Source organism: Pimephales promelas, chromosome 20 (genome assembly GCF_988280905.1).
Source record: "Pimephales promelas chromosome 20, fPimPro1.hap1.1, whole genome shotgun sequence".
Lineage (NCBI taxonomy): Eukaryota > Metazoa > Chordata > Actinopteri > Cypriniformes > Leuciscidae > Pimephales > Pimephales promelas.
In genome coordinates, this window is record NC_142788.1 from 27,670,471 (window position 1) to 27,780,953 (window position 110,483).

General features: G+C 35.3%; 2 protein-coding genes across 2 annotated transcripts; both read left to right on the forward strand.

Annotated features, from left to right (window-relative positions):
- Nucleotides 1-45,692: 45,692 nt before the first annotated feature.
- On the forward strand, nt 45,693-53,421 carry sall4 (spalt-like transcription factor 4). Its single transcript, XM_039651445.2, has 4 exons — nt 45,693-45,948; nt 48,188-50,668; nt 50,746-51,050; nt 51,151-53,421. The coding sequence occupies exons 1-4, from the start codon at nt 45,882-45,884 to the stop codon at nt 51,571-51,573; spliced, it is 3,276 nt and encodes a 1,091-aa protein (XP_039507379.2). The 5' UTR covers nt 45,693-45,881; the 3' UTR covers nt 51,574-53,421.
- A 1,466-nt stretch (nt 53,422-54,887) lies between these two features.
- Nucleotides 54,888-107,258, forward strand: atp9a (ATPase phospholipid transporting 9A). The gene is made up of 28 exons (XM_039652659.2): nt 54,888-55,044; nt 56,535-56,679; nt 58,861-58,974; nt 59,072-59,180; nt 62,207-62,265; nt 64,034-64,085; nt 66,287-66,381; nt 67,814-67,894; nt 68,007-68,082; nt 69,156-69,232; nt 69,335-69,495; nt 69,765-69,907; nt 73,100-73,212; nt 75,522-75,731; nt 77,390-77,551; nt 79,341-79,433; nt 79,543-79,626; nt 83,088-83,258; nt 83,583-83,681; nt 85,026-85,115; nt 86,656-86,800; nt 87,379-87,443; nt 88,810-88,965; nt 90,524-90,588; nt 93,738-93,846; nt 93,934-93,991; nt 96,035-96,238; nt 103,984-107,258. The coding sequence occupies exons 1-28, from the start codon at nt 54,977-54,979 to the stop codon at nt 104,118-104,120; spliced, it is 3,141 nt and encodes a 1,046-aa protein (XP_039508593.1). The 5' UTR covers nt 54,888-54,976; the 3' UTR covers nt 104,121-107,258.
- Nucleotides 107,259-110,483: the final 3,225 nt, after the last annotated feature.

The following is a 110,483-nucleotide window of genomic DNA, read 5'->3' on the forward strand; positions in this document are numbered from 1 at the left end:
ATTTTACGAAAGAACGCACTCATTTTACGAAAGAACGCACTCATTTTACGAAAGAACGCACTCATTTTACGAAAGAACTCACACATTTTGCGAAAGAACTCACACATTTTGCGAAAGAACGCACACATTTTGCGAAAGAACTCACACATTTTGCGAAAGAACGCACACATTTTGCGAGAGAACGCACACATTTTGTGAGAAAACGCACACATTTTGCGAGAGAACGCACACATTTTGCGAGAAAACGCACACATTTTGCGAGAGAACGCACACATTTTGCGAGAAAACGCACACATTTTGCGAGAGAACGCACACATTTTGCGAGAAAACGCTCACATTTTGCGAAAGAACGCACACATTTTGCGAGAGAATGCAAAGTTTCTCGGGGGAACGCAAAGTTTCTTGAGGGAAAGCAAAACATTTTGCGAGAGAACGCACACATTTTGCAAAAAAACGCACACATTTTGCGAGAGAACGCACACATTTTGCGAGAAAAAGCACACATTTTGCGAGAGAACGCACACATTTTGCGAGAAAACGCACACATTTTGCAAAAAAAACGCAAAGTTTCTCTGGGGAACGCACACATTTTGTGAAATAACGCACACATTTCGTGAGAAAACACACATTTTGCGAAAGAAGTGAGAGAATGCAAAGTTTCTCGGGGGAACGCAAAATTTCTTGAGGGAAAGCAAAACATTTTGTGAGAGAACGTAAAAGCATTGACTTATTATTATTCCTCCCATCTCATTTTTTTTCACCCCCATGTCCCTTCACGCTTTTATCTGAATGACATTAAAATATCACCGAGTCAGTCTAAACCTTCTACTCATTAAAATGATTCACTTTGCCTTTGCATCTCAGAGTTTAAAACTTGAATTGCACATGAACATGTATGTTTGGTTGCATGTGCGTTTGCAGTGTGCTTGTTTGCTTCTCTTGTAAATACAATGTGCTTTGTCATTGAGTTTAACCTCAGACGTGACTTATTTTACCCCAGTCAGCAGATTTTGTTTTGTTGGCAAAGTCAAAAGCTCATAGCACACACACTCCATAAAGAGACAACCTTTGTTTTCACTACCGTTTGGGAAAAAAAAAAATGGTTGATGACTCCTCCTCCCACAGCAAAGAAACATCAACAAGTGCAGAGATCTCTTTATATCTCAAATTTGATCCTATACACTCAGGCACTTCATATATAGAACCGTTCAGGGGTTCCTATCATGGGATCATTTTATGGATTGATTTTTAATTAAACTTTATGAATTAAGCAGTTTGTGAATGAAATGACTTGTTTAACATGAACGTTTTAAGACATTTTTCCCTATAGAACCTTTTTGGCGTAAAGACTTCTTTAAAGTTGAGTCAATAATCCTATTGGGACAGTAATGAGATTAAATGGAAATCATAACAAGACAGTAATCTTGAACTGTGGACAGATTTGATAAATCTCAAAGATCCCAATGTGAACTCCCATGAGCAAATGTTCCGAATTATGATGTCTATTTTATTTGTGTTCATTTCAGGAGAAACATCTGAAACAGAGTTGATACTTAAACGAAACGTTTCTGCCTCAGAGTGAGCAACAACAACAAAGGTACGGTAACTGCATCTTTATTTATTGTAATTGTGACTTTACACCCAATTCGAGCTTCACGATTGCCAATTTGTCCCATGTTATATTTCACAATATTACTTTCAACTTGGTCTCTCAATTCCCAGTGATCTTCCATACAAATCCTGTGATTTTTCATCACATTTTTTGCACACACTCTTAGAAGAAAAGGTTCTATATAGAACCTTAAAAGGTTCTATCAGCGCTACGTATTTGGAACCCCTAAAAGGTTCTATACACTCTTAAAAAAGGGCTCCTCTGGGTTCTATATAGAACCCTGAGGTTCCATCCTTGGCCAATAGAACCTTTTACCAAAAAAAAAAAAGGTTCTATATAGAACCATTTTGGAGTTCCATATATGAAGTGGAGGATGGAACCATTTTTGGTTCTAAATAGAACCATTTCTTCTAAGAGTGCATACTGTAAGAAACGCTGAACAAAACCACGCTTAGCCAGAGAGACGATCTGAAATAAACCACCTCGAATGAATGCAAATCAGTGGCTCGGTCAAAAAGCTTATGTATCCAAATTCAGCAACCCCAAACCATGTTTTGAATAGCATGAATATGGTCTGATATGAGGGGGGAGGCAGTTTAATGAAACAGTCAACAGGGCGTCTGCTCTTTTCAAGCCATGCGCTTATTAAAACAAATTAGCATTAGGCTTTTTTAGAGATTCCAGCACATTCGACAGATGGCCACGAGGAAGGCCAATATTTTCTTTGCCAGGGCATACCTTATCCTAAGAAAACAAACATGAAGGAAATTTGATCTCCACGCATCTCATCCCATTGTCCAACTGTGTTTCTCGCTGACTCCTGGCTGTGTGCGTTTCAAAGACCTCGTTTGCTTTACCTGCCCATTCAAGCTTGCATCTTCAGCGGGGCTGACAGCAAATGCCACGGCTGATATTTCAGGGTGGAAATGTAGCATTAGCCATTATCTCTGAAAGGAAACAGATAAAAGGAACAGTGCCGCTCGAAAACGACGCCAAAGTTTATTAATAGATCTTGTTTGATTACCAAAACCAGCATTTGCAATTAAGCACTTCCATTAGCAAGTGGTCTTTTATTTGAAAGGCTGTTTGTTGGTCAACAATATTGCATGTGCTCCCGCTGTTTCTTTCAAAACGACACAATGCACCGTCTGTTTTATTTCCACCATGCGTCTGTTAGTCCATTAACTATTCTTGGGATTATTTCAGTCAGCACAAACGTTCTCACATAAATCACATTTTTTCGCACTGGATTAGTGTTGAAAACCCAGTTAGATTTTTTTTAAACACTCAAAACAAATAATTTTTCATGACTTTACAAACTATTTGTTTGCACTTGTGGGAAGAGGCTTAAATAAGTGTAGTTGTGCTGCTAGCATCATAATTTGTTTTTTAAACTTATAGTTGACTTAATGATTATAAGTTGATTCTACATATAAAGCTGGGAGTGTGTTAAAAATGCAATTTTTTGCTGTTTTAAATATATATATATATATATATATATATAACAGCAAATATATATATATATATATATATATATAACAGCAAAAAAAATATAGCTGTCAAACGATTAATCACGATTGATCGCATCCAAAATAAAAGTTTGTGTTTGTGTCATAATATATGTGGGTGCACTGTGTATAATTATTTTGTATATATATAAATACACACACACATGCATGTATATTTAAGAAAAAAATATTATTTATATATAAAATATTTATATATAATATAAATTATATATAAATCTATATACAGTATATAAATGAAAATATTTCTTAAAATATATACAAGCATGTGTGTGTATTTATATATATACAAATAATTATACACAGTGCACCCACATATATTATGTAAACACAAACTTTTATTTTGGATGCGATTAATCACGATTAATTGTTTGACAGCCCACATATAGAAATACCAGCTATATATATGTATATATATGTATATATATATATATATATATATTTATATATATATATATAAATACATATATAATTTTTTAAAATTAATTAATTAATTAATTAAAAATAAAAATAGATATATTATATAGTTAACAATTCACAGATTTGTATATTTTATTTTATCATTTATTGTCATTTTTAACTGTTAGTATTTTTATTTAGTATATAATTTTATATTATAATGTTATAGTATATTAAGCATACATATATATATAGGCCTATAGTTTTTTCTTATTATTTTTAATTTTTAATATGAATTGTTAAAAACATTTAAATTATTGAAATGTTAGTATTCTTATTTAGTATATATATATATATATATATATATATATATCATATAATATCATGTCATATCATATTATATTATATTATAGTATATTATATACTTTATCATTAAGCAATGTTATTCTATATGAAACATATATGACTTAACCAAAAGTGGACCAGAAACCATAATTGTTAACTTCCTTGCGATTCTCATCCCTCCATTCCTCTGACATTGTGTCATTGGTCAGAACATCTCTGTGAACCCGCTGAACTCATGCTAATGAAAACACCTCATCAATACGGCACACGGGAAAGAAGCCGCGAGCAGATGAATTCTGAGTGCATGAATGGACAGATAATAGCCATCAAGAGCAGGGATGTGGAAACTTCCACTGAGGACTGAAAACACACAGTCAGAGGGATCAGATTACTGTATAGGATTTAAGGAGGGAAATTACATGTCCATTTTTCATCTTTCATGCGTATTTTGTATACGTGATCAGATTGATTATCCATTTAGGGGAAAAATCACAGTGTAGATCTCTAATTCATTTTCTAGGCTTTATCATTGCTTGCTAAGCCTCATACTTAACACTCGTCTAGTCTATGAACTTTAGGAAAAGCATCAGAGACAAAATTGACACTATTGACAGCTGTGTAAAAGACAATTTTCATCTGAAAGAAAAACATTTATATTCCCAGACAGTTTTCCAGACATGCACATAAGCGTACCGCTGTCCTCTCGTTTCATTGATATGCACACCGAGGTTGGGTCGCTCCGAGTGGACACTCAGTGGCACTTCCAGATGGAAGAATGATGCTTTGTTTTTATAGGCGGCCTGGAATGTGTCCAGATCTGGGGACATCTGCCCGATTAGCATATGAGATCCCACCCACCTGCACTGTGAATGTGTTGGTGGTCTGATGATCTCTTCATGGATGAAAGTCGGCGGGCGTTTTAATGATGTGGCCATTGTGAAACTTTATCAAAGTGCCTTCTGCTTTAACTCAAGTTCTTTCAAATTCATGAAGAGATGCATTGGTAACTAAGTGCACTAAAAATGAAAAGTTTGGGCACACTTGAACACACTCATGAATTTAAAAACTTTTTGGCTTCACCCAAAACAAAACAAAAAAGCGATAGATAGTTTTGTAAATAGGATTTTATGTGTTATTTTTTAAGTATTTTTAAGTATATGTATGTATTTTTTATTTATATATAAAAAATATTTTTTATTTATATATATATATAAAATATATATATATATATATAAATATATACATAGGGTGTGCATGTGAGCTCCTTCAATACAGTCCGACTCCTTCCTTAATAACTTTTAAATTCATGAAGAGGTGTATTGGTAACTAAATGCACTAAAAATAAAAAGTTTGGACACACTTGACCAAATTTATTTTTCACATGAAATTAAAAACTTTTTGGCTTCAGCAAAAAAAAAAAAAAAAAAAAAACATAAAAAAAAACAATTGTAATAGTTGTGTAAATAGGATTTTTATTTTATTTTATTTTATTTTATTTTATTTTATTTCAGATAGTGTCCAGCATGCATGGGAACACCTTCAATACATCCAAAATAGTACCTTGCACCTTATGTAGATTTAGTTGTGTAAATTGGAATTTTATGTGTTGATTAAGTATTTTAAGTATATATATATATATATATATATATATATATATATATATATATATTGGGTAGGCATGTGACCTCCTTGAATACAAGCCTTCCTTAATAATAGTATTACTTTTTTTTAAATAGTACAGTATCACAGTGTCCTCTGTTTTATTTTATTATTTTATATATATATATATATATATATATATTATTTTATTCTATTTTATTTCAGATACTGTCCAGCATGCATGTGAACTCATTCAATCCATCCAAAATAGCACGTTGTTCAGTTGGTTTAGGAGAATGGAAGTGTTCTGACACTCGTTCCTCATCACTTTTTTTTCTTTTTTTCTTTTTTTGTGTGTGTTTGTGAATTATGCAGTTGCTTGGAGAACACACGACCTGTAGAAAGTCATTTGAGCTTCTCTTGACCAATTCCACCTGTCTAAAACATTCATAGGGTTCCTTCCTTGCTTCCTCTGTGTGAAAACAATCCCTCAAATGCTCGTATGTAAATACCACACCGATTCTTTTAGTAATGGATAAGATGCATATGCAAGACACACACACACAAGCCCAGGGCCAGATATCATCTATTAAAAAGGCTGTGGTGTAACCCAACACCAATGTAGGAATGCATTCAATCACTCCTATTGTGTTTGGTTACATACAGTTCTCTTTTGTCTGATAAGTGCACCCTGGCCGGAGAGATAACAGCACTGGCCTAAAAGCTCAAATGAGACACTGGGTGTCAACACCTCGGCCAACAGGATTCCTGGACAGATTAATCTTCCGGGTTCAGGGTCTATGTAGGTGGTAATAGTCTGGAAGTCACGATCTGGGAATATATTTAGGTCGGAACTTTCTTAAATTAATGTTTGACTGTTTTATTGCTCAGGCATAATGAATCGAGTCTGACACCTAATGAGATGTCAGATACTGAAAATACTGGAGACAAACTGGACAATGATTAGTGCATCAGTGTTAGCTATTGATATATTAAGAAATATTCTTATTGAATTATTAAACATCCCGTAAAAAACGGTAAACTACTGGCATCTGTGGTCGCAAGCATCATACCGTAAAAATACGGTGTGTTACCGTTTTGGAAATTAACAGCTAAATACTGTATTGTCAGCTACAGTATAAAACTTTAATTTAACAGATATATGCTCTAACACAAAAACAGTAACACACCGTTTAGTTACGGTATGATGCTGTCAACCACAGCTGCCAGTAGTTTACCGTTTTTTTTTTTGCAGGATTATTTTTTTTACAGTGAATCTTCCATTTAAAGATAAATCCACTGCAATCCTTGTATACTTGTATCTGTCTTTCACTCTGTAAATCTCACTTAGGAGCTTCAGCCGACACATCTGAACATGCTTCCTCTGTGAGTAAAGCCAATTAGCAACTCCGGGACTCAAGCCTCCCACTTCGGGGAATAAGCGAGTGCAGTTTGTAAGCATGGCCTACAGGTTTATTCTAATGTCACCGTTTAACATTCAGACTTCACAGCTTCTGTTCTTTTCCACGGACTCTCTCATGCCTGGACTGTCGGTCAGGATGTAATGAGCACTATAAACCGAGTCTAAACGGCCAGTCAAAGGGTCAGCATCTGAATAGGTAACATCAATTTTATGCCTGAGTTGCTGTGAGTTGGGATATGAAACCTCCAGGCATTGTGAAGAACAGCTTAAGATAAAAGGGCGAAGCGGAAGTTGACGGAAGATTTGTCATCGGTCTTTTTCTTCTCAAAGCAGGGCCTCTTTAAAGTTTTAAATTACAGAAGACTTAAGCCAGCTTCACTTATTATTCTGTATTAAATTAAATATTTACTAAATATATATGATAATTATAATAAATAATTGTAAATAATTATATTTTAAAAAACATTACATGCCATTTAATATATATATATAAATATATAGTTTTTAAGGCAGCCGCTAGATTCTATTTACACTAAAAATAGTAGTTTAAATGCAGATACTGTTACTGTTATAGTACATATACTATTTGTGCATTAAACGCTATGGAATAATAACATAATAAATGTAAATGATTATTAAAATTATCAAATGGATTAGAATTAGAATTAGAAAAACTTTATTAATCCCCAAGGGGAAATTGCAGTGTTGCCGCAGGATTTAACACACAATACAAACCAAACACATAACATAAACTGACATTTACTGATAAAAAATAAATAAATAAAACAAAATAAAAATATTACAATGTATCTTAGCAAGTATAAAATGTATACACAAGTGCAACAGTGCACAAAATGTGAAGGTAATATCACATGTGAATATTGAGGGTTAAATATAATGTTAAAAATAATAACATGCCATGTTATTCACTGAAAAAAAAATTGCCTTCCTTTAATTTTGTAAGTACAATGTACTTGGATATGTAAGTAACTTATTCAAAATGAGCTGAATCTTGTATAAATTGTATGAAAAAAAAGTTGAAAACTGCAGTTAAAGCAATGTAAAAACATATGTTATCATAACTTACTGATTATATACTGTTTTCACAATGTTGGAACAATAAAGCCCTCCTTACACCTATAACCCTAACTGATAAACACATTATTATAACACGTTAGACACTTTATTTCCACTTTTCGAATATTTTCTTCGTTCAGTCTTTCATAGTTTTGTCTGGTCCAATCAGACATAAGTGGGCGGAGTTTTTGTAAATAGCCTCTGCCAACAAGGCGGGCTATTTGCATTGATGTAACAATGCGTTTTTTTGTAGTTTTTTTTTTTAGATAACAGTTTTGTGCTATATGCATGCATATTTTACTTTGTGTTACTTAGTATTATTTTTATTGAGAAAAATCAGTGTCATCAAGTCAAAAATCAATTTAAGGCTTTTACAGTATTTTACACAACAATAAAATCCTACCTTTAAGACAGAGCAGAAATATATAATAAAAATGTGCTAAAACTAAAATGATTTCCCCTGGATTAGAAAATCTAATGACTTTTGAGACTAGCTCAAACTTTAGCCTATATAATAGTTTCCATATGTAAGGCCTTACGCACCTTTAACAAGGTGTTAATTGCACAGTTTGTGAAGGGAAGCATTAGTAGTTTCCATCTCCAGCGTTTTTTGTGGTGGGACGCATTTTGTGCACAAGTTCACACAGGACCGAGCAGTAATTATACATGGCTCGTATGTGCAGTCAGCTATATCAAGAGGAGCACTGTTTCCCAACGCTCGAATCATGCGTGTGGTCAGCCATGAAGCGCACTAAACACTCCTCACGTCTCTAGTCACTCCAAAAAGAAAAGGTCAACAAGATCATTTCCTACTTAAAATCCCAAATCGATGCAAGTTTTGAACCCTTCAACCTGTATTTTAAGAACTTCACAGACTTGAGGAAATCACAACAAGTAGAGTGATTTGTTGGTCTTGATCTTTCATCAGTTTTTTGGAGAGGGTCTAATCCAGAACAACTGTGCAGCTTTGGCAGGAAGGCAGCGTTACACGGTCGGGGGAGGCAGAGCCCATCTATTGTCCTTGAAATTGTTTAATTATCTCCTCAGCGGGGGTGTGAGCTCAGTCAGAAGGCCCGTCTGTGGAGGATTCGGGATCAGAAGCTTGACACCTTTCACTGCCGAGTCAAAGAGCCATTACTGACAATCAGGAAGTTAGGCCAGTTTAGCTTTGAGGCCTAAAAATTCACATTTCACGGCTTGATCTTGGAGCTGAAGTATTGTAACTTATAATAATAAGTCGCAAATAAGTACTTTCTGCCTTGCCTCGTTAAATAAATACTAAAGGAATAGTAAAGGAATTACTGACACCATTTGAAAATTAACTAAATGTAAATATTTTGGTTGTAAGTTTCTTTTATACAGTGTATATATATATATATATATTATCTGTTCTACCAAGTGAGGCAATTTTCATTTATTTATTTTGGCCTTTTTTCACTTTTTATTGACTGGATAGGAAAGGAGAAAGCAGAGAGAGACAAGACCGTGATCGGAGAAGGACTTAAAGGGATAGTTCACTTTAAAATTATTTTTTGGTATGTTTTAGCTTACATCAAGGGCATTCAAGATGTAGGGCCCTCAGATCACTTGGATTTAGCTGTGGTTACAAGAGATAAAAATGATATACTGTTCGTTTTCTCACACAAACCGCTCGTTTCGTGTCTTAGGCCATCAGTGTGTACTTACATTTGACAAGAACGGTTTGACCTAAAAATATCAAAATTGAAAATACTGTGGAAACAAAGACACCTACATCTTGGTTGCCCTCGAGGTAAGCTAAAACATACCAAAAAATTAATTTCACCCAAAAATGAAAATTCTGTCATCATTTACTCACTCTTAAGTTGTTTTAAACCTGTATGAATTTCTTTCTTCTGTTGAACGCAAACAATGATATTTTGAAGAATGGTTATTTCAACCCAAACAGTTGATGTCCTTAGTATTGACCATTGACTTCCATAGTAACTTTTTACACTATAGGCCACATCAGCTGTCTGGTTATCCACATTCTTCAAAACATCATCTTTTGTGTTTAGCAGGGTAATAAAACTCATACAGGTTTGGAAGAACCTGAAGGGTGAGTAAATAATGACATCATTTTGGGTGAACTATCCCTTCTGAAACTGAAAATGGCCATAGGCTTAAAGTGAGACAATTTTCTCTAATGGTAATTGGGGTATATTGTCATACACCCAGAAAGAAAAGCTCCATTAAAATGCACTGGAAGGTTTTCTCAACACAGCCTTGCAGTTACACCAAGCAGCCACTAGTAGCGCTGTGAGAGAGCAAGAGAGGTTGAATCCACAACACTGACACATTGAACTCCATGCGGCTCTGTATATACATGAGCACATGCCACACCTCATGGACATAATCCTACTGAGACAAATGACATATATTGTTACATAATACAGCTAGGTTAACACCTTTTCTGTGCAACCACAATATTAAAGTACAAAAAAATCTTCTTTTTTATTGCAAATGAAAGGTTACAGACATTAAAAGAGTAGAAAAGAAATAAATAACTAAACGGGGGTTTGTGGGAAGGGCTATACGGACATCATAAGAGATTGAATTAGGCTACACAAATCAATACAATATAAATACTATATATATATATATATATATATATATATAGGGTGTGTGTGTGTGTGTGGGGGGGGGGGGTTCTGTCCTCAGAAAGAGCGTCTTCCTCTTCCAGTGTTCACCAGGGCGGGTCGCCAGACCTCCCACCATTCTATACAAATCCTGTGTGTGTGTGTGTGCGTGTGAGAGACAGAAGTGACGATATGCCAGACAGTTACAGAGAAACACTGGCTTATCAAACCATCAAGAGGCCAAATATAGAGACACACAGCTACAAGTGGACACAGTCCAGATATAAACAACTGGTAAACAACTAGCCAAATGCCTAAATATCACCGCTCAAGCCGTTATCCCGTTCTTGGATAGTTTCAATGGGTAAAGGAACTAGATTATCATGTTAAAGGGGTAGTTCACCCAAAAATGAAAATGTTGTTATCTACTGTCCTAAAACTGACCTTTTCTGTCCAACAAAAGCAAAAATGTCTGGGGGTTTTTGTCAAATGTAAAAAAAATTCAAAATATCTTTCTGTTTGAAAAAGAAAAAATATGATTTTATTTATATATATATATATATATATATACACACACAATTATGATTTTATCATACTTTATATATATATATATATATATATATATACACATTAATATATGAAAATAACATTATATATGTATATATATATACATATATACAGGATATTATAATACTAAACTATAATGTCTATAAATGTCTTTAAGACTAATTCAATTTAGATATCCAAGGCTATTATAAAGTTATACACTTAATTTTAAGGTATCTGTGTTACATTGTAATTATACATTTTAAGTACTAAGTCATTTTAAGTAACTTCCTGTACTTACTATGGGGTTTGGTTTGGGGTTAGTTGCATGTAATTATGCATCATTTATAGTTATGACTATAGTAACAACATGTAACGTGTGTAACAATGATACTGTTAAAATGAAATGACACCATTCATTGTGAGCAAATATTGAAATATACCCAGTTTAGAGCACTTCACAATCGGGCACTAAAATCAAATTTATAAACATCACGCTTTACTAGTGATATGAGTCTAGACAGTCTGATCGCCCGCTGTAATAACGACTAATCATGTGATGTCAAAAGTTAGGCCAACCCATGTGACCACTCTGCAAGATGACTCACAGCTAATGAACATGTCTGCATAGTTTTGCCATAATGCTGACCTTTGGGAACATGACCAGGCCAGTAGAGTTCAATCTTTGATCAGTGTCCCTAAATTTGAGATACCATAACCATGCACTTATTCCCGACATATTTTGATCCATTTTAATTTGATTGTGAAGCATTAGACTAATCTTGTTTGTACTTTGCGGGTGTGTAGATGTCCCCACCCTCCATTGACCCATTAGCTCTCTCCCAAGTCAAACACACCCAGCCCCCCTCTCGCTCTTTCTTTCATAGGAGGAGGGGTGGTGAGGAGAGATTACAAACCATCTGAATCTCTTTTAACTGAGTGCCCAGAGAGGGATGAGGGCAATTATTCCTGCATGATGCATTCCTTCCCAAAAGAGCATTCCAGCTTTGTGCAACACGTGGAATGCAACTTTAAATGCATCTAAAGCAGATTGCATGTTTCCATGACCTCAATTTTGGAAATGCTCGTGTAATAGTCAAATGATTGGATTTGTGCATTCAGAAAATCATTCAAATATGCTGATTTGTTGCTCAATTTGTTGCTTTTGAAGTCATAAGCAATAAGTATAGCTACACTCTAAACAATGCTGGGCTGTTTTAACCCAAATTTGGGTCAAATATGGACAAACCCAAATGTTGATCAAAATCTTCAACTTTCACTTTCAACGCTAATTTTTTAAATGACATTTTTAACCCAACATTTGGGTTTGTCCATATTTGACCCAAATTTGGGTTGAAACAACCCAGCCTTTTTAAGAGTGTATAGAGCACACATTGTGTGAAATACTTTTAAGGTCTTTTTTTTTTTTTTTTTCTTGGATCTTTTAGGAGCTTGAGTGCTGTCGCTGAATGGCAAAGAACTGTGTGAAGCAACATGAGGGTGAGTAAATAATGAAATAATTCAGTTTTTGTAATTTTTTGGGTCATTACTTCATAGATGTGGTATCGCCAGGGCTGTATAGATGGCCAGCTGGACTCGAAAACACATGACAAATGATAAAAATCCAGCTGCCGCAGTTTGAGAAACAGAAACCTGTAATTAGAGAAGATTAATACGCACACGCTCTAATGAAGACCCCCACCCACACGAGCGCCCTCCCTCCCCCCTCGGGCGGATCTCTGTGAGAAAAACTGTTTGTTTGTTTTCCCTCTCTTGGATCATGTTGATTATGAGAAAATGGTTCTGTAGTTGTAACTGTCACATGGAATTTCCCGCCTATTTTTTAATCAGAACGTTCATATTGCTTTATTTTTACAAGCCGAAACCTTGGGAATGCTAAATACTCATGGGCATTTGTTTTAATGGAAATTTCCGTTCTCATAATTTCACTGAGAAAGCTGGCTTCATAAGAGTCTGTCTTATTTATTTATTTATTTATTTATTTATTTTTTCAGAATTTTATTTTGTTTCTTACATTTGGTTGTTTAATTTAATTTAATTTAATTTATTTTTACAATTATGTCGTCTGTTGTTTTCCTCTTCAGAATTATTTAAAAAACTATCTGTTTTATTGAATCTTTTTCAATTTTATATCTCAACATATTTATTTTATTATGCATATTGTTTTATTATGTTGGTTTTCTCTTCATAAATATTTTATTATTTAACTTTTCATATTTTTTATTTCTTTGTAGTCTGTGTTGATTGATTTCCAGAATTATTTCTGAATATTTCAAAACCCACTGTCGTTGTCAGTCCTTTTTTAAAATTAATTTTATGTATTTATATTAGGGCTGTGCAAAAGTTAATTGCGATTAATCGCATCCAAAATAAAAGTCTGTGTTTACATATATATTTGTGTGTGCTGTATATAATTATTTTGTATATATAAATACACACACATGCATGTATATGTTTAAGAAAATGTGTTATTCCTATATAAAATATTTATATTTATATAATATAGATTATGTATTTATATATATATACAGAATTTAAGAGCAAATAATTCTTAAATATATGCATGCATGCATAGGTATTTATATATACAAAATAATTATATACAGCACACACAAATATATTATGTAAAACAGACTTTTATTTTGGATGCGATTAATCGCAATTAACTTTTGCACAGCCCTAATTTATATTTATTTATTTTTTTAAAGTCCAACTCTTAACCTTCTAAATCAATCCAACATTACTCAAAGTATAAACCTCCTACACAACCTTCAAACTTTTCTTTTGCAGTTCCCCATAAATCCATCAAACATATAGTTTGCAATGCTGCCCACAGCGCGTGTTCACACAGGTAACCCAAGAGCATCATAGTTCCCAATTGATGTTTTGCTATATAAGTGCTCTCTTGTATGCATGTGTATAGTTTTGGTCAGTCATGTCTATCCGTGGTGTTAAATGGAGCACATCGTATCCCAGAACCCTCACTGTTCCCCTAGAAACACGACACCTCAGCGAGTATCATTTGCTGTTGCCTCTATTGGTTTTAACTGAGGCGTAGTCAATCGCTGCCACTATGAAGCGAGTAGCAATGAGCAGCGGAGGTAAATATATCTGATGTGTTTGTCTCATGCTACAGATCAGGGCTCATCCTAATGGACGCATCTGGTTTATATTTCTCTTTGATGACGAGTAGGCCAGCGCTAAACATGTGTTTGTGTTTTTTGTGACATGAGGAACAGGAACTTGACTGATTGAGGGATCTCAGGGAAATGTTTATGCTGTGTCTCCTCATAAATAACTTGTTTGTTGGACAACTGACCAATACTATTCCTATTATATTGAACAGTTCTCCTTTTACTTTGATGGCATTCGATGGACACACAATGGTGGTGTTTATGGGGGATTCTTTATGATATAAGAGCTAAAGCATCCCGAATGTCAAAGTAAAAGGTGCAATTTTCCATGAGCTCCCGAATGCTGTGCTAAAATCTTAACAGACTGTTTTCCAGTGTCTGCCTTTCATCTGCAGTCGTTTTGTAATGACAAGCCCTGGATAGGTCAGAGTTAACCACAGGCACCATTAATGTTCTGTGGATGATAAGAATGCAAACTAACGTTTACGAGTTTCTAAGCCAGGCCATGTTTTTGAAACTGCTGTAGTTCAGAAATAACTGTTAAAAACTTCTTTCATAAAATTGGTCTGGGTTTGATACAAGGTAAGAGTCCTGCACGCAGAAGACCCCACCGGGTACCACTCATCTCCACTACAAATAGGAAAAAGAGGCTACAATTTGCAAGAGCTCACCAAAATTGGACAGTTGAAGACTGGAAAAATGTTGCCTGGTCTGATGAGTCTCGATTTCTGTTGAGACATTCAGAATTTGGCGTAAACAGAATAAGAACATGGATCCATCATGCCTTGTTACCAGTGTTGTAGTACTCGAGACTTGGACTTGGTCTCGAGACCATATTTTAATGGTCTTGGTCTTGTCATGGACTCGTGTGCATTTGGACTCGGAATTGACTCGTACTCGAACATTTTTTTTTTTTTAGGACTCAGACTTCTTCCCGAGTCCACTCGAGTTCAATTCAAAATATTTTTCATGATTACACTGTAAACTATTTTCAAGATTTGTTGTCACAACATATTTTCTTTTGTCAAATCAACTTTATAATTATTTATTTAGTTGAGATAACTCATTATTTTGAGTTTCTGATGGTTAAATTAATCTCCTTCATTGTATTAACTCACTTTTTCCAGTTCAATCAACTTAAAATTTTAAGGCAACCCAGGTTACTTACTTTTTTAAGTTAAACCAACAATATTTTTTTTACAGTGTAGTAATCACAACATTTTTTCTTTTGTCAAATCAACTTAAATAATTTATTTAGTTCAGATAACATATAATTTTGAGTTTCTGATGGTTAAATTAATCTCCTTAATTGTATTAACTCACTTTTTCCAGTTCAATGAACTTAAAATTTTAAGGCAACCAGTTTACTTACTTTTTTAAGTTAAACCATCAATATTTTTTTTACAGTGTATTAATATATGTTAATAAAATATTTCTTTAAATTGATTGAAACACCCAGTGATTGGTGATTTTCTAGTGCGCAACTGCGCATGACAAATTGTAATAAAATTACTTTTAACACCACCTACTATGTGGCCTTTTTACCCTAAACTGATCATATTTTTTAAAAACTCTAAATAAATTCAGTAAAAAAAAGGATTTCTCTAAGTAAATAAAAGTAAATTAGGTAATCAACCCTCACTGGTCTCGGTCTCGACTCGGACTCGACCGTCTCTGGTCTCGGACTCGACTCGGACTCGACTCTCTCTGGTCTCAGTCTCGACTCGGACTCGACCGTCTCTGGTCTCAGACTCGACTCTCTATGGACTCGGTCTTGACTCGGACTCGAGTGAGGTGGTCTCGACTACAACACTGCTTGTTACCACTGTGCAGGCTGGTGGTGGTGGTGTAATGGTGAATCAATGCCACGTAGAATTAAGATAGTTCTGAAGGTGAAAGGGGGTCGAACACAGTATTAGTATGGTGTTCCTAATAATCCTTTAGGTGAGGGTATTTTGACTCAGTTTGCTACCCACTGATAGGCGCCTGCTTGCAAATGGTCCCATGCTTATCTGTGTTCACGCTCTCTAGTCTGCAGACCGTCAAGGGTTTCTATTTACAACGCGATTTGAACGTGTTAGCCAATCACGCTCCAACTGAAGTGATTGACAGCTTCTGTCATTAAAGAAGGGCTCTTTGCTCACTTTCTCTATAGGCAATTTAAATAAAAATGTTATTTTATATGCTGCTAAGAGTACCACATATACACCACAGAGTTTCAGGAAATACAACCAAGTCAATCCGCTAAAATATCCCCGATATTATATGACGTTAAAGGCTAATGCATGTTCTTCTAATTGGAGACCTCGCTGTATAGCCTGTGGTGTGATTAATGCACATCTGTTTAAAATAGCCTGTATGGGCAGATGTAGTATAGGCCAAAGTTTTGTATTGTTTACATGACATTTTTTCTGTTAATTATGTTCGGATGTGTGTCTATTTTTCTTAAATGCATTGACTCAGATTGCCTAATGTTGGTTTGATTACTTGAGTTACATGAGAAAGTAAATGCGGGTGCAGTTGCTCTTTGTCAAACGAGTTAGTTCACCCAAAAATGAAAATCCTGTCTGTAATTCCTCACCCTCATGTTGTTCCAACCCCGTAAGACTTTCGTTCATCTTCGGAACACAAATTAAGATATTTTTTTGATTAAATCTGAGAGCTGGATCTCTCCTCCGCATGGGATTCTTAGGGATCGAAACTGGCCGGCCCAAAAGTTATGAAGGCGCACATTCGTGAAATCTCAAGAGAACCAACAGAGAAAGAGAATAGTTGAATAAAGTCATTATTTTTGTTTGTTTTGTTGCGCACAGAAAGTATTCTCGTCGCTTGATAAACTTAAGATTGAGCCACTGTACACTGTAAAAAAAATATTGATGGTTTAACTTAAAAAGTAAGTAACCTGGTTGCCTTAAAATTTTAAGTTCATTGAACTGGAAAAAGTGAGTTAATACAATAAAGGAGATTGATTTAATCATCAGAAACTCAAAATTATATGTTATCTGAACTAAATAAATTATTTAAGTTGATTTGACAAAAGAAAAAATGTTGTGATTACTACACTGTAAAAAAATATTGTTGGTTTAACTTAAAAAAGTAAGTAACCTGGTTGCCTTAAAATTTTAAGTTGATTGAACTGGAAAAAGTGAGTTAGTACAATGAATTAGATTAATTTAACCATCAGAAACTCAAAATAATGAGTTATCTCAACTAAATAAATAATTATAAAGTTGATTTGACAAAAGAAAATATGTTGTGATAACAAATCTTGAAAATATTTTTTACAGTGTTCGATCCCTTAAGAAGCTAAATGGAGGAGAGATCCAGCTCTCAGATTTAATCAAAAATATCTTAATTTGTGTTTCGAAGATGAACGAAAGTCTTATGGGGTTGGAACAACATGAGGGTGAGGAATTACTGACAGGATTTTCATTTTTTGGGTGAACTAACTCTTTAATTAGTGCTAATGACAGATGACTGGTCGGGTATGTTCTGTTTAGTGGTGTGGATTTACCAAACAGGACTCTGATTTGCGGGATAACGTTGATTAGCTCAGAAATGTATTTCGAGTCATCCAGGCACTTTTAATGGAACTAAACAGAGAGTACTGTAGAAGTTTGAGCTTTTACAGTCACAAATGTGAAGCGTGTTTTGTTAAAATTATTATTATTTTCATCCCGGAACATTCTTTTAAGCTAACCAAAATATAAAATACACTTAAAAGATATTTTAACCCAAAATTAAAATCATTTACATATACCCTCATGCCGTTTTAAACCTTTCTTCTGCAGTTATTTTGAAGAGTCTTAGTAACCAAACAGTTTTGGTGACCTTTGACATCAACTGTATGGACAAATAAACACTGAGACATTTCTCAAGTGTCTGATGTTCCATAGAAGAATGAAAGTCAAACATGAGGGTGCATTTCATTTTGAAAGTGAATTGTCCTAAAAGATGTATTCTTCCCTAAGATTTAATTTATGAACCTTCAGTCCAAGCAGGCGAGTCTGGTTATCTGAGGACGTTTATTTGCTGATGCGTTTCTCTTACCAGATCTCCCAGATTAACCAGTCTTAAACTGCAGCTATGCCTGGTATGTGTATAGTCATTGCACTGGTTGATAAATGACAGCGTATAACTAAACAAATGTGTCAAATCATGATCTATGACCTCACATTTTCACCTTACGTCATTGACTACATTGTGTTGCAAGGGAACATGTCATTAACATTCAGTCTAATGTCTTATTCCTCAGAAGGACACACTTTTGGTCACATCAAATCAATGTTTTCGCTGATTATATGTGATATGTTTGTCTTAATCTCATTTTCCTCACAGCCACAGATCAATTTTGTCGCCGTTTCAAACCAGAGAACTTGAGCCACATCTTTTGTTAACTGTAATGAAATACATGTTTAAAAAGGAGCACACGCATTAATTTTTAATGTGGATTGTGGTTGACAACTTCAGCAAGGTCCACTATAACAACCTTCAAGGGCCTCCTGACCCTGGGAGGGGGTGACCTCTGACCTTATATGGGCCTCTTTTATGAGGATTTTTTCAAGGCTCTGACCAGATGGCTGAACTATCAAAGGGTTTTTTATGAGAAAAATCTGCAGGCCAAATCTGAGTAGTATATTTCTCTCATTGTGCCTTTAAGATGCCCACTGGAAGTCTCGGCGGAAATTAGAACATTGGTTGAACATTTTGGCAACATACCAACTAGTTAAACCTCTTTACACCTTGTTCGGGAAACTATATATTGATCAAAAAAAAGAATTTTATTGATCATAAAAAACTATATATTGATCATAAAAAAAAATTAATTAATATTTTTAGCAAATGTTAATAGTTTTTATAAAATGTTAATAGTTTTTATAATTAATTATATTATTATATATTATTATAATTCATCATTTATATATATATATATATATATATATACACACGTATATAGTATAATATAATATTAAGAATATATATTTATGATATATAAAACTTTTATTTCATTTTACGATTTCTATAGCATATTATATATTTTTATTTTTATTTTTAAACAAATTATAATTCATTATTTTGTTATATAATTTAATATAATAAAATACTATATATATATATACAATTTCATGTAGAAAAATATATAATATTAACAATTATATATAGCCTGTATATTAATATTATTCATAATATACTAAAATAAACATTTAGTTTATTTTAAAATGTATATATTAGTTATATTAATATTTGATATATTTTATTTAAACTTAACAAATCTTAATATTTTTATAATTAATTTTATTTATTATCTATAAAATCAATATATATTAACAAATATGTACATATATTCATATATATATATATATATATATATATAAATATATATACTGTATATACTGTATATAACAATGTATATATGTATGTATAATTTATATTTTTATCATATAAATGATTTTATATATATATATATATATATATATATATATAAAATCATTTTATCAGTTAGCCTTATTTATTGTCAGCCACAAGTACCCTCAAATTATTTCTCAAAATATATTCTTAAAACAATAAATACGGGTGCTGAGTTAGTTTAGTTGCGGCATTAAAAGAAAAGCATGTGTGTTCTTGAAAAGTTGTGTCTCCACTCCTACACCTGTGTATTGATATATTTAGTAAAGTATGGCATTAAATGATATTAACACATGTGGGAACATACATGATAAACCACAGAAATCCACAGCGAGAGGATAATAGTGTTTTGGGAAGGGGAATGAGTTGCGTGTCCCTGGGTCGCTATAACGTCCTCGCTCACATCACTCACACAGTTCCTTTATGAGAGATGAACTATGTGGATGGATTGGGTTTCTGAGGGACCACTAGTTTTGCACAGGCTCCCTTCACTCTCAGCAAAAATAAATATGATAATGTTCCAGAACAGGGCTCAAATTTGAAGAGTATGGATTTTTATTTTAAGATCGCACCTAAACAGCAGTCAAGACCCCAAGCTGCAAATTCAATGCTGTGGCTTTGCTATAGGTATGGGCATTCTGTGTGTTGTTAATTCTTTTCTAATGTGATTTATGAGGTTGCTATGGTGTCACTAGGTTATTATGGGTGGTTGCTTGGGTGTCGCTAGGTATGTTCTGGGTGGTTGCTAGGGTGTCGCTAGGTATGTTCTGGGTGGTTGCTAGGGTGTCGCTGGGTATGTCCTGGTTGCTAGGGTGTCGCTGGGTATGTTCTGGGTGGTTGCTAGGGTGTCGCTAGGTATGTTCTGGGTGGTTGCTAGGGTGTCACTGGGTATGTTCTGGGTGGTTGCTAGGGTGTCGCTAGCTATGTTCTGGTTGCTAGGGTGTTGCTAGGTATGTTCTGGGTGGTTGCTCGGGTGTCGCCAGGTATGTTCTGGGTGGTTGCTAGGGTGTCGCTAGCTATGTTCTGGTTGCTAGGGTGTTGCTAGGTATGTTCTGGGTGGTTGCTAGCGTGTCGCTAGCTATGTTCTGGTTGCTAGGGTGTCGTTAGGTATGTTCTGGGTGGTTGCTAGGTTGTCGCTAAGTATGTTCTGGGTGGTTGCTTGGGTGTCGCTAGGTATGTTCTGGGTGGTTGCTAGGGTGTCGCTAGTTATGTTCTGGGTGGTTGCTAGGGTGTCGTTGGGTATGTTCTGGGTGGTCGCTAGGGTGTTCTGTGCTAAAAAAAATAACTGATCGGAAGTAGTGCAAGTTTGTGAATTGTCAGTAGCTTAAAGTCTCTGGCTTTCATTAATAACACTGCAGCAGATTGGTGGATGGCTCTCTGGTCAGGAAGTAGTGCTCTCGGTTAATGACAGCTGCTGTAAACATTACCAGTTGGGCACCCTCACCACCACCCCTCGTCTCCTCCTTCCCCAGAGCATGCTTCACTTTTTCCATGTAAAAACTTCAGGAAGAAAAACAACACACATGTAAGCCTTGAGAGCACATCTAGAGCAGAGTACTCATGTTCATTTGTTTGTTCGATCACTAATGCTCATGTATACACTGTTCTTGATTATTTCAGCCCCATTATTTTTCTTGTTTGTTTTGTTTTTGAATTGAAAATACTCATTTATCATTTATTTAATTTGATAAACATTTTCCATCCAAAGTAAAGATTACAATAAATTGCCAATATATAAGCAATAACAATTTATTAAGTGTTATTTTGTCACATTTTTATGATTTTGCTAGGTTGATGGTTGGTCTCATTACTGTTTTTTTAGTTTGTTTGTTTTCTTTTTTTGGGGGGCCTTTTTAATTTAAAACTGTTAAAAATGTAACTTTAAAGTGTTAAATAATTATAATAATAATAATATTTTTATTATTAACATTATTATTATTATTTTAATAATATAATATAATATTAGTATTTTATTATTAAACAATTATTATTATTATTTATATAATTTATAATTTATTTATTTATTTAATTTGTCTATCATTTTTCTGTGCTAGGATTATGATTGGGTTTAGGTCTGTTTTAGCCTATTTTTATGTTGTTGTTGTTGTTGTTGTTGTTGTTGTTGCTTTTTATTAAAATGTAACAATTTGTTTTTTGTCATTTTTAATAATTCTTCACATTTTCCTTCCCTTATGATTTCTATAAAAGTGGACGTTACACCAAAACATTTCATAACACAAAACCATGATTAATTAATCAACCTGATTTTGTTCAAATATTTAGATAACCTTGTTTTATTTACAAGAGTGGAATAGCAATTGGAGTAAATGTATTTCTAAAATGTTGTTCTGTCTTTGTTCTTCATAGGTTGGTAACCTAAGCTGTCCTGTGCTTGGCGTTTTAATGTGTCCATTCCTGTTCTTGATTGCACTTGGAGGTCACCAGGATCTAAAGTCACTGGAAGCAGTTAAAATAATAGGAGCTGACCACATGTTGGAGGTTATGAGATGCGCCCCCTCCCCGACATACAGAGGAGCCGCTGTTGGGAACACTGCTGTTGTGTCTCGCTGACCTGTTTGTTTAAAACTTAGACAAATATTTGCGTAAACTGATTTACAGCAAACATTTGATGCAAGTTATTGCTGATATTTCAATACAAATACACAAAAAACACATAAACGAAGCTCTTTTTCTTTCCATTTTTTAGATGGCTCTGCTTCTCTTCGTGTAATGGTGAGTAAACATGTGCATGTAAATATAAATCAAAATTTTGGTGTGTGTGATTGTTGGGAGACTGCACACTTCCTGTTTACCTTTCCTCACTGACACTTTACCTTTCCATCACTAGTGCATTTACACAAATATACACATACTTCCACACATCTGCATTACAGGAGAGAGGGGAGGGGGGGATCGGGGGTTTATTTGAGTTAAGGACTGGTGCAACTGTTCAGCAAATTGCAGCATCTTCCCTATAAATTATTATTTCACACATGTGGTGGTCATTTCCTGTTCGCATGTGAACATATCAGTCACGATATACACTTGCATGAACTTAATGAGGAATAATTGATGACGGGCCGTTGAATCATTAGAAAATAATACACTTTAGAACAACATAGGATACCCTAGCAACAGCATAGCAACGTGCTAAATAAACCTACAATACCATAGTAATGGCATAATGCTAAAAACCACTTGGAGCACCCTAGCAACAGCATAGCGACGTGCTAAAATACACTTAGAAAACCATAGCAATGGCATAGTGCTAAAAACCACTTGGAGCACCCTAGTAACAGCATAGCGACATGCTAAAATACACTTAGAACACCATAGCAATTGCATAGTGCTAAAAACCACTTAGAACACCCTAGCAACAGGATAGCATTGTGCTAAATACACCTGCAAAACAATAGTAATGACATAGTGCTAAAAACCTCCTAGAAAACCCTAGCAACACCCTAGCAACGTGCTAAAATGCACTCACAACTCCATAGCAATGGCATAGTGATGTAGAACCACATAGGACAACCTAGCAACGTGCTAATTACACCTAAAACATCATAGTAATGGCATAGTGCTAAAAACCACTTAGAGCACCCTAGCAACAGGATAGCATTGTGCTAAATACACCTGCAACACCATAGTAATGACATAGTGCTAAAAACCTCCTAGAAAACCCTAGCAACACCCTAGCAATGTGCTAAAATACACTTACAACACCATAGCACTATGCTGTAGAACCACATAGGACAACCTAGCAACAGCATAGCAACATGCTAAATACACCTAAAACACCATAGTATAGGCATAGTGCTAAAAACCACTTAGAGCACCCTAGCAACAGCATAGCAACGTGATAAAATACACGTAGAACACCACAGCAATGGCATAGTGCTAAAAACCACATAGAACACCCTAGCAACAGGATAGCAACGTGCTAAATACAGCTACAACACCATAGTAATGGCAATGTCTTCAAAAACACCCTAGCAACACCATAGCAATGTGCTTAAATATGCTTAGAACACCTTAGCATCATGGTGGCACCTTTTGCCGGGGCAAATATCACTTTTAATTTGTTTTCTTTTTGATTATAAATGTAGTTTCATTAGTAATTCCTCTTTTCCCGGAGTAAAAGAAGACTGCACGTCATCCCTCCAGTTACTGGCAACCTTGAACGGCTGTGCACCGGGAACAATTAGGATTAATGAATAATCAGACCCTTCTGAAAGCGACTGGCCAAATCAGCAAACCGCTTTCCATCTCTTTCCACCGAGCAGCGGCCACCAGCCGGGCCCGGTCGCGACAGTGACCCTCAGCCCCGCGCTAGCGCACATCTGCGGCCCACGAGTGTCTCCAGCTGCCGACGTCTCCGCGTCGTGTGGACACACACCTGTCCAATCCCAGCATCCATTCAAAGCATCCGTTTGAGCTCGTTCAAAGGACCGCCTCTAGCGAAAGCGCATCCCAAAATGACTTCCGATTAGTCTCTTGACTTTGAACTACCCAGCTGCTTTGTGATAACTTTTCCGACGGTTTGCTAAGCAGCGTACAGTGAAGTCAAGGGCCTGAAACGCTGACCGTTTAGTGTTTCATTAAGTCGCTTCTTCAACTTTTTCCGAACAATCTTTAATGGTGTCAGGAGTCGCGCAACCATCAGGAAGGCTTTTCCGGTCCGTACGCGCGGTTCGCTCGTCTCCTTATGCTAATCTTCTGAATGGCCTGTGATTGAACAGTGGGTGTCTGCCAGCTCCTTTCTGCTCTCTAATTTTTAGTTACTGTTGAATTCGCCGAGCTTCAGAGGACACAAAGGGCTCCTGAACGCAGGCCAGCCCACCCCACCCCACAGATGGTCGGGGGATCAGAGCCTGTCAGCACACTCCAACAAGCCGGGCACCGGGGTTCAGTCTCCACAGGAGCATAGCGGGTCTGAATGGGAGCATTTCCACTCGCTTCTATAGCCCCCTGCCAGGCATTTGTAAAATGATTTGTGGCAAATTTGTTGGATCAATATGGATGCCCGGAGGTGAGGCTCCTTCTGTGTTGAAGCACCGCTTGGTTCCTCGTGGCTAAGCTAAAGCGGATCCGTTTGAAGCGCTGTGGCGGTAAAGACATCTGGAGCTCGGGAGGTGATGACACGTTGACCGTGACAGAACTCGCTAAGCCGTCCAAAACATGCTGAAGGATTGTAATTAGTTGTGATAAGCTTGGGACAGAGCGATTGTGTTCGAGGTGACTCGCATTAGTTTGTGAACATCTGGAAGCGTGACGAGGAAAAAGAAGAAAGGATAGGTTAGGCTAGTTGGTAAAGGAACATTCTGGGTTAAATACAGATTAAAAGTGAAGTGTGCAAGTTTGGCACCTTTCATCGAGCTTCAGAGGACACAAAGGGCTTCTTTTTTTTTTTTTTTCAAATCAATGTTTTGCCCATTTTTGCCCAAAAATGTACAAATGAAGGGTAATAAAAATAATTATAATAATATGAAATAAATAGTTTTATTATATGATGTTTTTATTTTAATATTTAATTATTTAAATTATATAATATATTATATAATTATATTTATATAATTATATAATATATAATTAGAGTTAATAATAATAATAATAATAATATATATGTATTATACATATTTATTAAAAGATTTTTTATATTATAAAATAAAATATACTTGTTTTAGGATTTTATTTTTTTAATTTTTTAGTACAATAAGAATTGTACAGTAATCTGTCTTATTTTCTTATAATTAGCTTTAAGAAAATAATAATAAATATTAAAAGATATCAAAAGAAAAATAATTAATATTATATATTTATATATATCTATATCTATATATTTGTTTGTTTATTTGTTTGTTGTTTGCTGTTGTACACATTCCTTTAAAGCAGTGATAATATTATTAATAATTATTATTATTTATTTAGGTTATTATATTTTATTTTAAATAATAATATTACAATAGTAATTTGTCATATTTTTCACTAATAGAGTTATTTTTTATTAAATATTATTAGTACACATATTACATTTGGTACAGTAAAATAAAATATATAAAATACTATAATATGTATAAATCCTATAATATTAAATTATATTACTAATAATAATTTTTTACACGTGTGTGTGTGTGTGTGTAAAATTATTTTATAATTATAATATATAATAATTATTATTATATTATAATAATAATATTATATTTATATTACAGTACAGTTCTTTTGATAGCAAAATTCATTACAGTTATGTACTTGAACTACAATGAACGTCTATGGAGCAATGGTTTAATGCAGAAATGCAAAGCTTGTACTTTTGTGGACTAGCCTAAATGATGGTCAACCATCATGGTGCTTAATTTTTTCCTGACTTTTACTGCACATTTTGATTGAAGTAAAGCAGTAAAGACTTTAAACCTGCATTGTGGTCTTAGAAGCGTAAGCAGGTGTTAAATGCACTTTTTTGCGGTTGCCTTACGTTCACATCTGATTTCCCCTCCCATTTCATCTTTGTGTATCTCTTTCTCTCTGACTTTTTTTTTTATCTCCCCTTTTTTTCATTGTCTCTCTCTCTCTCTCTTATATATGCCGTTGTCCAGCTGGATAGCACAAGGACAAAAGCTTCAGTCACTGCTGTTGGATTGACCGTGGCTACAGGTCATTGTTGCTGTGATTCTCATCTCATATGGTCACATCAAAAACCTGTTGCTAGAAATGTCACATTCACATTTCATTTGCACATGAAAACCTTAGACACCTAATCCATTCGAACACGTTTCAACGCATCACTTCCATGCTTGCACCCCAAAAACGATAGGTCTAAAAGCCTTCGATATGATGTTGTGGTCAGTGTGACTGCTTAAACCCTGCTGACCGCTGAAGTGGGTTGGATTTCCTGTGGTACATAAACATCCCCAGTGATACACTAGCAGGTAAACTGAGGTTAGACACGCGGCCGCAGACCGCAGCCACACTGTTTGCATATTGTAATTTTACCCTGTCCACAACCCCTGTGGTTGCCTAGTGCTGCTACCATTTATAACTTCAGTAAGGCCTGATGGAGATGCTGCATTAGGCAGAACGTCCCAGAGGAACATTTTACTGCTCAGGGGTTGATCAGGTGACACAGAGGTCACAGTTATGATCTGTTTAAAGGGGTCCTATTATGCTTTTGTATATTTTCAACTTTTTTTATTGTGTGAAGTTGCTGTTTGAGCATGAAAAAGGTCAAAGCACAGTCCCTCCAGCGTGAGTTATTCTCTATATCAGTTACGGTTTCAAAACTCCCTGAAACGCCTCCATTGTAGTCTTGAGTTTTCTTCCAGGAATGAACCCCCCAATACAGTAAAACTGCACATTTTAGTGCAATAATCATGATCTTGATATGACACACCTGTGAGGTGGATGGATTATCTCGGCAAAGGAGAAGTGCTCACTTACACAGGATAATTAGGCCGATTTTAGTCCCGATTTACCCCTTCGACAATCTTAAAGGGATACTTCACCTGTATTTTAAATGGGTCATTTATGTTGAAGAAAAATGAAAATATTTTTTAATTTGGAGCTTTCTAAACTGAGAAAAGCCCGAAAATGTATTTTTGGCTTCTGTGGATGAAAGACAACAACTCCCAGAATGCATTTGCTTCGCTGCCCTAGGAGGCCACGCCTACCGGTAACAGTTCAAAACAAACTACAAACTGTCGCCAATGCATCCTCTTAGTCCACCATGATTGTTTATCTCGAGGGATTTTGCAAGATTTCGAGATTTTCGGGAGTCAAATCGGTTCGTGTGTGATGTGTTGATTTTGCCGCGTGGCAGCACACCACACATGTGCATTTATCGCCGTGTGTGTGGTCTCTCAGGTTTGGAAAATCGGCCGACAATTTTAAAACCGTCCTGTGTGAACCAGGCTTTAGGCAGATTTGTGAACAATATCTGAGAGAAATAGGTATTTTGTGTACAAATGTATCTTTGAGTTAGGGTTAAAACAAAAGTGTTGCGTTTATAATTTTGTTCAGTTTATAATGTTTTTTTGAACATTCAAGCATGAAAACCTATTCTAGTAGACAGGGACACTAAAAACAAAATGAAAAGTTTGTGAAAATGCATAATAGGTCCCCTTTCAGGACAATCATCTTTGTTTCTACTAAAACTAATGTAAGGAATAATTGACTTTGGGCAATTAATGTGCATTATTTTCTAATAATTCAACGGACTACAGTCAATTATTCCACTTAAACTACGGTTACCACACCTCATTGTTCAGAGATGTTGTATTTCAAGACAGTTGTCAGTATTTTTTCTTCTTTTAAACACCCTTGTGTGTCGGATAATTAAAAAAAATATATATATTTTTTGATAATATGTTTGAAAACGTTTTTATTTTTAGATTTTTTAAATATTTTTTTTCTAACAATCCTCACCCTTGTCCCGTCCTGTACGTTTATATGGTGGTCTCACTGACCTGAACAAGACTGATGATGTATTTACCGAACAGCCCAAAATATGTGAGCCAAAGATGTTTTTTGTAAAACAGAAGTTGGCAGATTTCCACGGCAGACTCGTGTGTTCCGCCGTCTGCCGGTTTTCAAAGAGTGTGGCGGCACACAAAAAACCATAATCGGCAGAACATCCCATAATTCTGAATGTGTGGCAACAGATGTTGACGGTGAAGAAAGGGGCTCTCAGGACTCGGGCCTGTAGAGCTGTCCATTGTTCGGCCTCAGAGCCATTTATGTGGTCGCCATGGCAACGCTACGCCACTTTTATCCATTTCCCTTCGCCGGACGCATGCTAATGCGAGATCATAGCTCTTATTGACAAAGATGATAGAAGCAGAACAACAAACAGAACGGCGTGGATGAAAGCTAACAGGGCTCCGAGCTTTCATGTACAAGGTGCAAAACAGAGTTTTATTTAGCAGCACGCAGTTTTGTTTGATTATCATTATGAGCATAAAGCGAACAGAATAATTCATGATGTTCAAGTTCAGGTGAAAACGATGCTCTAAGTTGTTTACAGCTTACAAAATGTCTCAGCGGTGGCACTTGTTATTGGAATTTGGTAAAATGTCTGAATGCCATGTTGTCCATCATCTCTAGTGTACTCTAGGACAGTCTGCACGTGTCTGGAGGAGCTCAGCTTGTGCTTGTAGTGGGCGCAGATTTTCTTTTTATATGACAAAAAGACTATTGTCCACAATAGGACCAAAGCTGTCCGTGTCAAAGGCAGTTGTAAAGTGTCCGGCCAGGTGTTGATCTGTCTTTGAGCTGCTGGACAATGCCGGGACTCATTGTTAACTGCCCTGTGCTGTCTCTCTAGTCCTTCTCTCGCAGATTATGTTCATTCACTCGTAGATTAAGTCAGTTTTATGTGAGATTTGTAAGAAAGGTGGTTTTGGTACTTGAGGTTTACAAATGTTTGAAATACTGTCATTTTTCAGCTGTGCCCTATAGAGAGTGATTTAACTGCGAGCAGATTGGGTTAAGGACTTATGAGTCTGTGCCAGGGCTTGACTTTAACGTTTTTGCTCACCAGCCATTTTGGCTAGTGGTTTTCCAAGGTTATTAACCACTCAGCATTTTTACTGGCCACAATTTGGACATCAATACCATGAGGGGAAAGGTGGCATGTATATATTTTTAATATTATCTCATAATTTGGCAGCAGGAATATTAGGCTGCTGTCACTTTAAGACCTGACACACGGATACATTATACTTTTATTCCTGCGTTTTCATTCTCAACTGTTTACATTCGCTCAAAACAGCTGGCTGTGTTACCAAGACGGGAAATTTGGAGTAAATCCTGTGCCATGTAGAGTTTCATGACAGAATTTTGTATTTCTCCTTGCTTATTACAAAAAATATATAATAAAATGTTTAAAAAGAAAGAAATCCAAGGTTACAGGCATGATCAAATTAACCTTTTTGCCGTATCTTAAAATTGCATGTAGATGCATGAAGAGAATCATTTTTTTTTCTTTTAAATATTTAATATTTTAAAATATATGTATTTTATAGAATTTATACAATGTCAGAATATGATGTATAAAGTTGACATAGTATCACCACACGTTTTATGATTTTACAGAAAAGAGTCCAAATTCTGCTTTTATGCTACTAAAAGATGCTTTTTTTATGCTTCTAATTAGATTTTTTATATCTATGATTTGATGATTTGATCTCTTGAGTTGATTTGGTCGGTAAGATTTTTAAAAATGAAGAAAATTTGTAGTCTCTTATGCTCACTGAGACTATTTATTTGATTATTTGATTTTTTTAACAGTCATATTATGAAATATTATTGCAATTTAAAAAATACCTGTTTTGAATATTAATCCATTTTAAATTGTAATTTATTCCTGAATTTTAAGCGTCATTACGCCAGTCTTCAGCGTCACACAATCCTTCAGAACTCATCATGATAATCTGATTTGCTGCTCATTTCAGTGTATTATCAATATTGAAAATAGTTGTGGCGCTTAATAGTTTTTGTGGAAAAACTAGATCGAACAAGATCAAAACAAACAGGAATTATATGAAACAGAAGTCTTTACTGTAATTTTTGATCAATTTAATCCATATTTGCGTAATCAAATTAATTTTGTTTAAAATATCTTACTGACCCAAAACTTTCAAATAGTGTGTGTATACACTGAAAAAAACGTCATTTTTTCATACCGTAAAAATATGGTTTGTTACTGTTTTTGAAATGAACAGCTAAACACCGTTTGTCAGTTATATTATATAACTGTAATTTAAGTAGCTGACAAACGGTATTTAGCTGTTCATTTTAAAAACAGTAACACATCATGTTTGTACGGTATGATGCTGGCAACCACAGCTGCCAGTTTACTGTTTTTTTACAGGATTATTTTTTATAGTGGTTGTAATTGCAAAAAAAGTTTTACTCTCATTTTGCACTTGGGACATGTTAATTCCTGCCGGTAAGCGGTAAGACATTATACAACCAGTTTGTGGAAATTAAGTTGTTTTGGCCTCATAAAGAATCTGGATATCTAAAACAAATAGTAGTTTTAGTCCTCAGAAGGTTTTAAGCCAGAACCGATGAGCTACAGATGTCCGAATCTCATTGAGCCCTTGGGCAAACACGTAATCCTGGGTTACTTCAGACAATCTGGCCCTACAATTAGTGTACAGCAGTGTACTGGTGTAAAGCATCAGCTAAAAGGCCAGTAACTTGTAATATCAGCAGCAACAATTGCAGGTTGGGCTCTCTTTAAACTATGTGCACGTTTTCCACCCTTTTGCCAGTGGCATTGCACTGAAGCATTGGTCAAAAAGTCAAACTTTGTCTGGTGAGCCTGAGGGGAGGTCTGAGAACTACACCAGTCTGCAGTTATCTGTGCTTCTCAATGTTTGTGAGTTCAAACAAACCAAGTAATGATATATCCATTCTCAAGCAGAGCTTAATGAGAGACTTGTGGACAGACGTGTTGATTATTTGTATATTTGAATAAATCAGATTCATCAAAAGTGTTTGCAAGTGTAAATTGTTTTGATCAAAAGACTGCATTTCTTGTTGACAATCAGTCTTGTTATAATCGATTTTACAGTATATGTATGGACTTCAAAGGCTTCCAGTATGCATGCGAGCAGCTGATAGTAATAAACCGCTTTTTTTTAATTTCTTCTTTTGTTTACTGAAGCATCAAAGAAGCTGCTTATGATAGAAAGCGGTATTTGTATTTGAAAGACATGTTTGTTTCATTTTTATCAAATGCAAGCAAAGGACTAGAGCATCTTGATGTTGTTTGACCTGCAACACAGTGTTGCTACTTGTATTGTCCAATCAAGTCGCCAGCAATGATAAAAATAATAACACAAACATGCTAGAAACCACACGTAAATGTTTGTCTGCATGTGCAAACGAACATTAAGCATCTGCTTTTAACCCTATACTTTTCTGATAGCTATCAAATCACATGTCAGTGATATGTTTTGAGGTTCACACCCATATTTGCATATTTAACTCCTTTTCAAATGTTTTGTGTTCATTCAGGTCAAACGGCACAGCATGGAGCCGCCAACACTGAGGTAATGGGTTTGATTCCCGGGGAAAATCATTGGCTTTAGTAGTGGTATTGATTCTTCTTCATATTGGGTTAGCCTTATTATTGAACATGTGTCTTTTATAATCTGCTTAATTAATTGTTACAAAACAGCTTCTTATAACTCACTCTGACAGCACGGTCTATAGTGACACAGATGTCAGGTCATTGGCAGGAAACGGGGTCACGTGTGTGCGTGTGATTATTTAATGTAGGTTTAAATACATTTGTCATCAAAACAAGTTATGATTGCCACTGTATAAATGATTATTTATAAAATAAGTTGGAGTAGAAAATTAAATTTAGAATTTGATTTAGAAATAATGCTGTACGTGCAATTTACAAAACATGTTTTTTTTTTACTGTATTATAAATAACTCTATTTAATCATTTGGGTTCCTGTTGTTAACCTTTAATATGTGTAATTAAGGGCTCTCTAGTTTACAGTATTAGCTAAGATAGATTTTTTTATCCTTAAGAAAATTAATTATAATTAAACCTATATACATTTGTTTAAAAAAAGAAAAAAGAGAAAGTTTAATAAAAAATATAGGAAAAATTAGATTTTGTGTTTAGTTTTCTCCCTCTGCTGTACGGAACCCGTACCGAACCCGTGCCGAACCGTGACTTCCAATCCGAGGTACATACCGAACCATCATGTTTGCATACCATTTAACCCTTAATTTATATGTATATTAATCACATCCAAAATAAAAGTTTGTGTTTACAAAAATCCTATATGTGTGTGTGTATATATATATATATATATACAAAATATGTACAAAACTAAAAAAAAATAAAAAAAAAATATCAAAAAAATCAATTTTGTCTAAATTTTGTGTGTATATATATAGACACACACAAAATTTAGGCAAAATTGATTTTTTAATATTTTTATGTATTTTTTTAGGTTTTTTTTTTTTTTTTTTTTAGATTTGTGTGTGTATATGTATATATATATTAGGGCTGTGCAAAGATAAATTGCAATTAATCATATCCAAAATTGCAATTAATCAATTAATTAATAAGTGTATACATAAAAATACATGATCTATATTATATATAAATATAAGTATTATATGAATAACACATTTTCTTAAATATATACATGCATGTGTGTGTATTTATATATAGAAAATAATTTTACACAGCACACACAAATATGTAAACACAAAATTTTATCACAATTAATCTTTGCACAGCCGTATATATATATATATATATATATATATATATATATATACTGAGATCTTTTACTTCAGATCTCAGTATATATATTTAATAATTATTTGTATGTGGATACTGTATATATATATATATATATATATATATATATATATATATACGCACACATATAGTATTTTTGCAGTTTGCATGTTTCAATGGTCTATCATGCTTGATCTGTCTCTGTATGCTGTATTCAGTGAAGGTGTGTATGGCCATTAGCATATAAGTTTAGACACAGGGTGCCTCCCACCTGATAAATGTTTATAGCTCTGTTCTTGAGATTGCATCTGAGATTTGAAGAATTGAGCTCCTGTTGTGTCACAGCATGACGGTGACGGCAGGACCCTTGTGTGTCTCAATCGCTTTTCACTCTCCACCCCTCCCATATCCATCTCATAACTCCAGAAGACCAAGACCTCTCCGCTAGAGACACACAAGACGCGTATCATAGATTCATCTCTGCTAATGCAGTCACTTTCCATATCCAAAGAACGGGCAGATGTCTCAAACTCAGATGTAATCTAAAGTAAAAGATCTCAGTATGAGCTCAAATACTTCTCATCAAAGACAAATGATCTGATAATGCTATTAGCATTCATTACATTGCTATGTGTGTCAACAAGTCTCATGTGTTTATTTTTTGTTTCTTAATAAGCGTACTAGAGATTTCTGAGACATACAGAAATTAAACATTAATTAGAATTCATTTAAGTAGTTTTTGTATAAAGTATTGTATGTATTATATCTGTTATATATACACTAAAATGGACATTTTAGATATATATTGGGGCGGTCAAATCGATTAATCGCATCTGACATAAAAATGTGTGTTTATATAATTATGTGGGTGCATACAAAAATATAACAAACCTTTATGTCAGATGCGATTAATCGATTATACAATATATGTATATAAATGTCAATTTTTAGTGTATATATTATAGATGTGTGTATGTAATATATATAGTTATATATAGTCCAAATTTGAAGTTTTATTTTTATGAATGCTGCCACTGATGTTTTTTATTGTATGTAAATGGGTAATCTTCTTGCAGCGAGTGTTTATTTCATTAGGGTGTGTGATGGGGGAGTGTGTGGTGAGAAGTGTCCTCGGCAGGGGTCTGCGTTGACTGTGTGGCCCTTACTCCCCCTCACACTTTTATTGTTTGTTGATGGAAGCAGTTGTCATACTCTGGCAATAACAAAAGCAGGGCCATCACTCTGTTTACCTCTGCACAGGAACCAATGGGCAATTCTCCATTAAATTACAGCCATGTGTGGAATCCAGATGTGTCTCCCCCTCCATCCCCACACACATTTAAAAGTTGGTGTGAGATTCAGTAGCTCATTTTTAGTAGCTCGTTCTTTCTTTCTTTCTTTCTTTCTTTCTTTCTTTCTTTCTTTCTTTCTTTCTTTCTTTCTTTCTTTCTTTCTTTCTTTCTTTCTATTTCTTATTATTTATCAATGTTGAAAACAGTTGTGCTGCTTCATATTTTTTCCTGAGATTTTATGATAAGTATATAAAGTTCAAAAGAACAGCATTTATTTAAAATAGAATCTTTTGTAACATTATAAATGTTTTACTGTCACTTTTGATTAATTTAATGTGTCCTTGCAAAAAAAAAAAAAACAATGTTTAAAAAAAACATACGTTAATATAGTTTATATAGACATAGGGACAAAGCTATTAAAACAAATATATATATATATATATATATACTGTATATATAATGTAATATATATAATGACATATATACAGTATATAATGACATATATATATATATATATATATATATATATATATATATATATAAAACTATATTTTTTGCACTATTTCTTTATTTTATGTAAAAAAAAATCCGTTCTTTCATAGCATTAAAATACTGACTGTATATGATGTGGTGCACCAATATTTGCTTGCTCAAAACATATTTGAAAAATATCTTTAACCTTACAACATTCAACTTCATAACACTTTAATGTAACGGTTTTATTTAATAAAATAACATATTTGGAAAGAAATGTTTCATTTAAGTATCCATTTGTATCTAAAATCCTAGGAGTATAGACACAAATGAGTTGATGTTGACATACAGTATAAGCATTTAGATCTAGAAAATAAATATGGAGAACAGCTCAGATCATACACTCTTAAAAAGACATCTTATAGTGTGGAAAACAATATTTTTAATGTTGGATGTCCATGGATGTTAAAGGTTCTTTATGGAACCTTTAAAATTTTAAGGCAACCAGGTTACCTAATTTTTTTAATTAAACCAACAATATTTTAGTGCAGACAAAGAACCTTTATTTTTAAGAGTGTACACTCTAAAAAATGCTGGGTTGTTTTAACCCAACTTTGGGTCAAATATGGACTAACCCAGCCGTTGGGTTAAATTTTTACATTACATTTTTAACCCAACATTTCGGGTTTGTCCATATTTGACCCAAAATTGGGTTAAAACAACCCAGCATTTTTTAGAGTGCTACTCGAAAAAAAATTCTCATAAAGTTTAATATTGAGATCTCTGAATTTAGTTTGCACTTTGCTATCTTGGCAAATGTGAGCACATTTTGAGACATCACTGGGATAATGTTTCGACCTAAAATTTTCACCTATAAGAAAAGTACACTCTAAAAAATTCTGGGTTGTTTTAACCCAATTTTGGACAAACCCAGCCATTGGGTTTCATTTTTAAATGACATTTTTAACCCAATGTTTGAGTTTGTCCATATTTGACCCAAAATTGGGTTAAAACAACCCAGCATGTTTTTTGAGTGTATGAAAATTAAATGGTGAAAATCTTTTGCTCTCCAAAAATTTGCTCTCCATTTAATCTAATTCCTCAAACACACATAATACATTTCCAGCATCAAAAACAACAAGCCAACGTATAAACTAGTTTGAGACGTGCTGAGCGTCCCACCCCCGCTCCCCTGTGATGGTCTCAGGCCAATAAGCAGTTTACTTGTTATCTTAAAAGGGTCGCATCTCTCTGAGGACTTCTTCTGAGACATTCATGTGGACATTGCAGCATTGTCTTAGTGTTATTGCCAGTCATATACTCGGCACTTAATTACTCGGGGGAAATCACTTGTCAATAAATGAAGGGGAAAAAAAATAATTCAAAAGTTAGTTTTTTTACATATGCAAGTTTTATAATGAACGAGTTATTTTTTATAAGCAATAAGGTACGAGAGGCTGTGTATCGTGAATAAGTAACGGCTGAAGGGCGTTGTTAGGCTCGAGGCGAAGCGGAGTAACCCCGTTACTTTTTCACGATACAGCACTTTATTGCTTTTATAAAACGGTTACCACACAATACAAAATATTAAAGTAAAATAAATATGTATTTGTGCAACTTTCATGAAGTAAAATCAGTAAAAGCTTTACTTCCGCTAGAAAAAATAGTCCCTGACCGTGAACAGAAACAACGCTCCAATGTGTAATATTAATGAAAGCTCAAATAAAAACTGCAGTGTTGCGCAGTGATACACAGAACCGTTGGTGCCGTGTTTATCATGATGAATAAAGCACAGCTGTTGACCAATCAGAATCAAGAATTAGAACTAACCATTTTATAATAACTAATATGTTCCTGTCAAAAACCATAGGCAGATATTGTTGAAGCTTTATAAAAGGTCACTGTTGTTCAATATAGTAGCCTATGTTGTTTATTTTGGGGGTCAGTTTGACCTCAGCAAAAACACACTGGAGGAAGATATAAAGTAATAAAACCAATTGCACTGGACAATTGGCAGGACTCTGTGACCCCAAACAGAAGTAATATAACATTTTTCTTGGAGGATGTTTGATGGATGTAATTAAGCTTAAATGTGAGTTTCAGTTCTCATAAGGTCTGGACAAGTCAGGAGGTATCAACCTGATACTTCAATGTCAAGTGTGTTTTTAAAGTTTTAAAGTGCCTTGGGGTCTATACAATTATTGGTTTGTGAGCCCCCAAAAAATTAAGAGATAGGCTATATTTATTTATTGTTGGTCTTGTTGTATATCTATATATATACGTCACAATTGCAAATAAGTTCAGGAAAAGTCATAAACAATTATTTTTGACGGTGAAAGGATTCAATCTTGTGCCGATAAGCTCTCCCTCATGGCCGACGAAAGTCTTCTGACTGCTTCACGCATGATAAACGTTGAGAACATATTGATATGAACATATGTTTTTTAGGTTGAGGCAGCAAATGTTCTTATTAAAGGGATAGTTCACCTAAAAATGTCAAATCTATCATCATTTGTTCATTCAACTTGACATTTTAAGTTTTCACCGTATCAACTACACTGTGAAAGAAATATTGTTGGTTTAACTTAAAAAATGAAGTAACCTGGTTGCCTTAAAATTTTAAGTTCATTGAAGTGGAAAAATTGAGTTAATACAATGAAGGAGATCGATTTAACAACCCGATCTCACGACCAAGTCGTACGAATTCGACGAATGATTAAAAAGTGGCTAATTCGTAACAATTCATACGACCTCACTCGTACGAATTAATACGATTTTGCTAAATCGTACATATTTTACGAATTGGCCAATTCGTATGAATTCGTACGAATGACCTACCCCTGACTCCGCCCCTAAACCTAACCATCACGTGGGTTTAGACAAATCGTACGAATTAGTACGAGTGAGGTCGTACGAATTAGCCACTTTTTAATCATGCGTCGAATTCGTACGAATTGGTCGTGAGATAGTGTAGGATTTAATCACCAGAAACTCAAAATATTATGTTATCTAAACTACACAAATTATTTAAGTTGATTTGACAAAAGAAAAATGTTGTGATAACAAATCCTGAAAATATAAGTCGACTTTCTTATATTGAACATACAAGAAGATATTTTGAAGAATGTCTGTAATCGAACAATTGATATAGGGCTCATTGACTTCCATAGATTTTTTTTTCATACTATCATCAATGAGACTTCAATTACTTACAAACTAGTTGGTATTGTGTTAACTTAAAATGTCAAGTTGAATGAACAAATTCAGAAACGTCACATTGTGCCAACTTAAAAAAATACATTGAAACAAAAGAAATCGCAAAATCATTTTTTATAGTCTGATACTTCAATGTCAAGTATGTTTTTGAGGTTTAATGCCCTTTGGGTGTGTGTGTGTGTGTATATATACATATATATATATATATATATATGTGTGAAATAATTTATTTGTTTATTTGGTCTTAGGCCTACTTGTTGACTTGTTGTGAAAATTGCACATATAAGATATTGTGAAAGACAAAAATATTATTCTGACGCCTTATCGATGTTCTCAAGGTAATTTCAATAAAAATGTTCTTTTTATTGTTTTCATCCATGGGATGGGCAAATATCAATCAATAATAATTAAGTAGATTGTATGAGAACAGCTCATGCGGAGAAATACATGCTGTTAATTGGCCACCTAAAAGCTATTTTGTAAACATATTCATCTCCCTCCACATCATGCTTTCATCCATTATGTTATGTCTGCAATTATCTAAACATATAAATATGAGGTTGGAGTCCTTCCTTTCATAATCTCTTTGCACAAAGAGAGTTTAGTTACAAAACAGATGAAGATAAATGCCGAATGAAGTCTGGAGTCACAACATAAAGAAACAAGGTTCACCCCTTGATGAAACTGTTTACAGAAACAAAAACCATGTTCTCAGAGAGAGCAACAAATGAATCGCACAAGCCATTTATTTGAATCAATCTATTTTCCATTTCTTTATTTGTATGTTTAATCCTTTGAGGAGGGCAGTCGCTGAGCTAAACAAATTATTTTTAGGGTCGAATCATTCCAGTGTGTGTAGAAACTTGAGCGCTTTGCACATTAAGAGTCGCTTGTTTGATTTTGTGATTTTTTTTTTTTTGCCTTATGATTCATTTTCGAGCGTTTTGAGTGATGAGATGTTCCTGTTGGTTTGATGTTGATCACCAGCTGGCACGCCAACCATCTCCTCATACACAGCCTTGCCAGCAGATGCTTTGCCACAGTTGTTTTGGAGGTGCCAAGACAAACACATGGCATGCAAAACTAGTGTTCTGTAATTAAAAACAATATTTTAAAAGAATTTCACATATATAGATGCATCTTTGTATAATAAACCTGTTGCATTATAATTTTTGCATGTCGTGTTTTAATGCGTCGTCCTTTCTAAAGGTGTGCTCAATATGGTTACATTTATTCATGACACCACACAAGGCATACTGTAATTAATGCATTAAAAATACTTTCGTAACGCATTATACATAGAGGCTTTACGTAAAGTGTTACCGACTTTTTTTGAAAAACATCCTTGATTGTCTTATCTCAGTGACTTTTTGGTTTTGATCACTCTCCAGAAAGCGATGTGGCACAGTGATGTGAAACATGTAAGCGGCGTCTGATTGGTCTTTGTCGTTCATGCTTTACGCAGATGCAGGGAACATGTGTTGGGTTTACAAGTGTACTTCAAGCGTCACCCTGCTGCTGTCCAGTAGCTATTAGCCCTGATACCATCAGAAGACCTTTTTATAGAGGCCATCTGAAAAAACACACAAGGCTGAGTACAAAAATATCAAACGCGGCTCTTTTCCATCACCCGAAGGTTTCTCAAGTTAGATTGTGATATATTGACAGCTTTACAGTATAACTTGACACGCAAGGTCAAAAATTATACAAGCTTGTTATTGGAAAGAATATTTAATCATGAAAGAAGAATTCAAGCTTTAATGAAATTTAAATGCGATTCCCTCTTTACAAATATATATATATATATATATATATATATATTTAAGAGATAGATACTTTCAAAAAATGGGATGCTATTATGATTTTTTTAATTTAAATGTTTAATAATAATAATAATAATATATATATATATATGCAGCTGTGGTTGCCAGCATCATACCGTAACTAAGCGGTATTTTACTGTTTTTTTGTTAGAGCATAAAGCCGCTAAATTAAAGTTTTACTGTAGCTGACAATACGGTATTTAGCTGTTAATTTCAAAAACAGTAACGCACCGTACATATATATGTACTGTACATATACATAATGTACTGTACATATATATTTTTTTTTTCATTAATATATATATATTAATTAAAAAATAATCCAGTAAAAAACGGTGTGTGTGTATATATACAGTATATATATATATATATATATATATACTCTACCATTTTTTACTGGATTATTCTTTCATTAATTAATAGTTTATATATATATATATATAAATGTTTATATATATATATATAAATGTTTATATATATATATATATATATATATAGGAATTCAGAAAATTTTATACACACACACACACACACACACACACACATATATATATATATATATAGACAGTTTAGTAGTTACAGTTTAGTTATACATCAAACAATATGTATAAATCACAAAAAAGACAAGGAAATAAAGATAAAAAAGAAATATTTAGAAAATATTACAAATTGTTTTAAAGATATATGTATACAATGTATGCATTTTGTCCAGTCAATAAAAAAATAAACATAATGAAATAAAATATGCATTTATTTCTGAATTTAAAAAAATTGGAATTCTGAAAATTGTATCAATTATATATATATATATATATATATATATATATATAAAGATATGCATATTTATGCATTGTATTATATAGAGAGACAAATGGCACACATTTTGTAGAATTACCCATACACACATAAGTATCAAAAAATGTATGCTGGAAGGTCACTCATAGTATAACAAAAAAAAGTAAATAGAATTACTTCATGATGTCTCATCATATAGAAGTTAGCTGCATACAAATAAGATCAGATCCATTCATCATTCAATCACATTATCGACATGGTGTTTCTGCCAGCTTTATCCCAGAATCATAACCATCAGTCCATGTCCCATTAATCAATCCCGAGCATCGGTGTGAGTCTTCAGACAGCACGAGGGAAATTGACGTTTTAAACACTGATGTGCATGGCTTCATTCACACAAACTGATGGAGGCTTCCTTCAATACTTTACCTTTATGTCAGCTCTTTAAATGTCCACTGTCAAAGGTTAAATCTTTTCAGAATAAACATCACCAGATATCCACAAACAAATATCTCATCGTCTCTCAAAACAAAGGACAGGGAGAGGTCGAGGTCAAGACCTGTACACAAGTGCACAACAACGGCCAACAATAGTGTATGAAAGGACTTCACACTATTCATTTGGAAAAAAAAGTCTGCAATCCTTTTAAAAAGGGGGGGTTTCAGCGATGCCAAATACCTAGGTATTCCCCGAATACCTTTTTTTTTCTTAGTGTCAAGAACATTTTCCACTATAAAGAACACAAACAATTATATGATCAATAAGTTATAGCAACATGTTTTTACATAAAAGCAATTTTCAACTTTTTTTAAGTGATACAAGATTCAACTCATTTTTTAAGTTGAAAGGACTTACACATACAAGTTGATTGTACTTAAAAAAAAATGAAGGCAGCTGTGGAATGGAAAGGTTCCAATGATGATAAAGAAGTAGTTCACTTAAAAAAAAAAACTTTTGCTGATAATTTACTCACCCCCATGTCATCTAAGATGTCCATGTCTGTCTTTCTTCAGTCGACAAGAAATTAAGGTTTTTGATTAAAGCGTTCCAGGATTTTTCTCCATATAATGGACTTCAATGGGAACCAAACGGTTCAAGGTCCAAAAGACACTTTCAGTGCAAACTGCAAACTGTTCAAAGGGCTTTAAACGACTCCAGACGATGAATAAGGGTTTATCAAGCGAAACGATCACTCATTTAATAAATAAATAACAATGTTTAAGTTTTATAAGCTCAAATGCTCGCCTTGCTCTGTACTGTGTGACTGTCCTGCTCCATGAAAATGAACGAATCTTTTCACGTGTCAACTCATTTAGTTTGTTAAATGAACCGAATGACACGAAAAAAGATTTGTTCATTTTGATGAACAAGTTCGAACAGGAGAGTCACGAACGCGCATCACAGAACAGACCAAGGTGACCATTTGAGCTTATAAACTTAAACTTTTTTTTTTTTTTTAGTGAGCGTTTCGCTTGATAAGACCCTTATTCATCGTCTGGAATCGTTTAAAGCCCTTTGAACAGTTTTGTAGTTTGCACTGAAAGTGTCTTTTGGACCTAGAAAAATCCTGGAATGTTTTCATCAAAAACCTTAATTTCTTTTCGACTGAAGAAAGAAAGACATGGACATCTTGGATGACATGGGGGTGAGTAAATTATCAGCAAAAGTTTTTTTTTTTTTTTTAAAGTGAACTAACACTGTTCATATAATTATGGAACCATGGAACCTTTCCATTCCATAGAAGGTTCTTTATTGTGGAAAAAGTTCTTCACACAAAGAAAAATGACTTTTCCTTCAGCTAAATACATGTATAAAAGTTAAAAGGTTTCCAGAAATATTACCAAGTTTTAGTTTAAGGATTATGTTGTATAGTTTGCACAAACAATAACTAAACATTCATGAATTTTTAAGCTTTTATCCATAACTTTTCCTTTCCAGTCTTGGAAAAACAGTTTTTGAATGTTGTCTCAAGGCCTACATTATTTAAACTAGACCCCGTCATAAGCACCTCAAAAAGAAACAAAAACCCCATCTGTCCATCCTCAGAGGGGGAAAATATAAGATGAGAGTTTTCTCATTCCCACCGTCCTGGATTTATGGCTCGCTTCTTACAAAGTGAGAATTGTTTAGTTTGAGCACAACAGGAACACTGAACCCAAGCGAAGTTTCTTATTGCCGTCATAAAGCGTCTAGACTGCACACCCCTCCTCTCTGCACCTTCAGTCCGTGCGTGATAGACGTTTGTTTTTACTAAATATATAGAGTCCTCTTTGTGTCCTGATGGACAGACGGCTTGTCTTTATCTAGAAACGGCGCTATTGGTGAAATCACACAGCTGGTGGTAATTAGCAGGACAACAATACAACTTAATGCTAAACTGTGATCGAAAAATATCGTGTTAGTCCATTTCCAAACTCAAGGTGTGTGTGAGTGAGTCACATGCAGAGCTCAGCCCTCGGTTGGTTTTAATGGATACAACACTTGCATGTCTGAATTGGGGAAATGGATTGAAAATATTGGTTCTTCCTGTCGGCCTGAGTCACTGAGGGCCTCCATTAAGTTTAGGGGCATCAATCTCCTCCGGTGTAAGGCATACGCTCCTGACAGTGAGACGGTGGGTGGGGGGTGACGGCCTATCTTCTTTTGAGAAAAGCTATAAATTCTTTCGCACCCTCAAAGCACTTGCCGTTCTCACATTGCCTTATGAAAAAAGGGGGCGGGAGGGAAGCGGGGGTTTAAAAAAATCTCATTCAGTCTGAGCCGGGACATTTACAAAACCATAGCTGTCCATTGCAGAACAGGATGTGCCAATTGGTGCGTGCTTTAACAGCAGTTACTGACACATCTGATGAGCTGAGATTAGACAGTGAAAAGCTGCGCATAATGCATTTTGTTAGCTCTAAAAGGCTGCTTGTGTGTTAAATAAGATCCATTTGTGTTCAAATCTAAGTGAAGAATTTTTTAGGCAGATTATCCAGGGTGTGCAAACACAGCAAATGAGTCGTGGGCCGCCTTATCTAATAAACATCTATGGCATCCATGACACATCCTGACTAAAACCAACAGACCCAAACAAAAGAGTGCTGACCAGGGCTTATTGTTATACGCAGGGAATGACATCATAAAAAAGAGACTCTTTCAACATTGTGTCTTGCATTCAAATATTTCGGCCATTTTGCCTTGAGCAACCCATAAGCAGTTCAAATATATCATTAGTATAACTTACAGATCTTTTATGCACATTGTGATCTCCAAACATTATGTTATGGGGAAAAAAATCAATAGAACAGAGAAAGTGATATATAGAATTAGTATACATTGTATAATTGTATATAAAAAAGTACACTCTAAAAAATGCTGGGTTGTTTGAGCCCAACTTTGGGTGGACAAACCAATATGTTGGGTTAAAAATGTGATTTAAACATTTAACCCAATGGGCTGAGTTTGTCCATATTTGACCCAAACATGAGTTAAAACAACCCAGCATTTTTGTAGTGTATTAAAGAAATGTATTGAAAATGTAAAAAAAAAAAAAAGAACAAATAACATCGAACTCAAATATACTGTGGACTCTCTGGTTTATTGTATTACAGAGGAAATAATTGTTTTACATTCGTAATATAACAAATACTTGTTACTACTTTTAATAAGGCAATTAGACAGGAAATAACCCAGCACATGAGTAAGATTTAACCTAGCAAGAGGGTTAATTTCACCCACTGGTTGGGTTAAATCAATGACCCAGCAATATGGGTTAAATGGTAAATACCCAGCACTTGGGTCAAACCAACCCAGCACCAATAGTGACCCAGCGGTGTGGTTAAGGTTAGGTCATTTTTTAACCCTGCAGTGTTATATAGATATATATCATAATTATATATACACTCTAAATAATGCTGGGTTGTTTCAACCCAAATTTGGGTCAAATATGGACAAATCCAAGAGTTGGGTTAAAACTGTAATCAAAAAATTTGCAGTTGAAAGTGAAAGTTGAAGTTGGGTTAAAATTTGAAATAACCTTTCTAACCCAACATTTGGGTTTGTCCATATTTGACCCAAATTTGGGTTCAAACATCCCAGCATTGTTTAGAGTGTAAAATGTGTATGTGTTTATTAAACAAAAACGTTTATGTTATATGTGATAAATCGATTGGCACTATATAGCATGCATATATATATATATATATATATATATATATATATATACACATATACACATAGCATATATATATATATATATATATATATATATATATACTGTATATATATAAAGTTATATGAATATAAAGTTATTCAGTATTTAAATAAAAATGTCATAATGCACACACACACACAATATATTGTTTCTGAACTAATATAAACATGTGTTTTCTCGTAAGGTGAGACATTTGCTTTACCTACTGTATTTGAATGAACTAAACAACTGCAGTTTTTTCCCTCATTTCTCCTTTTACATTTGCATAGATTTACTTGTCTGCTCTTTATTTGTACATTACACTATCAGTACACTGACAGGCAGATCTTTGTGTTTAATGTGATGAGGGGTTAATGTCAGTTGTAATTTCCATATTTAAATCACACAGTGAAGAGGCACGACCAGATTTGTCTTCATGTACACTGTAAATAAATGTAAATGTTGGCTTCATTTAGAATATTATATTCCACATACCACATTTTATTCGAAATATGTAGATGACAATTCAAAAAAAGAAAAACAATCAGAAATGTTATATATATAAAATATATAATACAAGTTGATAATATTAGGATATTAATTCATAACTTGAGACACCCAAATGTCCATATAAATATCTAAAACAGTAATACAACTTACTATAAAATCATTCAGACATTAAGATACATAATAGTTTATTAAGAATCAGATTTAAAATTATTCTCCCTGCTTGCGCGTTTTTTTTTTTACTTCCCTCCCTCCGTCTCTCTCTCTCTCTCTCTCTCTCTCTCTCTCTCTCTCTCTCTCTCTCTCTCTCTCTCTCTCTCTCTCTCTCTCTCTCTCTCTCTCTCACACACACACACACACACACACACACACACACACACACACACACATCTCCTCCCCCTTTCTCTCGACTCTGCATTTCTCATCAATGAAGCCTCATTTGAATAATGCGCGAGCACTTTGGACCGGAGCCAATCAGCTGTCAGAAGAGCATGATAAATCGCAATGCATTATTGATAATAATAATTACTTTGACATGCGCATTTCTACTCGAGGGGCTAATTTCCCCCAACCTGGAGATTTTCTAAAGGAGAGGGACTAAATAGTCTTACTATTCGCCCCTGATGGTTGTAGGTTACCATGTCGCGGCGCAAGCAGTCCAAACCACAGCATATCAATTCAGACGAGCCCGCTTCGACAGAAAATGGTAAGTCTAAAGCGACAAAAAGTAGTGGGAACTTTGTTTATATTTATTGACTTCGTCTACTGTACGTTATATGTTTAATTTAATAACCCGAATTATGTACTTACGCGTAAATGGGATCACAAGCCTTTAAATTTGCTACTGGTTTTATGAATGGCCAAATCAACTGAAAAGTTGCTGTATACATCAAATTCGTCATAAATGTGTAAACAAACTTCGCCGACAAACGCGGTTTAATTCAGGTGAAGAAAAGGCGTAGTTTGATTCATTTTTCTTTAGTTTGTTGGTTAATATTTTTTTACTTGTTTAATGTATTTACGAAATCGTTAATATTTATCGACTTTGTGTGGTTTTTTTTTTTTTACATTCTTCAGGTCGTCCTCACATATTTAGTGTTGCGTTTTGATGGGTGTAGGCTATATTATAGCTTGCATATTGAGAGAATATGTTATGGATAAAATATAAATATAGCCCATATGGTTTGTGTTTTTTGCTTCGATCAGCTGTAGGCTGGCTGATAAATGTACGGGTATATTCCAGACTATGCTCATGTGTTTTAATATTTGATGTGGCGTACTGGTATCACTGACCACTGTTAAACAAAGGTGCTCAACAGGTCGGCATGAAATGTGAGTCGCGAACATGCTTGACCACAAAGCAATAAATCCCCCACAGTTTCTTTTGGTCGCATATGGAGAAGTGAATGGGGGATGGAAATGAAGTTGTGTTGCAATGGGGGTGTAAATGTAAACCACATCTACATAACTACATGACATACCGAAATTTGGTTATTCTGAGAGTAAAGGTGGTATTGATGCTTTTTATTGTATATTGACTGCGGCTGATTGGGCTTTATTTGTTCTGTTTGTTTGAAGTTGACTTTAATCTCAGCAAGTTGAGTTGTACAATATTGCATGTGGAATTCTGTCTCTGTTAAGGTACAATCGGTATAACACTATCAGTAAAGACGCATTGTATCCCTTGTGCATTGATCAAACGCCCCCTTGTGGTGAGCCGATTTAAAGTGCAGGGGTTACAATGTATCCGTTCAACCCTAAACACATTGTTTGAAAATAATTTTAGGCACAATTTGTTTAAATCAAGTCCTTTTCGCGTTTGAGTATACCTCCGTTGCTTTAAAAAAAATCGTTTAGAAATTTAACATCCAATCAAGACAGGCTTTTGTCCGTTTTTAAAAAGTAGATCCTCTTAATCAACTTTTTTTTTTATTCATCTTTTTTTTTTATATCAAACTTCTGTTGGTTTGAGGTGTGTGGTTATCAACTAGCTCTGAGAGCAAAGCCACTTTTTTTGAACATTTAAAGGGACAGTTCACCCATTTACCCCAAATTCTGTCATTTACTCACCCCCAAGTTGTTCCAAATGAGTTTCTTTCTTCTGCCGAACACAAAAGATGTTTTGAAGAATGTTGGAAACCAGTAATCAATTGTTTGATTACCCATATTCTCTAAAATATCTTTTGTGTTCAGCAGAAGAAAGAAATTCATACAAATTTGTATCAACTTGAGGGTGAGTAAATGATGAAAGAATTTATTTTTGGGTGAACCATCCCTTTTGTTGTTTGCTGAACAATTAACATGTCCAGTTTCGCTGTCAGAATGTTAACAGGTGGTCTTTCCCATTCATGAGAGATGATGAAATTTGCATTTAACAATGGCTCCCGTTAAAAAGACCTCCCTAATGGTGCTGTAGTCTAATTTAATTTGCCTTGCTCTTTCTGCTAGGCTATAGAAATTACAGACAGGCTCCTTTTAGACTATTATCAGCATTCTTTTATAATTCAGTATTAGGACTGCCTAACAACATTTGTATGTTAATTACTTGAAGCATATGCTATGTGTTTATGAGCCATATGCATTTTGTTTGAGAAATGGAAAATCTGTTGGAGGAAGGAGAAGGTTTTAAAGTGCTAGTTAACCTCTTTTTATTGGTAAATATTTTCTAGAAAGATTTGGATTTCATTCAGGACATGCTGTAAATGCTGCCATCGTCTGGTGGGACTGCATAACTGAAAAGTTGTATGAGACTGCTTAAAAATTAACATATCCAAAAGTGCCCCGTAATTTGTGATTTCAGAGTACAAGTGCTAAATAGAATTAGAATTAGCAGGGAGTACATTTAACATTTACAAAATTATTATTGGGAGTACAATATTTGTGTTCCTTCCTTATTTACAGCAAATTATTAAATGACTCATCTTCAACTTTCTTTTTTGCTGCAGGGATCTTGCACAGCGGTCAAAGTGAGGAAAATGGCAATGAGGCTAAGAGGCGACGATCAGATGAGACCAGGGTTTGCGACAAATGTTGCGCCGAGTTCTTCGATGAGGCCGAGTTTCTTGAACATGAGAGAAATTGCACCAAGAGTCAGCAGGTAGTGATCATGAAAGATGGTGATCGGAGTGAAGTGCCCTCAGAGTTCTCCCAGCGTTCCCCAGGTAATTTCCTGGGTGATCACGGCGATCCGTCTACCAGTAATTTGCATTCAAAGCACAGCACAGAGTCTGATGAAATGATGGAAGGAGAGCTCATGCTCAACCAGGATGACCCCTCAAATCACGATCGAGAAGTGTCTGGCAGTCCAGACATGAGGTACTCGGCATCTTCCAAAATGCAAGACTCTAATGTGACTCTTGAGTCCATGCCTGCCACCAAAGTCGCTGTAACCCAACACTCATCCAATTCGGCCAATCAGAAGTCTCCACCCCCGCAGCCACACCAAGATACCCTTCTTGCAATCCCCATGATCTTGGAGCAGCTGGTCACTCTCCAGCAGCAGCAACTGCAGCAGATTCAGCTAACTGAGCAGATCCGAATCCAGGTGGCAATGATGGCACCTCAGAGTCTCCACTCTGCAGTAGGCGCTGCTGTGGATCCACTGAAAGCACTGGGTGCACATTTATCCCAGCAGCTCTCGGCTGCAGCTGCCCTCATTGGCAAGCGCACGGGCTCCCAGAACTTGTCCTTGGAAGCCTTGAAGCAAGCAAAACTACCTCAATCCGCCACCATCCCCACATCCCTCGCTGGAGGTTTGGGCTCAATGCCCTTAAAAGCAGACATTAAAGGACTCCCTGATTTAGCCAGCCGACTTCCAGCGCTGCTTCCGCAATCTCCAGGGGTCATGGGATTACAGAGTCCCTTTAATAGCCTTTCAGCAAGCATGGATCCCTCTAAAAAGGCAAAAAATAAGGTCCCTGTGATGGCAGAGTCCAAAATGGTCTCTGGCGAACACATGCTCAAGCACAAATGCAAGTTCTGTGGTAAAACATTTGGAAATGACAGCGCTCTACAAATCCACTTGCGCTCGCACACTGGCGAAAGGCCCTATAAATGTAACATCTGTGGAAACCGTTTCACAACTAAAGGAAACCTCAAAGTGCATTTCCAGAGGCACAAAGAAAAATACCCACACATTAAGATGAATCCACATCCCGTGCCAGAACACCTGGACAATATACCAACAAACAACGGCATTCCTTATGGCATGTCTTTGCCCCCCATGGAGGAAAATAATTTTAATGACGCCAAACCAGTGCTTGGTATTCCTTCGACAAGTCTCCATCCACCAGTGCTCCAAGCATTCAAGCCCTCATTTGATATTCCAGTCGGTGGGGACATCTACTCCCAGAGGCCGTCTTCATCTGGCAGTGATGGTGCGTCCATTTCTTCCAGCATGTTTGGTCAGGAGATGACGGGACTAGATCAGAGCAAAGATTCCTCGGATGCGCTGGCTGAATTGCACCAACTAAATGGTAACAGTCTATCTGGTGAAAACGGCTCCGGTACTGCGAAACTTCAGCAAATGGTGGATGGCTTGGACAAGAGGACAAATGACCCCAATGAATGTGTTATTTGCCACCGAGTGCTGAGCTGCCAAAGTTCCCTCAAAATGCATTACCGCACACACACTGGCGAGCGACCATACAAATGCAAAATCTGTGGCCGGGCTTTCTCCACCAAGGGAAACCTTAAAGCTCATTATGGCGTTCATAGGGCCAACACTCCTCTTAAGATGCAACACTCTTGCCCGATTTGTCATAAGAAGTTCACCAACGCAGTCGTCCTCCAGCAGCATATTCGAATGCACATGGGTGGCCAGATTCCCAACACGCCTTTGCCAGAGAGTCAGTTTGAAAGTCCTGAAGCACTGGATGCTAGTATGACTGAGGATAAGAACATTGACTCCACTGGGCATGAAGAGAGTATGGAAGAGCAAGACTTGGATTTGGACAATCAGGAGAAGCTGAACAACTCTACCGAGCCCCAGTCCAACGGCAAAGAAGATCAGGCTTTCCAAGGTCCACCGTCTATGTTTACAGGCATCGCTGCCCTGGAGAACCACATGAAGAGCATTACTTCTGCACTGAACCTTCAACGGCAAAGCAGCACTGCTTCAGAGAGCGATAGCGGGCTGAAAGATTCCCCTTCAGGGTCTGGGGAAATGGATTACAAGAATGGCCGCAGTCCAGGCGTGTCCGATTCGGTGTCCTTTCACTCTTTGTCACCTATAGACGCTCCCTTGAGTAATGGTCCGTCAAAATCCCCAGAATACACATACCCAGATGATGGTGTTAAATCCAGACCAGACTCTGATGCACCTCAAGATTTTAGTGAAAACAACGGAGCATTGGACTTGACGTCAAGTTTTGCTCCAAAACCCATCAAAGAGGAGCCGGGCTTCTCCTTCTCCAATGGCGACTATGGTACGTTTCTTGCTTGACTTTGGTACTGACTGCTTCTCTTGATGTTTTGCCAAATTGACAAGTTTGTTCTCTCTTAGGTTCTAGTCAATTATCATTCATGAGGGTGCCTCCAAGTCTGGTGAAACTGGAGATGCAGATCCCTCCTGAGACTCCCATGGGCGCCCACAGCCTGTACAGCTCCCAGCTGCCTCAAGGAGCTGCTACTCCTCCTTCTACTTCAAATGCTCCTCGTCGGTCCACCAAGCAACATCTCTGCAACATGTGTGGGAAAAACTTTTCATCTGCCAGTGCCCTGCAAATCCACGAACGCACGCACACGGGCGAGAAGCCGTTCGGGTGCACAATTTGTGGCAGGGCTTTCACAACAAAGGGAAACCTTAAGGTACGGCTGTCTTTGCTTTTGACTTTGGCCTTTTTTAATTGTAAATCAAATGCCTGTGCATACCGCAGTATATCTCATGAACTTGTTTTATGTTTTACAGGTGCATGTTGGGACGCACATGTGGAATAATACAGCAAGGCGAGGTCAGCGCCTCTCATTGGATAACCCCATGGCTTTGATGGCCATGGGCACCGAATCCAAGATGATGCCAGACATGCTGCCTCCCCCAAAGGATTTGATTCCCCCACCGATTAGTTTCGACCCATCGGTGTGGAACCAGTACGCCGCTGCCTTCACAAATGGGCTGACCATGAAGACCAATGAGATTTCGGTCATCCAAAATGGCGGCATCCCTCTACCAGGAAGTCTTGCTGGAGGTCCTTTAGTGGGCTCTACTGGGGGAATAACCAAGATGGAGTCCTCTCAGGCGGGCATCCCTGGCACAGTTGCAGAAATGGAAAAGAATGGCTCGGAAAGCCTAGCGAAGTTTCCACATTTTATGGAGGAGGGTAAAGTGAATTAGGAAGTGAAAGGACTACAGACAAATGTTCCCAATCGACAGTCTGCGTTGTGCTTCTGAGCCTGCTGAGATGTTAGGAACTGGTCTATTTATTAATTCAGTCCTTAATTAGTACAATCAATTCATGTGTGTAAGATTGCTTTTAAGAAGTTGCAAATTTACATACTCTTGTTAAATGAGCCTATACCCTAAAACGGGCCATTCCTTCCTTTTTGGACCCTTACATGCTAGCGATTACTTCTAATTGAATCTGATCTAACTACTGTAGTTTTTTTTTTTCTTCCTCTTTTCTTTCTCTCTCTATTAATATATGCGGGTATTTTGTCAGTTTTGTTTCTAGAAGTTGAATGTAAGTCTTACTTGAAATAGCTTTATTCTGGAGCAGTCGCATTAGTGATAGGACACTCTTTTGAGTTACGTTGACCCTCAGGAGGATCTCTGCCACAGGTGACCCGAGATCTCAATGTTTTAACAGTTAACATCTTGTTTATCTCTGCTTGACTTCTCATGGTCCTCTTCATAGTTGCGTTCGATTTAAAGTTGATCACAAAATGACATCCATGGCTTGAATGCCATACAGCAAATGTGTTTGTGGAATTTGTGCCTAGAAAAATGTAATTAATTGACCATTCCACACAATCTACTGAATCTACAGTTTCATTGAGTAGTGAGTAGTTGTAGTATAGATGTTTGTTTTGAAACTGGATTTCACTAAGTTATTATGATTTTTTTTTTTTTTATTCTCATAGTTTCTATCTGCGCTTAATACCAAAAATTTCGCTAAGTGCCTGTCTTGGAATTGTTTTATTTTCCCCTTTCTCTTCATTTCTCTCTCTCTCATCACAAAAGACACCACAGGATTGTAATAAAAGCCTTTGGGATTTCTTCTTGTTTAGAACAAAATATGCTGTATTTTTGCATTTATTTTGAAAGTGATATAATTGGAGACTTGTTTTCTTGCTTTCAGTGGTCCTTATCAAATATTGCATTGAGTCGCTTTCATTTGAGACCTTTGATAGGAGTTAAAAAGGCCGGTATAATACTGAAATGCCTAATCATTCCTTGCACTTTATTTTTCCTCATTCTGCTAAGATCTGATATAAACCAAGCGTTTGCCATTTATTCTCTGAACTTTGTTTCTTGGACCCATCACTCCGATATCATTTGCTTGCTTGCTGCCGTTTTAGGATCCACTGAGTTTTAGAATTCTGTAAATTTGCCTTTTTCCCATGCATTTTATACCTATGTGCTAAGCAGGCATGCATATCTCGTCCCAGAAGGAGTCGGCAGTCATTCTTATTTCAGGAAAGTCATGGTTTACTGCCCAAGTGTGTATTGATTGTTTTTGGGACATGTTTAGAGATCGTAGCCATGCATTCTTAATGAAAGAATGGACTTTTGTGTGTATGCACGCAGCGTATCTAAACGTAAAAACTTTATGCTGGTCAAATTTCTACCTCATTTAGATGTCTTTTTTTTTTTTTTTTGCATTGTGTTTGGAGTTATGGTTGCATTTGTGCCCCCATAACCTGCTGATTTCTGTAATATAATGAATGTATCGCCAGACACTTTGCACAACACTTGTTCAGAATAGGCAGACTCCTCCTGTAAATTCTCTTTCTAATATGCATTTACCAAGTTGTGCCTTTTTTTTTTTCCCTAGATGTAAAAAAAAGGTGGTGTCGGATCTTGGTTAAATGGGGTCATGTCTGTATGATTATTCAAATGTTGAGTCTGTTTTAGGCTTGTTTACAGTGTAGAAATTTTTTTTTTTTTTTTTTTTGTAAATGTTTGCTTTTTGTTTGTTCTCCCTTCCGTTCTGATATTTTTGAGAATAAAACCAAGGATAACTTTTCCAAAATGTTGTTGTTTAAATCCACATGCAGTCATTACGGTTTCAGAAAAAAAAACATTTGAGGACACCAAGGTGGATAATGGATAAAATATAAGGAATACTTGTCTAAATTGATTCTAATATAAAAGCATTTTATTAGCATTGTAATTTCCTCTAATATCTTGCCTGTAGTAGTAAGTAATTTGTTTGCTAATAAGGTGAACTGGGTCAACTTTTTTTTGAAGAACATGATATATTTAGTATCATTTACATTGAAATCATACTGAACTTTGTGTAACGTGGTACTGAATCATTGCTATATCCTCCTAGAACCTAGGAATAGTCTGTTGTTATTTTAATGAAATTCTCATACGTGTCAAAGTGTTGCCAAAATACCAAATGTATACCAAAACTTCTCTGATATTAATTTAGTGATACAATTATGACTAAATGAAAAATTATAAGATTTTGTATAATTTTAAACCTGACTAATTTTCAAATTGTTTGTCATAAATCAACATCTCAGAAAAATGTTATGGGGTTTATAATCGAAAAATGATGTTCTGTTATGAAGCAGGGCATTGATTTCATGTAGAGGATTAAACGCATGTTTATCAGGCATTCTGGGAGATGCAACAAGTATCAACAAGATATTATGGAAATGTTGTCAATTATTACATTTCTTTTTTTCATCACATGTTGACCCAAGAACCCAGTATGCAAATTAGATAGTGATGCATTTAATTGAACGGGACTAATTTTTCCCATATTGCATAAAGTAAAATGGTAGATTCTTTCCATTATATCTTTCATAACATAGTTTAGAATCATCTTCATACAAAGTTTAACATCCTCAAACCTAAAAATGTATTGGTGTAAAAGAAAAATATTGTTTTTTTATTTTATAAAATATTAAATGTGTCTTTTTATTTTAAAAACAACTACCTGGTGTCCACTACAAAGGACATAGTATAACATATGAATAAATATTTTCCCCCCATGGGTTCTTATGCTCTAAACATTTAAAAAAAAAAGTAAAAAAAAAAAAAAGCATAAAAAAAGTATTGTTGATGGTACTATGGCAGTTTAAAATTTAAAAAGACAAAATTATAATAATAATAATAATACAGTGCATAGGCTATAATGGTAGTAGCCTACTATTTGAATTGTTTTTGTGAGGGACTATTAAAGAAATTGTGGTTTATGGTGTTACGGTGTAACAATGGATAGTGTACTTCTGAGTTATTCGAAGTTACACTTGTCTAGCTTACATTTTTAGTCAAATTAGTTTATCTAAGCTAAAAAACAAAAGATATGTGTGGAATGGCAATATGGCTTATGTATCTACACAAAAGTGTAATTCAGCACTTATAGCTATAGTTTGAGTAAGGCATAATGATAAACAACTATCTGAAACACGCATGCCAGGGTGCTAATCTGGAAGTGTCCCACCATCATCATCATCATCATCATCATCATTCTCATCCTCCTCATGCTGGCTTCACGCGCAGCCCAACCCATCAGCCCCCGCCCTCCGTGCGGGCGACTCCTGCTCCTCCACTGCGGACAACAATGACGGACAACATTCCTCTGCAGCCCGTCCGACACAAAAAACGACATGACAACAAACGAAGAGACGGGTAAGAGCATAAAACGACGTTAAATAAAAGTGAAATCGCGTCGGCTGGAAAATGGAGGCTTGTTTATGGACGGTGTATGTGAGATAGCATGATGGTGGCTAACAGCCCAGCTACCCTTAACCCACAACAAATATGATGATAACAACATTATATCGCGACGTGACACTAGTAACGCTCTTTGTTTATTTAGTATATCATTGAATATTTGCCGTGAAGATGTCGTCGAAGTGAATTTAGCGTCTTGATATTATTGTATATAGAGAGAGACAAGCGCACATCCTTGTTCCGGGACACAGGTGAATTGTTGTCAATGATGTCACACTATTTCTCCTAAATAAACATTTCTCCTTATGTAGCCCGTAAGGCCGCTTGCGAAGATGGTCGAAACTAGGCACATAGACCAAGCCTTGAATGCAATAATGGGTGGTTATTTATAATGGCCCTTAAAAAATAAAATCCTCATTGATGCCTCTAACGTTATATTACTGCGGTGGCTGGCTTTGCCTTATATAAAAAAAATACACACACACACACAAAAAAAAAAACCCACCATAGTACCAAGATTTTATTTGAACTTGGTATTCTTTCAAATGTATACATTGAAATACATTGCACAAACAGCCATTCGCTTGCAAAAAAATATTTATATATATATGTGTGTGTGTGTGTGTGTATGTGTGTGTGTGTGTATATATATATATATATATATATATATATATATATATATATATATATATACTTCAGAAGTATAAGTTGATTCAGAATATACTTCAGAATGTAATTTATTTTTGTGATGAAAAACTGAATTTTCAGCATCATTACTTTAGTCGTCAGTGTCACACGATCCATCAGAAATCATTCTAATATGCTGATTTATTATCAATGTTGGAATTTGTTTTTATAACCTGAGGTACTTTTTTCAGGATTCTTTGATGAATTAAAGGTTGTAAAAGAACAGCATTTATTCAATATAGAAAACACAGCACATCTGTTACCAACATTTTTAATAACTAAGTAGAATGAAGGATCTGAAGGATCATGTGACAATGAAGTAATGATGTTGAAAATTCGGCTTTGCATCACAGAAATAAATTATTTTTTTAGAAAAGAAAACCAGTGTTTTAAATTGTAATAATATTTGACAATATTTCTCTTTTTTTTCCTGTATTTTTGATCAAATAAATGCAGCGTTGATGAGCATAAGAGACTATGTGTGTCATCTATAAGGAAGTGCAATACCCAATACAAATCATTCTTGATAAGAGGTTGTTTGATGAAGGTGTTGGTAGGAGGCAGACGGTGAAAGCTAATATTTACTGACATGGTTTTGTTGCTTGCTTGAAAATATTTCTGTGGCTGCAGTGAAATTCCAGTATCCGTATGTGAAGTTTCTTTCTATTAAAGGGTCACAAAGTAATGGCTAATACATTTCCATATTAATTGAAGTGCTTTGTGAAACATGCCACATATAAACGTTGTTGTATATTTAGGTGCTGCCCATGGTCCCGATGCTGCGGAGGGGGAGATTTCCGTCCACGGACCGTGTGGTTGGGCCATCCGGAAAAAAGAGAGCAGAGATACCCAAGAAATGTCATAAACAACCAAAAATACAATTTCTTCACCTTCCTGCCTGGGGTAAGTGACTACAAAAGCTCAGAGAGAAGTCGCATTTAACCACCAGAGTCATTTAGGAACGTGTTGAGCAATGCTTTATGTTGCTCAACGTGTTCTTTAATTGCTCTGGTGGTTAACAGAGTTGCCCATGACACATTGAGGCTGATATTGTAGGATTTTCTAAGTTATCTTCTCTGAAAAAAATCCAAATGTTAAAACTTTTACAAATCTTGTTTGATTTTATAAATGTCATTCTTTAATAAAAGTCTTTAATTTTGACTTAAGGAACCATCTAGTCACATCCTAGCAACCACCCAGAATTCCCTAGCAACCATAGAACACTTTCGCATCAGTAGCTGCTTTTCCACGGTCGGGCCAAACGGTTCTAATTTTACCATGGCAACGACTGACGCATTTGTATTGCGTTCCAAAGAGCTCCGTTATCAGCCACACAGTGGAAAATGAAACCATATCCGTACCGGCTGGCCTCAATTGGCATGGATTGGACCGGACAGAACTCTTTAGGCCCGACGGTGGCTAAAATGCTGGGTTGTTTCAACTAAAAATATGGAGAAATCCAGCTTTTGGGTTACATTTTTAAATTACATTTTTAACCCAACTTTTGAGTTTGTCCATATTTGACCCAAAATTGGGTTAAAACAATCCAGCATTTTTTAGAGTGTAGCAATGCTTTGCACTATTCAATACACCCTAACACAGGAGAGGGCCTTCAACTTGCCTCAACAAACCTCTCTGGAATTTTCTAGAATGCCTAATAAGAGCTTGGGTGTGTCTCAATCTGTCTCTAGCCTCCTAGTTTGTGAATCACAGTATCATGTTCATGTATTCAGGCACTGGTACAGACCTGGCTCACTACACATTTGGACACTGATGACGCTGATATTTATGAACAACTGACATTACTTAATGATAAATGCTTGTTACATATACATGCAACATTTCAGCCATAAATAAGTTATAAATGTTAGCTAGATTATGTCCATAAAATGTCTAGCAATGTATGTTTAAGCTGAAATATAAAAATAAAATAATGGTTTGTATTTTAAAAACAACTATTGCATGGCTCACGTGATCTAGCTCTTAAAATGGCCGACTCCCTGATCAGTGCCCTGACTCGGGAGCTGATTGAGATTGAGACGCAACCCATTAATAGCTGGTTCTGGTGTGTTTAATTAGGGTTGAAGCTAAACTCTGCAGGATTGGACACCTCTGCCTCTGCCATCTTGGTGGCCACTGGCATTTCAGTGAAAAAACAATGTACAAATCTGTTTACTCATGTCATGCAGAGCTCCACCATTTTAAAAACAACCTTGACCAGATTCCTGTATGGAAACAATATTTTTTGCATTGCAAATGCCTTCTGGTTATTTTGAATGATTTGAAGGACAAATGATAATCAGAGTTCAATTCTGAATGTTTTCTAACCCTAACAGCGAGGTGATTTAATGTAAAAACTTTAAGCTCTGGGATTGTCAAGACAAATGCCACTCTAGCTGAACAATGGCTGCTAATGTAGCCTATATGTGTTTCATAGTTAATGAAAATATGTTGAATAATTGAAACTAGCCGTGAAGAACGAGCCGTAAACACCGTGAAGAAAAAAAATTTTTTCTTAAAAATATAAATTGATACTTTTATTCAACAAGTACACATTAAAATAATGAAAAGTGACAGTAAAGGATATTTATAATGCTGCACAAGATTTATATTTTAAGTTAATGCTGTTTAAAGAATCCTGAAAACAATGCATCACGGTTTCAACAAAAATACGAAGCTGCACAACTGCTTTCAACATTGATAAGAATGAGAAATATTTTTTGAGCAGCAAATCATCATATTAGAATGATTTCTGAAGGATCATGTGACTTAAGACTGGAGGAATGATGCTGAAAATCCAGCTTTGATCACAGGAGTAAATTGCATTTTAAAATTGAAAAAACATAGTTTCAAACTGTAATAATATTTCACAATATTAGTGTTTTTACAGTATTTTTGATCAAATTAATGCCTTGTTGAGCATTAGAGACTTTAAATGAACCTGGTATACATCGTAGGACAATCATTTTTACCAAGTTTTGTTCAAACTTTGAGGCGTTATTTAATGTCATATCTGGTTTAAAATGAAAATATATTTGTATCTGTGCTGTTATTTTACTCATCGTGGCATGTTTGTGTTTATAGGTGTTATTTAACCAGTTCAAATACTTCTTCAACCTGTACTTTCTGCTGCTGGCCTGCTCACAGTTTGTGAATGAGCTCAGATTAGGGGCTCTGTACACATACTGGGTTCCTCTGGTGAGTCACAATACTGTTTTGCTATGATATATAGGCCTAATACTAAAGTTCACACAGTCAAATTTTAATACATTTTTTTCTGCATTTTTTCCATTAGGGGTTTGTTTTGATTATTACGATCGTGAGGGAAGCCGTTGAGGAGATACGATGTTTCCTACGAGACAAAGAGGTCAATTCACAGATCTACAGCAAACTCTCCACAAGAGGTGAGCTATTGCTCGTTGTGTGCCAATGAGTTTGTGGTGCTTTTGGGATGGTTTGATTGGATGATGGGGTTCGGTACGCATTTTTGAACCGAATGGTTCGTTCGGTTAATTTTTCCTGCCGAGTCCGACCAACATTTCGTTATTTAAATGTAGGCGCGTCGCGCGTGGCAAGCGCGTTCATAATGTAAGAGACGCTGGCGTGACCACAACATCAAATGGCAAATGTAATGTAAGCGGAAACGAAACTGAGCTGCTCGTTATTGTGTGGTTATCTGGATGACGGACCGTTTATCAGTTTGGACCAATGCAGCGCGAGCCGATCTTGATCAGCACTTTTACCACACAGCCAAATCCAGTAAAGAAAACATTTGAATTCGCCACTGAAGTAATAACATCGCTGCGAGATCTAGTGAGAAACATTCACATTTCTCCGTTATTAACGGATCAAACAGCGCTGACGTGGAAACCAGGAAGAAACATTGTGCCATGAATGAACTATCCAGTGTCCACACATCAGCAACATTCACCATGGATTTACTGTATAACACTACTATCTGTAAGTTTGGCAGGAACAGTAGGCTATAATGCTTTCAAGTAACATCACGTCGGTTGTATTTTGACATTATCAATACAATTGCTGCCCTCAAATGTTAACCTGAACTAAAATAAAGCTTTGTTTTTAACTACTACAAGTTAAAAGCAAAGGAGCTGTTTTGTTTTATATGCTCCTAAGAAAAGTCAAGTACAGCTCCATCATTGCTCAAAGTTAAAAAATATCATACTTTATGATGTTAGTTTTAATAAAAATATAATAAAAAAAATTAAATCAAAGAAATTTCTCTGCCATTTCTTTCTTTTTGCTGTATTTGAAACGTACCGAACCGAACCGTGACACAAGTGTATCGTATCGAACCGAACCGTGAATTTTGGGAACCGTTACACCCCTATTGGATGATATTGTATGAAGCTGATTCCTTATGCATTCATTTGTTAATTACATTTTTGTGGTAAATGTTGTGAAGTGAGCAATCAGCTGGAGCAGATTATTTGTTGGTTTTGTATGTTTCACTTGTACGTTCAAGTTTTATTGTCTGGTGTAGATTTGAATGTGAATTGTTGATTCCTAATGCAAGGATTTGTTATGTAAATGTGTTGCGATACGCAATGGATTAAAGGTTTTTGTTGTCTGTTGTAGACCTAAATGGCTTATAAGTTGATTCAGTGTGGATGGATTTGTAATTTAGGCCTAAATGCGTTACAAATAGGGCTGGTCGATTATGACAAAAATCATAATTTGCTCAACATTGAAGTGTGTGGCTCGTGTTGAGTAAAACAAGACCTTGTGTGTTTTCAGCCGTGTTAAGTGGATTCTGATTAACTTACTGACTAGCACATCTGATTGGCCATTGCGTTCACTGCACGCTCAACAGATATGATTGTGTGAGTTAAAGATTTTAACAATTTCTTTTATTTTTGTAGTATGAATGTAGAAAGTCAATTGAAAGTCATTTGCAAACTTTTCCATGTTATTGCTGTCTATGAAATGAAAAATAACAGCGACAAGATGGTGCCTTTTTTATTTAGATGAGGCTATGCAGATGCATCAGCAATAAGGCAGACTGCAGTTTGTCTTTAATTTGTAGTAGGGATGTAAATTGTATCATATACCAGGGGATGAAAAGCATCTGACAATAAAAAAGGAAGAGAACCTCCTGTCGTTTCCATCACACGCCTTCCTTTGATGTGGCAGGCGCTCTTCTCTCATAAACCCAGTGTATGCGCGCTCAGCACTAACGGCCTCCATATAAAGCTCATGGAACAGAGCTGGGGCATTTGCTAGCTACCTGGGAGGGCTTCTGATTGCCCTGCCCAGACCAACAGGGGCGAAAAACATCAAAGTTCATCATATTTAAACTGGCCCTCAACTCGTTTTTTTAATAGACTCACACTGTTAAATCTGGGTGTGGGATTTATGGTCGCAGGTCACACCTTCCGGAGCAGACCGCTAGATTTTTCCTGGTTTCTGGATGTTAATAACTTTAACCTGTAGGGGCGTGACCTAAGCCATACTTGTGTTTCTTCAAAAACAAAGATTGATTGAAAGATTAATCAAAACCAAATATAGATATTTAAAAATATAAAATAAATCTGCAACAATATAGCATTGAAACTTAAATGCAATAAGTGTCCTTTCATTTCCCCCAAAAAATGCACATATACATATGTGCTAATGCCTTACATATGCATTGGTAAAGGTCTCCACAGGGGTTAAAGGTCCCTGACCTTTTCCAAACAATTTTAGCTGTGCATTTTCAATGGAATGAGAGATCGTTCTCACAGCACTCTTGTAAAGCCGTATAGGAGGGTATTGTTCAAAAACAAATGGAAATCTTATATGCACTCAGAGCTTTTGAGAAATCTGAATGGGGACTTAAAGAAGGCTTACATATTTGAATCTTCACTGGAGGTTTACAATGAAATATGCAGATTTTTTTTTTCTTTCTTTTACGTAGATTCCTATTATGCAATGTTCTGCTGTAAATTAATTGGGGGATTATAAAACTTTTCTGATTCACAATGGATGAGGAATCAACAGGATTCTCACAGTCATGGAAAACCTGGAAATATCAGGATTTTTTTTTTTTTTTGAAAGATTTCTAGCTATGCATTTGTCTGTAGAGTATTTTCAGTTTGGGCATTGCTGTTGTTGATATCCCAGCAAACACAGAACGTTCCCCTAACCATCCCGAATGGTCCCATGAGGGTATTTTTATGGGAACCAAACAAGAACATTATAGGAACGTTCCATGTCGGTTATTTTTAGGTTCCATTTTTATAACGAGAATGATCCGGGAACATTCCCTTAACCTTAAGGGAAATTTCTAGGAACGGTTTGGGAACCAAAGACTAACTTTTTTTTTTTTAAATGTTTAAAAAGATCATTGTATGCATCAGCCACAATTATCACACTTTCTTTTTTTTATTGAAATGCATCAGTCTGATTTTCTCGTTCTCTCTCTCCACAGGAACTGTGAAGGTGAAAAGTAGTGGAATCCAGGTTGGAGATCTTATCATTGTTGAAAAGGTTGGTTTGCTAATCAGCTCAGTCATTGTTAGGAATCAAGATCTTTTGACAAATGGCATCTCATACCTCTCAATGCTTTGGCTGTTTACCTTCCCTTGAGATTAGGGCAATCCGACCCCCGAGTGGGGCGGTAAGACATAACAAGCTTTATATGCATATGTAAAATGAAAATAGTTCTTCAGTGCTGCTTTTCAAAAGGAAGTTTTAAGTGTAAAACACAGTGGAGCTATTTGGTAACAGATCTAAAGATCCAACCTAGAACATATTGATTTATTTATTATACTAACCAATGGATCAAAAAGTTTTATGATGTATTTGATGCTGAAAAGAGATGTCAATCGTTTTGAATGGCTGAAGCATGTGACCCGAGGCCAGTGGTTGGTTATTAGTAATCCTGCCTAATTCCACTCTGGTATTTAGTGTTGCCTTTTGTTCAACTGTTGCCTTTTTTCCATGTGGACTGAAGCCTATTGTAAGGAGCTGGTTTCCCTCTACAGAGTCTGAGAACATGAAATTTGAGACAGGTCCGCAGTCTCCAATTACCCACCAGGCCAATTTTCTTAAAAAATGTTGATTTTACACAGAAAGACGACTCACACATGCTGCACTCAATCTGGTTTTGTTAAAAAAATAAAAAAAAATAAACATTTATTAGTATAGTTAATGTGTAAATCTTATGAAAGATCACATTCTTAACCTAAGAAAAAACACATTTGATAATTTTAGTATGTGCCTTGCAAAAAGAAAATGCATTATTGCATTATTTCCACCATATTCCCATTAATGACTCTGTAAAAAAAAAAAAAAAATTCATGATTTGTAATCACAACATTTTTTTCTTTTGTCAAATCAACTTAAATAATTTAAGTAGTTCTGATAACATAACATTTTGAGTTTCTGGTGATTAAATCAATCTCCTTTATTGCATTAACTCATTTTTTTTTCTATTTCAATGAACTTAAAATTTTAAGGCAACCAGGTTGCTTAATTTTAATTTTAAATTTAAAAGTTAAATCAGCAATATTTTTTTACATTGTATGGATTACATTATTTTTTGTAATCCATACTATTCTGATTACAACTAAAGTACATTAAAACATTACTTAAAAATAAATTAAACATACGGCACTGAAAATGGGCAAATGCTTGATTGTCATTAACAATACAAAAAATCTATATTTTCTTCAATATAATGTATATAACTTTTTTTGGATTTTTTGAAGTACTTGAATTATTCCGACTTGATAAATCAAATATGTCGGCAGTTTCTGGCAAGCGTTGTGTTTCACCAGAACCTTGCTATAATATGTTTGATCTTCTAACCCTAATCTGCGTAAAATCCAATTGGGTTTAATATTTAGAGGTTGCATGTGGGTTATGGGTTACATATAGTAAAAGCCTAATTGATTAAAAGCGTAGCCCGCGTTTAAGATACCGGTGTCACGTCCGATGTTTTGAAACATCTGCCGAGTTTAATAGCGTTGCGAATTCATCTTCTAATAACTACAAACAGAGCTGGGAGTGAAGCGGGGGTCACGCCGAGTGGAAGCGGCGGTCAGGGCTGCCACAGTGGCACCACCCAATGATTTGCTGCGGGCCGTACTGGTAATTGAGTAGATTAAAGCCAAACAGAACTTCTACAACTAAACCAAGGTGACTTCTGCTGACGACATACTTGAGTTTGGCTCTTTATTTTTTACCGTTTACCTTGTTTTTCTCTTTCTCTTCCTCCCCCCAATCCCTATCTCTCCCTCCATACTCTTTATAGAATCAGCGTGTTCCTGCTGACATGATCTTCCTAAGGACCTCTGAAAGAAATGGTAAACATCTGTCGGTCATTCATCCAAACTTCCCAAACAAAAGCACAGGGGAAATGACATGGCCGTGAGGGCAACTACATGTAGATGGAGGGATTAGCCTAAACCTCGGACATTTAATGAGCTACGCTGAAATTGCCCAGAAAGATGGCATGCATTGCGATTTTTCAAACTCTCTTTAACACACTAAGTGCTTTAGATTAGGGTGACCAGATGTCTCTGTTCTTGTGGCATGTACTTGCTTATTTAATTTCATCTTTGTTTTTAGTTTTTGAAAAAAAAAAAAGAGAAACTCTTTAAACGAAAGACAATTGTAAAAAGTCGCAAACAAACTGAACAGAACATTTTATATATTACATTGGTTAGTCCAATTCTCACTATTAACAACGACTTGCGCCTCAATAAACTCCTAATTACTGCTTATTAATAGTTAATAAGGCAGATGTTAAGTTTAGGTATTAAAGGAGTAGTTCACTTTTAAAAAAACTTTTTAAATTTACTCACCCCCATGTCATCCAAGATGTCTATGTCATTCTTTCTTCAGTCAAAAAGAAATTTAGGTTTTTGATGAAAACCTTCCAGGATTTTTCTCCGTTTAATGGACTTCAATGGGAACCAATGAGTTCATTGTCCAAAAGACAGTTTCAGTGCAAACTGTTCAAAGGGCTTTAAACGATTCCAGACGATGAATAAGGGTCTTATCAAGCGAAACGATCGCTCATAAAAAAAGTAAGTTTTATAAGCTTCGAACTCGTTTTTTAAAATAAACGAACCTTTTCCAGAGTCTACTCGTTCATTTCGTTTGTTGAATGAACCAAATGACACGAAAAAAGATTTGTTCATTTTGATAAACGAGTTCGAACAGGAGAGTCACAAACGCACATCACAGAACAGAGCAAGGCGAGCATTTGAGCGTTTTTTTTTTTTAAATGAGCGATCGTATCCCTTGATAAGACCCTTATTCAACGTCTGGAGTCGTTTAAAGACCTTTGAACAGTTTGTAGTTTGCACTGAAACTGTCTTTTGGACCTTGAACAGTTTGGTTCCCATTGAAGTCCATTATATGGAGAACAATCCTGGAATGTTTTCATCAAAAATGAATTATAATGCAATATTTTAATACAATAAATAATAATGCAATATTTTAGTAAAATAGACACCATAATTATTACTTATCATTTTGTCTCGTTAATTTATTCCACTAAATCCATTATCAATTTAATTTGACATTATTGCCGACAGACATTCATAAGTTTGCGGTTGATTAAATATAATAGCATGAGAGTATGATATTTACTGTACTACATTTATCTTGGTCTCAAATCTGGTTACGTTGTCTCTATTATTTAGTTCGTTTCACATTGATGTTTTGGGTTTGAAAGGAGAAATATCCCTGGTTGTCATTACAGAAATCTGATCACCTCCCTGTTGATCCTGTGTTTGGACTGATGCTATCTTGATTGACATTCTTTTTGTCTTTCAAATTTCAAGGCAGCCATGAGGAAAATCAAGCCATGCAAAGTAGCTCAGAAAACTGAAGAAATAGACACGGCAAACAAATTTTAATTGCCATCAGGAGTGAAAAAAAGACAATGTTTCCGAGACGTAGTCATATTCTAGAGGGTTGCTTGCTACATTTTTTATGACACAAGTTTGCAGTCGACATGTTTTTTTTAGGGATTTGGAAAAAGTAGTAAGTACTAATTGGTCTAAATAGACCAGATAAACATTTTTTTGATCACTGGTTGTGCTGGAATTCCGCCTGGCTGAGATTTCCTTGTTTCAGGGGGTGGAAGTTGCCAGTAGTAGTTGATGTGTTATTTTTACGGGAAGGGAAGCATTGTTATCTACCCCGCAGATGGACACCATTAGGCAATTATTAAGAGTCCAGGGTTGAATGGCAGAGCGACATGTCTTTAAATGAGTGGGGGTGGGTGGCATGTCCTAGCTTTAGGCTTACTGGAGTGGTTTGCCTGACTAGCAGTTTAGTTTTGGCAGCAAACACGTTTGATTAAAGGTGTATGAAATAAGTTATTCCGTAAAACAGAGTTACAAATGTTACGTCACAATGACCTTCGGAGTTCACCAGTACGACATTACAATGCATTCTTCTGTTTTAAAACGTGTCGATGAACAATGATTAGGAATATTATACCAAAAACTGATTTGATGTATATATTTAGACACTGATTTTTGTCCTAAAGGCTCCTGTTTTCTGAGGACTGATCAGTTGGATGGAGAGACTGATTGGAAACTACGCCTCCCTGTGGCCTGTACGCAGAGACTCCCCACTGCTGCTGTGAGTCAATCACTCAAAGTTGTTTCATTTAAAAATTACACTTTTTTTGCAGGGAAAAGTAAGTTAGCCCTTTACCTGGAATGAGTTCATTATACAATTTGATTGTATAAACAGCTTATACTAAATTATTTTTTTTCTTGCAAATGGTAATATTATCACCCAGCTTTTTATATAATGTTGGATACATAAGCATGTCCAACTTTTATCCGCTTGCATACTGTAGAATATACTCATGTAAAGCAATATATAGCATCTCATTTGTGTGTGTCGTCGCAAAATGTATATGAAGAGTTCAGATGCAAAAGCCTCTAAAGTGCCATTTGAAATTTTCTTCTAGAATGATCATTTTTATCAAGCTTGTATATTTAAGTTCAGTGATTTCACTTAAATGGCAATGATAATTACCTATTAATTGTTATTTAAGTGAAATTACTGAACTTAAATATACAAGTTTGATAAAAATCATCATTAAAGAAGAAAATTTCAAATGGCATTTAGAGGCTTTTGCATCTGAACTCTTCATAATATTGCACAGCTCCAATCTGCTAAATACAACTATAAAGCATGAAGATATTCAGATATTCCATGGTAACACTTTACTTGAAGGGGTGTGCATAAGACTAACATGACACCTTCATAATCAGTACATATATTATGAATATGAAGGAAGTTTATGCATGTTTGTGACAACTGTCATTAAGTGTCATTCGCTCAGTTATGTCATTTTTAATGCAAATATGACATTGTTTGAGATGTCTTTATGACAACTTGACAAACCAATACATCGTAACCTGTCAGTGTCTTTGTCATGACAACTTGACATTACTAAGACAACAAAACCTGCCATAAACATGACATAGCAGATTAATTATAAAACTTAAGAAACCACCTAGCTTTATTGGTTAACATGAATGGCTGTCATGAAGCCATTATAACTTTTTAATAAGAAATTCAATTAGTACCACTGTAGTTGAGGTCACGAAAAATATTCATGACACAGTTATAATGGCCTCATGACAGCCAATGTCAAAGCCAACCACATGACAGTTTAACTTAATTTTATGTCAAGTTGTCATGACAAAAACACTGACAGGTTATGATGTATTGGTTTATGTTAATGTGTAATAACAAAGACATCTCAAACAATGTCATATTTGCTTTCAAAATGTCATTATTGAGTGAAAGTCACTTAATCACAGTTGTCATAAACATGCATAAACCCTACTCAAGACAAATGTCATGTCATGGTTATGAAGGTGTCATGACATGAAGTAAAGTGTTACCGAATATTTACATGGTTTTCTGTAAAGCTCCTTTGAAACGGTGTGTTTTGTGAAAAGTGCTTTACAAATAAATTTGACTTAATTCATTTTGAATGCTACTTAATGTGGTCATGAACCATTTCTTTAAGCCTCTTTACATGTTCCCTCAGGATCTACTGCAGATCAGGTCATTTGTTTATGCTGAAGAGCCGAACATTGACATCCATAACTTCATCGGTACCTTCACTAGAGTGAGTACATGTCATTTCTCGAGGATAGCGGTGTCGGAGGAGTTGCATTTTTTTGAGACCTGGCAAAACCCACATTGCTTGACAAGCTTTTTTTGTGTTTTACATCTGACAGGAAGACGGAGACCCTCCAGTCAATGAAAGTCTGAGCATTGAAAACACTCTTTGGGCGAGCACTGTCATTGCTTCTGGTAACCGACGGAAAATCATTTGTAAATTTTGTACTAGTATGTCAAATAGGGGTGTGCGATATGTACCGTTTATTAGTGTATAAATTAAACCCTTACTTTGCATAAAACGCACTATAAAATAATTTTACATTTTGAATTGCATTTTAGACACATTTCATCAACAAAATATATTGTATTAAAAGAAATGGTCAAATTAGTTTAATGCATGATCTAATAATTATGTTTCCATCCAAAGTTATGAATTTACCTTAAAGAGATACTCCACTTTTTTTTGGAAATAGGCTCATTTTACCACTCCCCCAGAGTTAAACAGTCGAGTTTTACCGTTTTCGAATCCATTCAGCCGATTTTCTGATGTTTAAAAGAGTATCAGTAAGCAGACAGTTTCTGGTCTCATTGACTTCCATAGTAGGAAAAAAATATATACTATGGAAGTCAATGAGACCAGAAACTGTCTGTTTACTGATATTCTTCTAAAAATTAGAAAATCGTCTGAATGTATTCGAAAACGGTAAAACTCGACTGTTTAACCCTGGGGGAGTTGTAAAATTAGCCAAAAAAATGCGAGTATCCCTTTAAGAGTAAAATTGAAATATCGCATAAAACATTTGCAAATAAAGCATAATTTCCATCCCATGTGTTGAAGAAAACAAAATCACCACTTCCATTTTTGTTGCGCTAATTACATTTTTTTCCTACATTATAAATGACTTTTTGTGTGTGTGTGTGTGTGTGCGATGACCCAAAATTTGCATAAAAATAGGTGGATGGAAATCGAATGAATCAGCTGTTTGAACGAATCATTTGAATGATTGACTCACTGTCAGTGCTGTGAACTAACCACCGCAATGAATGAAGAATATGAAGCCTTGGGAGTCTAATTATCATTATCGACAAAATACCAGAAAACATCAAGAAATAATTTTATATAGTCAATATCGCACACCCCTAATCTCAAAGTGGCTTAATGATTCTCAGCCATCTTATAATGACCAAAATGGCACCATTCCGTCTTTAAAGCTGAGAAAAGCTTGTTGGATAATCCTCAGAAATGTTTTGTCCTCTAATTCAAGGCACAGTGGTTGGGGTGGTGATTTACACCGGTAAAGAGCTGCGGAGTGTAATGAACACCTCCAACCCTAGACATAAGGTAAGATTAGCAGGATCATAAAGTCAACTAAATCTTAACACAAGTCTAAAACCGAGAAATAAGTGTTGTCACACTCATTCTGTATGTGACGTGCTGTTGCAGATCGGCCTGTTTGACCTGGAAGTGAACTGTCTGACGAAGATCCTGTTTGTTGCTCTGGTGGTGGTGTCACTGGTCATGGTGGCTCTGCAGCACTTCGCTGGTCGCTGGTATCTCCAGATCTTCCGCTTCCTTCTGCTCTTCTCCAACATCGTCCCTATCAGGTAAACGTTTATTCTCCCTCTCTGTGAAATCTAAGTTTGACTCACCAGTTTGGACAATTTGAAGGTTTTGTAAGTGCATTTAGACATTTATGCTTGATATGATGATTATTGTTGATTATATATAAATGTTATCAACCAGAAATTTGAATACATATTGGCATCATATCTATGCATTGGCCTTTCAACAGTTCTCCTATTGGTGACACACTCTTCTAAAAGTTGTCAAAAGCCGCTTATTTAGTAAATTACTAATTTTGCTTTATTTCCAGTTTGCGTGTGAATTTAGACATGGGCAAAATGGTGTTCAGTTGGATGATTAAGAAGGACTCTAAAATCCCCGGGACTGTGGTTCGAGCAAGCACCATACCAGAGCAGCTGGGCCGGATCTCTTATCTGCTCACAGACAAAACTGGTATGATTTCTTTTCCTGCTTGCCAAAGCCTTGCAGTGACCTGAGACATATTACAAAGCTTGAATGTCATATATGTAATTACAGAGCTTTAAAGTGGACATGAAACAGAAGTTGCGATACTCTTTGTTTTTTTTTTTTTTTAAATGTGTGGCGAGAAACGACTACTTGAAGAAGAAAAAGGGTGTGGCTTGATTGAATCCATGGGGAGTTGATTGGATTGTTGTGGTTTTCTATTGGTGGATCCCATGTGTGTGTCAGGTGATCAACAATTGATGTTGCTGTTAGAGGGAGGGAAGTTATTTTAACGGCACATGATTTTTAAAAAAGATTGTTGAGCGTGCGTAGATAAAAAAATTTGTAATAAATACTGAAATAATCCATAAAAAACAAAAAAATGTCCATTTTGATTTTATGATTACTTTAATTGAACTGTAAAAGCGCATGTAAAATCTGCTTTTTTTGTTTACAGTGACAAAAGTTGACATTAAAAATGCATTTTAATGCTTTTGCCTTGCACACTACCGTTCACAAGTTTGGGGTCGCTAAGTAAAACAAAAGAGAAGACATTAATGCTTTTATTCAGCAATGATGCATCAAATTGATCAAAAGTGAGAGTAAATACATTTATAATGTTAAAAAATATTTCTATTTCAAATATATGCTGTCCTTTTGAACTTTGTATTCATCAAAGAATCCTGACTTTTTTTTTCGAGGTTTCCACAAAAATATTAAGCCGAATAACTCTTTACAACATTTATAATAATAAATGTTTCTTTAGCAGCAAATCATCATATTAGAATGATTTCTGAAGGATCATGTGACACTGAAGACTGGAGTAATGATGGTAAAAATTCAGTTTTACATTTTTAAAAATATTCAAATCGAAACCATTTATTTTATATTGTAATATTTCTTCACAATAAAACAGTTTTTACTGCATTTTTACAAGAGACTGCGGAAAAAAAGTAAAACATTATTCTTTATAAAAAAGTAATAATAATAAACTTTTGAACTATACTGTCAGAGTAAAACTGAATATATTGTAGGAAATAATGTAGCGTGAGATATTGGTTGGGTTGCCTAGTTAAAAAATATTGTTGGTTTAACTTAACAATATTTGAAAAAAAAAGTTAGTAACCTGGATTAAAAAAAGTTAGTAACCTGGTTGCCTTAAAAAACTAAGTTCATTGAAATGGAAAAAGTGAGTTAATAAAATGAAGGAGAATGATTTAATCATCAGAAACACAAAATTATATGTTATCTGAACTAAATAAATTAAGTTGATTTGACAAAAGAAAAAAAAATTTGTGATTACTAATCATGAAAAGATTTTTTTTTTAAAGTGTAAGGGCAAGTTAATTGTAAGAACGAACATTTTTATGAGACTCAGGAGAAAAGGAAAAAGGAAGTTGTGAGTTTGACAGTTAAATTTATGTTCCTTAATGCAAAGGGCTTTTCTGAATGAATCAAAGCAGAAATGAGACCATTATGCTGGTGTTTGAGAGTTGATAGTGCTGAAGTGTTTCCCTCGGTAGCTCACAGGTATCCGAGGCTCTTGCCATGGGGCTTAAACCTGTGTGCTGAGAGCGCAGACATGCCACTTATTACAGCCACAAATCAGAGATGACCTGAAGGCTCTCATCCTCACACACTTGCCACACAGAGTCAGTGAGCTCTACCCTTCAAATTTATGCTTTTGACCGCCTGTAAAATGATGGCCTCTTTCCCACACGGACACTGATGTAGCTTGACTGAGCCAGCGAATAAAGGGGGTCAGGGGTCATTGTAATGTAAGGGGTAGACCAGCGACGCCTGACTGAAATACTACCGTGAGGCTCTGTTAAAGAGTGGCCGACGCAAGAGGTGTCGGGGAAACAAACCTGAGGCTTTTTGTCATTAACAAGCCATTAGTGTTAATATTGTGTAGTCTGATGTTTTTGGCTACGGGAAGTGCATGTCGATCAGGGAAGGTTGTTAGAGATTGACGTTTCCTTTCACAGATTTGTCTCTGTTATCGGTTATGTTCGAAATAGTGTACTACATGCTGTACTTTATACTCATATCCTGCAAAATGAGTTTGAATTACTATCATCAAAGCGGAGCTACAGAGTTCAAGATTCAACAAAGTGAGGCTGAAACACTCTTTTGTGCATCTTAGCGTTGAACAAAACACTTACTCAGAAATCAAGAGTATTGCGAAAATGTTGTAGCTGTATCAGTGTAGTATTAAATGTATAATGTGTATGTCGATGTTTAATGTATGTTTGGTTGTTGTAAACATAGACGCTGTAATTCAAGAACAATTTCATACTTGTCTGTCAATTAAGTATAAAAGTAAAGTATATAGTATATATTTTACAGCTAAAATTAGTTGTGGTGTATTGGTAAAAGTCCTGGGCTGGTTACTGTAATAGACTACGCGTTTGAAATTTTCTTCTTTACTGATGATTTTCATCAAACTTGTATATTTAAGTTCAGTAATTTCATTTAAATAACAATTAATAGGTAATCATCATTGCCATTTAAGTGAAATCACTGAACTTAAATATACAAGCTTGATAAAAATGATCATTTTAGAAGAAAATTTCAAATGGCACTTAGAGGCTTTTTCATCTGAACTCTTCATTTGTACTTCTGCGTCGTTGAATTAGTGTGGAATTGTTTTCATATATATATATTGTTTTCTTAAATGTTCATAATACATGATTTCAATTAATTAGGCATGCTTTTTGATTGCTAAAAAAAATTACATAGCGGCTCCACAACACTTGCACTACTTGAAATTTTTGGTAAAGTTAGTTTTATTCCAGTAAATGTTCATTTTGTTTATTTATGTTTTTTGTTTTAGTTTTATAATTACCCCGTTGTGACCTTATCTCATTTTATTTGATAAGTTTTTACCAGTAAATGCATTTAAATTTTTTTTGTGATTTTGTGCTTTTTTAATTTATTTATGCTTTTTAGCATTCATTTTATGATTTATTTCATTTTCAGTTTCAGTCATTTTAGTGCTTCATTCTACCATGTATATTATTTCTGCTTTGTTTCAATTAACAAATACCGTTTTTAAACATTTTAGTATTGAATGTTACTAAAACATCTGCTAAAATGAATATACTTATAATTATATAAGCAGATCTGTTTATTTAGGCAGGATGGATCGCCCTCCTCTAATGTTAATGCTTTTCACAGGGACTCTCACTCAGAACGAGATGGTGTTCAGACGACTCCATCTTGGAACTGTGGCGTACGGGATGGACTCCATGGATGAAGTGCAGAGTCACGTGTTCAGCGCTTACACTCAGGTATTCCCAGGATTCTCTGATTTTCATACATCAAATAACAAAATGCAAGTAATTTGTGCAAATGTACAAGATATTCGGATCTACTGTACTGTTTATATCTCAGCATATCCATGAAGTTTTTGCAATAATGTCAGATTTATCATACTTTTGTTATGTTTTGGTTGTGTCTATCAACTGCTTTAAAAAAAGGAGAGAAAATAATCAATTTTGATAAAGAGTGTTTTTAATTTTGATAATTTTTTATTCAATAATGAATAAAAGTGTCGATCTAATGAAAAATAATGAATTTAATCCCATATTTGAGCACATAATAACTATAATGTGCGTGGACATGGGTTCAATGCATGATCTCATAATATGTGTACCATAAATATTAGTTGAATAAAAATATCTGGCAAATGTATAAATGTAAATGTGTCGGATTGATGACATGGAATTACTTGTGATGTGTGATTTTGGTCACCTATAATATGCAGATTTGGATGAAGCCTGTCCCTGTATAACTGGCCTGTTTAGAAAAGCCGATCACAAAGCACTATTGTTTAGCTTTTGTCCGGAGAACAGAGCAAAGTCCTTGTAAAATGAGTCCCTTTTACCTCTTACTGATATGTTTAGTCCGTTTGACACCAGAGGTCACTGCGGCAGGAAACCGGGGTCATAAGTACTCCGGCCTCTCAATAGCTTATATACGAACTTACAAACTCCGTCATTAGCGCTCGGAAATGTGCGCTCTATAAATAGTAGCTCAGTGCTAAAGGTAATTGTTCATATATGTAACACATCTGGGAGCATTTATGAGTCCTTTTTCAGGATATTAGCAAGGGTCGGTTTATTAGCAATCAGAGACGTGGACATTTTTATCATTATGTCAAGCCAAAGTGCTAATTTTTTGCTTCAAATCTGGGCATAGAGAATCAAAATAAGGAGAATGCCTCTTTATAGGTGCACTACATAACTGTCTTTACACTATAAACCATTTTTAACTATGTAGTTAAACTAACTTTACAAATTTGTTTGAGATGTCTCATTTTGAAAAATTCAGCATCACATATTTCTTTTGTGGAGAAAGCAATCCTAGAATGCATTGCAACAAGCTCAGAGAAGAAAGAAATGACCCCAATGTATATATTTAGAATATTTACTTAAATTTCATTCTGTAACTAAAAGTATTAATAAAAATAGTTTAGTGTTTTTAGATTTTGTAATGTTTTTGAAAGAAGTATAATACAGTAACGACAGTAAGATATTGTGAAATATTATTACCATTTAAAATAACTTTTTTTAATTTATTACCAGGATGAAGTTCAAAAGAACAGCATTTATTTGAAATAGAAAACTTTTGTAACATTATAAAAGTCTTTGCTGTCACTTGATGAATTTTAGTGCATCCTTGCAGAATAAAAGTATTATTTTATTTTATTTTATTTTTTAAATCTAATGACCCCAAACGTTTAAATGGTAGTTTAATTACAAAATAATTTAATTCACCTTTAAAAATGATTTCAGTCACCAAGCATTACATTTAAAGGGATAGTTAAATTCTGTCATAATTTACTCACCCTCAAGACTTTCGTTCATTTTCGGAACCGAAATGAGGATCTTTTTAATGAAATCAGAGATTTCTGTCCCTCTATTGACGACTACGCATCTGACACTTTCAAACCCAAGAAAGGTAGTAAAGACATCGTTAAAGTAATCCATGTGACTGCAGTGGTTTAGCATAAATTTCATGAAGTGAAACTAGTGCTTTGTGCAAAAAACTTACCTCTTTATTGGCAGAATTATTAAAGCTACACTGTGTGATTTTTACCCCCATCTAGTGGTGAAAAGATGTATGACCATCCAGTGAATATTAGTTTCTGTTCCTCTTAATTCCGATTTTGTTTTAACTCCTACGGTGGCCAATGTAGTCCAAGATTAACTTCCAGTTCGACCTCGTCCATGATTGTTGACTCAAACGTAAACGTGAAAGGCGAAGCTTGAATTAACGGGTATGTCCCTCTTTGGCTAATGTACTTTCAAGATGGAGGGGCAACATGGCGACCGACACTAGAACCCCTTACCCATATGTGTTTTCAATGGCATATTATAGACTCACGAGAATACTTTATTACTTGAACAAACTAAATATACATTAATGAGCACATACAGTATATTTTTGAAGGAAATAAGTGTTTTTAGCTAAGAATAAACTAAAAGAGTTACACAGTGTAGCTTTAATGACAGAATTATGAATTAGAATTATCGGTTATGATCACCACTTTATTGTCATTTTAGATTGAACAAAGTGTTAAATCTGATGTCCACAGCCCCCTCACGACCTCCAGGCCTCTCGTGCTCCGGCCGCCACCAAAGTGAGGAAGACCATCAGCAGTCGAGTGCACGAGGCGGTGAAGGCCATCGCACTGGTGCACAACGTCACACCGGTGTACGAGTCCAACGGTGTGACGGATCAAGCGGAAGCTGAACAGCACTATGAAGACACATGCAGGGTTTACCAGGCCTCCAGTCCAGACGAGGTACTGCAGTCTTATTCATGATGCTGAGAGAACCCTTATATCAAACTTTACAGGAAGCTTTTATTAGTCAACTACTTCAGGGGCAGTGTCTACACACTGGGCAGGGATTGGTTGATTCACAAATGATGATTCGTGCCTTTGGCATATTCACTTCTGCAGATGTGCTGTCTCATATTCGATTATTTCTGGCCACCAAAACCAAATCTTTTGTGCCAGGAGCAAGTGATGCATGCCGTGATCAATCGACCCATGCTGTGGTTACGTGGGCACCCAGCGCATCATCACTGGTTTGGTGTTCACCACTGCATGCCAGCGCACTGACTGTATCTGGCTAAAATTCAAGCAGAAGGCCTGACGTTTGTCGGAAAGACACGACACAGCGATCTGGTGTTATTTTACTGACGATGGTTGCTGCTTTAGCCGTGCTTTCCCCCCTGATATTAAAGGAAATCTATTTAAATACACTTTTTTTACATTTATTTTAATATTCTATCATATATTTTTGAAGGCAAAATATTTGATTAAATTACTCTTTCTTGAAAACATTTGTTTACACATCCTAACCACATTTAAACATTATTTTGCTAACAATTAATACTATTTGACAGTCTGAACTAACCTGTGATTAAAAAGATAAAATAATCTGAACTTTTTTTTTTAAAGGAACTTGACAGTCTTAAGGGGCTACTATTCTCTCTGTGATGTCATTTCCTGTTTCATGGGTTTCTTTTTATGTGCCAATAACATTCCTGCTTTGTTGGCTCTACCACACTGTCTTTTATTTGGTGAATTAAAGTTTTTAAAATATAATTTTAATATTTTTTTGAAGAAAAAAAATAAGACTTAAATATTTTTCTTTTATTTTTTTATTCAGAAATTGAAAACGTTCATATAGAAAAAAAAAAATTCAAATTAAACATAATTTTTGAAGAGAAAATTCAGACTAAATATTTTTTTCTGAAATTTTTTATTTTTTATTTTATTCCGAAATTAAAAATGTTCATTTATAGAATAAAAAAACAAACAATGTTTTTAAAATATGAATATTTAAAAAATATATATTTTTATGGAATTTTTTTTTAATTCAGAAATTGAAATTATTATTATTCATTGTTTCTTTTTACATGAATAGATCTGAAAACACACAGTTCTTCTCAAAATAGCTTGGATAAGCCTCATTTGTTTGGCCAGTTTTTCGGCAGCAGTCCGCCCATCTGGATACTGTGAGATATGTTATTAGCAGCTAGTCAGGGAGGGCATAAGAAATCAGGTTTTTTGATCTCTCTGTAACCCTTGGTCTGGAAGTTATTGGGCAATAACTTCTGCCTCCCAGAAATACCCCCCTTCAGCATCACACTAATGGATGGCATCTGGTTTGCCTTTATCTTTACGTTCCCTGAAGAGAACATGTTCATAATTGGTGGCTCATTGCATACTTGCATTTTCTGCGCCACACGTCCAGGAAACGAGTCGAGATGTTAAACGAAATGGTTCTGTGTTTGATTTTGAGTTTGTGGCACGTTTAAGTAATTTGCTTACAGTGTAGACGAGAAGCCCGACTTCCTGTTTGTTTATGACACATTGTTTATGGAACTCAGCAGTTTGTAAATGTATAAATGTTTAATCTATTAATGTTATCTGTGTCTCTCATGCACTAGGTGTCTCTGGTTCAGTGGACGGAGAGTGTGGGACTGACGCTGGTCGGCAGAGATCAGTCTTCTATGCAGCTGAGGACACCTAGTGGACAAATTCTCAACTTCACCATCCTGCAGATTTTCCCCTTCACCTACGAGAGCAAACGCATGGGCATCATAGTGCGAGTGAGTGTGGCATGCTGCAGTTTTGGATCATCTTGAAACCGAAAAATCGGTGTCTGTAAACTCCCTTAACTTAGAAACTGACTTGTCTGACATACAGAAGAGAACCACAAAATCTGAGATCATGTGAAAATCTGGATGAATAAATAAGGGAAATGGGTATTAAATTAGAAAAATGCTAAATGTAAGCATTTTCACTACTAGTCTGAGATTTTGAAGCTGCATTTTTGTAATTATTTGATATATTTTGTCATGTTTAATGGGTAGTTGATGGTTTTGATTTTTTTCTCTCTAATTTTTGTATAATTGCAGGCAAGTTGACCTCATATTAATTGAGAGATTACACATTTGTACTTAAAAAAAGTCACCACAGGACAATTATTGAATAATTATGGTGGACAAATAATTGTGTTAACATTTGTTAATGCGTCGGACTCAGCATTTATAAATGATTTATTAATATTTATTAATAATAATTTTATTAATATTAATACATTTTATTAATCATTTATTAATATTGATTTTATATTAAAAAGACTTACAGCATTTATTAATCTTGGTTTATGTTAATTTCTAAATATACTAATGCATTTTTTTAAATTTTAGCTTCAAGTTAATTAACATTAGTTAATGCATTATGAACAAACATAAATTAACAATGAACAATTTTAAGATTATAAGTTTTAAATGAATTATGAATTTACATTGACAATTTAAATACAATTATTAAATTTAATTAATGTATAAATGAATTTGAAAATAAAATAAATGATAAAATAATGCATTTTAAAAAATGTTAGTATTAAGTTAATTAACATTAGTTAATGCATTATGAACAAACATAAATTAACAATGAACACTATTAAAATTACACATTTTTAAGATTATAAGTTTTAAATGAATTATGAATTCATATAAAATACAATTATTTAATTTAATATATGTACAAATTAATTTGAAAATAAAATAAAATGATAAAATAAGCTGGATGGATACATGAACCCTCACAATTCGAATATAATGTGATTTTGGCAATATTGCCTTTAAACTTTCCCTAATGTAAACATAACACTTCGATCAAACTAATGTGATTAAGCTCGTAATCATAGTAACCAGAATAGCATTAAACTGTGGGATACTCCGATTTTAATCACAATAAACAGTCATGTAGACGCCTTAATCTCATGACCACCGCTCTGACCAAAGTGTGCATGTGCTTGGACGTAAACGGATGCCGTGTGTTTTTCACACAACTTTATTCACATTATTCTCTGCTACTTATCTTAGTGACTGGCAACTAGTATCTTTTGCACTGAAACAATTGCTTTAGAGAAGTTGGAAATGTAGTTTGTACTCTACCCTTTTAAACAATGTGATAATTGAAGATCAGCCCCAAAATGATATGACTACTAGACTGGCTGTTATCTGAGAAAGTTGTGACCCTGCCCTGGGCTTGATGACTAACTCTCCCCGAACAAACTCTCAGCTATTGTTGTTGGCCTGGACTGAAGCCTGTATCGGCGTTTCAGGAAATCAGCAAATGAACCTGGTTTCCTCTGCAGAATCCTTTACATTTTAAAACACCTTCAAGGACGATCAAAGAAAAGCCTAAATTAATCTCCCATGATGCTTGGAAAAAACAGCACGCTTACCTGTGAACCTTTCCTGTTTTTTTTGGTACATTGAGTATCATTGATCCTGCTTTCTAGTGTTCCCATATTCCTCAATGTCCACTTTATGCATAAATCATAAATGATGTCTTAACCAAACACATTCTGCTTCTGTTTATTAGGATGAATCCACAGGAGAGATTACGTTTTACATGAAGGGTGCTGATGTGGTGATGGCTGGTGTTGTTCAGTACAACGACTGGCTTGAGGAGGAGGTAATTTCACTTTTTTCAAAAAGATAAACAAATACTAAATGATATTTAAGTTATGCTTATGCCAAGATGACTTGTATGTTGAGAATTAGTTTTCTTTCTTCTTTATCAGTGTGGCAATATGGCCAGGGAAGGTTTGAGGGTGCTAGTGGTGGCCAAAAAATCTCTAACAGAAGAACAATACCAAGATTTTGAGGTGAGTTTCCAACACTTAGTCATTAGAAAGTCCGCTATGTGAATAAAATGTAGGGGTTAATAATTTGAATTTTGTTTATGATCAAGAAAAATAGATGTGGATGTATCTTATGTTCATCAAGGCTGCTTTTATTTGATTAAAAAACAGTAAAAATGGTGATATTGTGAAATTTTATTACCATTTAAAATAACGTTTTTCTATTTGAATATATCATAAAATGTAATTTATTCCTGTGATCAAATTTTTAGCATCATTACTCCAGTCTTCAGTGTCACATGATCCTTCAGAAATCATTCTAATATGATGATTTGCTGCTCAAGAAACATTTCTGATTATTGATTATTATCTTTATTTATTTAAAACTTATTTGTGGAAACTTATACATTTTTTTATAAATTTTCAGGATTTTTGGTTGAATAGAAACTTCAAAAGAACAGCATTTATTTGAAATATATATATTTTTAAATATTATATATGTAGTAATAATAATAATAATATATAAGATAAATATAATAAAAAAATCATAATTATATAATTAAATTAGGGCTGTCAAACGATTAATTGCGATTAATCGCATCCAAGATAAAAGTTTGTGTTTGCATAATATATGTGGGTGCACTGTGTATAATTATTTTGTATATATATAAATACAAACACATGCATGTATATTTAAAAAAAAAAATTATTTATATTTAAAATATTTATATATAATATAAATGATATATAAATCTATATACAGTATATACATTAAAATATGTCTTATATATATACAAGCATGTGTGTGTATTTATATATATATATATATATATATATATTTAATAATTATACACAGTGCACCCACATATATTATGTAAACACAAATTTTTATTTTGGATGGGATTAATCATTTGACAGCCCTAATTTAATTATATAATTATGATTTTTTTATTATATTTATCTTATATATTATTATTATATATAATATTTAAAAATATATATATTTCAAATAAATGCTGTTCTTTTGAAGTTTCTATTCAACCAAAAATCCTGAAAATGTATAAAAAATGTATAAGTTTCCACAAATAAGTTTTAAATAAATAAATAAAGATAATAATCAATAATAATAACCTAAATTAAATGATTATAAACGGATATTGTAAAAAAAAATATATAAAAAGTATTTTAAAAAGAAAAGAAGACAATATAGGGAAATTTACTCTTGGCTGTACATCTGATTTACACGTCACCAAGTCTTTCACAGAGAGTTTCAGGCACCAGGAGAAGGTTACGACTGGCTGACTCTCAAATGACAAATATTTTGACTCAAGCTATACGAGCCCTACGAGTTTGATTAAACCATCAAAATATGAAGAAAAAAGTTTTTAAAAATACATATTTTAAATATGATGGAAGAAAAAATACTAAACTTAATAAGGTTAAATTAATAAGCAAAAAAGGCAAACTACAGCTACAGGTTTTATTATACTATGCAAAACAGGAAACCTCATACTCATAATGCATGCAACCTAATCAGTTTTTAATATTTTGTTGGTTCTCTCTTGTTTAAACAGTTAAATGCAAATAATATAACATATTATGTTGCATTATTAGAATTGATTGGCTTATCAACCTTTAAAAGGCAGGAGAAAAGACACTTTTGTTCTTGATCATCAGGCCGTAAATCCACTTGAGCTGAAATCCAAATATTTTGGTGCAATATCATGTTACTGTTGCTTGGTAATATGACTATCCCAATGAAATATGTGGGCAATTTGTCAATTTTTCTTTTCAGCCTATATCATATAGATGGATTTAGATTTCTTGGTGTTAATGTTAAAATTAATGTTTTATTTAAAAGACATTTGCTGCATTTTAACTTGCTTGTATAGTGTGCAATGTAAAACAGGGTCCTGAGAACCGCTGGTATAGACAGTGACCTTTGGATGTTTATAACTACAATATCCAGGTGCTGATCTATATTTATCCGGATTAAACGTTTCCTAGCAACCATCCATCGTCAACAGTAATTGTCATAAAGAAATGTAACATGTTTTCCACAGGGAACACCCCCAAAACGAACGTTACCCCGCCCACGCGCTCAGAGAAAGAGTTTTCTTCTCACAGGCCCACGTTCCCACTCTCAAAGCTGAAGTGTGTAATTGTGTTTAAGCGAGTGGGCGGCAGTGACTCACCAAGTGTGTGAGTCACCAAGTGAGAGTGTGTTCCTGTGTTACCCGCAGTCGCACACATTGTTTGGTCTTTATCTCACTGTGATTGTGGGTCGTGGCCTCAAAACTGCGCTCTGGCTTCGCTCAACAGAGTGGCAAACCATTTTGAGGGGTCGTTTGAGTCATTTTGTCATATTGACACTGATTATTTGACTGCCGATGCCTCTGGTTTGGAGTATCGGGGGTCTAAACTTTCTCTTTTGACATGTCTGATATGTTTTGCTTTGAATTCAGGAAAAAATACTGAGCAGTGTTTAGAGGTGAACTTTAGCTAATAACCATAACAGTTATAGAACATGTGAAAAACATGAACAAATGTAATGCACAAAAAGATATTGTTAGATCAATATATGTTTGTAGACTGAAAAATACTATTATAACAGTATTATAAGTAATACATTTTATAAGTAATATTTAATATTCATTTTGTCTAGTGTGCTGTCAAACTGATTAATCACAATTTAAGTTTGTAAATAAGTATGCATATATATATATATATATATATATATATATATATATATATACTGTATATGCCTACACACACTCTCACACATATATATTTACAAACTTTTTAGTTTGCAATTAATCACGATTAATTGATTTAATATCACTAATTTTGGCAATAAAATTATTTTATAATAATTTTTTTATTTGTTATAATAATAATAATAATTATTATTGTTATATTATTGTCATTGCTACTATAAGAAATTATTTTTTATTTTTATTATGTATATATAATGTATTTAATGTAATAAACACACTTGCCTAATTCGCCATTTAAGGCATATTATTTTAATAGTTAGCCCCATAAAATGTTGTGTCTCTCCTTAAAAGAGGGATTACATATAAATGAAATATATATGCAAGCATTATTTATATATATATATATATATATATATATAAAAGTGATGTATGGAAATTTGTCTCTAAATATAATCACATTAACTCCAAAAAACATCAGATTATTTATTATACTACTTACTGACAGCATTTATTTTGGAAACAGTGACTGCTACAGTGAGCAATTATGACAGCATGGATTCATTAAAATGTACAAGAATCATGGGATTAAATCTAAATAAATATATTCTTTAATTATATTGAATAATTAATACTCAAGATTAAATTTTTGGTGTATAGTTATAAGTAAGTTATAAGTATAAGTATAATTATAAGTAAACAAGCCCCTTAACATGATGTAAAATAAATGTGTGTTAATATGTTGTGTGTAACATGTCATGTGTGCCGCAGGCTCGCTACATCCAGGCCAAGTTGAGCGTGCACGATCGCTCGCTGAAGGTCGCCACAGTGATCGAGAGTCTGGAGATGGAGATGGAGCTCTTGTGTCTCACGGGGGTGGAGGACCAACTACAGGCCGATGTCAGACCCACTCTGGAGATACTGCGCAACGCAGGCATCAAAGTCAGTGTCTGCACGTACAACATGCGCATACAATGAGATTTTAATGAGCTACGGAGCACAATGCGCCAAAAATAGATGCATTCATCAAAATGTCTTGACATGCAACGCTCAGTTGGTGGTTGCAACTGGTTAGGACAGAAGCTCAATGTGATTTATCAATGGTTTGGAATTGAAATGCACTATATAGTTGCATTTCTACTGTCTGTCACATGTAGAATTTCACTGTACGCTTCTAAAATGGTTTGTTTGTTGACGTGTTGTCAAAACAAGCGCTTGGGTTCATCAATGTCAGGCCTAATTTAACGAAACCTGTTCTTTGTACAGGTTTGGATGTTGACCGGGGACAAATTAGAGACTGCAACCTGCACAGCCAAGAACGCCCATCTAGTGACCCGCAATCAGGACATCCACGTGTTCAGGCCTGTAAGACTTCTTATTTCAACCTAGGTCATATCTTGCACTTCTAAAATGATTTATCAACTGATGCAATTTAAAATAGCTGTTTAATGTGTTTAATTTATTTAAAGCATGAATAATTAAAATTGTAACATTTTTAGCATGATTAATTCAGTCTTCAAAGTCCTTCAGAAATCATTCGAATAGATGCATTTCTTATTATTGTCAATGCTGAAAACAGTTGTGCTGCTTAATATGTTTGTGGAAAACCATGAAACTTTTTTTTTTTTCGTGACTTTGATGAATAGAAAGTTCAAAAGAATCTTTTGTTACAGTATAAATGTCTTTGCTGTTACTTTCGATCAATTAAATGCATCCTTCCAAGTATTCATTTCTTAAAAAAAAAAAAAAAAAAGAAATCTTACTGACCCCAATTTTTTGCAGTAGCGTGCATGTAAAAATTCACTCATTAAAAAAAAGTGTCTCCAACGCAAAAGTGGTCCAAAGCTTGATTGAGTTTAGTCGCGTTCTGAGAAGCAAACAGGGAAAGTAGCATCCTGTGCCCTCTCTATGTGTAACGTGACTCTACGAGCTGTTGTGGAGTTCCCATGTCACAGAAAGACAGGCCGCTCTGAGGAAGGTTGAATCTTCCCCACAGCAGCGGTTCCTGGAAACAGAAGACAATGGCTGGCACAACATGAAAACAAGCACCTCGTTCCCTCTGGATCGAAGAGGCATCTGGATTGGCTTCCTCGTGGACACAAATGGCATCCAGATAGAAGTCTGGTGTGTTTAAAATTGACAGATGAATTGCACTGGTGCGAACGTCCAACAATTAGAAAACATCCTCCGTTGGCGGGGAGCTTCGGGTAGATTTATGGGAACGAAATTGGTTGTGGTTCATGCTTTGGAGATAACTAAAAGGGAATTGTTCATGTCATTCCAAACCTGAAACCTGTGTGATGTTTCTCGTATGGAAAAGAGCGGCCTGACCATTCTTACTAACTTCTCTTTTAGTAGTTCACAGCAGAAAGTAAGTCATATATGTCTGAAAATGATTTGTTTACTCCTTTAACCTTTCAATCTAACATCTCAAGAAAGCCATATCTGCCCAAAGCCATCTGTAAATACAAAAACAACAGTTACTAATGGTGAACTTCCTGTGTGAAACTTGCAGACAGCAGGCAATGTAAACCTCACAGTTTAGACGGTTGAGCTGATAGCCAGTTGAATCTGCCACGCAACTGACAGCTGAAGTTAAAGTCTTGTGATCTTAATGTGGTTCACCGCTTAGATCATTATCCGAGTGGCTGATTGTGTGTTTGTATGAGAAAAAACACTCCTGATGGTGATCTCTCCCATGTGTTGCAGGTAACCACTCGAAGCGAAGCTCACCTTGAGCTCAACGCCTTCAGGAGGAAACACGACTGCGCGCTGGTGATATCGGGAGACTCTCTGGAGGTAATGTGAGCCCACATGTACACATTACTTTTGAATGAACCCCTTACACTTTTAGGAGCGTAACTCAACCCGCACTGTCTGTGCAAGAGACATTGAAAGGAAAGCGTATCTTGAGCTATTACTTTTCGGACACTTTTGCATCGGCAAGAACCGCTCACATTTTCATTCGAAATTTATATGAACTTGAATCAGAGTACTGAAAAATCTGTAGATATGATAAGTGTAAAAAATTACATTTACATTTTACATTTATTCATTTAGCTGACGCTTTTATCCAAAGCGACTTATAATTGCTATATATGCCTCTGGAGCAACTAGGGGTTAAAGGAGTAGTTCACTTTTAAAAAAAACTTTTGCTGATAATTTACTCACCCCCATGTCATCTAAGATATCCATGTATTTCTTTCTTTAGTCGAAAAGAAATTAAGGTTTTTGATGAAAACATTCCAGCATTTTCTCCATATAATGGACTTCAATGGGAACCAAACGGTTCAAGGTCCAAAAGACACTTTGCAAACTGTTCAAAGGGCTTTAAACGATTCCAGACGATGAATAAGGGTCTTATCAAGTGAAACGATCGCTCATTTAATAAATAAATTGCAAAGTTTAAGTTTTAAAAGCTCAAATGCTCGCCTTGTTCTGTACTGTGACGCACGTTTTTGACTAAATGAGCGAATCTTTTTCCGAGTCGTTTGGTTCATTCAACAAACGAAACGAACAAATTGACTCGGAAAAAGATTCGTTCATTTTGTACAGAGCAAGGCGAGCATTTACATCATACTATGAGTTTGTTTACCACCGAAATGACTTTGAAGCTGTTATATTAAGGTACAATTCTGGATTTAAAGCCTGACGGGATTTAAACTTTGTCGGCAGAAGATCCAAATTTAGTTTGAAGATGAAAAACGTACTAAGCACAATGTTTCTCACCATTCCTGATTTCTAACACACACTTTGTATATTTGTATACGTTGGCTCACTTTTCTCCTCTTGTATTAATATTTTGTTTGTTTGTATGTTCATTTGTTTGTTTGTTTTGTTTTTTCCTTTTGCTTTTTTTTCTCTTACTGTTATGTTTGTTTACTTGTACTCATTTTTTATATTGATTCCTTAATAAAATTACACTCACAGCGTTCAGTGTGATCTTGCGGCTGTCAGAGCGTTTGTCTGACGTCGTTCTTATGTAAATTGCGCTAGCTTATTTTGTGCGTTAGATTGAAAGATCTGAAAAAGCCCTTACATAGACCTTTCTATTGAAGAAATCAGGACAAAAGTGACGGATTAAAACACCAGGTGTAAACGGGATTGTCTCCCTCGTCTACTCTGATCCGATCGACTAAAACACATCTTAATACCAGGTGTTTCATTTATAAAAATTAAAAATTTTTATTTATTAATCACATTATGTGGATTTTATATTCTGTTCTGAGTTTTTTTTTTAGATGTCTCAATGTTTGAAAGTTTGGTCAACAGCTTGATTCATTTATTTATCCTAAACATGGAGTTTTTGTGTCATTCTGTGTCGTTGTTGCTGCTGCAGGTCTGTCTGAAGTATTACGAGTATGAGTTTATGGAGTTAGCGTGCCAGTGTCCGGCCGTCGTGTGCTGCCGCTGTGCTCCCACACAGAAAGCTCAGATTGTACGTCTGCTGCAGGAACGCACCGGCAAACTCACCTGTGCCGTGGGTGAGTACGCAGAAGCCATTGCATTACATATATGGCCCACTTTCAATAAAGGTCAATGTTCTCGCGGGTGAAATTTAACTCCTTTAAATGAAGTAATAAAAAATATCAGCATTATTTATCTTTATTAATAAATATAATAGGAATGAACAGCTATAGACATTTGCTATAATTAAATCATTGTCCCCCAGTTTCACAGACAATGCTTAAGCTAGTCCCAAACTAAAATGTTTGAGCTGTTTTAAATGAAAGTAACTTGCACTGAAATATTGTTTTGTCTCAAGATGCACACCAGAAATGTTGTTTTTTTTCTAAGGCACGTTTATAAAAGCTACTTAAATGTCCCACTTAAATGAAGGCCTAATCCTGGCTTATCTAAACCCTTTAGTGCTTTCAATATCATCCAGTTCAGGCCATTGCTGATATCTGGAAAAAACTAAGCATTAATACATAATTTTCCATTAAACGTTTAATCTTGACATGTGACATAACATCAGTTTTATTGCGCTTTCATAAGGTCTCAGTCTGGGTCACGACACCAGCTGTCACTGGCTCATCGTTCACTGTTTTCTCTTTCTCAGGGGATGGAGGAAATGATGTCAGCATGATCCAGGAAGCAGACTGTGGCGTGGGAGTGGAGGGCAAAGTAAGAGCTACCAGTTCCCCGAGCAGCAGCCCTGTCACACACACCGTCACCTTTTTCCGGAGTCTTCCCTCCATCTGCGCTCAACACACTCCGTACACAGGCTCTTTTCAGACCACTGCTGAGAGACTCTCACATTTCTTACATTTCATGGCACTGAAAGCATGTAAAATGACTCCAAACGTTTTCACGCAACAGCTTCCCATGACTGATTTACAGTGTGTTAGTTTTAAATCAAAATTCACTCCGTTTATTTTCTAAATAGAAGTTTCTGGTCTTGTTATTTTGAAGAATACAGTGTCTGTTTATATATTTAATTGAAATAACTATCTCAGCCCCCGAAACAACTTTAATTGGTAATCATATTTTAATAATTTTTATTTCACTTAATGTGTGTCTTTTAACCTCATTATTTTAATTTAAAGTGCTTTGAGAGATGCAACTTTTAAAGACACTATATAACATAAAGATTATTTTTATTATTATTATTATTATTATTTAGCAGTAAGGCCATGCTGTATTTGGTGTATTAGCATGAAAATATTAAAAAAATTAATTTGTCCAACTAGTTTAGCTAAATTGAATTTTTCTTATTTATTTAGATTTTTTATTTATTTATTTTGAGACCATGCTTTTTGTTAATTAGATTTTAACAACCAACCAGTCAGTTAATGTGTTCTGCTAGTTTATCTAAAGTTTTTTTTTTTCTTATTCGTCTAGATCTTTATTATTATTAATTTTATTTTAATTGTTCGGCTAGGGATATAATGTATATGAAAATATCTAGCTGTATTGACCAATCAGGACCATCCATATTAATATCAGAAAAATATGTCACATTACAGATGTCAAATACTTTACGAATGGCACATCATATTATCCTAGTCAGGACAATCAAAGATTTCAAAATGAGTACAAAAAACTTTTTTTTAAAAACTCTTCAATTGACACTATAGTTTAGTTCAGGAAAGTCTGATTTCAGGAATCCCATCCTGAGATGGACTGCCAGTTTAGAAACACTTTTAGACGTCAGACGTTTTATGAGTCTAAATGTACCTAAAATACTACAAAGCCAAAGTTGACCCACTTGTGATGCGTCAAGCGAGCTTTCCTGGTCATCTAAATGAGACGTTATGGGAAGGTTAATTGATATTGAGTCATTCATGACTAACACAGTAAGCCTTGATTGACTTTGACGTGGTTAGATGGGACGTTTTCAATTTTTGCTTTACCCAGTCACTCCTAGACTACCCAGTGATCCAAAGATGCTTAATATAGCCCGGCTTAATCTAGAAAACATTGTTGCTCATGGTCCAAAAAAGCGTGTGTGAGCGCTCTGACCTGTTTGTTTATTTCTCTGCGTGTGCAGGAAGGGAAGCAGGCGTCTCTGGCTGCAGATTTCTCCATCACTCAGTTTAAGCACTTGGGCAGACTGCTCATGGTCCACGGCAGAAACAGCTACAAACGCTCCGCTGCACTCAGCCAGTTTGTCATCCACCGGAGTCTCTGCATCAGCACCATGCAGGTAGTGTCTGCTCCAGCAATTATCCACCGCAAGCCCATCAATCACAGTAGCTGCAAATAAACAGTGTAGTGTTGAAGGTTTCAGGGCTTAAAAAAATAACATGTATTGGTCAAAACTACACACACACGCATATATATATATATATATATATATATATACACAGTGTAAATATATGTGTATATATTAGGGCTGTCCAACGATTAATCCAAAATAAAAGTTTGTGTTTATATAATATATGTGGCTGCACAGTGTATAATTATTTTGTATATTTTGTATTATTTTGTATATAAATATACACACATGCATTTATATTTAAAAAAAAAATTATTTATATATAAAATATTTATATTTATATATAATATAAATTATATATAAATCTATATACAGTACATACATGAAAATATTCCTTAAATATATACAAGCATGTGTGTGTATTTATATAAAATAATTATATACTGTGCACCCACATATATTATGCAAACACAAACTTTTATTTTGGATGCGATTAATCGTTTGACAGCCCTATGTGTGTGTGTATGCAGTGTGTGTGTGTGTACTGTATATATATATATATATATATATATATATATATATGTATGTATATGTGTGTGTGTGTGTGTGTGTGTGTGTATTCTATATTAATTACTAATTTGGTGTGTATGAATTATTTAAATATTGATTACAGTTTTTATAACACTAACACAAAAATAACTCCAAACTACCATGGTATAATTATTATTATTATTATTTATTTTTATACATATAACCAAAATGTATTACCATAGTTTTTGGAGATACACCATGATTTCTTTACATAATTTAAATTATTTTGGATGAGGAATCATAGTAATACCACAATTTTTTGGATATGTCCCATGGTAATATTGAGATATTTTATTTTATGTATTGCATATAATATTTATTTATATTATTATAATAATTATATTTGTTTATGGATATAATACCTTGGTAAAACCATCATTTTTGCATGTGTACAATGGTAATAAAATATACAAATTATTAAAGAAAAACAAAACACTAAACTTGTCAGTATTTATCTGACAAAATTATATATTAAAAAGGCAAACTACAGCTATGTTTTTTGTCTTTTGTTTTTTACTATGCAGAAAAAAATGCATACATTGACTACAACATAATCAGTTATTACATTTTTTAAATCCTTGATTATGTATGTTCATGATTTCTTTGCATTACAGCCTGACAAAAAAAAAAAGTCCACCCAATTTGGCAAGTTTCATAAAACAATTGACTCCAAGCACAACTATGTAATATGCTTACAAAAAAAAAATGCTGTAACAAATTTATAATAATGGTGAAGATATTGCCAGACATCACTTTTGGCCACTGCTGTACAATGAAAAAACACGGTTGTATATGAACATGGTAATCATTTAGTACCGTGGTATATATCAAAGTACATACAGTATGTATGCCATTACTGTACTATTGTACGACTGCAGCACTTTTCTGACTGGACCAATGAATATAACATGCCTTCTATTTCTGCTGATGTTATTCTTCCCATGTGTCCTCACAGGCCGTGTTCTCCTCTGTGTTCTACTTTGCATCTGTTCCACTTTATCAAGGCTTCCTCATTATTGGGTGAGTGTGCGGGTTATGATGACTCATTTGCACTCGATGAAATCTCTCTGGTATTTCAGCCATGTGTTTCAGACAGCTCTGACATTAGAGGATCGCTGAGGGATTTGTTCCATCTAGAGTCACGGTCACTGAGCTAGAAGAAGATTGCCAAAGCCGATGTCCATCAAAAGGGTCTTTGTGAAGCCTGTAGTGAACAAGGGGTTAAAGCGGACAGGCTCTTCTAATTCAGTGAAGATGAGTTCAGGACAGGGAGAGAATAAAGTGGAAATTTCACCCACACTAATACAGCTGTGAATCTAGATCCATCACTTTGACTTTCTATGCATATGAAATATATGTGGGTGATTCTGTGGTAACTTGTAGAAACCAGCAACATTGTTCTACATTTGGTGCTTCTTACTTTTATTAACAAATAGATGTCAAAGCTTGATTTTTTCAATTATTGCCTCAAAGAATTTCCCTGGCTTGGAGTAGTTATGAATTTTTTTAGATGTGTAAAATATACATATTTCTAGCTAGAAATTGTATTTTTGTGAATGCAAACATCATAAAATGATTTTTAAAATTCTTGTCCGGTGATGATGGATAATTGGAAAATCATTGGTCTGATTGTTTGGCAAGCGAAGACAATCACAAAATGTTAAATAGCATAAAAAAAATAACATGAAAGTATAATTTTAAAAGTCTAGAATGCATTCTTTATCAAAAATAGCAAATGTTAAGCCCTATTTGGACGGGATTAGTTTCCTCGGAGGACGAGAAATAAATTTGTCACACGTGTCACACATCCAAATCTACTATGTCTGTGTTTTTCTCACACAACCTCCAGAGCAATTACCTACTGTTTTTCTGGGATCTCAGTGGTCATCTGAGAAATCGAATCTGTCTATGATTGCTAATATTGTGTTTTTTGACCTACCTGAGCTACCGTCTGCGCATCATTATTTACCATGCTTTTATTTAAATCCAAAATGGATGGTATCCAACGAAAAAATAAAATGATGAAATTAATAAATAGAGAAAAATCGCGTAAACCGCTAAGACCGCCTATTTTAGTATCGATATCAGGTAAGAGCAAGATACTTGTCTAGATTTTTCTGCTCACTTATCCAAGTTTATTATAAACGGCCACTTCATATGAAGCATACTTAAATAGGGCTTTTATAATAAATTAGAAATATATATATATATATATATATATATATATATAAATAAATAATTAAAAGTGTGTTGCACTCAAAGAACAGGTGAAAAAACTCTGAGATTTCAGTCCCGTCTGAATCAGTGCAAGAAATCACAGACGTGGAGTGATAAGAATAGCAGTGATTTAGAAAACCAGTCCCATCCAAATAAGACGTTAGTGGAAATTTTGAGGGTTGTTTTTTAATACTATTGTTTTATATAACCACCGTTTTAAAATTTGGGGGTCTGTAAGAATTTAATACACAAAAATAATACTTTAATTCAGCAAGGCCACATTAAATGGTTCAAAGGTGACTGTAAAGACATTATAATGTTACAAAAGATTTCTGTTTCAAATTAGGCTTGCCGCGATAGACGGTGTTGACGGTGTTACCGGTTTTAAGCCCCATCACCGGTGACATCACTTTCCCACCGTGACACCGCGATGTCTTGACTTTTTTTTTTAAAGTATTCGTTTTTGCTAAAATATTTATTTGAATTAATTAAAAATAATAATTTTCAATTATTTAGTTCTGAAGAGAGCATTATAATTAAAAATGAACTGCGCAACGCGTGCCGTCACGTCACAGATCAGCAAGCATCAGGATTCCATTTAGCACGTGTGGAGACGAGAACGAGTCAAATTACAGAAAAGCAAGATAATGGCGGAAGATTTGGTGTCAAAACGCAATGCAAAAGCGCCTGTTTGGCGATATTTTGGCCAATATATATTAATGTTAATAAATGCCAATTTATAGTGTTTTACTTTTTTTTAGAGTGCTGTCATTTATGTAGGCTAAGGTCCTTTTTAAAGTTTTTATTTTATATTCGTCTCTTTTTATTTGGTTTTATCTTATTTAAACTTTGTTTAATTTATTTAGGCCTATTTTGTTTTCTTATTCGTTAATAAACATTTTATTTTTTTTGGGCCCACAGTTTGCCGATTTTCACTTTTTTCAGCCTATGCATGGGGTTATTTTTACTCGTTCGTTATGCTAATAAAAGTTCTGTCTATATTTTATTCGTTTATTATTCTAATAAAAGTGCTGTCTAAATAAAAGTTTATTGTCAGCGAGTTTTTTTTTTTTTTTTTTGTCCATTCCAGCAATTGACGCTGAATTGCAATTGACGCTTATTTCGAAAGTGAAAGTATGTCATTTATGTAGGCTAAGGTCCGTTTTGAAGTTTTTATTTTATATTCGTCTCTTTTTAATTGGTTTTATCTCATTTAAACTTTGTGTAATTTATTTAGGCCTATTTTATTTTCTTATTCGTTAATAAACGTTTTATGGTTCTTATTTGTTTGGGCCCACATTTTGCCGATTTTCACTTTTTTCAGCCTATGCATGGGGTTATTTTTATTCGTTCGTTATGCTAATAAAAGTCTATAAATAAAAGTTTTATTATCAGCGAGTTGTTTTTTTTTGTCCATTCAAGCAATTGACGCTTATTTCGAAAGTGAAAGTATAACGCGCACGCATTTAAAAGCTATTTAACCCCCCGCCCTGCCCTCCACGGTGACACCGGGATTACCGGTGTTGTCACACGTCGATTAACCGGTGGGAAATTTTCCTCACCGCGGCAACCCTATTTCAAATAAATACTCTTGTTTTTTTTGTTTTTTTAAACATCCTGAAAAACATCTCGGTTTCCACAGAAATATGAACTGTTTTCAACATTGATAATAAGAATAAATGTTTCTTGAGCAGCAAAACAGCATATTCGAATGATTTCCGAAGGATCATGTGACACTGGAGTTAAAATTCAGCTTTTCCATCACAGGAATAAAAATACATTTTAGAAAGAGAAAACATAATTTTAATCGTTTTTTTTATAATTGTATTAAAATGATTGCAATATTTTAACATTATTTTAAATTATAATAATATTTCACAATATTATTGTTTTGTTTGTTAGTTTGTTGATCAAATAAATGCAACTTTATTGTATTACTGTTTTTCTTACAGATACTCCACTATCTACACAATGTTTCCTGTTTTCTCCCTGGTTTTGGATAAAGATGTCAAGTCTGAGGTTGCCATGTTATACCCTGAACTATACAAGGATCTTCTAAAGGTATCTTTGAATCAAATGAATATCCTAGACTATTTAGTTAATGAATCTTTTGTTTGTTAAAATATGAACAACTGTGATTGTTCGCAGGGACGGCCTCTCTCCTTCAAAACGTTCTTAATATGGGTCTTGATCAGTATCTACCAAGGTAAGCAAGAAATGTGATTATTTTACCATATGGTGCAATGCATGAACTTTGCAACAAGTTTCACTCAACAAAGTAGTTGTGCTGTAAATTGAGTAGACCATTTATGTCTCTCACTGACTGAAGCGTAACTGTGTTTGTAATGTCCATTCAGAGGCTTGTTAAGAAAGCAGCAGAAGTAGCACAGTATGGTGAATGTTGTTTCATCCAAACAAAACCCACACACGTGTTTTTGCTCGCCCGCACTGAATGGTTTATTTGTGTCTGTGGCTACAATAGTCGAATAACACAAGGAGGTTTTCCACGATTGCCTCCACCCTGCTGTCTTTGTGTGTAAATCCTTCAGCGTCACACTTTGTCATTGCATTAGTTTATAAGGTGATTCTGTTTGTGTTAGACGGCACTGGGTATTTCCTCAGTTCTTTGAGAGCTTGTTTTCAAAAGAGAAGTCCTACATCCCTCATTATTCTTCTCTGTCCATGAGGTGTTTTCACTCAAATTCCCACATCTATAACATGGTTACATTTGTGCTTTAAATAGATAGTCTTGAATGTCATGTATGTGTTAATCACGTTTTTCAATCCCTGTGGTGTTTGAGGTTGAGCTCAAAGTTCACAATAACACTTCAGGACAGGAAGCGCCCCAAAAAAAGCTAAATCCATGGAAGTGTTCTTCCTCTTCCTGAGATCGCTGATGGGACAATCTCGGCGATTTGCTATGGTCTCATAAAGTGAATCTGAGACAAACGGTTTCTTTTTATCATGACCTCTGTCAAATACAGTATTTGCTGCTTTATTTAACTTGAAAGAAAGAACTTTTCAATCCTTTTCTCTTATAATAACCTTCACCCATAAATCAGAATAACACTTTATTAAGTGCTCCCGACGAGCTCGATGGCGCCTTGTATGGCTGACACCGCCGTCGGTGTATGAATGAGTGTATGAATGGGTGAATGTGAGGCAATATGTAAAGCGCTTTGGTGGCCATTAGGTCTATGAAAGCGCTATATAAATGCAGTCCATTTACCATTACCATTTACCATTAATGTAGATATTATTTCAGAAATTTCATATTTCAGTGTACCTGTCAAGCACGTAGTGTATATGAACTATTTGTTAAATATGCACTTACAAATAGTATTTACATATGTGTGTGTGTATTTTTACATATGTATATATAATATAATAAGTAATGGGAAAAACCAGCCCCAGACCATAGTTCATCTTACTTTTCATAAAGTTGATTGTTGACAAACATTTTTCGCTGCATATTGTGCTTAAAGGAGTAGTTCACTTTTTAAACAATCACTTTTCATCCAAGATGTCCATGTCTTTCTTTCTTCAGTCGAAAAGAAATTAAGGTTTTTGATGAAAACGTTCCAGGATTTTCTCCATATAATGAACTTCAATGGGAACCAAACGGTTCAAGGTCCAAATGAGAGTTTCAGTGCAGCTTCAAAGGGCTTTAAACGACACCAGACTATGAATCTAGCGAAACGATTGGTCATTTAAAAAATACATAAAAAAGTTTAAGTTTTATAAGCACAAATGCTCGCCTTGCTCTGCACTGCGATGCGCGTTCGGGACTCTCCTGTTCGAACTCGTTCATCAAAATGAACAAATCTTTTTTCGAGTCATTTGGTTCATTCCGTTCGTTGAAATATTCGTTCATTTTGATAAACGCAGGATAGTCTTTGTCAGTATTCATGTAAACGCAGTCAGTTATATTAAGTGAAAGAAAATGCTTGTGTAACAGTATAATGGATCCGTGTGTCAGGTCTTAAAGTGACAGCAGCCTAATATACCTGTTGTCAAATATGAGATATTAAAAAAAAATATATGATTTTTTTGGCATCGGTGTTAAAATTGAGGCCAGTGAAAATGCTGAGTGGTATTAACTTTGGGAAAGCACTAGCCACAGTGGCTGGTGAGCGAAAAAGTGAATGTCGATGTATATAAGCACACTCCTAGTGTGCATATCTAGCACGCTTCTAGAAGTCTCTTCTGAGATGTTGGTGGTAATAGAGATGTGCTGCGCTCTCTGCAGGGAGCATCATCATGTACGGGGCTCTTCTGCTGTTCGAGTCCGAGTTTGTGCACATCGTGGCGATCTCGTTCACGTCTCTGATCCTGACGGAGCTGCTGATGGTGGCGCTGACCGTGCAGACCTGGCATTGGCTGATGATCGTAGCCGAACTCCTCAGTCTGGCCTGCTACATCGCATCCCTGGTCTTCTTACATGAGTTCATCGGTGGGTATGCTTTCATATGTGTTCCAAAAAACTGATTTTTATTTCTATGATTTTTTTCGAAAGGCTGCAAGAAAAGTGTGTGCGGAAAGCCCTTATACGGAAATTGGGCCTGTTTTATGCTAATGAATGAGCTCATGCACGTGTCCGCTCGTTTAGGAAACTCGAACTTCACTAACATCAGAACGATGTTAACAAATTCATGTGTACAAACGTGTTGTGAATTAGGCGGAGATTCTCCTGTGTGTACAAATATGAAATAATCCATGCAATTATTAGTGAATGAGATCCTTTTTTTCATGCGGACTGGTCAATTTTGAGATTTTGGCCTATTTGTTTTTCATAACGTGTTTTATGACATCCAAAATACTCTTTTAAATATTTATTTTATTACACATCTTTAAAGGACTTTTTTTTACTTTTCACTTTTTTACAGAGGGGTTTGTTCATATATCATTTTATTCCTTAAATTCGTAAAATACTTTTCTTTTTCTTCCTCGCTGTTGACAGTTTTTATGATTTATAGTGATAAAAAGAGCTATACAAATATGTAAACAAAATGAAACGTATTTTGAATCTGTCTTTATTCAGTGTTTACCCAGTTCTGATCGGAAATGTATGCAAATCAGTGCATATTTCATTAGATAATGCCTCGTTTGCATGTTAAAGCATAACATGCAGAAAACTGCTAGAACAAAAATGTTGTATTTTTAAAGTAATCAATCAACTGAGGAAGTGCTACCCATCGAGATTTGCTACTTACTGGTTATGCGCATGTGCAGACTCAGAATATTTTTTTTTTTATACAAAAGGTACATTTTCCTGTTATAATGTATGATTTCCCTTTAAAAAGTGCTTACTACCATATGAAAATTTGTAAGGTCAGCCAGCTGAAAAAGAATAACTGAAAGTTTCAGTTACTATGAGGAAAGGTGTACTTTGACGAGTCAAAGATGAATATATTTTATGATAATTTTTACTTTTCACACCGTTTTAAAAATAAAAACAGTAGTCTACAGTATACAGTAGCTACTCATAACTTAGAATTGTATTATAATTGTATTTCATACGACTTTCTGTGATCAATTCGCGCTACGGTAGCATTTTTCGACAAGGCAGCAAAAATCGACAAAACAACATATCTATTAGTGATATTATAGATATTTTTACCCTTTTCACCTGGGCTTGTCTTGCCTTAATCGCTTTTTGCATTTAACACACTTTATTTAGCAAATAGTTTTGTGGTGTGTGTGATTAATGGTTGTGCTTTTAGTGATGTTATATGTTGCATCTATGCTTTCTGGTCAAGGTTTTGCTATTGCTTTATATCCTATTATCGTCATGAAATCCTGTTGTTATTGAGCGATCTTGACGTCAGAATTTGGACGTATCCAGGTAAAAAATGTGGCCACATTCCCCAAAACCAATACTGTTTCCCCCAGAGAGAGTTAAATCTGGTAGCATAAAATGTGACGATCTGCCTCAGTCAGCATTCCAGGCCCGCTGTGGCCCGTTTCTCTCATACGACGCTATACAGCGCTATACACGGCTCACTGCGGAGGGAAATACCACAAGCCTGCTCTCATTTCCTGCTGCACTGATGCTACCCTGGCCAAGGTCTTTGTGTTGATCAGAGGGCTTCTTAATTTGAAGAGTTAAACACTTTCTTACAAAGAAAAACAATTGAGGATTCAGATATTTATGTTATTTTAAATGCACACGTGCCAGTAGCTCAGCTGTTTTCACAATGCGTATTGCTCGCACACGTAAGCTCGCATACGTATGTCTGATGAATATGTAAATATATGCTGTGCAATTTTCTTCTCAATAATAAAAGAATCACACAACAAAGACAGCGGTGAGAAAACAGAAGTTAACAAATCATCTGATCATAGGGATGTGGATATGTCTGCAATTCCACAGCATTACCTCAATAAATTAGATAATTAAAATGACAGTTTGATTATAAAGCTCTCGTTTTATAACTTGCGTTACAAGCTGTTATTAATATATTTAATTTCGTACATGTAGCCCCTTTATATGAACAGGTAAATACAACATCAACACCTGCATAGACATCCTTGTGGCTTAGTTTCTATAAATATATACACAATTTTTATTTATTTAAATTGCTTAATATTTTTCTAGTTTAATGGTATTATTTAGTGTAAAGTTATCTGCTCGATTGTTTTAGGCAACAATTCTTTTTTTGTCATGCTAATTAAAAACTATTTAGTACCAGATGTTTTTTTTTTTTGTGACGGCACTTTTTATAAAATAATATTTACAAATAGGTGAAATTTTTAAAATGTTTTTAAAGGTTAACTAAACCCCTGGTCCGAGCCTGACTCCACCCACTGGCAATATTTGTAAAAATGCTGAAAAAGTGGGCAGACCCCAGCGGAGATGGAGATGAGAGAGGACGAAATAGATGCTAAAACACTCTATCCTGATCGTTTTCAATACTCGCAATTCCAACTCCTGACTCGATAAAGTGGTTTTGACGAAACACGCTGGTTTTTATACTGCCGCTCGTGAGCTGAAACCTGCGTACGTCACGAAGTGCGGAACATCCAATAGGAAAATTCAACTGCAGTAGCCACCGTTCAACCTGAAGAGGGCAGCACTAAGACGTTTCTACACCATGTTTTGTAGAAATAAAACACTTTATAGACAAATGTCAAAAAAGTTACTCGAATCAATGACTGGTATTAAAGGGTTAGTTCACCCAAAAATGAAAATTAAGTCATTAATTACTCACCCCCATGCTGTACCAACCCCGTAAGACCTTCGTTCATCTTCGGAACACAAATAAAGATATTTTTGATTGAATCTGAGAGCTGGATGACTCTTCCATAGACAGCCTGAGGGACTGCCTCTTGGCGGCCCAGAAAGTCATTAAAAGAAAAGGTTTAAATATTCCATGTGCCTACAGTGGCTCAACTATAACTTTATCAAGCGACGAGACTACTTTTTGTGCGAAAAAAAAACGTAAATAACGACTTTATTCGACTTCCATTACTTCCTTATGGGCGCATGCGCGAGAACTGAGACGAGACCGTTCTTCTTCGACTACTTTTTGTTACCGGCTGCTCACCGCTTAGGAGTTTTACCGCCCCCTACCGTATAAGATGACGTACTGATATAGCCGGAGGCGCAAAACGTTCTGTTTACAAGCAGTACGTCATCTTATACGGTAGGGGGCGGTAAAACTCCTAAGCGGTGAGCAGCCGGTAACAAAAAGTAGTCGAAGAAGAACGGTCTCGTCTCAGTTCTCGCGCATGCGCCCATAAGGAAGTAATGGAAAGTCGAATAAAGTCGTTATTTACGTTTTTTTTCGCACAAAAAGTATTCTCGTCGCTTGATAAAGTTATAGTTGAGCCACTGTAGGCACATGGAATACTTAAACCTTTTCTTTTAATGACTTTCTGGGCCGTCAAGAGGCAGTCCCTCAGGCTGTCTATGGAAGAGTGATCCAGCCCTCAGATTCAATCAAAAATATCTTTATTTGTGTTCCGAAGATGAACGAAGGTCTTACGGGGTTGGTACAGCATGGGGGTGAGTAATTAATGACTTAATTTTCATTTTTGGGTGAACTAACCCTTTAATAAAGATCCATTCTTACAGATCATTAACTAAAAAAAGTTGGTTTAGTGTTTAAAGTTTTTAAAAAACATTCATAGCATAAGATCATTAAAAAATGATCTGTCCCAAAATAGACCGATAAAGTCAAAAGGTGCGAGGACAATGCAAGTTGTCATTAAGTTAGCTACTTTTATCGAAAATAACTTCGATCCTGTTGGTAATGCATCCAAGACCTTCAACATAACCATTTTCCCTTTTGCCCACCAACATCACGTCGAGGAATTCGTAATTGGATCTCTGTGCATATCCTGGCAGAGAAGATGATGGATCCATGATGGCGGAGATGACTTGTGACCATCTCGGGGCTCACGTTCACAGCGCACGAACAAGCGTCTTTTCAGTTGTGTTGATGAGGCATTCGGACACCGCAGCGCTCCGAGTGCAGTCCAGCTCCGGTGGTGTGTGGCACCTGACCACATTAAACAAAGACTGGTCACCGACGGCCTCGCAGTGTGACGCTAGTTTCCAGCAATCGCATCAAACATTTTGGCCAACTTACATTTCAGAGTCTCTCCTTCTACTGACCTGACTGTGGTCTAAGAGGATTTCACAAGCTCCGTTTTGATACAATTCTGGGAATACATGTTTAAAATAAAGAGCCAAAGGATTATTCAGCAGGGATTGTAAGTTTTATTTACAAGAATAGAACAAAACCGTTGATGGGAAAGACTTTTACGCGAGCATGTGACGAAGACATGAAGCAGTCAAGACTTTTGGATATTGAGGGGATTGACAGTGTTATGTACATCCCAAATGTATGTTTTATTGATTATTTAGTCTGCTTACAACCATCTGATACAGATTGAAATGGCAGCCATTGGTCAAATTTGTTTGATGCAATCTGATTGATCTGGTTTTATAGGTTCTTGAGCTTTTTCTGATCTGCAGTCAATCATTTTGTCCCTTAAAAATCATCTTAGGTAATCAAAATTACATATTTAAAATGTTTTACCTGTGAAAAAAAAAATATTTATGCTTTAAAATAGCTTGAATTTCACTCTACATCCTTGTTTTTAATTTATTATATACAATAGAATATGCAAATGAGCCCCGCCTCCATTCACTCACTTTAGCTCAAAATACCTGATCCACTCGCTCAAATGTTGTTAACGCCACACAATGGCATGTGTAAAGTTTAAGTGGAAGTTTAGTTCAGCCATATTCAGTAGTGGTTCTTCTAGAAATGCTTTGAACATCATTGAAAGTCACTGTGGAAAAGCTCTGGCCGTCATGCCGGCGGTAAGAAAGAGGCGGTGAAACATGGCAAAGGCCACTACTGCTCTTGAGTGTCTTTTAAAGTCGCCCTGTGGTGGAAATGAAGCTTTTAATGTTGTTTATATGTCTATGTGGTGTTTTTTTAATATGCTTTAAGACAAACCATGTGCAAAATTAACAAGTCAACACCATTGTTGAGTTTTTTTTCTCCTTAAATCCGCAGTGAGTGAATCAAAAACACTTGAAATCGCTGGTGTTTCTGACATCACAAACTACTTTGTAACCAATCAGGTTAACCGTGTGATCGTCAACCAGTGGATTTCAGAGCTGGTGTGGGTGAGTGGAGGCGGGGCTCATTTGCATATTCATATAAGTGCGTATACTTAATGAGGCAAGGGTGTAGGGTCACATTCAAGCTATTTTAAGGCATACGTAAGAAAACAACATTTAAATGTAATTTCGGTGAGTTTTAGGGCGCTTTCGCACGTAGCTTGTTTGGTCTGGATTTTTTGACTTTTCAGTTTGATCAGAATCAAAATTACAGGTGTGAAACCTACCACAATCCGGACCAAACAGATGAAATGTGGTCCGACGAAAAGAGGTAGTCTCGGTCCGGATCAAACTAAAAAAAGGTTAGGTTCGTTTTTAGCGTGAAAGCATTTCTGTATGATTCGGACTTTCAGACATTTTACAGGAAGTTCCGGTGGTTCCCAAAAAGCCGAAAAAACAGAAGGTGGCAGGAGAAATGAGCCGTGTAGCACATGCGTGTAGCGAGGTTTTTAATTGAAGTATGGTCTGATGACATAATAAGAAGTCATCTTTCAGTCGTCTCCTCCTTTCCTGCCGGCGACGATAAAATATTCGCACGATGAGGACGTTCATTTGGCGAATTTGAACTAGCGTTATGTATAGTTGGTGCTGCTGGTAATTATGCCATACAAATAACAATATAGTTGCAACGATATGCGTCCGTTCATTCACGCTGTCAAAGTTACCCACCGATTTGACAACACGCAGACGTCAGACGCACGTCCATTTACAAATCAATGTCAAGATGCAGCCCACATAGATGATGCCAGGACGCAAGTATGTCGCGTAAAGTTCTTTAGTACGCTCGCATAATTGCAATGTGAAGCCAAAGCAAAACTTCCTGAAAGTCTAAAACGTTTCAAAACGTGAACTTTGGTTCGGATCTTGGTGCGAACTTTCAGGTGTGAAAAACGTGTGAAAAAATTGAGGTTAAAATATTAAAAAAAATGAGCTAAACGCATCAAAAGAATGAGAATAGGGTTGTTGATGTCATTAAAAAAATGACAAGTTATAGTGCTGCAGAGATATTAGCCTGAATTAGCATGCTAAATTACTAGCCCCGGCCCGGCAGGTGTCATAATACCAGTTTCGGCCATGGGAGGCGGTATGCGGGCCGGCAACATAACCACCAGCCAAACTGCAATACACGAATAACTCGTACGGCTGGTGTGTGTACTTAAAGGATTAGTTCACTTTTGAAAAAACTTTTGCTGATAATTTACTCACCCCCATGTCATCCAAGATGTCCCAAGACATCCAAGAAATTAAGGTTTTTGATAAAAACATTCCAGGATTTTTCTCCTTATTATGGACTTCAATGGGAACCAGGTCCAACCGAGGTCCAAACGACAGTTAATAACAGTTTCAGATGCAGCTTCAAATGTCTTTAAACGACACCAGACGATGAATAAGGGTCTTATCATGCGAAACGATCGGTTATTTCAATGCTTATTCCAAAAATGTAACTTTTCTAAGGACAAATGCTAGCCTTTCTCCATTCTGTGAGGCGCATTTGCAACGTCACGTAATACGTAATTACGTTCAAAAGGTCACGGGCGACGTAGCCAGAAGTACAGAGTCAGAGTGTTTACAAGTTGAACGCATAGGTTGAACGTGAAAACTAACTCAAACGCCGTTTACAAAAAAGGAATTAAAAGGTAAAACAACGATGTCGGACGATTTTGATTCTGTACTTCCGGCTACGTCGCCCGTGACCTTTTGAACGTAATTACGTATTACGTGACGTTGCAAACGCGCCTCACAATATATTACAAGGCTAGCATTTGTCCTTAGAAAAGTTACATTTTTGAAATAAGTTTTGAAATAACCGATCGTTTCGCATGATAAGACCCTTATTCATCGTCTGGTGTCGTTTAAAGACATTTGAAGCTGCATCTGAAACTGTTATTAACTGTCGTTTGGACCTCGGTTGGACCTGGTTCCCATTGAAGTCCATTATAAGGAGAAAAATCCTGGAATGTTTTCATCAAAAACCTTAATTTTTTTTCGACTGAGGAAAGAAAGACATGGACATCTTGGATGACATGGGGGTGAGAAAATTATCAGCAAAAGTTTTTTCAAAAGTGAACTAATCCTTTAAACCTGATGTCAATCGTGTGGAAAACGTTTGAAGACGTGAGAGTGCGCGCGGCCGCGGCATATCTCACTTTCTGGAGGTATACTGCCCCCATCTGGTTTGGAATATGGAGTATGATTAGATTTTTTTTGACAGATGGCACCTTTAAGGGATCAAATGATTGACTACAGGGGGACTTTAAAGATTTGATGCCACTAACCTGGCAAACTTTTCTAGATTCGTTAAAATCTTTTAAACATGTCACTGTTTCCTGTTAAATGGATGAACCTTCTCACTAACTCCTGGAAATTGCTTAAAGTCAGCCAATCCGATTAGAGCTTGCCAGATGAAGGAACTCTTTGGCACTTTTGTGCAGTATGACTCAGAGTCTGTGAACAGACTATGTATTCGCCGTCTGAGAGTGAGTCCAGCATGAGCAGATGTTTGACAGTATCCTAATGGAGATGGGCTCTAACAGTTCCTTTATTTGTGTCCCTCACAGATGTATATTTCATCGCCACCCTGTCTTTTGTGTGGAAGGTGACAGCCATCACTTTGGTCAGCTGCCTGCCCCTCTACATCCTCAAATACCTGCGACGACGCTTCTCGCCTCCGAGTTACTCCAAACTGACCTCGTGAACCCTTTACTCACACAGTCCGGCTTGCTCTTTATCGGCTAACAAACCTAAAACTGCTGGAATGTCAGGTTTGATTCACTCCTTCATTCACCCTGATACTAAAATCACAAGTCTGATTTTTCTAACTGTTTGGTCAACGAGCCAGATTAGTAGTTTAGCAGTCCGGTTAGCCCTGAGCAGGTGCTCATACAGTCAAGAATGGACACTTGTGTGACGCAGTCCGGACGCCATTCGCTCTGAATCATGTAATTTCTCTACCGTTTAAGTTGCAGTGAATCACTCTCCCCGAGAAAGACTAAACACACTGGTTGGCTTTGGGATTCATCCATGAGAGAGACAACAGGGAAGTTTTTCCATGAGATTTAATAATCTATTACTATTATGTGTCTCGATTGCATTTGTATTCTCGTGTGAAAAGGAAAAATTTGCACAGAGAGGAAAAGGGAAATTGGAGTTGACTTGTTTTAATGTGTTTTTGGTAGCTTTTTATTTATTTTCCAAAACTACTGAATTGATGTGACTTGAAAGGACGTGATCGGGTTAAAAACAGAAAGTATCTGTTGTACACCACACACACACCCCTCAAAAAAACTAACAAAAAAACACTAATATTTGTAACACTTAACAATAAGGTTCAGTTAGTAAAAGTTAATGCGTTAATATCTTTGTTTGTTAACATTTGTTGATCAAAAGACATCTGTTGATGTTAGCTCAGGTCCATTAAATAATATTAGCAGATCTTTTTATTTTAAATAAAATAAATTCTGTCTTATCAAAATTCTTAAAATTGGGAGAGATAAATTTGCAGTACTTCGTTTTTTGCAAATGCGACTCAGAATTGTGAGATAAATTGCTATTGAGAAAAAAAGAACAAAAAGAGTGAATTCCGAGTTTATCATAATCCTGAGGGAAAAATATCTAAATTGCAAGATGTAAAGTCGCAATTCTGAGAAATAGTCAGAATTGTGAGATAAATATCCACATGATATAAATCAATCAATTATGAGTATTCTTTTTATCTCATAATTTATATCTCACAATTCTGAGACTTTTTTTTTTTTTGCAATTGCGACTCAAAACCGCAATTCACAGATCCACAATTTACAGATTAATTGCAATTGTCTTTATCTCGCAATTTGGACTTTATATCTCATAATTATATCTCAGATATAGTCGCAATTCTAAAAAAAAAAGGTCTGAATTGCGAGATAGAAAGTCGGCATTCTTCTGACTTAAAAAAATATATGTATAAAAAAATAATTCACAATTCTGATAAGTCGCAATTGCAATTTTGAGAAATAAAGTCAGAATTGCGAGATATATCCACATGATAATAACTAGCAATACTTATTTTTGTTATTGGGTCTATATTTTCAAAATTGTGCATATCTATTGTGAGTATTCTTTTTATCTCATCATTTGGACTTTATAACTTGCAATTGCAAGTTTATATCTCACAATTCAGAATTTTTTTGCAATTACGACTCAAAACAGATAAATTGCAATTGCCAGTTAAGTGTACAATTTACAGATAAATTGCAATTGTCTTTATCTCGCAATTTGGACTTTATAACTTGCAATTGCAAGATTTTATCTCGGTCTCAAAAACGGTCTGAATTGCGAAATATAAAGTCACCATTCTTCTGACTTTATTACTTTATTAAATTGCGAGATATAAACTTGCAATACTTCTTTTTTTTTGCAATTGCGACTTTCTCAAAATGTTTTATCTCGCAATTCAGACTATAACTCACAATTGCAAGTTTATAACTCAGTTCTGAGAAAAATATACAAAATCACAATTCTGAATAGGCGCAATTGCAATAATGAGATACAACAATATCTCAAACAAGACTTTTTTTGCAATTGCGACTCTCAAAACAGATAAATTGCTAGTTAAGTGTATAATTTACAGATTAATTGCAGTCTTTATCTCGCAATTTCGACTTTATATCTCACAATTATATCTCAGATATAGTCGCAATTCTGAAAAAAACGGTCTAAATTGCGAAATATAAAGTCGCCATTCTTCTGACTTTATTACTTTATTAAATTGCGAGATATAAACATGCACTAGGCCTACTTCTTTTTTTTTTGCAATTGCGACTTTCTCAAAACGTTTTATCTCGCAATTCAGACTATAACTCACAATTGCAAGTTTACATATCAGTTCTGAAAAAAATATATAAAGTCACAATTCTGAATAGTCTCAATTGCAATAATGAGAAATAAAAACTCATTGAATTGAGAGTTGCAATAAGGTGTAGAGAGAAATAAAGATAGAAACTCAAACTTAACTGATGTTTAACCGTATTGTGAAGTGTTACCATATGCAGTAGATGTGTGATTGTTGGAAAGGATGTGCTAGTTTGAGATTTTTTAATGAACACTGAATGAATTAACTAGGTTAACTGGAAATGTTTTATTAGCATACTAACCAACCACTGCTAGTCACTGCAGGGTCGATACGGTGCCATAAAAAACAATGCTATTTTGGCCTCCTCCTGTCCACAGCAGTGTTTGTCCACTCTTGTGGTGACCTCTGACGCTAGACATGCTCACTTTGTACCCCAGCCTCCCCCGTCTGACCATTATGACCCGGAGAGTCTACTCTCAATCACTGGTTTACAGAGCCAAATCCCATGATGCATCAGTCAGCGCTAAACGCTGTAATCTTCTCCTCGAGGTGTCCTTAAACCCAATGCTTGTCTGTGTTAATGATCCCGAATGCGATGTGCACTTGATCACGGTGTTGGTGTCTGTGTTTTTGGTGCCATATCATCTTTCCCCGTCAGACACTTTATTGTGTTGAGCCGACAGGCTCTCGTCACATTCGACGTCTCCTGCATGGATCAGAGTTTGTACAGATCGTGATGTGGACCTAGACTTAGACCGAATGCCATGATCTCCTCCCGACTACTTTTTGTGCTGACTGGTTTTTATGTTTATATGAAAACACTTTTTTGTTTGGTAATGTAATCTGCTGAATTGTAAATAACAAAAAATGGCTTTTATTTATTATCTTTTTTTAATTTTATTTGTGTTGGAATTTGCACACTAATAATTGCAGAACAAAAAAGGGACAACTATGTCTCAGGATAAGAAGTGTTTGAAATAAAAAAGATCTTTTCTTAACAAATTCTCTGCTTGTTTCTTTATACACTACAATTTCTACATATATTTCATGTAATATATCTCCAATAATGCTTATATATATATATATATATATATATATGAAGAGTTCAGATGCAAAAGCCTCTAAGTGTCACCAAGCCTGCATTTATTTGATTAAAAATACAGTAAAATCAGTAATATTGTGAAATATTATTATTATTTCAAAGAACTGTTTTCTATTGTAATATATGTTAAAATATAATTTATTTCTGTGATCAAAGCTGCATTTTCAGCATCATTACTCCAGTCTCCAGTGTCACATGATCCTTCAGAAATCATTCTAATATGATGATTTGCTGCTCAAGAAACATTTCTCATTATCAATGTTGAAAACAGTAATGCTGCTTCATATTTTTGTGGAAACGGGATTCATTCATGAAAAAGATTTTTCTGTAACATTATACATTTATTTATTTTTGATCAATTTATTGCATCCTTGCTGAATGAAAGTATTAATTTCTCTCTGACCCCAGTGATTGAACGGTAGTGTTTATTTCCATTATTTTCATTTATTTCATAGCGAATATATGGATTGCAATGCTCGCTTTCTGTATTTTGCACAGTATCTTTTTATGAAACAATATAATTGTACATACAACATGTATAGTGAAATAGTAAGAGTAGTATGCCTTTCTCAACACAGCCGTTGTGTGTTATGTGTCATGTTTCACCAGAAGGGGGAGTCTCGAAAATGAATGCAGACTACATTAACAGTGAGACTTCAAAACATAAGTTCATGATAACATTAATAAATCAAATATTGATAATAATAATGCCACAGATCCCTTGAAAAAAGTTTTTGTGCTTTAGGTTTTCGTGTGCCTCCTTGATTCCACATCATAATGTGTTGCTGAAGAATTGAGCTCTTTGGGTGCAGCCCATATAAAGCGTATCATTACTCCTCTCTCATGTGGTGCGTACTGCGGTGTGCCAGACGCTGCAGTGCACGTGATGTCGAGCTTTATTATTAGACGGCACACTGCAGTGATGGTCCATGCCACATCAGTCCCAGAGGAAGATCGGCCCTGAGACTGAGAGTGTGTAAGATAATGGGACCATATATATATATGTGAGAGTGATGTTGGAGGGCTTTGTTCCTATTGCTTCTGCAGCCAATGAGCTTTCTGCTCAACATTTAAACAGTTGATCAGTGTTTGTTGCAGAAGTTTGCAGCGCACTTTTAAAGTTCCTCTGAAACCCTCCTCCCCAGCTCCTCTTGTATTTATATGGACATAACCGTAAAGAGACAGTAGTCAACATTTGACTACCTTTCATAAACGTCATACATGAATTTTGAACAATACCTGTTCTTGTCTAACTTTGAACTTTTTTGATCCACTTCTACTGTTGAGTGTGTATATATATATATATACACACACACGCATAATATTGTGCTAATGAAACAATGGATACACACAGATCCTGACTTGCCCTGTTGTATTCCGTTGTGTACCACAACAGAGGATTTGGACGATGATAAATCACTTAAAGAGGAGTGTGTTGAGGCGGCTCTCTCTCTCACACCCCAGCAGAGCTATTTATACACACACAACAGCCTGGAATGTTTGATTTGCTTTTAAAAGCTTCACCTCTGCTGACAGAGAATTTTCTTAAGAGTTTTCAGTAGTGCTTGTGATCATAACCACACCTCGAGGTACGATAATAAAAAACAGACTCATTGTGCTGAATACATTGTAAGGTGATATACGTATATATCTTGGGGCTCGGGCTGTCATATTGATTAATTGCAACTATATATACACAAAACTTTATATTGGTTTTTAAAATTGTATTTTTTTTGTAGGCTATTTAAAATTGTATTTTCTTTTGAGCTTTCTATTTCTCAAACAATCACCATTAAAAATTAAAAAATAATTCAGCAAATCAGCATTTTATAATGATTTCTGAAGGATCATGTGACACTGAAGACTGGAGTAATGACGCTGAAAATTCAGCTTTGCTCACAGGAATAAATTACAGTTTAAATGATAAATATGTTTAATTATATAAATGAGTATTATTATTAAAACTGCTTTATTGGTATTTATGTTGTAGGGCATTAAAATAATTGATTGTGTTGTTTTGCCCCTGTCATGTTTGACGGGTATCAGACACTCCTCTCAGTCACCAAGGAGACAAATCCCAAACCTGAAAGCTGAAGTGTAGTCCATTAATCCGGAATGGGAGATGGAGACAGGTTTAAGATTCACCTGGAGAGATTTTTCTTTAGTCATCAACGTGAAATTGCCTCTATGTAAGCAATAAGGTGGGAGGCTGCGATGTATCTTGAATAGTAACGTTAACGGCTGAAGGGCGTTGTTAGGCTCGACGCGGAGCGAGTAACCCCTTCAGCCGTTACTTATTCACGATACAGCACCTTATTGCTTTTATAAAACGGTTACCACACAATACAAATATTAAAGTAAAATAAATGTAGCCTATTAGTGCAACGTTCATGAAGTAAAATCACTAAAAGCTTTCCTTCCGCTAGAAAAAAATAGTCCCTGACGTGAACAGCAACAACGTTCCAATGTGTAATATATCTCTGGTAATATTCTGGAATGGCTGCAGTAACACGTCTCTGTCCATGCGGGGGCGCTCGCGGTCGAGTGCAGAATGAATGGGAGTCTATGGGGTTTCACCCCCAGAAATCCACTTTTCTCAAGATGTAATTTTTTGTCAAGCCATTTGAAAGTTGCATTCGAAAGGGAGGGCTAATATAATACACTCAGCTGAAAATTGCATTTTTAAGTTCACTCATCTGTTCTAAAAATCCGTTCAAAAATGTGATGACGTCACACAATAGCAGAATGCTAGCGTGTTCCGGCCAACAACAGCCTAGCCTGTAAGAAATCGAAAGGGCATAAGTACTCGTTCGTTCGATTTTTGTCTTAGTCTTGTGGAATCAACAATAAAATCTATGTTGATTCAACGACAAGCAGGATCGAGAAAGAGACACATTTAGCTGTTTAGCTCCATAGACTCCCATTCATTCTGCACTCGCCCGCGATCACCTCCAGTGAAATTCTAATGGAACTGCAACCAAGATGTTACACAATGGGGCTCCGTTAGATGGGCTCTGGTTATATGCATGAAAGCTCAAATAAAAACAACATAGGAACTGCAGTGTTGCGCAGTGATCATAAATAGATCATGAATCATGAGTAAAGCACGTGACCAATCAGAATAA

Bases quoted from the DNA above. Each gene is read 5' to 3' on its own strand.
- sall4 (XM_039651445.2), top strand. From the start codon at position 45,882: ATGTCGCGGCGCAAGCAGTCCAAACCACAGCATATCAATTCAGACGAG. The intron at 45,949-48,187 runs GTAAGTCTAAAG...TTTTTGCTGCAG, and splicing joins GCCCGCTTCGACAGAAAATG to GGATCTTGCACAGCGGTCAA. The intron at 50,669-50,745 runs GTACGTTTCTTG...GTTCTCTCTTAG, and splicing joins CTTCTCCAATGGCGACTATG to GTTCTAGTCAATTATCATTC.
- atp9a (XM_039652659.2), top strand. From the start codon at position 54,977: ATGACGGACAACATTCCTCTGCAGCCCGTCCGACACAAAAAACGACAT. The intron at 77,552-79,340 runs GTGAGTGTGGCA...TCTGTTTATTAG, and splicing joins GCATGGGCATCATAGTGCGA to GATGAATCCACAGGAGAGAT. The intron at 93,992-96,034 runs GTAAGCAAGAAA...CGCTCTCTGCAG, and splicing joins CTTGATCAGTATCTACCAAG to GGAGCATCATCATGTACGGG.